The sequence below is a fragment of the Melanotaenia boesemani genome, chromosome 15 (genome assembly GCF_017639745.1).
Source record: "Melanotaenia boesemani isolate fMelBoe1 chromosome 15, fMelBoe1.pri, whole genome shotgun sequence".
Lineage (NCBI taxonomy): Eukaryota > Metazoa > Chordata > Actinopteri > Atheriniformes > Melanotaeniidae > Melanotaenia > Melanotaenia boesemani.
In genome coordinates this window covers 29236399-29379990 of record NC_055696.1, presented here as the reverse complement: position 1 = coordinate 29379990, position 143592 = coordinate 29236399, and the positions used below count along the sequence as shown (strand labels likewise).

General features: G+C 39.2%; 8 protein-coding genes across 14 annotated transcripts in view; 3 read left to right on the top strand and 5 right to left on the bottom strand.

Moving 5' to 3' along the window:
• Positions 1 to 5433, top strand: part of LOC121654986 (dapper homolog 1-like) — a 13359-nt gene extending 7926 nt beyond the window's left edge. Inside the window, exons 2-3 of one of the 2 annotated variants that reach the window (XM_042009393.1) lie at positions 2175 to 2301; positions 3524 to 5433. In XM_042009393.1, coding sequence (XP_041865327.1) covers positions 2175 to 2301; positions 3524 to 5130 — 1734 coding nt within the window. In that variant the 3' untranslated portion in view covers positions 5131 to 5433. Of the gene's footprint in view, positions 1 to 2174; positions 2302 to 3520 lie in introns of both variants that reach the window. The other variant, XM_042009392.1, reaches the window with a different exon arrangement.
• Positions 5434 to 11750: 6317 nt separating this feature from the next.
• On the bottom strand, positions 11751 to 13172 carry LOC121655005 (protein LBH-like). The gene is made up of 3 exons (XM_042009431.1): positions 13047 to 13172; positions 12228 to 12306; positions 11751 to 12013 (listed from the first exon to the last, which is right to left on the bottom strand). The coding sequence occupies exons 1-3, from the start codon at positions 13070 to 13072 to the stop codon at positions 11756 to 11758; spliced, it is 363 nt and encodes a 120-aa protein (XP_041865365.1). The 5' UTR covers positions 13073 to 13172; the 3' UTR covers positions 11751 to 11755.
• A 2405-nt stretch (positions 13173 to 15577) lies between these two features.
• On the bottom strand, positions 15578 to 25087 carry zgc:171929 (uncharacterized protein LOC100124596 homolog). 2 transcript variants are annotated; one of them, XM_042009427.1, is made up of 5 exons: positions 25014 to 25087; positions 22993 to 23130; positions 22611 to 22843; positions 17303 to 17492; positions 15578 to 16029 (listed from the first exon to the last, which is right to left on the bottom strand). In XM_042009427.1, the coding sequence occupies exons 2-5, from the start codon at positions 23090 to 23092 to the stop codon at positions 15707 to 15709; spliced, it is 846 nt and encodes a 281-aa protein (XP_041865361.1). In that variant the 5' UTR covers positions 23093 to 23130; positions 25014 to 25087; the 3' UTR covers positions 15578 to 15706. The 2 variants fall into 2 exon arrangements, with proteins under 2 accessions (XP_041865361.1, XP_041865362.1); XM_042009428.1 differs by lacking the exon at positions 25014 to 25087 and having other exon boundaries at positions 17303 to 17420; positions 22993 to 23195.
• Positions 25088 to 43534: 18447 nt separating this feature from the next.
• On the top strand, positions 43535 to 75751 carry hlcs (holocarboxylase synthetase (biotin-(proprionyl-CoA-carboxylase (ATP-hydrolysing)) ligase)). 2 transcript variants are annotated; one of them, XM_042009390.1, is made up of 11 exons: positions 43535 to 43933; positions 49854 to 49991; positions 51714 to 51876; positions 53541 to 54574; positions 55412 to 55591; positions 59283 to 59563; positions 67310 to 67377; positions 68873 to 69033; positions 70535 to 70649; positions 71542 to 71755; positions 74164 to 75751. In XM_042009390.1, exons 1-11 carry the CDS (start codon positions 43670 to 43672, stop codon positions 74336 to 74338), a joined length of 2793 nt encoding a protein of 930 aa, XP_041865324.1. In that variant the 5' UTR covers positions 43535 to 43669; the 3' UTR covers positions 74339 to 75751. The 2 variants fall into 2 exon arrangements, with proteins under 2 accessions (XP_041865324.1, XP_041865325.1); XM_042009391.1 differs by lacking the exon at positions 49854 to 49991.
• Positions 75752 to 76514: 763 nt separating this feature from the next.
• On the bottom strand, positions 76515 to 100631 carry sim2 (SIM bHLH transcription factor 2). Its single transcript, XM_042008870.1, has 12 exons — positions 100595 to 100631; positions 100156 to 100332; positions 95265 to 95347; positions 93836 to 93925; positions 93609 to 93717; positions 91641 to 91726; positions 87112 to 87311; positions 85732 to 85838; positions 81080 to 81227; positions 80847 to 80994; positions 79883 to 80189; positions 76515 to 77125 (listed from the first exon to the last, which is right to left on the bottom strand). Exons 2-12 carry the CDS (start codon positions 100328 to 100330, stop codon positions 76515 to 76517), a joined length of 2064 nt encoding a protein of 687 aa, XP_041864804.1. The 5' UTR covers positions 100331 to 100332; positions 100595 to 100631.
• An 8680-nt stretch (positions 100632 to 109311) lies between these two features.
• tiprl (TIP41, TOR signaling pathway regulator-like (S. cerevisiae)) lies at positions 109312 to 129894 on the top strand. Of its 3 annotated transcripts, none has more exons than XM_042009406.1 (11): positions 109312 to 109357; positions 112170 to 112294; positions 112483 to 112662; positions 114603 to 114702; positions 114808 to 114939; positions 120790 to 120882; positions 121767 to 121943; positions 122489 to 122542; positions 128686 to 128728; positions 128876 to 129008; positions 129412 to 129894. In XM_042009406.1, exons 2-11 carry the CDS (start codon positions 112170 to 112172, stop codon positions 129536 to 129538), a joined length of 1164 nt encoding a protein of 387 aa, XP_041865340.1. In that variant the 5' UTR covers positions 109312 to 109357; the 3' UTR covers positions 129539 to 129894. The 3 variants fall into 3 exon arrangements, with proteins under 3 accessions (XP_041865340.1, XP_041865341.1, XP_041865342.1); XM_042009408.1 differs by lacking the exon at positions 109312 to 109357 and adding an exon at positions 111078 to 111099; XM_042009407.1 differs by lacking the exons at positions 120790 to 120882; positions 121767 to 121943; positions 122489 to 122542; ... (1 more) ...; positions 128876 to 129008; positions 129412 to 129894 and adding exons at positions 116985 to 117080; positions 117156 to 117218; positions 118012 to 118474 and having other exon boundaries at positions 109337 to 109357.
• A 1941-nt stretch (positions 129895 to 131835) lies between these two features.
• LOC121655004 (cornifelin homolog B-like) lies at positions 131836 to 136175 on the bottom strand. The gene is made up of 4 exons (XM_042009430.1): positions 136020 to 136175; positions 133428 to 133541; positions 132906 to 133063; positions 131836 to 132302 (listed from the first exon to the last, which is right to left on the bottom strand). Exons 2-4 carry the CDS (start codon positions 133531 to 133533, stop codon positions 132180 to 132182), a joined length of 387 nt encoding a protein of 128 aa, XP_041865364.1. The 5' UTR covers positions 133534 to 133541; positions 136020 to 136175; the 3' UTR covers positions 131836 to 132179.
• Positions 136176 to 143058: 6883 nt separating this feature from the next.
• Positions 143059 to 143592, bottom strand: part of pof1b (POF1B actin binding protein) — a 45500-nt gene continuing 44966 nt past the window's right edge. For both annotated transcript variants that reach the window (XM_042009397.1, XM_042009398.1), the window contains exon 13: positions 143059 to 143592. This exon is cut by the window's right edge. The gene's annotated coding sequence lies outside the window, so the exon portion shown is untranslated.

The window sequence follows — 143592 nt, the reverse complement described above, 5'->3', positions numbered from 1 at the left end:
GACAGAGACCTTTAAAGGATTAGTTTCAGAGAGCACTTGACCAAGTATAAAAAGTTAGAGGGCTTCAAATACAAAAGTGAAATTAATGCGTGAAAATCTTTTCCAAAGTGAATATCACTACAAATAAGTAACATATAATCAATCTCGTAATCAATCTGATAAAGAAAAGTAAGAAACTCTTCCGTGTATTACCAATTTGAAATGATCAAGTATATCTTAATGTCCAATAAATTATACAGGAAGAAAGCCAAAGAAGCTGATTCAATTCAATTCAATTCAATTCAATCCAATTCAGTTTATTCAATTAAATCTACTCACATGTGAACATGTTATTATCTGAGTTATGAACAATATCAAATTGTTGACCTTCCAGTCACGTGATAGGCAGACATACAGAGTTACACTATAAGACATGAAAAGAAAAATAGTAACTTGGATTATACCATGGTCTGGGTGAATACTCAATTCTGATTGGCTGGAGGGTGTCCATTAAAAAGTGAAGGGGGGCACAGTCAGGAGGCTCAGACCTGAGGAGCGCAGGCACCGACCCGGGACATAGGGGGAGAGCATGTCACAAATATAGGTGGGGGCTACACCATGGAGGGCTTTAAAAGTAATTAATGAGATTTTAAAATCAATTCTAAAATTGACCGGTAACCAGTGTAGGGAAGCTAAGATAGGGGTGATGTGTTCATGTTTTTTAGTGCCTGTTAAAAGTCTTACTGCAGAGTTTTGGACCAGCTGGAGACGACTGAGCAACTTCAGACCTAAACCTGTGTATAGCGCATTACAATAGTCCAACCGGGAGGGAACTAGTGCGTGTAACACCTTTTCCAGTTCAGACTGGGAAATAAAATGTTTGATCTTGGCTATATTACGAATCTGATAAAAACAAGCTTGGACCACCTTTGTAACCTGAGGGCTAAAATCAAATTGCGAATCTAAAAAAACTCCCAGGTTACGGGCAGATGGTTTTACCAGATTGGATAAACTACCAAGAGAAGTGCGATTTTGAGTGACTTGAGATGGACTGAATAGAATTATTTCTGTTTTTGATTCATTGAGTTCCAAAAAATTTTGAGACATCCAGACCTTTATGTCGGAAAGACAGTTAAAAATGCGAGTGAATGATTCAGGGTCGTTCGTAGCCAGCGGGACGTATAGTTGTGTGTCGTCTGCATATAGGTGGAAATTTATATTGTGGTTTTGAATGATTTGACCTATGGGAAGCATGTAAATGGAAAGTAAAATAGGCCCAAGGATGGAACCTTGTGGAACACCGTATGATAGGGGGGCCGAGGAAGATGAAAACTCTCAGCTGAATGTAAACAGCTGCAGCATACACACTGTTTATTTCTCTGTTCATATAGTAGGTTTAACATTTAACTTTCCATCCACTGTAATGGTATTTAAGCAGCAAGCATCATTAATATAAAGACAGTTTGTCTGCATTCTTATGGTCATGTGTCCTGCCTGTGTACAACATGGTCTGTCAGAATAATCTGAATATTTTAATGGAAATCATACAGAAAACACAGTTCTCTACGATCTACCCTTCCGAGATGTACACTTTCTTCTAGTAATGCTGATGGTTTCCTTAGATGTAAAGTTTTTGACAAGTAATAGATGCTTTATAAAACAATGTTAAACCTTTTGCTGTGTTATTCTGTTCATCAAATGGGGAATTTTCAGAATTTTCTGGTTCTGCATTCTTTTCCCAAATGTCCAACACATGGGTTTGGTTAGTCATGTTAGGGGCCTCTGTAGTCGTCAGCTGACCAGCTGCTGCTGTTTAGGGATTAACTATCATCGCTCTCTTTTGTAAGTTGTTGATTTTGTTTAACCGAGGGTAGTCTTTTTTTATTTTCTAATGATGCGATAAATTCTGTTAAAAAAGGGAATTATCTTTTAAAACCAGAATTTCTTTTCATTTTGCTAACTTTGTCTCCTCTGTGTGTGTGTGTGTGTGTGTGTGTGTGTGTGTGTGTGTGTGTGTGTGTGTGTGTGTGTGTGTGTGTGTGTGTGTGTGTGTGGAGGTCAGCGGTAACGTATGATGTTGTAATGGGGGAATGACATTTTAATGTTCTTGATTTAGCATTTTTGGTAGAGGACATAAGATTTTTGCCTTAAGAACATATAACTATTTAACTTATTGTGCCTTTTTTATATTTCAGGGTGTTCTCCAGCATACTCATACTGGTGTGAGGTCTTCTTTAGAACAGCAGGTGGGAGAGCTGAAGGTGAACTCTGAGGTCAGAAGAGCAGAGCCTACTGAACTGGAGGACAAACAACTCAGTTCAGGTATAATCATCATCTCTATCTGATACTGCAAACATTCGTCCACAGGTAATCGCCAGGTACATGTGTACTGTATGTGGTTTCAGGTTTTTGTAAATGTAGTTTCATATTATAGAAGCAGAACTAAAGGGATGGATAAGGGTCACCCAGCTAGACTTAACTAGGACATTTGTCAGAAAGGAAAGTTTGAAGCCTGATCTAAAGGAAAAGGTGTGTGTCAGCTTCCTGAAGCCAAACTGAGAGCTGGTTCCACAGAAACTGGTCTGAAAACTGAAGGTTAGGTCTCCTATTCTACTTTAAGAACCTCTAGGAACCACAAACAAACCTGAAGTCTGAAACCGAAGTGCTCTGTTGGGAAAATAGGGAACTATGGTAAATCTCATTTTATTAAGCCATGTATTGATTATTGGTTTACATTTTCAAATAATAGTGTCATAGTTCTTATGATATATTGTAAAAAAAAAAAACCTTGTCAGATTGTTCTAGTGTTTAGTATTTTTATGTAATTGTGTCAACTTAGTTGGGAACTTTTTTGTAAATTAAGAACAGTATTTGTATTTTTCTGTTAATGCCTAAATTTATTTAGAAATACACTGAAACAAAATAAAGGCAAGAAAAAAAAAAGAAAAAGACTAGAATTAAATTACATACAATTAAATGTTCTTTGAATTAACAATAAATATAAAAGTAAATAAAAAATGAAAAAAATAAATAAAAGTAAATAAAAACAAATACATAAATTAATTAGATAAAAAATTATTTAAACAGAAACTAGAAGCACTCAGAGAGCACAGACCTTTGCCAAGCCATCATTATTTGCCAATGATTGTGGGCATACTTTTTCAGTTAGAAGCTATAATGGCAAAATGATCCCCATCTCCCCATAGTAAAGAATCCTTCCAAAAATTCCTGTATCCAGGCAGTAATCCCGATCACCCCCAAAATCGGATCACTTGTTCCTTATCCCATTTCTGAGATTTCTTGAAAATTTAATCAAAATCTGTCCATAACATTTTGAGTTGATAACAGACAGACAAACCAAAGTCGTTGCATAAAAGACCTTCGCCTTGGTGGTCAAGGGATTAAGCTCAGATGGTTCATTAAGTGTAATGTACTAATAAAATGGTCGGAATGATTCATAGTGTTAGTCTTTCTTATTTGTTGGATCAGATGATATGCTTGTTCAGAATTTCTATTTTTTTTTATTTTCTCTGTTTCTCAGAAGAGGTCCATGAAGTCAAAGAAAATGGATCCCCTGAGTTAAACTCCGAGCATGAGGTCACTTGTTCTTTCTTGCCCTCTGAGACGACTGGGGAGCCAAAGAGGAAGGAAATGTGGTTGCCAGAACTGGCAAGACAGGTCATTGTTTCTGATGCTTTAGGCAAGATTAGAGACACAGAAACCAGTCAGCAAGCTGATCAAGGCGCCCCAAAGTTAGAGATGTTCATATCTGGTCTGAGCCAACGTCAAGCGCTGCCCACAAGGCCCTCAAAGCCCCGAACCAGCCTGGCACATGATGCCAAATCTGTTAGTGGGGTGAGGCAAGGTAGCTTCTCCCGGAAGGATGAACACCTTCCATCAAATAAGGTTTCTCTTCCAGACATGTCCACTCCCTCCCAATGCTTAGACAGAGGTGCTTCACAGGATTGCCATAAGTTGGATCAGGAGCAGTACCAAAGGATTGGGTATGCTGAAGATGCATTGTCCCCATATCATCACCAACTCCATCAAACTGTCCAGCATCAACTGGGGCTTTATCACAAGCCCAGGCACACCTCAATGATGAACACTCCTCAATCAGTCTCATTTGACTACCCCTCTTCCAGAGTACCACAGGCCCACCGCTACTCCAGCACTGCTGAGTGTGATTCACCCCAACATTTTTCTAAATATCCCTCCCCAGCAGCTCTGACAAAGTCTTCTTCTCCTGAGGAGCAGTTGGTCAGTGCAGAGTATATTCCAGCCCAGCCCTGCCAGGCCTCCACTAGAACATACGCACATCACCTCTCCAGTCCAAACAGAGGCTCTGAGGGCTCCAAACCCAGTAAAAGCAGATACTCTCCAGAAAGAGACCACCATCAGGACCAGGTCCAACACTTCAGATCCAGTGGAGGCCAAAAGAAGTGTCGGCTAAATGAAGACAGAAGTGGTTTCAGCAGAAAGGCTGGTAAGAAGGCGTCCAGGTCTCATTCGCAGAGCAGCCTGCAGAGGCTTCCAGAGCGCCGGTACAACACCGTAGAGAGGGATGCTGGCGGAAGTGGAAGCTTTGGCAAGGGGGATCACAACATGCAGTCCAAGAGCAAGAAACAGCAACCAGGAAGCAGCAGCTCCAGACGATGGCAGTCCACCCTAGATCTCAGCCAGGACAGCCTTGATCAGCCAGCGAGGCAAGCATCTGTCCAAAACGCCATCACTTCAAACCAAAGGGAGCATTTTTCAAGGCGCACACGGAAACCTCACCAAACACATGCAGCCTCAGGCTACCATCCGCACCTCCGCCATTACAGGCACAAAGAGAGTACAGTAGAGAGACACCAGCTGGGTCAACCCAACATGGACTACACCTATCCAGGTCAGGGTCCAGAGTCTGACTCCACCATGAGTGAAGCTGACTCTCCAGATTCCACTTCTTTATCAAGTGACTCGGATGAAAGTGGGGCATTAGTTTGGCCTCAGCAGTTACCCCCCCAACTTTCTCTCCCATCACCTCCTGCTTCATCTGATGCGCCTCTTCAGCCCAAAGCATTCGTCAAGATCAAGGCCTCACATGCTCTTAAGAAGAAGATCTTGCGCTTCCGCACCGGTTCTCTGAAGCTAATGACCACTGTGTAAAATAACATGCTGCCTAAACTGGGAACATAAAGATTGACACTATTTAGAAAGCCTGATGCATATATGTAAGGGCATTGTAGCCGTAACACACAAGAAAAGAAGTGTCAGTCACCATGTCAGCTTAGGTATGTAGATTTATACAACCCCAGTTCCAACAAAGCTGGGTCTGTGTGCAAAACGTAAATAAAAAGGAATTCAGTGATATCAAAATCTCATCAACCCTTATTTTATTCCAAATAGAACATAAACAACATATCAGATGGTGAGCCTAAGAAATTTTACTATTTCATGGAAAATATGAGCTCATTTTTAATCTGATGGCAGCAACGCGTCTGTAAAAAGTAGTTCCAGGGTGATGTTTAGCATCATGTAGCATCTTGTCTTCTTTTAACAACTGTGTAAACATCTGGGAAGTGAGGAGACCGTTTCTGGAGTTTTAGGAGAGTAATGTTATCCCATTCTGGTCTGATGTGGGATTCTAGCTGCTCAACAGTCCTGGACTTGTGGTTGCTGGATTTCTGCTTCCATGTTGCTCCAGATGTTTTGAATTGGTGAAAGGTCTGGACTGCAGACAGGCCAGTTCAGCAGCCTGAATGCTGCTGTGATGGATGCAGGATGTGGTTCAGCATTGTCTTGCTGAAATCTGCAAGGCTTTCCCTGAAAGAGACGTTGTCTGGATTGGAGCAGATGTTGCTTTAAAACCTTTAAAACTTTTCAGCACTGATGGAGCTTCTCAGATGTGGAAACTGCCCACACCATAGGCACTAATGCAGCCCCATCCCATCAGAGATGCAGCTTTCCGCCTGTCCACTGATAACAAGCTGGATGCTCCCTCTCCTCTTTAGTCTGCAGGACACGGTGTCCATGCTTTCCAGAAACAATTCCACATTTTATCCATCGGACCACAGAATAGTTTTCCACTTTGCCTCAGAGCATTTTAAATGAGCTTCAGTCCGGAGAAGACAGTGAGGATTCTGGATCTTGTTCACATCTGGCTTCTTTTTTGCATGATGAGCTTTAACCTGCATTTGTGGATTTCAGGGTGAACTGTGTTTACAGACAGAGATTTCTGGAAGTGTTCCTGAGTCCATGCAGTGGTTTCCAGTAAAGAATTATGTCTGGTTTTAATGCAGAAGATCACCAGTATCCAGCCTTGTCCTATGCACACAGAGATTCCTCCTGATTCTTTGAATCTTTTGGTGATATACACTGTAGATGGTGGGATATTCAAAGTCTTCACAATTTTACGCAGAGGAACATTTTTTTAACCCAGCTCATATCAGATTGGCGAACCTCTGTCCAACTTTACATCTGAGAGACTCTGCCCCTCTAAAATGCTCCCACTCATGTTACTAACCTGTTGCCAGTTAACCTAGTGAGTTGTCAAACACTCCTCCAGCTGTTTTTGATTTTTACTTTTACAGCTTTTTGTTGCTGCCATTAGATTCCAGATGAGCTCACATTTCCATGACATAATAAATGTCTCAGTTTCAATATCTGATGTTATTTATGTTCTCTTGGAAATCATTGAATTCTGGTTTTATTTATATTTTATACAGACTTGGAATTGTGGTAACAGCCTTGCAGATAAATACTGAATGTCCTTCATGAATACAACATGTCAGTAGTTGATGCATTTGATTTTATTTATTTACGTTCTTTTTTCTTTTTTTTTTTAGATCCATATATGTTTAGTATGAATGTGACAAATCAGACTGACTAAACTGCACAATCATCTTCCAGCACTTCAGTGTTTTAGGCCAACTTAGCATCTCTAAGTTTGTCCCTCTAAATTTGAGTTAAAGTGAAAACAACATAAATCTGTACACAAAGTGAATGTACTGTCAGGAGATGAATTCACAATATTATAACAGTTAACACTGACATTTAGCAGATGCCTTCATCTAGAGACACGAGAGCAGTCTGAGGACACTGATGTGAACTGAGAGATTCGGAGACTGAACCAGCAAAATTTCCGTTGAAGAAAAAACACTTAACTCCCAGTACAGAGAATCTGGATAAAAATCCTTCTGGTTTCTGCTGATATTTACGCTTTACCTCATTAATACTAAATTTCAGACAGTTTCTATTTCATTCCTCATCGACACAGATGTGTGATATAACTGAGTATGAGCTCATCTATCAGGAAACATGATCTGATCCGGGTCAGGTGGTTCGGGTCAGCAGATAAAAAAGCATGAAAAACCCACATAGATCCAAGCAGCGTGTTTCTAACATTCTACATATTACTGAGATTCAAAGCAAGATGGATAATCGTCATTAAAGCATAAAAACATAAAAAATTTTTCAAAAATATGATTTTTTTTTCAGAAAGTTAATACAGATGTGTCCAATCCAATCCAATGAACTCATGACTTTAAACAAAGCAGAGAATTGGCATAAGTTTTCATTTTATTCTCCCTAAATAACTCAGTTCATACAAGTCGTGTTTTTCCTGTAATTATTGATTCTTTAAAAGCACTTTATAAAACATTACATGACTTCTATGCTCATAGTCTACATCTGTTCACGTTACAATATAATTTTCATTATTAATAGTGTTGCAATGGTTCAACTTATCAGTAGATTCGATTTACCAGCACTCCCAGTTTCTGTAGGTTAAATTAACTGGCCACATGATTGATGTTAAGCACTGATAAGAGAATCTCATACAGGAAACGACTGAGTAAAGTAAAACCTCTGCAACATAGTGATATATCTCAGTTTCAGCAACATTTTTACAGCTGTTACGATTTCATTATAACACACCTCGCTCACTCCTCTCTCCATCTGTTCCTGGTTAAGAGAAATATGGTTCTCTCAGGGCCAGGAACTTGGAGTATTTCCTGCTTTACCAAAGAGCAAAGGAAAAGAAGGAGAAAGAGGAGAGGAGGGGGAGAAGAGAGAGGTCTGCGCCGAGCATAAATGGGCCTTATAGCCACAACCAGAGTAACTAAGAGAAGAGGAAAGAGGAGGAGGCTGAACGAAGGCCCTCTGCATACATCTGTCTTTGATTTAAAACACAGAGAGGTCTGTATGTGGGAATCCAAAGAGCTCTACCTTTTTTCTGTAACTTCTCTTTTCTCGGGGTTTTCATGACTATGTCTCAGTTCAGTCACATTTATAGATGGTGTAGTGTCTGATCCTCAGCATTGCATAGGTTATGGCTAATTGTGGCTGTTGCAACCAACTTTAGCTGTGCTGTCTGTTTTCTGTTAAGATTCTATGTATTTTACATGGACGGGATTATAGGTCTCTTGTATGGGTCCAGATATGACTTAGGGATGTCTTTGTCTATAAGAAGAGCTGATACAGATGGTCAGTGGGATTTCCATGATTGGCTTTAGGAGACCTCATATAGTCTCCAAATCTGTTTTAAATGCCAGACTTTTTGCAATGAACCTTTTCATTATTCATCAAGCTGGTGTCCGGAGACCTTTTTACCTCCCATCTATCTTTTCCACATCATCTGCCTCAAGTAATATACATCAATTGAAGCAGCTCTATTGATCTGCTGTGTCTGGATGCATTGTTATAAGATGTGGAGGTTCTTTCTGAAATGTCTGCCATCCTGACCAGTTTCTCTGCATTATATGGAAGACCAGAACTCTTGGATTTGGGATGGAGGGGGTCTCCCACAGGGTATGGTGGTTAAGCTCCCAGGCTCTTGGTGCCCGGCAGGGTCAGGCGCTGTCGATATTGGCCTGCCGGGGTCTGTGCCCACGATGACCACAATGGGCTCTGGCTGGGGCCTCTGGGTTGGTCCAGGGTCACCTTCGTGGTGGGGTGGCCGGGGTTTGGGCTCCGGGATTGCAGCTGATTGCCCGGGTCTCTGGGCTGCCCTAGTCTGTCTCTAGCCTCCCTAGAGATGTGGTCGCATTTACACAATCACAGTTTATACACAGTTTATTTTCTTGTTGTTTTGTTTATTTGTTTATTTCATTAGGCCTTTTAGCAGGTCCTGGTGATTGTCAGCGTTGCTTTCTTGTAAAAGCTGTAGGAAATTCTCTGTTGTATTTCTGTACAGGTTTAGCAGATGGTTGTCTGGTGTTAGGTTGGATTGAAGGGTGATATATATATATTCATATATATATATATATATATATATATAGATATATATATATATCAGATTATTAAGTGTAGCCTTATACCCATAGAGTTCATCTTGGCAAAGCAAATCTGTTTGGCACAACACAGCAGTCAGACCTTCATGCTGCTGCTACCATGCTGGACAGTAAAAGTTTAAAAAAAAAGATAAATTAATAACTTTTAATTGAAAAGAAATTAAAGTTGTTTGATATAAAAATAAATACATGAATAAGCATGAATAAAGGCAAATAAATTAAATAAATGAATGAGATAGAAAGAAAAATAAAGGAGGCAGAAAAAATGGCTTCATGAAAAAGATGTTAACGTCACTCGATGGACAACAGGTGCAAAGTAGTAATTTGGTATTTCTGGAGCATTTACATTCTGATGTTTAATATTGTGAACTGTTCATTTTAATTAAACCTTTTAATAAATAAAACTATTTAACATACGTCCTCATCCTCGCTACATAAACATAAATATACAGGGTGCTGTAAATGTTTCTGAGAATCAGGGAAATTTTCCTGCTGCTGTGGATCTTTTGCAGTGATTCAGAGGTTTGAGTTAAAACAGCAAACTGGAAACATGGACCACAACTGGTTTCTGTCATTTATTCAGGTGTCACATGTTTCACTTTTATATCAAAACATTTCAGGTTTTATTTTTCCTTCCAAAAAGATTTCCAAGCCAAAGCTACAAACAATACACGAGTAAATAATCATTTCTCTGGAACAAACGTGTGGCAATGTGATCTGTGCACATATTTGGTCAGCTGTAAACAGGTTTCCAGGTTAACAATCATTTTCACTGAAATAAGACATACCAAAAATAAAACAGAGCTGCGCACCTGCAGCTGAACAGAACTGACCTCATAGATAACACACACATCATGCTTTTTGGAGGAACAGGAAAATAATATGATTTCTTCCTCCTCTTCCTCAGCTGAGCCAAAGCCTCTCATCACACTGACGCCCTCTGGTGGTTAACCTCTGTATTGAACCACAAATCAGGATTATGTAACTTTTAAACAATTATACATCTTAAATTTACAAGTGTTGACTTTTTAAATAAGTAAATAAATAATGTGACCACACATTAATTTGTGTTACAAGCGTTTAACCATGAAGCATCGTTCCATTAAAAAGGACTTATTTGGCAATGTAATTTAATTTGATTTCAGTCTTTCACAAAACTTTAAAACCTCCTGAATGTTCAGCTCAGTTCTTGAAAAATAACGGAGGTGCCACAAGTGAGTCACACCAGGACAGGGAAGGTGGTGAGTTTATCACAAAGGACTTATTACCTACGGTGGAAAAACTGGCATTATAATAGATATACTGAGCCAGGTGCAGGTGTTAGGATTTAATAAAATAATTCCTCACGTGGTTTTTCATTGTTGGATTAGATTTACATGACAAAGGGAAGAGAACCTGTTGCCCTGAGAAGTCCTGCAGGATGTTGCTCCAGTGTCTGACACAGCTGAACCTCAAACTGCAGCACTGCACAGAGCTCTGCACATTTTAGGACTAAACAGATCCTGTTTTATCCAGACATGTCTGCACGTGTCCTCATCCTAACCATCCAAAGGGTTTCACTTTTCTGGGGACTGGTAGAGATGCAGAAGCTACATGTTGCAAAGTTTGACTTCATCTCCGGAGAGCTGCAGGGGCTCAGCTCCTCAGACAGGGTGGGGCTGCTTCAGGAGCTGTCGGGGAGGCTGGTGGGGTCAGGCGGTATAAGGACGGTTGACTCTGGGATGGTCCAATTGAGGACTTCCTAATCACTGAGCTGTAACAACAGAGGACACAGGAGACAAATTCATCAAGCTATTCAAGCACCCTCCAAGTTTTTCTTTTTTTTTTTTGTCCACCTGCCTTTTTTTTAACGTAAAACTGTATGTAGAAGCTCAACCCTTTATTTTTTCAGGACAGCCGCGGTTGTCAGATTATGAGGCTAAATTGATTAAATGAATGTATCAATAGATATAGCAGCATAAAGGCCAACAAGAACAACAAAACAAAATTTATTACTAACAGCAGCTTGTAAAAATCAGGATGAATTTGGTAAAAGTGAAAATAACACAGAAGATATTAACTAATGTTTTGATAAAAAACTGTAATTTGTAATGTGTCCATGTGAGGTTTCATTTTTCATTTTTTTTAAGTGTAAAACATTTCCAAGGCATTCTGGATTTTGCATTTCGAGATGTACAACAGTTTGGTGATTTTATAGATCCATTGTTCTTTGGTGGAGCTTTCATCATGTACAGGTTCCCAGGCTGTTATTTTACTGGTCTGACCTACTGCAGACCAGATTGTGCTGAATGTGGAACCTAAACTAAAATGATATAGAGTCTCTGAATAAATGCTACGTCCCTGAGAAATTGTCGACGATATCTGGTGTTTTATGGGTTAAAGCATCCCAATCTTTTCCTGAATATTGGAATTTTGTCACTTTTTGAAACAGTGGAAAACCTGACATAAACATTCCCAAATGTGGGTCATCCCTTCATCCGCGGCAGACAGCTGTGGGGTCATCACCTTTCTCGCATGTCCTCTGGATTCTCTCCATCTACAGATCCCTCTGTGTGATCAGCACTGCTCTCCTCCTCTTCATCATCATCATCTTTCCCCACATTTTTGGACATCAGACAGTGAGGAGGCCAGCGCAGCTCCCCACTCTCCTGCTCGCTGTACTCTGTGGGTTCTACGACGATGGAGGGCAGGCGCTCCCTCCGATAGAGGAATTCTTCTGGATAATCTGACTCATCGTTCATGCTGACTTCAGGGAAGATCTAAACCAGGGAGAAGATTCAGCCACCCTTCAGAAATACAGTTGACATTCTGGGTCAAATCATTGAGTTTATCCATAAATTTAAGAGTTGATTCAGGATTGTTTGTTCCTTTTTTATTTGAAACTATCGTCAACAGATTATTCTCCTGCTTCTGTTTATTAAAGTAAACATCTGTCCTCAGAGCTTCGGCTTGAATCAGAGGTAAAACCCCTACCTGATAGGCTCTGCTCCCTCTTCTCTGTGCTGCACCCTCTTCCATCTGAGAGTCGGCCGGACTGAGGATGGTGTTCATACTACAAACACACAAAAACACTGAACTGTATCTGGAAACAAAAATCTGAGACTCTAGATGAGATTAAAAATTAGGATCTTAAAGTGTTTAAATTTTTTGTAACAATGATTCAAACAGTTTTTATCAGAAGGGACCATCTGTGGGTCAGAACCTGCTGTTCTGAGGGACGATGTGATGTGAAATTTGGTAAATCTCCTTATTTATGTCATTCATCATGTGGTCAGAACATGTTTCCTTCACAGGAACCAGTGAATGAATGAAAGTGCAGCTGGAGCCGTATGTAGGTAGAAGTGGATGAGGCAGAAGCGGCCGAGGTAATCTGAAGATAAGCTCTTAATGACATAACAGGCTTGATCATCAGGGAATTCCTCCTCCCCAAGGGTGAGGAGAGGGTGAGAAGAGGGTGGAATTAAACATTTAATTTCTCTTTCTGAATAACATAATGTCTGTCAGACACCATAACCAATGTGCTGTAACTAAAGTACACACTGATGTTAAATTCCTGCACATGCTCAGAAGTAACATCAGCGCTGACTCAGACACATCATTTTATCAGAGGAAGCTGATCATGTGAGGCAGATATGTTTAGATGTTTAGCATCAAGTTGTTGACTAACTTTAGTTTAAGTGTGAAGATTTGTTAATCTAGTTTAATCTACTCAGACTTAATTTTCCCACAGAGTTCAGATGGAACAAGCAGGTTAGTGTGACAGATTTATGGGAGAATGTCGTTGTATCTTACCTGTGTGAGGCAGGAATACAGCTCATCTTTCCTTAGAACAAGAAGAAACTCCAACCAAGCCGCTCTGTGACTGTTCAGATTCTGCTGCTCCGTGCTTCCCGTCACTTTCCTCCTTTCTGTCAGCAGCTAAGCTTCCTTTCCTCCATCACCTACCTCCCTCCTGTGTTCATCTCCTCCCCTCCCTTGTTTTTTCCACAATGTAATGTTGAGTGACGCAGACACAGGGACGTGCAAACAAGCTGACAGGCTTAGTGTCAGCCTCAGTTATCCACACAAGCTTGATATAACATGTGAGTGTGCAGCAGCATGCAGCCCTGTGCACACAGATTAGCAGCTAAGCTGTCCTGGCTCCGCACATACATCACATTTGGGAGATTATTTTACATCATGATTAATGTCACAAGCTTTTCTCTAAATAACGCTACAGATGGTCTGTCACTATGAAACTCCAGCAGAGCTGCTGTAAATAAAAATGAACCTTGTATGTTTAAAGTCAAAGTACTAATGGATTAGATTTATACAGCACTTTTTAAAGCCATTATTCATTTACTCCTCATTCACACCTGGTGATGGTAGCTGCATGTTTAGCCACAGCTGCTCTGGGCAGACTGACGGTAACGTGGCATCTAATCCGTGCCTACGGCCTCTCCAACTATCACCGAACATTCATACACCAGCGATGCCGACACTGGAGGTGAGGCTTGCCCAAGGACACAACGACAGATGACTGGGGGAGTGGGAATCAAACCGCCAACATTCCGATTGTTGGATGACCTGCTTGAAGTTCAACTTCAATCCCAAAATAGTTGTCTCAGTGTAAAATTTAAATAAAAGCAAAATTCTAAATTGAATGAGTTCCAAATCTCAACCCTTATTTTATTCCCATTAAGGCAATAATGGGAATTAATGTCCCATTGGCAAATATTTTGAAACACTTTGATTGTTAATTTTTTTTTTCTGGACCTATAACAATTAGCCGAAAGCTCATAATCCAAAAATCCCTGTTTTGTATCAGAAATGAACCCACTTCTAGATGTTCAGCTGTATCTGGGACTGAATGCTACCAGTCCTCCCAGTCAGATCAGGTACTTAATGTTTTCATTAAAGGATCAGGATTATTTCAGTGATGAGAGAGGGACATATTCATCATTAGATGGGTGGTCCTAATCTCATGATTAGTAGGTGTATATTGACACTGCAGGTAAACTATGAGTGTACCAGATTATTCCAGCCTCTGCAGTCATACCAGGCTCTGGTCCACCCAGCAGACTAAACTGCTGCTCACACAGGAAGTGAACCACAGAATACAGAAAAACCTTCTACACCAATAAACAACTTTTCTTTCTGACTTTATGGTGTGCAACAAGCAGAAAAAAAGGTTTTGTTTGTTTTGAATATTTTCCACCTGTAGCTGGTCGGAAGCAATGCTGAACTGACCTTCTGCTCCTGAATAATAACAAAATCATTCTCTCCAGGATGTCACTGCATTTTTGTCTGATTGTTCTTACCTTCCTGGTTTTGCAACAGCTTTTCTCAAAAGTTGCACATTACGGTGGTTTTTTCATTTGCCTTTTATTTTTCTTGCAAAAGCACCTTCAATTTCTTTAAGTTATTATTTATCATACTAATATTAACTCATTAAAGATTCAGTTCTGATATTTAAACATTTACCTGAAGAAAACCAAGTTTTTCCCCATTCTAGACAGTGATGCTGCAACTCATTCTTCATCAGCAAGCATCACAGCAAGAAATGCTCAGTTACAAACTGAACAGATTTAACAGAAGTCCCTAAAGGGTCCTATCGTCTCACTCCCCATTGTTCCAGCCCATCCATCTGGCCCATTCAGACCTCCATCTACCTGGACCATCCAGTGTAGCACAGCATTCGTCAGAGAATAAAACTGGTTAAAAATGAGTCTTTCTGTATTTCTGAGTCCACTGCAAACCTTTCTCTGTGTGATCATTGGTTAAGAGAGGTCCAGATACAACTTTATGTACAGCAGCAGCTTCAGGTGATCCTGATGGAGAGGTTCACCAGCAGCTTGGATACCTGCTGCTGCTCATCAGTGGATTTTTAACAGCTGATCATTGAATATGAAGACTTTCTTCAATCTGCCTTTATCTGAACCAGCCTGCTTACACACTTAAAAGCACAACAATCTTTTTGATGTTTTCCTGAAATGTACAACGTTTTCATTCCTTTCACAAGGCATTGAACTAATTTTTCCCAGACTGCATGGAAACTGGGACTTTCTTAATGATGTGGAACAACCTCCTTCAGTAATTTCCCTTTAGTGAACCTTACCTGGAAACTAAAGCTCAAACCTGTCTAAGATTATTATCAGTAATCTAAATAGATGGATAAACAAGTTAATCTAACACAGAAAAACTGAAATTCTACATGTAGGATCATCTAGAATACAGTCAACGTATTTGTTCTTCTTCTGTGTGCCTCCAGAAATGTGGGTTGAAGCAATAAAGTGGACACATTAACATGCTAAAACTTTATTTACTTCAGTTGTTTGTGACAGTGTTTGTTTCAAGGATAGAGTGAAAACACAAAGTTACAGAATAGAAAGTCATCATGTCCCACAGCTGAATATCTTATGAAAACTAAGACGATTTAAATGAATAAAAAGAGATGAAGAAGTAGCATATTCCTACATGTAGTAAGAAGAAGCGGAGTATAGAAGGTAGGGGTTGAGTTTAGGGTCTGCTGATGAAAAGCTGCTGTTCTCATGGGCCTGGCGACGGTAGTATCTGCGGAGAGCAGGACTGCTGGGATGATGCTGCCTCACATGGAGGAAGTACTCATCAGGACGGCTCGAGGTGAAACCACAGTCCTCACATACAAAGATCTTGGAGCGTCTCTGGCGGTAGGCGTACTGCTGATGAACCCCATGAATCTTCCTCATGTGGGACTCCAGAGAGCAGCGTTGGGTGAAAGCTTTCTCACACAGCTCACACTTGTAGGGGCGGATACCTGCAACACAGAGGGACAAAGTCCTGAGGCAACATTTCTACATGCTGTGACTTAGAAACAACCAATAAATACGAACAAGAACAGAAGGCTCATCTTCAATCTGTCTCCACACAAAAAGAAAATACTCCTCAACATGAAAGTTTTACATCCGAACATAAAAACAGATCTGCTCTAAAAGAGTTGGCAGTTTTTCATGGATGCAACCCTCATACTTAACTCTGCTGTTTATCCCACAAATGCATTTCCCACAAATGTCTCCGCCCAGGAGGCATCCAGGGGGCATCCAAGTCATCCGGCTCTTCTTAATGCAGAGGAGCAGTGATGCTACTCTGAGCCTCTCTCAGATAACCGAGCTTCTCACCCTATTTCTGGGGTGGCCAACGTCAGTCCTCAAGAGCCACAATCCTTCAAGTTTTCTAAATTTCCCTGCTCCAACACACCTGACTTAAACTAATGATAACTCATGGTAAAAACATTGCTCAAAAACCTCTTGTATATAATATAATACTTGTCTTCTGCTTCCTGTTTGCCCCAATTTGTACAATACTTCTGACATATCACACAGTAATACAAGGTACATATATATGAAAATGATTGTAAATACTTTTATAATTATCATACATTTTGTTAAATATTATTTCTTGTGTTAAAGGGTTAAAGTGCTTTGAGTGATCAAATGAATAAAGATCTACAGTCTATTTACCTTAGACATAAATGTTTACTGAGCTAAGTAAACTCACAGATGTTTGGTTGTTTTAGAGTCAGCACCAACTTTTATATCTTATTTTTCCCCTCTGTTACTGTCTCTCAGTAATTATTATGTTTATTAATTTTACTCTTCTGTAATGGAACATGAGCAGTTTCATGTGAGGTAGTATTAACATATCTGGTGACGTAAAGATGTTTCTAAATGGAAATGACCATAAACAAGAATGAAAACAACACTAACACGTGATTACATCCCGCTACGTGTACAATGTTTGATAGACAGATTATATTAAATTTATTAATTTAGAATATTTTCTCTGAAAAGTTGATAAATGAAGTTCCTGTAAGGAGATACTGACTGCTTATAACAGTGTTTTTCAGGTTTCTGTTATTCAGCCTGTTTCCAGGTACAGGAATCAGGAATTTTATATTTCTGGAAGTGTCTTAATTTCTTTCTTTTTCTCTCCTGTATTAAACTCAGATTGAGATGGTACCTCAGCAGAGCAGTTTTGGTTCTTTAGGGATTTCATGGAGGATCCTATAAGAGACAGAAAATATTCCTGACCTGTGTGTGTTCTCATGTGTCTCTTCAGATCGAAGGTGTCGTTGAATCCTTTTCCACAGAACCGACAGGGATGTCTCTTCACCAGGCTGTGGCACTTCAGGTGGCGGGTCAACATCCGCTGCAGAGGGAAGATTTTGTGGCACACTGAGCACCCAAAGTCTCCAGAGATGGGGGATGTACGGGGACGGGACTGGGAGGGGCACAGAGACAAACACACCATCATAATCATCATTATATGAATATGTTGTTATCGTCCTGAAAGTCTGTCTCAGTCATCACGTGAACTCCTCATTTATCTGCTGGTCCAGTCAGCTGATCGTCACCTTCACTTCACTTTGAACTGGAAAGGATTTTTCAAAGAAATCTGATCTGACCCGACAGCCCTGAATGAATGACGAGGAGGGAAAAACATTTCTGCTGACATGAAGTTTATCAGGTTTATCTCTCATGAGTGGCAACTAGTTTAATTGAATTGAGTGAAACTCATTTTAACCATAAGACTGTGATGAAGCTCTGATGACCTGTAGGAAACATAAAGCAGGCTGATGAGCTGCAGCAGGAATCACGTCATCAAAAAGTTTATGTCAAACAAATAACTTCAGCCAAAATTCAGCTAAACACATTAATCTTCACTCCATCCCAATGTCAATGTTGATATTAAATGTTGTGCTAATGAAATTAAATGATAACTCCAACAAAGTCGTGACACTGTGTATAATGTAAATAAAAACAGAATAAAATAATTTACAAATCTCATCAAGTTATATTTTATTCCCAATAGAGCATAAACAACAAATCAGATGTTGAAACAGAGACATTTTACCCTTTCATGGAAAAAATGGGCTCATTTTGAATCTGATGGCAGCAGCACATCTGTAAGCAGGTGCAACAAAAGTCTGGAAAAGTAACTGGTACAAATAAAAAAAAAAACTGAAGCAGCATTTGACTACTAATTAGGTGCTTTTGCATAAAGGTCAGTAACACGACTGCAAAGAGTACTTCAGAGAGGGAGAGTCTCTCGGATGTAAAAATGGACAGAGGTTCACCAGTCTCAGACAAACTGGGTCTTTCCTCAATGTAAAATTGTGAAAACTTTGAAGATCCCATCATTTCCAACGTATATATCATCAAAAGATTCAAAGAATCAAAGCCAGGCTACAATACCCAACACAGCAGAATTATTAGATACACAATGAAAGGCAAAGATCTAGTTAGAGCAGGGGTGTCCAGCTGTGGTCCTCGAGGGTTGCAATCCTGCAGGTTTTAGATGTCTCCCTGATCCAACACACCTGATTCAAATTCAGTGGCTCTCCTTGACAACAGCTTCTTGTCATGTTCTGCCCAAGCATGTTGAGGAGACAAATCTTGCAGGTCAGCGACCCTCAAGGTCCGAATTTGAACACCCGTATATTGAACAGGGTAGCTCTTATTTCCCATTAGTTTGCTGTTTTGTAACAACAGAATTCTGACATGATTCTGGCCAACATCTTGAAAGACTTATACTTGACTCGCGATCTAGACTAGGCTGGACTAGATTTATTCTGGGTAGGCACTTATTTTATAATCTGTGCAGAAACCTTAATGTGCTTTTTTCCCTTCTTCTCTTTTTTCACAGCCAGAAGTCATCCTTTCTTTCATCACAGTAAATGTCTGTGTTTGATTGGAGTGGACCTACCACAGAAGTCACGGAGAAATTTGGATTCAACCCTCTTTTATGCTATGGGTTAAAACTACATACCTCACCCAGGGCTTCAGTGCGTACCAGCTCCATAAACTTCAGCTACTCTGTCCTGCACCGAGGTTCTCACCAGGGCTGCGTTCTGTCCCCTTGTTGTTTGAACTTGAGATTGAGTCCTTAGCTATAGCCTTCAGGCTAGATCTCACTACAAAATGGGGTGTCACACATGTGGGGGATGAGGGCGTTATTAAACCCCTTGTGGTTACAGAGGTGGGCTTGGGTCTGGAGAACCTGGGTTCAAGTCCCCAGGCTGGCAACTAAGATAAACTGCCGTGGGCTCCTGAGCAAGGCTCTTAACCCTCAACTGCTCTCTGGGCGCTGGAATCTGTCCTGGCAGCCCCCTGCTCCTAGCAACTATGGTGAGTTAAATACAGAGAAAGAATGTCCCAGCTGGGATTAATAATTATTAAAATAAAAAGACTACCCAGAGATCTATAAAAATGTCTCTTTATGCAGATGACTTATTATTACTTATCTGACTCAACAGAAGATTGTCTACATCCAAGCAAACTCCAGAAATAAGATGAAGCACTCCACTATCTATAGACAAATCCATTTTGTGTGTTGGGTCATCTTACAGTGCCTTCTTTACTATATCTATTGACATGGACAGCATCATGGATCTTATCTAGAGATCTTAGAGTTATTCTGTTTTTTTATATTAGAAAACAGCGCATCAGTGAAAATGATTATACATCTTATAGAAATTGACTTTAATAACTGACACACTGGAAAATAAAACACTAATCTGATTATAATAACATATCAAAAGTTGGTAAAGAAGTAGATTCAAACTTTTGCAAAGGCTTTTATTTTCTGTTATTTCTAGTCTAGGCTGCATGACACAGTGTACAGACCTGTTTGTGTTACTAACCAAATGATTTTTATGTTCTAGTCATAAACGATATGTTTTACAAAATCACCCAGATTAGTCGTTCAGGGCAGAGTGAAAGCAAAGAGACAATCCAATGAACCAAAGAGTGGAAGTGACGTAGGACACGTTGTAGCAGTTATGTTGGATAACTCGCTGCCTCTTTTGCTGCTCATACTGGACAGATTCTGATGAAAATAAAAGGCTGAATAAACATGGTGTTGTTCCATCTTTACTTTTGAGACGTTTTCAGCCACGACCAATCAATAAGCCTTTTTTGTTGGTCATTACAGGGAATACATGTCGTGGGGCAATTGGCTGGGCTGGAAATCTTTGCTTGCTGTTAGCCACAGGTGGAGTGTTTGGTTCTGTAGTAGGCGGTGCCTCAGCCTGCTTTACTCATCCTCTTTACACCTGCTCCATCTGGCAATTTGGCAAATCTGGCAGATTTATCTAGCTGAAGGCTGCAGCACTTCCCTGCCAGATCGTCATCTCTCCTGCACTGCTTGGGGACTGCTACTATAAAGCATTATAACAATATCGCCTCCTAGTGAACAGCTGTAACTTTGTGACGTTATTCAGGTGGTTGAGTAAAGTCCACATCTGTGAAGCTCCATCAATGCTAAAATATAAATGGAGGATTTAGAACAGGAGTCCACAACTAAATTTATTATAACCCACTGAATGCCAGGCCAAAATGGCATCTTCATGAGGCGAAACCTGTTTTTTCCTACTAAACAAAACTTTATCATATCTGTACGATTATATCTTGTACAAAATGTAATGTCAGCAATGTTATTTATTCAAAATCAATTGAACTTGCTATAGACATTATTGTGTTACTGCTTTGGCTCCACACTGTCTGTGTTATCATATATATATATATATATATATATATATATATATATATATATATATTCATATATATTCTTTTTTTTCCAATATATTTATATTAGGGATGGGCACGTTAACGCATTATCGCATTAATGCATTAATGCATTAATTAATTAAGGATTAATTAATTTTTTCAACATGCGTTGTTCTTATATCTATATTAAAAAAGATAAGTTAGTTCTTTAGTATTTTTAGCCAAGTATTAAGAGCCATTGTGGAAGGTCCAGTGAGGCACTTGCAGCTCTGGAGCAGCAGGTTGCAGACCCCTGATTAATGATTATAAACCAAAATTCACTGCATTTTCCTTATATAGTAGTAGGCCATCTTTTAAAGGAAAATGACATTTTGTGCATAACGATGGAATTAATCATGTTTAATTACAATATTTCATGCAATTAATCGTGATTAAAAATTTTAGTCATTGCCCAGCACTAACACACACACACACATATATATATATATATATATATATATAAATGTATATATGCACACACACAAATGGAAAATGTATACATGGGGAATATTATTTGTATAATGTGTGTGTTCCAAACACAAGTTTTTTTCTTTCTGTAATATTTTTAACATTCTGTGGGCTTTGTATTGTCCTTTACTGTTAAGCAGGTAGATGAGAAAGTGGCTCAGGGAGACACTGGTATGGAACCTGGACTGGCTGCATTTCTATGGCGGCTGCTACACCAGGTGAATTAAACACCACACCTAAAGGAGTGTTCAGCAACAACATAACCAGTTATGTCCATCTTTTTTTGCTCCTGAAGCAACATTTCTTTGAAGGTTTAGTAACCGTGCTGCTCTGGTGTGTTGCCTCCTCTATCAGTGAAAATTCTGACAGAAACAGCAGCTAAACTTCTCTGCTTCAACCTCCAAAATAAGCTGAGATGATTGACGCAAGATGATTACGCTTTCACTTTCCCCAGCAGTGGTGAAGCAGACACAGGACTCTGCTGTGACATTCACCGCTAAACAGGCAGTTTCTCACCGCTAACTTTCTCTGTTCAGACGTCCCCTCCCCCCTCCCGCTCGGACTAAGGTTTGTGCTGGGTGTCAAACCAGCTGACATGCTCTGCCTCTCGCTCTCTCTCCTCTTCTAGAGCAACATCTGCTCCCATCCAGACAACGTCTCTTTCAGGGAAGGCCTTGCAGATTTCAGCAAGACAATGCTGAACCACATCCTGCATCCATCATAACAGCTTCACAGTTCACAGAGTCCGGCTGCTGAACTGGCCTGTCTGTCCAGTCCAGACCTTTCATCAATAGACAACATTTGAAGCATCATGAAACTGAAGGTCCAGCAACGAAAAAACTGTTGAGCAGCTAGAATCCTGCATCAGACCAGAATGGGAAAACATTCCTTTCGTAAAGCTCCAGAACTGGTCTCCTCACTTCTCAGACGTTAACAGACAGATGTTAAAAGAAGAGGAGATGCTACACCATGCTAAACATCAAACTGGAACTACTTTTTACAGATGTGCTGCTGCCATCAAATTCAAAAGGAGACAATATTTTCCATGAAATGGTAAAATGTCTCAGTTTGAACATCTGATATGTTGATTATGTTCTATTGGGAATAAAATATGGTTGATGACATTTTAAAATCATTGAATTCTGTTTTTATTTTCATTTTACACTCCTGACTTTGTAAAAAAATATCTTGTTTCCAGTCCTAATTTTCAGTCAGGTAGTTTCTTCTGTCTATTTTTTTCTCATTCGCAGAGATCTAGCTGATGTTAGCCAAAACATATGCCCAGAAACTGGTACATGGTTCATGTGAGGGGATGGTAACTTACTTTTGCTCTGCTGACAAGGGCAAGTGTACTGGGACAGTAGAAGGAGCTTCGGAGCATTAGTTTAGACCAGTCTGGTCTGGAGTGTTCTGCTGGTCCTGCTGGTCCTTTCAGAGGTACCGGGACTACAATTCCTGCCGCTGCCTCACATCCTGGGGCAGCTGCTGGCTGAGGCATACTGGGAGCATCCTGGACATCAGAAGTGAAGGAAATCTCCTCCACAGTGTTTTCACTGACTAAGAAAAAATTCAAATAAATATTTACAACTAAAACCAAAAATGCTGAAAATGTTGTTTCAGTTTAAAATGATGAAGCAGCTTGTAGCTTTTCTTACCTCTGACGAGTCAAACTAAAGTCAGGTTAAAGAAACAGCTGAAATTTGTACCTGCTGGGCTGTGTTCTTGCCATTCCTGCTGTTCTGGTTCCTTCCACTGCCACGCGCCACAAGCTCCACGTTTCTTCTTCACAAGAAAAGACCTCGGCATCCTTCAAACTCTCTGGATCTGATTCTTCCTGACCTGAACTGGGATCTAAACTTCTTTATGGATCTGATCTTACTGAGCAGGACTTCAGTCACCCTTAATAACCAGAAACTCATCCCTCGACAAACTGCAGAGGAAGTGTCTCAACAAATCACTGCACTCATTTCCATAACCCTCTCTGGTCTGGTGTGTGTATGTGTGTGTGTGTTTGGACAGTAGTACACCTGTGCATATCTGCCATTTTAACTGGTCCTCCATTGGTTTTGCATGTCAGGTAGTGAGAATCCGGGGAGTTTCTCATTCAAGTAGCCCTTGGCATGCAAATTCTTGTCCTGGACCAAGCCCTGCCCCAGACAAAGGCCACGGTCTGAGTAACAGGAGCAAGCACAGTGGAGCCACAGCTTTAACTGCTAGGTAAATCAGTCTTTTCTGGTTTTTTGTTGTAATTGTTTGATGGGATTACAGAACTTCTTACACTGCTGACAAAGTCTGACAACACACTGAACGGATCACAAGTGCTGACAGTCTGCTGAATGTTTGTTTTACATAATTACAATTACAAAGGTACTGTCTCGGGCCCCCAACCCCCTTCACCCCCCCCCCCCCCCCCCCCCCCCTTGCAACATTCAGCTTACATAAATGGATGGATTCATACAAGTGAACCACTTGTTTCATTCTAACTTTTATTTTTGAGAAACTGTTAAACATTGTTGTCTGCACAGTCCATCTTTTTGGTGCACAGGAAAACACAAATGAGGCCTGAGGCTGAGGCCAATCATGCAAATCATCATATATATTACTTCAAGAACATCAGGAAGGGCAAACAAAACCTGTTCATCCCTGTGTTACTGCTACTTTTACCAGTTTATTCAGTGAACACTAGCCCTTACAGCAGCATTGCTTGTTTGTTGTGTGCTCTGAGCGTCCATACTCCAAACACTTGATATGCTTCCTTTTGTGGTTGGTAAAAGAATTTTCCATCCCTGTTATTGATTAAACAAGCTGCATACAGTAGTAGCAGAGGGGACTTTTTAGTAGTAGCCATATTTGTGACTGTGCTATGTGCATTAATATAGATGCATGTGCGTGTGACGTGCAAAGTTGCGGTGCAAAATAAGGCTTCCCCAAATCCAATTTGAGCCATGGATATAGTGTCATCTAATTGAAGGATATCTTAACAACTACTAAGGTTTTATGTATGATCTTGGTTTCAAATGAAAGCTAAGACATGTGAGATTACTACTTAAGTCAGAATCAAGATATCTGTGTCACTGAAATTCTCCTGGAACACAGTTGAAAATGTAAACGGTTATCTTCTCCTAAAAGAAAACCACATTACTTTGAGTGGAAACCAGAGGAGAGCAGCCCAATTGATCTACGAATTAGTAAAGCAGTCCTAGAAATGAGCAAAATGGCCGTAAGTATTAGTAAAGTAGCCCAGGAATGAGTCAAGGAAACCTAGGATTGAGTCCTTAGAATAAGTGAAACAATTCTCAGGAAATAGTAAAGAAGTCCTATGGTAAAGTAGTTCTAGCCTAGGACTACTTTACTGTAGGACTCATCAGACTACTCATTCCTAGGATTCATAGGAATGAGTAAATTAATGTCTGATGAGTAACTGTGCTGCAGTAGAAAGTAAAAAGTGAACCTGAGCAGTTTTCCAGGTGTTTTAATAGAGTTGTTACACAGGTAAATATCTCAGGAAGCCATCGGCTGATGCTGATGATCGACACCTCCATCAATGGTCAGAGTCAGGAGGATCCAGGGATTTCCTTCACTATAAAACCTCCTTCATCTCCATGTAAACCAGCAGGACCTCATGATTCATTTCAAGCAAAGGCAGACTCATAGGAGAACACATTAGCAGAGCTGGGATAAAGCTAACACACAATTTATGATTTTGGTTGCTAGCTCTTTTACTTACATTCCCTTATGATTGTTTGGGTTTGAACTGTGTTTGCTTTGGATGTCAATACTTGGTAGAGTCTTTAAGCTGAGTTTCTCTACGTTAATATGTTGTGCTACATGCTAGGATAGCCGCTTCCTGGTGTCTGGTAACATCTCCTGAACTGTAGGATCCCAGGCAGACTGTACAAAGGGGTCTACTCAAGAAGATGTTAAAGGTTAGACAATCCTGAAATAAAAAGGCAGATAAAATATACAGTACAATATAAAATCCATAGATTAGCGTAAAACATACAATCACATGTTGCTGGACAGAAACTGTGGAACCAGTTAAGGAGGCCACTTTTTTTCTTTGGCTTTTAACACTAGTTGAGATGCTGGTTTCTTTCTTTCTTTCTTTCTTTCTTTCTTTCTTTCTTTCTTTCTTTCTTTCTTTCTTTCTTTCTTTCTTTCTTTCTTTTATTGGCTGACCATATGTATTTTATGCATTTTTATACTCATATTTATTTATACATTTTAATATTTTTTATTTATTATTCGTCATTATTTATTTATCAATTTAAATAAATTTATTTAATTGCATTTTGTTTTATTCCAATTTTCTTTTTGGTCAGATTTTTTTCTTTATTTATTTTGTTTTTATATCATTTAATATAAATTCAGATGTTAAGGGGTTATGCTACATGTTAGCATTACTGCTTCATGTGTGCAAACATCTTCTGTGCTGTAGGATCTCATGCCGCCTCCTGTTCCGGAGGCTCTACTTAAAAAGAGGTTAAACAGCTTCGAAGCTCAGTAAGGAGAGTCTGTTTGCAGCTAACTGAGTTTAAGTTTCACACATCATTGCTTTTTCACAAAACACCAACATGTTTTTAACACATTTATAAATTCATATCAGCTGATCTACTGAGGAGTGATTATTATAATGAATAAGAACTCATCCGGTGGTTTCACATGTGACTCATGATGACTCCTGAAGTACGTCCTGGACATTTTGACTCTACTGTGTTCTCAGAGCTGCTCTGTAACTGTATGCAAAGCAGCTGCCTGTGTGCTGCAGCATGGAAATTAAATGATGAAGAGCCACATTACTTTGTACAAACAAAATACTGGACTGATACTGATCCTCCCCGTCCACAGATGAGAGTTAGTACAGGAGACTGTGAGCTGTGTGGACTCTGGATAAATTACAGATGGCTGGATGTCCCTCCAGATGACAGTAAGAGTTTACTTCACTGATGGTGGAGCTGAGAAGAGAAAAGCTGATTATTTGTGAAACAGCCTGTCTGAACATGAATATGAACACAGGACTGCCACACCCTGACACAAAAAACTTGTGTTAGTCTAAGCCTATGAGTTTAAATTTCACAAATTCACCCACCATCCACTTTAGAAAAGGGCTTTGAGCAACTTTTAACACAGCGTGCTCCGTAAAATGTAACATTAGTCAAAACAAATAGTGGATATAACTTCATTTTAATCTAGTTGTTGGACTAATCTTAACCTTAAATAAGTCATATTAACTTTTTTGTGCAAAAGGTTGAATAAATGAATGTGCTTAGAATCAATGTAAATAAGACAAGGATGTGATAAAGGATGACCTAATTACCTGGTACATAATGAAGGTACTTTGTTAAAATTTATTTGGTTGATCAATAATTCAAATGACACATAAAAGTTTGTAATGATTTCAGTAAAAGGTAAAAATATGTCATGTCTGTTTTCCAGCCATCAAAACTTAAATGTTTCAAGGTTTCTCTTTCTTTTTCCTTATTGTTATTTTGTTATATTTTAATGAGCCAAACTGAGTTTTTTAATATTGAAAATGTCTAAACATCATCTCTTTGATAATCTCTTGCTTCAAATCTCCGTTAGAATGCAGCATCATTAAGCTAAACTGAACTTTTATGTTTTACTTTGTTTACATTTTATTATTCCTAAATGACACAGAACAGGAAGATAAACCAAAATTTAAACAGGAGGAAATTCAACACATTTCAACTTATATGGTTTGGAAAATGGACTTGACAATAGAGTTTATTTCTGATTTTTAACAACTTTCTGAAATTAATCAAACCCTTTTTATGTCATTTGAATTACTGATTAACCAAATAAGTAAAAAATCAAAACAAGAAGTACTTTTTAAAAAGTACTGGGTAATTGCTAAAGTAAAAGTAAATTTAAATTTTATTTTTTTTTCATTAATTAAAGTGAACAGCATTGTGAGAAACTGTGCTCCTTTTTTATGCACATATCTATATAGTGATTCAACTTAGGTACTTATATATATTTCAACATTTTGCTTTCTAAGTTCATATGATTTATTTGCTATATGATTAGTATTACTAACAACTAGATTAGAATTAAGTTATATCCACTACATTATATTAAAACCAGTTACATTATACAGTGTAATGCAAACTCAGATTTTTCAGATTTATTTAACTTCTACAAACTCACATCCATCCAGTTAATTCAACTCACTCAAGTTAATAATAAAAAATTATATATATATATATATATATATATATATATATATATATATATATATATATATATATATATATATATAATTTATTTATTTATTGGTGTCAAATGGGCTGGTCTGAGTATTTCAGAAACTGCTGATCTGCTGGGATTTTCACACACAACCTGGTCTGAAGAAGGGAAAACCTCTAGTTGTCTGACTGCACCAGAATGTCTGGTTGATGTCAGAGGTCAGAGGAGAATGGGCAGACTGGTTGGTGATGATAGAAAGGCAACAGGAAGTAAAATCAGTACTGGTTGCAACCAAAGTCTACTGATTAGCATCTCTGAACACACAACACATCCAACTTGCTGAATCTATGACACCAAGAATACAGGCAGTTCTGAAGAAAAGGGGGTCCAACCCGGTACTAGCAAGGTGGGTCTGCAAACATGAATGTCTTTTTTTTGTTTTGTTTTGTTTTTTTCTTTTTATTGTTGTGCGATGAGAAAGTGTGATTTCATTCCTCAAATGCGTACATCGTGCTTTCTTTACCGCCACTGTCAGTACTGTGCTCTTGTTCTTCTTTTAGAGGAGTTCTCACATTCTGTCTTCTAATTTGGGTCAAATCATGTTATTCTCTTCATCCATGTATATAAATGATGCTCTGTAAACTGGGATGTTTCCTTCATGCAGACAGCTTGGCTGTCTGCAGATGCAACCATCATTTGATGCTCCAGATCCAGTGATTGTCTGGGGCTTTTCATTAGAATCTGTAATGTCTCATTTCCTCTCCAGCAGTACTAAATCCTCTGAAATCTCATCACTGACTGCAGCAATTGAGGCTTTCCACACAAGAGGTGCTTGTACTCAGTTTAATCAGCAACTCTCCAGCAGATTTAGAGTCAGCACTGTGTGACCTATCAGCCACAGAATGGGATCTTCCCCAAGTCTGAGGGTCAAAACAGGCTTGTGGATCATTTGTTCATGTCTATAAATACGGCCCACAATGGCGACCTACATGAGTAACAGCAGAGAAATACGAGTCATGCGAAAATTTACACCATGGAAAAGAAATTATTCAGCTCTTTGGTTTAACTATATGTTACATGCATTATGCTGCCAACACTGAATGAATACTCAACCACATGACCACCACATTTGGCCAATAAGGAAATTGCCATAATCTATGTCCAGACAGGCTTCCCTTCCGGACCACAAAATACATAATCCACATCCAGGCCAACAGGGGGTAAAATTTTTTGTCAGTTGTTCCCACAAGGGTCCATTTTGGATCCACTTTATATGCTGCCTTGCAACCATTCAGCATTGCTTTTCTTTTCTTAGAAGTTGTTATGAATGTGTTTAGTTAACTTCATATTAGTAGAGCAAAAAGCATGAATACAATAAGCACGTGTTATGCTTGCAGCCGTTCAGCACTGCTATTTGTTTGTGTTCCAACATCATTTCTATGAATTCTAAAGCCCACATTTGAACGAAAACAGGTAGATTCAAGGAGGATTTCATTGTTTCTATGTAGTGCCACTTCATGTGAGTTCATGTATTAAAGTTATTTGGTTATTCTGATATTATTACATGAACTAGTGTGGGCAGAACATACATAAAACAAGCATATATCATGCCTGCAGATGTTAAGCTGTTGCTAGCTTTAATGCTCTGTTAAGGTAGCTTAATGTTGCTCTTTTTCTTGAACTTTTAAATGTAAACTGAAAAGACAATTCTTACATTTTAAAAGTATTTGGCTTTTCTTAGAAGTTCTTATGAAAGTGTTTAGTCAACTTGATATTAGTAGAGCAAAAACCATGAATATAATAAGCAAGTGTTATGCTTGCAGCCGTTCAGCATTGCTATTTGTTTGTGTTCCAACATCATTTCTCTGAATCCTAAAGCCCACATTTGAATGAAAACACTTAGATTCAAGGAGGATTTCATAGTTTCCATGTAGTGCCCCTTCATGTGAGTTCATGTATTAAAGTTATTTGGTTATTCTGATATTACTACATGAACTAGTGTGGGCAGAAAATACATAAAACAAGCATGTATCATGCTAGCAGATGTTAAGCTGTTGTTAGCTTTTATGCTGTGTTAAGCTAGCTTAATGTAGCTCTTTTTCTTGAACTTTTAAATGTAAACTGAAAAGACAATTTTTACATTTTAAAAGTATTTGGCTTTTCTTTGAAGTTCTTATGAATGTGTTTAGTTAACTTCATATTAATAGAGCAAAAAGCATGAATATAATAAGCACGTGTTATGCTTGCAGCCATTCAGCATTGCTATTTGTTTGTGTTCCAACATCATTTCTCTGAATTCTAAAGCCCACATTTGAACAAAAACACTTAGATTCAAGGAGGATTTCATTGTTTCCATGTAGTGCCCCTTCATGTGAGTTCATGTATTAAAGTTATTTGGTTATTCTGATATTATTACATGAACTAGTGTGGGTAGAAAATGCATAAAACAAGCATATATCATGCTAGCAGATGTTAAACTGTTGCTAGCTTTAATGCTATGTTAAGCTAGCTTAATGTAGCTCTTTTTCTTGAACTTTTAAATGTAAACTGAAAAGACAATTCTTACATTTTAAAAGTATTTGGCTTTTCTTAGAAGTTCTTATGAATGTGCTTAGTTAACTTCATATTAGTAGAGCGAAAAGCATGAATATAATAAGCACGTGTTATGCTTGCAGCCGTTCAGCATTGCTATTAGTTTGTGTTCCAACATCATTTCTCTGAATTCTAAAGCTCACATTTGAACAAAAACACTTAGATTCAAGGAGGATTTCATTGTTTCCATGTAGTGCCCCTTCATGTGAGTTCATGTATTAAAGTTATTTGGTTATTCTGATATTACTACATGAACTAGTGTGGGCAGAAAATACATAAAACAAGCATATATCATGCCTGCAGATGTTAAGCTGTTGCTAGCTTTTATGCTATGTTAAGCTAGCTTAATGTAGCTCTTTTTCTTGAACTTTTAAATGTAAACTGAAAAGACAATTCTTACATTTTAAAAGTATTTGGCTTTTCTTAGAAGTTCTTATGAATGTGTTTAGTTAACTTGATATTAGTAGAGCAAAAAGCATGAATATAATAAGCACGTGTTATGCTTGCAGCCATTCAGCATTGCTCTTTGTTTGTGTTCCAACATCATTTCTCTGAATTCTAAAGCCCACATTTGAACAAAAACACTTAGATTCAAGGAGGATTTCATTGTTTCCATGTAGTGCCCCTTCATGTGAGTTCATGTATTAAAGTTATTTGGTTATTCTGATATTATTACATAAACTAATGTGGGCAGAAAATACCTAAAACAAGCATATATAATGCTTGCAGATGTTAAGCTGTTGATAGCTTTTATGCTATGTTAAGCTAGCTTAATGTAGCTTTTTTTCTTGAACTTTTAAATGTAAACTGAAAAGACGATTCTTACATTTTAAAAGTATTTGGCTGTTCTTAGAAGTTCTTATGAATGTGTTTATTTAACTTGATAGTAGTAGAGAAAAAAGCATGAATATAATAAGCACGTGTTATGCTAGCAGCCGTTCAGCATTGCTATTTGTTCGTGTTCCAACATCATTTCTCTGAATTCTAAAGCCCACATTTGAACGAAAACACTTAGATTCAAACAGGATTTCATTGTTTCCATGTAGTGCCCCTTCATGTGAGTTCATGTATTAAAGTTATTTGGTTATTCTGATATTACTACATGAACTAGTGTGGGTAGAAAATGCATAAAACAAGCATATATCATGCTAGCAGATGTTAAACTGTTGCTTTTAATGCTATGTTAAGCTAGCTTAATGTAGCTTTTTTTCTTGAACTTTTAAATGTAAACTGAAAAGACGATTCTTACATTTTAAAAGTATTTGGCTTTTCTTAGAAGTTCTTATGAATGTGTTTAGTTAACTTCATATTAGTAGAGCAAAAAGCATGAATATAATAAGCACGTGTTATGCTTGCAGCCGTTCAGCATTGCTATTTGTTTGTGTTCCAACATCATTTCTCTGAATTCTAAAGCCCACATTTGAACAAAAACACTTAGATTCAAGGAGGATTTCATTGTTTCCATGTAGTGCCCCTTCATGTGAGTTCATGTATTAAAGTTATTTGGTTATTCTGATATTACTACATGAACTAGTGTGGGCAGAACATACATAAAACAAGCATATGTCATGCTAGCAGATGTTAAGCTGTTGCTAGCTTTAATGCTATGTTAAGCTAGCTCAATGTAGCTCTTTTTCTTGAACTTTTAAATGTAAACTGAAAGGAAAATTCTTACATTTTAAAAGTATTTGGCTTTTCTTAGAAGTTCTTATGAAAGTGTTTAGTTAACTTGATATTAGTAGAGCAAAAAGCATGAATATAATAAGCACGCGTTATGCTTGCAGCCGTTCAGCATTGCTATTTGTTTGTGTTCCAACATCATTTCTCTGAATTCTAAAGCTCACATTTGAACGAAAACACTTAGATTCAAGGAGGATTTAATTGTTTCCATGTAGTGACTTCATGTGAGTTCATGTATTAAAGTTATTTGGTTATTCTGATATTACTACATGAACTAGTGTGGGCAGAAAATACATAAAACAAGCATATATCATGCCTGCAGATGTTAAGGTGCTGCTAGCTTTTATTCTCTGTTAAGCTAGCTCAATGTAGCTCTTTTTCTTGAACTTTTAAATGTAAACTGAAAAGACAATTCTTACATTTTAAAAGTATTTGGCTTTTCTTAGAAGTTCTTATGAATGAAGTTTAGTTAACTTGATATTAGTAGAGCAAAAAGCATGAATATAATAAGCAGGTGTTATGCTTGCAGCCGTTCAGCATTGCTATTTGTTTGTGTTCCAACATCCTTTCTCTGAATTCTAAAGCCCACATTTGAACAAAAACACTTAGATTCAAGGAGGATTTCATTGTTTCCATGTAGTGCCCCTTCATGTGAGTTCATGTATTAAAGTTATTTGGTTATTCTGATATTATTACATAAACTAATGTGGGCAGAAAATACCTAAAACAAGCATATATAATGCTTGCAGATGTTAAGCTGTTGATAGCTTTTATGCTATGTTAAGCTAGCTTAATGTAGCTTTTTTTCTTGAACTTTTAAATGTAAACTGAAAAGACGATTCTTACATTTTAAAAGTATTTGGCTGTTCTTAGAAGTTCTTATGAATGTGTTTATTTAACTTGATAGTAGTAGAGAAAAAAGCATGAATATAATAAGCACGTGTTATGCTAGCAGCCGTTCAGCATTGCTATTTGTTCGTGTTCCAACATCATTTCTCTGAATTCTAAAGCCCACATTTGAACGAAAACACTTAGATTCAAACAGGATTTCATTGTTTCCATGTAGTGCCCCTTCATGTCAGTTCATGTATTAAAGTTATTTGGTTATTCTGATATTATTACATGAACTAGTGTGGGCAGAAAATACATAAAACAAGCATATATCATGCTAGCAGATGTTAAGCTGTTGTTAGCTTTTATGCTGTGTTAAGCTAGCTTAATGTAGCTCTTTTTCTTGAACTTTTAAATGTAAACTGAAAAGACAATTCTTACATTTTAAAAGTATTTGGCTTTTCTTTGAAGTTCTTATGAATGTGTTTAGTTAACTTCATATTAGTAGAGCAAAAAGCATGAATATAATAAGCACGTGTTATGCTTGCAGCCATTCAGCATTGCTATTTGTTTGTGTTCCAACATCATTTCTCTGAATTCTAAAGCCCACATTTGAACGAAAACACTTAGATTCAAACAGGATTTCATTGTTTCCATGTAGTGCCCCTTCATGTGAGTTCATGTATTAAAGTTATTTGGTTATTCTGATATTATTACATGAACTAGTGTGGGCAGAAAATACATAAAACAAGCATATATCATGCTAGCAGATGTTAAGCTGTTGTTAGCTTTTATGCTGTGTTAAGCTAGCTTAATGTAGCTCTTTTTCTTGAACTTTTAAATGTAAACTGAAAAGACAATTTTTACATTTTAAAAGTATTTGGCTTTTCTTTGAAGTTCTTATGAATGTGTTTAGTTAACTTCATATTAGTAGAGCAAAAAGCATGAATATAATAAGCACGTGTTATGCTTGCAGCCATTCAGCATTGCTATTTGTTTGTGTTCCAACATCATTTCTCTGAATTCTAAAGCCCACATTTGAACAAAAACACTTAGATTCAAGGAGGATTTCATTGTTTCCATGTAGTGCCCCTTCATGTGAGTTCATGTATTAAAGTTATTTGGTTATTCTGATATTATTACATGAACTAGTGTGGGCAGAAAATACATAAAACAAGCATATATCATGCTAGCAGATGTTAAGCTGTTGTTAGCTTTTATGCTGTGTTAAGCTAGCTTAATGTAGCTCTTTTTCTTGAACTTTTAAATGTAAACTGAAAAGACAATTTTTACATTTTAAAAGTATTTGGCTTTTCTTTGAAGTTCTTATGAATGTGTTTAGTTAACTTCATATTAGTAGAGCAAAAAGCATGAATATAATAAGCACGTGTTATGCTTGCAGCCATTCAGCATTGCTATTTGTTTGTGTTCCAACATCATTTCTCTGAATTCTAAAGCCCACATTTGAACGAAAACACTTAGATTCAAACAGGATTTCATTGTTTCCATGTAGTGCCCCTTCATGTCAGTTCATGTATTAAAGTTATTTGGTTATTCTGATATTATTACATGAACTAGTGTGGGCAGAAAATACATAAAACAAGCATATATCATGCTAGCAGATGTTAAGCTGTTGTTAGCTTTTATGCTGTGTTAAGCTAGCTTAATGTAGCTCTTTTTCTTGAACTTTTAAATGTAAACTGAAAAGACAATTTTTACATTTTAAAAGTATTTGGCTTTTCTTTGAAGTTCTTATGAATGTGTTTAGTTAACTTCATATTAGTAGAGCAAAAAGCATGAATATAATAAGCACGTGTTATGCTTGCAGCCATTCAGCATTGCTATTTGTTTGTGTTCCAACATCATTTCTCTGAATTCTAAAGCCCACATTTGAACAAAAACACTTAGATTCAAGGAGGATTTCATTGTTTCCATGTAGTGCCCCTTCATGTGAGTTCATGTATTAAAGTTATTTGGTTATTCTGATATTACTACATGAACTAGTGTGGGCAGAACATACATAAAACAAGCATATGTCATGCTAGCAGATGTTAAGCTGTTGCTAGCTTTAATGCTATGTTAAGCTAGCTCAATGTAGCTCTTTTTCTTGAACTTTTAAATGTAAACTGAAAAGAAAATTCTTACATTTTAAAAGTATTTGGCTTTTCTTAGAAGTTCTTATGAAAGTTTTTAGTTAACTTGATATTAGTAGAGCAAAAAGCATGAATATAATAAGCACGCGTTATGCTTGCAGCCGTTCAGCATTGCTATTAGTTTGTGTTCCAACATCATTTCTCTGAATTCTAAAGCTCACATTTGAACGAAAACACTTAGATTCAAGGAGGATTTAATTGTTTCCATGTAGTGACTTCATGTGAGTTCATGTATTAAAGTTATTTGGTTATTCTGATATTACTACATGAACTAGTGTGGGCAGAAAATACATAAAACAAGCATATATCATGCCTGCAGATGTTAAGGTGCTGCTAGCTTTTATTCTCTGTTAAGCTAGCTCAATGTAGCTCTTTTTCTTGAACTTTTAAATGTAAACTGAAAAGACAATTCTTACATTTTAAAAGTATTTGGCTTTTCTTAGAAGTTCTTATGAATGAAGTTTAGTTAACTTGATATTAGTAGAGCAAAAAGCATGAATATAATAAGCAGGTGTTATGCTTGCAGCCGTTCAGCATTGCTATTTGTTTGTGTTCCAACATCCTTTCTCTGAATTCTAAAGCCCACATTTGAACGAAAACACTTAGATTCAAACAGGATTTCATTGTTTCCATGTAGTGCCCCTTCATGTGAGTTCATGTATTAAAGTTATTTGGTTATTCTGATATTATTACATGAACTAGTGTGGGCAGAACATACATAAAACAAGCATATATCATGCCTGCAGATGTTAAGCTGTTGCTAGCTTTAATGCTCTGTTAAGGTAGCTTAATGTTGCTCTTTTTCTTGAACTTTTAAATGTAAACTGAAAAGACAATTCTTACATTTTAAAAGTATTTGGCTTTTCTTAGAAGTTCTTATGAATGTGTTTATTTAACTTGATAGTAGTAGAGAAAAAAGCATGAATATAATAAGCACGTGTTATGCTAGCAGCCGTTCAGCATTGCTATTTGTTCGTGTTCCAACATCATTTCTCTGAATTCTAAAGCCCACATTTGAACGAAAACACTTAGATTCAAACAGGATTTCATTGTTTCCATGTAGTGCCCCTTCATGTCAGTTCATGTATTAAAGTTATTTGGTTATTCTGATATTATTACATGAACTAGTGTGGGCAGAAAATACATAAAACAAGCATATATCATGCTAGCAGATGTTAAGCTGTTGTTAGCTTTTATGCTGTGTTAAGCTAGCTTAATGTAGCTCTTTTTCTTGAACTTTTAAATGTAAACTGAAAAGACAATTTTTACATTTTAAAAGTATTTGGCTTTTCTTTGAAGTTCTTATGAATGTGTTTAGTTAACTTCATATTAGTAGAGCAAAAAGCATGAATATAATAAGCACGTGTTATGCTTGCAGCCATTCAGCATTGCTATTTGTTTGTGTTCCAACATCATTTCTCTGAATTCTAAAGCCCACATTTGAACGAAAACACTTAGATTCAAACAGGATTTCATTGTTTCCATGTAGTGCCCCTTCATGTGAGTTCATGTATTAAAGTTATTTGGTTATTCTGATATTATTACATGAACTAGTGTGGGCAGAAAATACATAAAACAAGCATATATCATGCTAGCAGATGTTAAGCTGTTGTTAGCTTTTATGCTGTGTTAAGCTAGCTTAATGTAGCTCTTTTTCTTGAACTTTTAAATGTAAACTGAAAAGACAATTTTTACATTTTAAAAGTATTTGGCTTTTCTTTGAAGTTCTTATGAATGTGTTTAGTTAACTTCATATTAGTAGAGCAAAAAGCATGAATATAATAAGCACGTGTTATGCTTGCAGCCATTCAGCATTGCTATTTGTTTGTGTTCCAACATCATTTCTCTGAATTCTAAAGCCCACATTTGAACAAAAACACTTAGATTCAAGGAGGATTTCATTGTTTCCATGTAGTGCCCCTTCATGTGAGTTCATGTATTAAAGTTATTTGGTTATTCTGATATTATTACATGAACTAGTGTGGGCAGAAAATACATAAAACAAGCATATATCATGCTAGCAGATGTTAAGCTGTTGTTAGCTTTTATGCTGTGTTAAGCTAGCTTAATGTAGCTCTTTTTCTTGAACTTTTAAATGTAAACTGAAAAGACAATTTTTACATTTTAAAAGTATTTGGCTTTTCTTTGAAGTTCTTATGAATGTGTTTAGTTAACTTCATATTAGTAGAGCAAAAAGCATGAATATAATAAGCTCGTGTTATGCTTGCAGCCATTCAGCATTGCTATTTGTTTGTGTTCCAACATCATTTCTCTGAATTCTAAAGCCCACATTTGAACGAAAACACTTAGATTCAAACAGGATTTCATTGTTTCCATGTAGTGCCCCTTCATGTCAGTTCATGTATTAAAGTTATTTGGTTATTCTGATATTATTACATGAACTAGTGTGGGCAGAAAATACATAAAACAAGCATATATCATGCTAGCAGATGTTAAGCTGTTGTTAGCTTTTATGCTGTGTTAAGCTAGCTTAATGTAGCTCTTTTTCTTGAACTTTTAAATGTAAACTGAAAAGACAATTTTTACATTTTAAAAGTATTTGGCTTTTCTTTGAAGTTCTTATGAATGTGTTTAGTTAACTTCATATTAGTAGAGCAAAAAGCATGAATATAATAAGCACGTGTTATGCTTGCAGCCATTCAGCATTGCTATTTGTTTGTGTTCCAACATCATTTCTCTGAATTCTAAAGCCCACATTTGAACAAAAACACTTAGATTCAAGGAGGATTTCATTGTTTCCATGTAGTGCCCCTTCATGTGAGTTCATGTATTAAAGTTATTTGGTTATTCTGATATTACTACATGAACTAGTGTGGGCAGAACATACATAAAACAAGCATATGTCATGCTAGCAGATGTTAAGCTGTTGCTAGCTTTAATGCTATGTTAAGCTAGCTCAATGTAGCTCTTTTTCTTGAACTTTTAAATGTAAACTGAAAAGAAAATTCTTACATTTTAAAAGTATTTGGCTTTTCTTAGAAGTTCTTATGAAAGTTTTTAGTTAACTTGATATTAGTAGAGCAAAAAGCATGAATATAATAAGCACGCGTTATGCTTGCAGCCGTTCAGCATTGCTATTTGTTTGTGTTCCAACATCATTTCTCTGAATTCTAAAGCTCACATTTGAACGAAAACACTTAGATTCAAGGAGGATTTAATTGTTTCCATGTAGTGACTTCATGTGAGTTCATGTATTAAAGTTATTTGGTTATTCTGATATTACTACATGAACTAGTGTGGGCAGAAAATACATAAAACAAGCATATATCATGCCTGCAGATGTTAAGGTGCTGCTAGCTTTTATTCTCTGTTAAGCTAGCTCAATGTAGCTCTTTTTCTTGAACTTTTAAATGTAAACTGAAAAGACAATTCTTACATTTTAAAAGTATTTGGCTTTTCTTAGAAGTTCTTATGAATGAAGTTTAGTTAACTTGATATTAGTAGAGCAAAAAGCATGAATATAATAAGCAGGTGTTATGCTTGCAGCCGTTCAGCATTGCTATTTGTTTGTGTTCCAACATCCTTTCTCTGAATTCTAAAGCCCACATTTGAACGAAAACACTTAGATTCAAACAGGATTTCATTGTTTCCATGTAGTGCCCCTTCATGTGAGTTCATGTATTAAAGTTATTTGGTTATTCTGATATTATTACATGAACTAGTGTGGGCAGAACATACATAAAACAAGCATATATCATGCCTGCAGATGTTAAGCTGTTGCTAGCTTTAATGCTCTGTTAAGGTAGCTTAATGTTGCTCTTTTTCTTGAACTTTTAAATGTAAACTGAAAAGACAATTCTTACATTTTAAAAGTATTTGGCTTTTCTTAGAAGTTCTTATGAAAGTGTTTAGTCAACTTGATATTAGTAGAGCAACAACCATGAATATAATAAGCAGGTGTTATGCTTGCAGCCGTTCAGCATTGCTATTTGTTTGTGTTCCAACATCATTTCTCTGAATCCTAAAGCCCACATTTGAACGAAAACACTTAGATTCAAGGAGGATTTCATAGTTTCCATGTAGTGCCCCTTCATGTGAGTTCATGTATTAAAGTTATTTGGTTATTCTGATATTACTACATGAACTAGTGTGGGCAGAAAATACATAAAACAAGCATATATCATGCTAGCAGATGTTAAACTGTTGCTAGCTTTAATGCTATGTTAAGCTAGCTTAATGTAGCTCTTTTTCTTGAACTTTTAAATGTAAACTGAAAAGACAATTCTTACATTTTAAAAGTATTTGGCTTTTCTTAGAAGTTCTTATGAATGAAGTTTAGTTAACTTGATATTAGTAGAGCAAAAAGCATGAATATAATAAGCAGGTGTTATGCTTGCAGCCGTTCAGCATTGCTATTTGTTTGTGTTCCAACATCCTTTCTCTGAATTCTAAAGCCCACATTTGAACGAAAACACTTAGATTCAAACAGGATTTCATTGTTTCCATGTAGTGCCCCTTCATGTGAGTTCATGTATTAAAGTTATTTGGTTATTCTGATATTATTACATGAACTAGTGTGGGTAGAAAATGCATAAAACAAGCATATATCATGCTAGCAGATGTTAAACTGTTGCTAGCTTTAATGCTATGTTAAGCTAGCTTAATGTAGCTCTTTTTCTTGAACTTTTAAATGTAAACTGAAAAGACAATTCTTACATTTTAAAAGTATTTGGCTTTTCTTAGAAGTTCTTATGAATGTGCTTAGTTAACTTCATATTAGTAGAGCGAAAAGCATGAATATAATAAGCACGTGTTATGCTTGCAGCCGTTCAGCATTGCTATTAGTTTGTGTTCCAACATCATTTCTCTGAATTCTAAAGCTCACATTTGAACGAAAACACTTAGCTTCAAGGAGGATTTCATTGTTTCCATGTAGTGCCCCTTCATGTGAGTTCATGTATTAAAGTTATTTGGTTATTCTGATATTACTACATGAACTAGTGTGGGCAGAAAATACATAAAACAAGCATATATCATGCCTGCAGATGTTAAACTGTTGCTAGCTTTTATGCTATGTTAAGCTAGCTTAATGTAGCTCTTTTTCTTGAACTTTTAAATGTAAACTGAAAAGACAATTCTTACATTTTAAAAGTATTTGGCTTTTCTTAGAAGTTCTTATGAATGTGTTTAGTTAACTTGATATTAGTAGAGCAAAAAGCATGAATATAATAAGCACGTGTTATGCTTGCAGCCATTCAGCATTGCTCTTTGTTTGTGTTCCAACATCATTTCTCTGAATTCTAAAGCCCACATTTGAACAAAAACACTTAGATTCAAGGAGGATTTCATTGTTTCCATGTAGTGCCCCTTCATGTGAGTTCATGTATTAAAGTTATTTGGTTATTCTGATATTATTACATAAACTAATGTGGGCAGAAAATACCTAAAACAAGCATATATCATGCTAGCAGATGTTAAGCTGTTGCTAGCTTTAATGCTATGTTAAGCTAGCTTAATGTAGCTTTTTTTCTTGAACTTTTAAATGTAAACTGAAAAGACGATTCTTACATTTTAAAAGTATTTGGCTGTTCTTAGAAGTTCTTATGAATGTGTTTATTTAACTTGATAGTAGTAGAGAAAAAAGCATGAATATAATAAGCACGTGTTATGCTTGCAGCCGTTCAGCATTGCTATTCGTGTTCCCACATCATTTCTCTGAATTCTAAAGCCCACATTTGAACGGAAACACTTAGATTCAAACAGGATTTCATTGTTTCCATGTAGTGCCCCTTCATGTGAGTTCATGTATTAAAGTTATTTGGTTATTCTGATATTACTACATGAACTAGTGTGGGTAGAAAATGCATAAAACAAGCATATATCATGCTAGCAGATGTTAAGCTGTTGCTATTAATGCTATGTTAAGCTAGCTTAATGTAGCTCTTTTTCTTGAACTTTTAAATGTAAACTGAAAAGACAATTCTTACATTTTAAAAGTATTTGGCTTTTCTTAGAAGTTCTTATGAATGTGTTTAGTTAACTTGATATTAGTAGAGCAAAAAGCATGAATATAATAAGCACGTGTTATTCAGATTCATGTCCTCTTAAAACCACAAGGTGATTCTCTCACTGATCTTCACAGTTGCTTGAAAGATTTGAAAGCATGGATGGAATTAAACTTTTTCCATTTACAGTAAATGATGAGAAAAAAAGATATTGTTGTCTTTGGAAGTTCAAAGGTTCTGAATGGTGCTGTAAGTGTTTTTGGTCTGCTTACTTCACACTGTTGAACCCATGTGAAAAATCTTGGTGTGATCATTGATAACTCGTTCAATTTCCATCAGCAGGTCAGTTCAGTAGTTAAAAACATGTTCTTTCAATGAGGCTGCTTGACTTACCTAAACAACACCTAGAAAAAGTCATCCACCTGCTCATCATGTCCTGGTTAGATTACTGTTATGGCCTTGATCATACATCTTTGCACCGATGCAGCTCGCTGAAAACGCAACTGCTCGGTTGCTTACAGGGAGGAGGCGACGTGATCACATCACCCCTGTGCTTGCTACTTTGCGCCTGTTAGTCTTAGGACTTTTTAAAGCCTCAAACAGCTCTTTCGATTTGTCAGATGCTGCACCAGCATGCTCAGCCAGGGCTCTGGGGTCTGCTACCCAGCTCCTTCTGAAGGTCCCTTCTTCTAGGCTCAAATCCAGGGATGACAGAGCTTTTTCAGTTTGCCATTTCACATTAAAGCTGCCTGGTCTGTTACTGGTTTTAAGGTCTTGGTCAAGACCTACTTCTTTGCACTGGCTTTCGAACATAGTTTGTTTGCTTTTACTTTTTATTCCAGTCTTGTGCAATATGGTTTTTATTGATTTTATTGTTTTACCATGTAGGTGTTTTATTGTTCAGCACTCTGGGCAACTGGGGTTGCAGTAAATGTGCTACATAAATAAAATTAAATAAAATTGAACTTGAACTTTCTTATCCATGGCCAGCTCTAATCAGGGGCTCCGTGTTTTGAGTTCATCTGGACTGAGTTCTATCTTAATATTTTTATTTTATTTTTATTTAACAGGGACAGCACATATTAAGAAACAAAGATAAAAATCAGTGTAAATATGCCAGGGTTAGCCAAAAGGCTAATTTTCACCTGTAGTCCCTGGCCAGATCTTACAAGGCTACCTGGTAACTAATAAAACATTATAAAAACATGTTGTGAACACACACACACACACACACACACAGAATTACTAAAATGGTAATATATATATATATATAAACACCACGTTCATTACACAATTACTAAAATTGTACATAATCAGTAACAAACCCTCAAGAAACACAGACCATCATTTCATGCAACATCAGGGAGAAAACAATATACTTTAAGAATATAAAAACAACATTAATGTTAACAAATGTAGGTATCAATAAGCCACTTTTTTGTGGTGGAACAGAACGGTAAGTGTCAAGTTGTCTGATATGACTTGGAATAGAGTTCCACTGCTGGGAGGCTCTAATTGAGAAGGCGGACTGACTAAAAGCACTTGTCCGAGATGGAATTATGCAGTTCCCTCTTGTCACCCCTCTCTAGTCTATTTCTTGTATTCCTTTTTGTCCTTGTATTGGTTCCACCCTCTCAGTATAACTAAATCTGTTAAAGGTTTTGATTCACTGAACCTCTTCTACTCTTTTCCTGTGCTACTCCATGCTGCTCTCCACAGAAACAAAATCTGGCCTGCACTGAGCTCCACATATATAAATTAAATGTATATATATATAAACATTTTGTCTTCAAAGTTCATATTGTCATTGCCACCTGCTACCTCATCTAGATCCAGTCACAGGAAAAGGTGTCAGCTCAAATGGAAATTCTTTTCTTCTTTCTTCTTGTTGAGCAGGCTAGATGTGATGCACTGCTGCCATCTGCTGTTCAACATTATTATCCAGGTCATTCTTCTTTTCTTTGAGCAGACTTGACGTAAACTAGACCACAAAGTTGTTTTCAGATCCCTATATTTGTTTATCTACAATACTTTGTAAATAGTTAATTGATTTCTTTGTTTTGGTCATGATATCCAGGTTCAGAACTGTGTGCTGTGGTGGAAATATGACATGTTTGTAAGCTGGAAATTTTACCATACCATATCATATCATATCATATCATATCATATCATATCATATCATATCATATCATATCATACCATTTATTTCTAAAGCCCTTTTAAAATAACATAATTAAAGTGTTGTACAAATAATGTAAATAAAAGGGGGAAAAGCATTAAAGCAGCACAAATGATGAACAATGATTAAAATGCAAATCAAACAGAAAAATAAAACAGCTATAAATTACCACACAGGTGTCATGATTCGTGCTTTTTGGTCTGGCAGTCTTGCAATATTCTCTTTTTCTTGTCTTATTTTGTAGTATTTTCCCTTGTGTATTCTGTTTTGCTCATGTTCATTTGTGAGAATGAGTGGGCTGGTAAATTGCTGGAAAAGTATATTTTAATTTAAATTCTTTTCAAGTCCCTAGGTATTTATAAACTTTTCTTTTAAAATGTTTTTATATTTGCATTTGCATCGTACAAATTCCAAAATAGCATTTAATTAATCCGTTCAATCTGAGCTTTAGTTTATTTTGAAACAGTCTATAATTTTGTTTTGCTTTTCAATGAAGTTCGTTATTAAAAAATAACGTGAGATACTTCTAATTCTGTCCTGACAGCGCGGCCGGTTGTTAGTCCGTAAACTAGGTGGAAGTAATGCATCTCTATGGATACAAGCTGACGTAAAATGGCGAAGAAGAAGAAAAAAGCGGAAGTGAAAAAAAAGCCTCAGAAGAAGAACATGGAGAAGACCTTGGTTGACAGTTAAATGGACGGTGACTGGTACTCTGAAGTAAACTAATATGTCGCGAAAACACCCAGAACATCAGTGTGCGCGTGTGTAGGATAAAATGTTAATAACGCTGTGTTACGTCTACATGTGGGTCAGATTTAACAAATGTTATTCACTGTTGATCCGCAACAGTTTGTCCAGACTAAACAGCAGTAGAAGCAGGTTCTGCTTCAGCTTTTGCTCCAGCTCGGCTTCAGGACCAGGACCAATACCATCCACTGGAGTCCGCTCAGTCGCTCCCTGCCACACCAGCCCGCAGCTTTCCAGCGACAACGTCTTCCTCCAGATCGGGGACCGGGCCGTCTTCGTGACGGAGCCTCAGGTTGGTGACCAGGGCTCGGTTCGAGTCCATTTACATAACGTGTCATTTATACGATGTGGTGAGTCGGTTCTGGTTAGTTTGTATGTAAGAACCGGTTCCGAGTCTGCTGTCAGGAAGATGTTTTAACACATTAAATCACATGAAACCAAACTGCGACATTTACATAAATAACAATCAAACGTTCGGGTCGTTCGGATGTGCCAGAAAACGAACCCAGAACGTTGGTCGGCACCAGGCAACCCAAATCTGAACTAATCTACATGGTACTTGGTACTATGGCGTTAACTCGAAGGTACACACCCCCAAACTGCGCGAGGACGCTGTTCAGGCATTCTGCAAGAACACGCGTAATACGTCACAGCTCTGTTTGTTTACACTTTGATATAAACAAAGAGATAAATGAAGAAAACACATGAAGAGTGGAATTAAAAGTAAAGGAAGGCAGTTATGTCAACACCTAAAGACAGCATTATATATACAGTGTATGTATGTGTGTGTGTGTGTAAAAATAAGAACCATTTAAACTTGTAAACAGTGAACTGATGGGATCATCTTTATAAAAAATGGTTTCAACAGACGATACAACCTGAATTGCTTGCTATATTTCTGCAGCATGTGAAGCATAACTACCTTTGTTTATTTACTTCTACATAACTTTCTGGGTTAGTCAAAGAATAGTAGGTATCGATCATTATCGTCAGCACCTGGATTTGTCTGCTTTGACACTTTTCTGATAGTCAGGATTCATAAGGACGCCTGTCTGGATACCTGGGATGTGGCTTAAGAGTCTTTGTGTGGGAGCTGTCTTTTTTTTCACTCACATCTTTTCACAGTTCAGCATGTGCCCCAGACATGAGATTGGCTGGCTGTGTGAAGGTGGGTAATCATCTGGTTATTTGCTCCCATTTGCTAGTCAGTTAATTAATCTGATGGACGGAGGAGGGCTGCATCTCCTTCTCCGATTCTCTTAGAGCGTTTGCTGAGAACTGTTCTGTCTCTGGCCAGTGATGATGATCAGGAGCAGCTTTTTCCTTCCTTGACAGAATTGACAGGATGATAATGACAATAAGAATTCATTCATTCCCCAGCAGGTATTCCTGGCTTAGAGTCATTGTGCTTGCTTGTTGTACTTTTATTGTGATTAAAAAAAAACAAACAAAAAAAAAAAACATGAATTTTAATACACATCTTTCTCATTTTCTAAGCTGAGCTTGTACATGACGTTGCAGTTCTGGAAACATCTTGTATTCACCTGTCCTTACCTGTACATTGAATCCTGAATATCTGCAGCACAGCTCAGCTGATCATGTCCACGGCTAGCATCTCTATGCACAACTTAACCTGCTTGTCCAGATCCTAAAGATGCCTTTATCCTCAAGTTCATGTTGATAAGACCCCTCTGAATGTATATTCAACAACAGTAGGCGGAGTGCAAGGCCTTGTGCAGACAGCATGCTTGTTAAAGAAAATCTCTACTAAAAACCAGCATCTTATTGAATATTCTTGTGCGACATCAGTAGAAGCAGCACCTACTTTCCTCTGGTAATTGACAGTTTTAAGCACAGTTTGTTCAGTATTAAACTAACTTTATAATGTTTTCATTGTCTTAAAAGGTCCAGACTGAAAAATTGAATCACATCATGTGACCCGTTTATGGTGTGTTGGACTTCTCTTCCATGATTCAGTTTTTACGGACAGGATCTTTAGGCATATTCAGGTAGAGGAAACCTCTTAAAGGACAGAAACGGTCCAAAAATAAGTCTGGTTCTACAGATGCCTCTCAAGCTAAAATCGTGTCCTATGGACACCTCTAACGCTATAATTGGGTTAATGGACACCTGTAACGCTATAATCGGGTTAATGGACACCTCTAACGCTGAAATTGGATTCTGTTGACACCTCTTAAGCTAAAATTGGGTTCTACAGATGGCTCTGAGGCTGAAATTAAGTTCTACACCTCTAAAGATAAAATCTGGTTCTTCAGACCACTCTAAAGATTAAGTCTAGTTCTATGGAAGATTATAAAGCTTGGGCTCTATGGATGGCTTTAAAGGTGAAATGTCTAAAGGCCCATTTATGCTCCCTTGCGCACTTAAATAACGACGTCTGTTTCAAATGTTGTCATACGTGGCTGTCCATATCTTTCATCTGTGTTTTGCATTGCTGTGGTTGTTAAGTCAGTGCTTCCACTAGTGGGCAGTGCTAAGTTCAGAGTTCACTCCTGCGAGCCGACATCAGTTTCAGACAGCGTTTAGCAGCAGTGCTGCATCACTAAAGTTGTATCCAAGTGCACAACACACCCTAAACATTTGCATACAGTCTTTCTTCAAAAGCTTGAGCAATTTCTACAGTTGTGCTCGTCTTCGTTCTTCTTCTCTGGTTTGTTTCGTTCTCTGGTAGCATGTCAGCTATAATGCTCAGCACTGCCCTTGTGATTTCTGGCGGTATTGCTCTGTCTTCTGCATAAAACGAAGGATAGCTAAGTTCCTTGAAAACAGACCAAATTACGCGCGTAACCGACGCAGAAGACAGACTAAACTGTCCGACCATCTGCATATCTGTCTTCTGCGTCAAGCATAAATAGGCCTTAATGAAGCTGTTTATGGTGAGACATCAACAGTCGTGGTAAGGATGTTGTGGTTTTAATATCTGATAGAAACTATTTTATTAGGGAAGAAACTCGTGAAGTTATCATAGCTGAGTGTTAAAGGAAAACTTGAAGTTACACAACAATGTGACGTTGGTGACATAATGAGGTATCATTACCACTAATTGCCGTGCTTATGGTGATCCTCAGCCAGCAGTTTTACATAGGATTCCTCATCGCTGGTTCTGGGCTCTGTAATACAGTTCACTATGATTCCTGCTGTCTGAAGACATATTCCTGACAATGAAGCTGCCAGTTACCAGGTTTTTATTTCCCTCAACAGGTGTAGTACTAAGTGGGGAACATAGATTAGAAATGTGGGTGGGCTGATTCACTATTTAATCAATTCATCGCGTTAAAAATCAATCTTTTTTTTCCCATAATAATTAAATGACAGGAACGCAGCCGCAAAGTGTGGTAGAAACATTAAAGTCGCTCATCCTGCCCCTAAAGTGTCTGGGCAGCAACCAGTAAACACCAAGACGGCGGCAGCTAGTCTTTCAGCTGCTGTTACAGACCGTGAGATTTTCTCATCGGGTTTTAAGGCTAGCATTTGGAAACATTTTGGTTTTTATGGACAATTAGAACAGACAAGACCTGGACAAGATTTATTCCATATGTAGGTTTTTCAAAGACAAATAAAATAAAGGAATACTACAAATATGCTACAGCATCTCATTTGTTTTCAGCTCAGGTTGGAGGAGAAGAAGCTGCCGGTGTTGACAGTGACAGACGTTGCTTGAATAGCATATCATAGACTTGTCTGTTAGTTTCAACTACTTTATTAAAACAACATAGCTATGTATGCTGTTTTGATAGGCTGCAGTGATACTTAATATTTTACACTGTTTACCCAGGGTCCACTGTGGGAAGGGCCTGGACTAAATATACTTAATCTTTAATCCCATAATTGCTGAATGAATGGGCTGAGTTTTCCATTACTGAAATGATAGATGTTCTCTGAGGCCCATATCATGGCTTTGAAAAAGGTGCAAATTGGTTTAGTCCAGTGGTTCCCAACCTGGGGTCCGAGACGCCCCAAGGAGGTCTCCTAAATAACACAGGGGGTCCGAGAGGCTTTAAACATTCAGAGCCATTGTGATTAATGTCCAAACATGGTCCCTATTTTGAAAACAAAAAGTGATGTTGTTAATGTAATTTTGGCCTTATCAAAAGACAGGACTCAGCCAGAATACATTATTTATGGTGAGATTCTCACTTTTGAAAGCATAAAACCAAGCATGGTTTCAGTACAGGATGGGGCAGGGGGTCCACGGCTTTTTAGTATTTGCATTAAGGGGGTCCCCAAGGATAATAGGTTGGGAACCACTTTAGTCCACACCTGCACTGGTCGATTCTACTGGGGTAGGTGATTGGCTAGCCAGAGGAGCAGGGGGAAGAAAAAGTCGTGTCTTTCCCCAAGAAAAGAGAAATCAGGCTACAAAAAGAAAGGTGAGGGAGAGAAAATAGAGTGAGTGGAAGAAGCGTCTTCCTAATTTATTTAGAAGTGTGGCCAGTTAAATCATGCTGGAAATAACATCTTTTCTTAATATAGAGGTTAAACTAAGATATTTTTTATATCTTAGGCTTATATCATAGAAAAATGTGAGTTAGAGGCATGGATCAGGTGAGCATGGGGGCTCATCAAGATGGTTAATACACTGTATTGCCCAAAGCATTCACTCACCCATCCAAATAATTGAAATCAGGTGTTCCAATCACGTCCATGGCCACAGGTGTATAAAAATCAAGCACCAAGCCATGCAGAATGTTTCTACAATCATTTGACATGAAGGACTAGGTTAGTTCTCAGGAGCTCAGTGCATTCCAGCATGGTACTGTGAAAGGATGCCACCTGTGCAACAAGTCCAGTCGGGAAATTTCCTCACACCTAAATATTCCACAGTCAACTGTCAGTGATTTCATAACAAAGTGGAAGAGACTGGGAGCGACAGCAACTCAGCCATGAAGTGGAAGCCCCCATAAAATGACTGAGTGGGATATCCAGATGCACAAAGGTTGGCAACTTTTTGCAGAGTCGATTGCTACAGTCCTCCAAACCTTCAGATCAGCACAACAACAGTGCGAAGGAGCTTCATGGATTGGGTTTCCAGAGCTGTAGTGTAGAGAACGCCGCCACTGGACTCTGGATCAGAGGAGACACGTTCTCTGGAGTGACGAATTGCGCTTCACCATCTGGTGATCTGATGGAAGAGTCTGGGTACGGCGGTTGCCAGGAGAACGGTACTTGTTTGGCTGGATTGTGCCGAGTGTAAAGTTTGGTGGAGGGAGAATTATGGTTTGGGGTTGTTTTTCAGGAGCTGGGCTTTGCCCCTTAGTTCCAGTGAAAGGAACTCTGAATGCGTCGACATATCAAGAGATTTTGGACAGTTCCATGCTCCTAACTTTGTGGGAACAGTTTAGGAATGACCCTTTCCTGTTCCAGCATGACTGTGCATCAGTGCACAAAGCAAGGTCCATAAAGGCATGAATGAGTGAGTTTGGTGTGGATGAACCTGATTGGCCAGCACAGAGTCCTGACCTCAACCTGATAGAACACCTCCGGGATGAATTAGAGCGGAGGCTGAGAGGCAGACCTTCTCATCCAACATCAGTGTCTGACCTCACAAAGGAGCTTCTGAAGGAATGGTCAAAGATTCCTATAATCACGCTCCTACTCTTTGTGGAAAACCTTCCCAGAAGAGTTGAAGCTGTTACAGCTGCAAAAGCTGGCCCAACATCATATTGAACTCATTTGATTAAGACCAGGATGTCTATTACGTTCATACGAGAGTCAGCAGGTGGGCCCATACTTTTGGCAGTGTAGTGTACATAGGGTCAAGAATTTAGTGCTACACCTCTGCTGGTAGACCTGTAAAATGTAATGTGACCAAGTAAAATAAAGTTTTCTTTTATAACGATTCAACTCCTAGGTTTTGTTGACATTGTGTAAAAGAAAAAAAAAAAAGTCATGATTCTATTGGTAATGAGAAACATTGCATTGTAATAAATATTAAATAGTAGGAAGTCTCTTTTCATGTAAAGTAGTACAACAGACCTTCACCACCCTCTCTGACCTCAACTGTAAACATAACCACACTGCCTACTCTAACCACCTTTATAAAACTTAGAACAAACTAATAAATAACCCTTCAAGCTGGGATTTAATGACTCTTTGTTCTACGTTTACTGGCCTGATAGTTGTCTGTCTTTAACCAGTCATGTCTAACCTGTGCATCAATCTTAATTTGTCCTTTTCTGTCATGTTCCCAGGTGTGTGATGACATTAGCAAATGGACTCTTCTTCTGGGATCCTCTCTGGTTTGTGGTCCACGAATAGAGAATATTTCATTCATCATAGAATCTGCAGGACACAGAGTGAGAAGTCCTTCTCCAACACCAAATAAGAAAGTAGGCACCAAACACTGCATGTTTCTTAATAATGATTCATATTCTGAGACAAGTCACTCTAACTCACTCTAACTAACTCTAACGAGTCTTTTTCACACAGCTTTCACACAGCTTTCTGAGTAGACGTACAGCTTTGGTTTGAGCTTATTTACAGTCAAACTGGAGGATAAATTTAGGAGGTGCAGCTCATTGACCATCAAAACTCAGCCATTTCTGCTGTTTTTGGTCTACCTTTTTTTAATATTATTTTTTAAATGATGTAAAACTGCATGTAGAAGCTTACCCCTTTTACTCCCTGTCAACATCCAGACAATATTTTTTCAGAACAGCCTCTGTTTTCAGCTTATGAGACTAGAATGTTGTAATATTAATGTATCAATAGATGTAGCATCAAAAGCCAAACCAAAACAAGAAAACAAAATGTATTACTAACAGTGTTTTGTAGAAATAACACACAGATCAAGTGACCAAACCTTTACTTATCTCTCTCAGGTCTTGGCTTTCAGGATAAAAGAAATTGGCATTGAAAAAAAACACAAACATATTTGCACTTTTTCCTCATTTGCAGTTATTTATGCTGCTATTTACCTACTATCCTCACAAAACCAACTTTAGCTCAGCTGGTTTATGGCGCCACCGTGCATCTTGACTTTCATCCAGCCATAGAGGAACATTATTTTTGTTCTTTTCTGACAAACTTTCTGCTTACTTGTTGATCTTTGGCTGCTCCTGCTTGGACATAACCGTCTATTTCGCTCTCTGATTGGTTGAAAGTTTGCTTGGCTTCATCATCATTTCCAGGTCCAAACAGAGGTCTCTTAGCAACATAGTAGTAACAATGATCTGGTTTTTTTTATTATGAAAATGTGTTAAAGGCGTTTCATTAATCACTCATTGTGGATTTACCATATAGTCTTGAATAAACACTACAATTTGTGGATGGATTGTTTACCTTCTGGATGGGATATAAATGTCTAACTGCCGCAGCTGATCTAGGCAGGGGTCTGCAGCCTGCAGCTCCAGAGCCACAAGTAGCTCCCTGTACTTTCCATAATGGCTCTTAATGCATGACGTTCTTTGTCCCTGAGAACCTTGAGACGTTCTTTGTCCCTGAGAACCCTGAGATGCTCTTTGTCCCTGAGAACCCTGAGATGCTCTTTGTCCCTGAGAACCTTGAGACGTTCTTTGTCCCTAAGAACCCTGAGACGTTCTTTGTCCCTGAGAACCCTGAGACGTTCTTTGTCCCTGAGAACCCTGAGATGCTCTTTGTCCCTGAGAACCTTGAGACGTTCTTTGTCCCTAAGAACCCTGAGACGTTCTTTGTCCCTGAGAACCCTGAGACGTTCTTTGTCCCTGAGAACCTTGAGATGTTCTGTGTCCCTGAGAACCTTGAGACGTTCTTTGTCCCTGAGAACCCTGAGACGTTCTTTGTCCCTGAGAACCCTGAGATGGTCTTTGTCCCTGAGAACCCTGAGATGGTCTTTGTCCCTGAGAACCCTGAGATGGTCTTTGTCCATATTTTTGTTGTTTATGTAATCGTCTGATGGCATTTTGTTTCTTAAATTTGACAGACCCGAAGTCTGTGTCCTGCTTGTGGTCTAGGGAACAGTTTGTGGTTTTACTGACTGTTCTGGTCCAGTCAGGTCAGAGGTCCAGCTTGTTTCTGGGTTTGTGGAATAACTGACTCAGTAGAAGCTAACCTGTGGTATTTGTTGTGTGCAGGTCCTGAAGTGGTCTGACTACTGTCTCCCTCTGGCCTGCAGTCCTGGTCAGCCCTTCAGAGCGGTGGCGCTGGCCAGCGTAGATAACTTCAGTCGTCTTGGGGTGGCTTTTATTGAAGACCGCCTTCAGCTGGACAATGGACTCGTGCCTTCAAAGATAGTCCGTATGTTGCCTTCCACTGAAATTCATACATCTCCGTTTACCCTCCATCTGACTTCTACCACCTCATAACACCCAGTTTCTGTGCTTGTCAGAGCTTAAGTTGTCTTTAAAGTCCATTTGCTACATTACAGTTTTCATGATAAATAAAGCATCAAGAGAACTTTAACACCGAGGAAATTAACACCACTTTGCACTGCAAACTAACTTGTTCCTTGTCCTTTAGCCAGCTAAAGTCTAACCTGTACTGTTTGCAGTTGTAGGATGAGCATTTTTCTCCTCAGGAAGTTCTTGTTATAATTAAATAAACTCTGAATCCATGAGGCCTTTGGCATTCTTTCACTCTGTTGGAGATGTTTGAATAAAGCCATCAGGACAATTGGAGTAATACATTAGGTGTACTAGTTTAGCTTTTATTAGTATATGTTGAAGTTTTCTTTTAATAAAACGTGCAAAATGAAAACAATGGAATTGAGAGAACGGTTAAAGTTGGTGTAACTTGGTTTATATTTTGTTTAAATGCAAGTCAGTTCCAAGTACAGTCTTTCCATCCTCTTTATTGATAAGGTGAGCAGGTTAGTATCTACACAGAAACTCAGCCAATCTGTGTTTGAAAAACTGTGTCCATCCTCACTGCTCCCACAGGAATTTAGAGGTCAGTTACAGTCAGAAGCTGCTGATCAATAATCAAGAGCTCCTCTGCATCATTTAGATGCGTGTTAACACAATGCCAGGAGGAAAGACACCAGCAATGATCCTAGAGAAGCAACCATTGTTGTCAGGTCATTTCCAAACTGTCTGGAGTCCATCACTCTACAGAAAGACAGATTATTCACAAAACAGCTGATAATCCTTCAGGTGTGGACGACCCAGCAATTTCAGCCCAAGATCAGACCGTGGGGAAAAACCCAAAACTCCATCTCAGACTCTCCAGCCCTCAGTTAGCATGTTAAATATTAAAGTCCATGACAGTTAAGAGAATAAGTTAATCTGGCTAATCTGAAAGGGTTGCTGTAGAAAGCCTTTTCTCTCTTAAAAGTACATGGCAGCATGACTTAGGTTGGCAAAGCTGCATCTGAAGAAACCACAAGACTTCTGGAACAATGTCCTTTGTCAACACAGAGGTGGAGGGATGATGATGATCTGGACACTCTGAAGTCATTGAGTGGACTGTGAATTCCTCTGGATACCAAAGTATCCTAGAATCAAATATCTGTAGGGCAGCCATAGCTACCATACAGCTGCAGCAGATCTTCAACAGTTTAGCTGAAAAAGATAATAATCAAGGACATGATCCAGTTCAAATCCAGATCTCAAACTGACAAATGCTGTGGTGGGACCTTCAGAGACCTGTGGAAACCAATGCTGCAACCTCAATGAACTGAAGCAACGATGGAAAGAAGAACGGAGCAAAATTCCTCCACAACCATGTATGATAGCATCATCCAGAAAACCAGAGAAGCATTACTGCAACATCCTGCAACTGAAGGAGCTTCCACAAGCTGCTGAATCATGGAGAGAAACCGGTTTTTAACTGATTCTGACTTTTTGTATGTGTTCAGTGACCACATCACATGACTGTGATGTTTTATTAGCCAGTTTTAGTTAGCAGAGGTTTGAACTATTTTTATCTACATTGTATGATTGACTCTCTGTATTTTTGTCCAGCTGTTCTTCTTCAGGATCATACACTGAGTCAGTTACTGGAGAAGCAGAGTCTGCAGAGCTCAGAGACTGTAAGGACAACATCTCTCTGCAGCAAACAGGCTGGAGAAGTCATCTCCAGGCTCTTACCTGACCTGTCAGCTGACCAGCAGCATCTCCAATGCCGTAAAGGCAGTCTTCTTATCATTCCTGGAGTAAAGAGAGTGGAGGAGCGACGAGGGTCAGAGCCTCTTCCCTGTACCCAGGATCTGGGATCTGTTGGTAACGTAGAGGAGCATTTACTGGGGAATCATCACCACATGGAGGGCCATGGACACCACCTCCATCTCTCCAGTTGTAATGAATGTTTGGAACTGGAGAACAGCACCATCCTCTCTGTGAAGTACGCCTCAGCTGAGAACATTCCTGACCTCCCTGATGATAGCTCTGTAGGTGTGGACAGTGTTGAGGAGGATCTGAATGAAGCAGAGTCTGATGCCAAAGGGTGTTTTGGTCAGAGTGGTGGAGCTGACTCTAAGAGTAAACCACCAAACGTCCTGGTTTACACCGGTGGTTCCCAGGAACGTTTTCAGACCATTCGCCAGCTTTTATTAGAGTGTATCAATGTGGAAAACATTATCATATATCCCCTCCAGCCACAGCAGGCACTAAGTGATCCGTGGCTGGACAACACCAGGCTCCTGGTCCTGGCAGAAGAAGAATCCCTGAGCCCCGAGCTCCAGACCCGCTTTTTGACCTACTTAAACCAGGGTGGTAGGGTGCTGGGGCTTTGCTCCAGTCTGTGTCCAGCAGGTCTCCATCTGGAAGCCAGAGAGAGGCAGCACATGCAGGTCCGAAGGCTGAGTTTCACCAGGGAAGACAGCACAGAGCTGGAGCTGAGCATGCTGGCAAGCGGACACGTCTACATCAGGGATCCTCAGGGAGGAGGAGAGGTGGAACTGTGGGGGGAGCTGAAAGGGGAGGTCGCTCATCAGAGGGACATGGTTATCATCAGGGTGACACACGGAAGGGATGGTGGGGAGGCTGTTCTCTGTCAGGTAAGATGATTATACCACTTCATGGAAAACACGTTAGACAGGGTTCAGATATATTTGTCATTATTAGCTGGTCCTTTTCCAGGAAGTAGCTTCACAAAGTTTTTAGATCCTGAGATGAAGAAACTTCAGAACAGTAAATCGGTTTGTTCAGTCAGCTTGAAGGACGTTCACTCTGAGCTGTTCAGGAAAAAAAAGCCATCATCAGAGGACGTCAAACTGTGAAATCCATGCACTACAGAAGGTGTTTGCATACCGAAATGATGGGGAGAATCTCAGCTAAAAGACTCTACCAAGCATTGACATCCAAACTTTACACAGTTCAAACCCCAAAAAATTTAAGGGAATGTAAGAAAAACAGGAGAACAGCACTGTCCACAGCTTCTGCTAATTTCGCTACTGCAGTCAGATCACACAATTCCTAGGACTTCTTTACTAACTCCTAGGAACACTTCACTAATTCCTAAGACAACTACTTCCTAGGACTACTTTACTTATTTGTAGGATTACTTACTCATTCCTAGGACTTTAATTTACTAACTCCTAGAAATACTTGACTGACTCCTAACACAACTTTACTACTTGCTAGGGCTACTCTACTAGTCTATGGGGGGGTTAAAGTAACAGAGGTTCGGAGGGGAGGTCATAAATTTGTTAAGCACATGTTGTGCTCTCAAACATGCGTATGTGTAAGTTGTATCAGTGTTTTTATCATGAAACTAGTTTCTGGTGATCGTCACTCAATTTTTCAACCTGTTTTTGTTTCTTTGTTTTAAATAAGTCTGTAGGTCCGTAAATCTGTGACGTCTAATATTTGTTTGTGTATTTCTGTATCTTCAGGTCCATTTTGACGTTGCACCAGGCTCCCAGGGTCTGGACTTGGAGGTTTTTGATAAACTGAAGGTCAGCAACGGGCTGCGGTATGAAATCCTGACGGAGATCTTCACCTCTCTGGGATTCAGCTGCGAACCAAACCAGACTCCATCTCCCAGCCCAGTACACCTGCTCGCCACCTCTCAGGTAAAACCCGCAAAGAAAATAAAACATCTGTTCTTGAGATATAAAGCTTATTAGAAGTGTCTCGTGTAATTGATCAGGATGCTTTGATTGGTTTAGTGAGACCTTTCTCAGCTTGACCATCTATGTTTGTAAAACAGGATCATTGTGAGAATTAAATAATCACAGGTTTAAAATTAATTTACATTTTTTTCCTGCTGACCGTCCTCTCACCCTTCAAATACAAACACCACATCATCCGTTATGCAGATTTAATGCACAGCACACATATGGAAGCAGTTTCAGTTAATAAATGCAAAACTATGAGTGCATATGCAGCAGGCTGACAGCGGGTCTGAGGCCTCGTGTAAACATGAGGTCAGCTTTGATCAGCCCTTAACGTCTGGAGCAGAGACTTTTCTTAGTTTAGCAAAGCTAATAGAACAGAGGATCTTTGAATAACTCCTAACGTCAGTGTTACAAATAAATGGGATGAAAACAGGACAAAAATCAGCAAATTGGGATGTCGGCTGGAAGAATGCACTCTGCTTCCAAATCTGATGTTTGGTGCTGTTTTTGTACATATTTTCTGTGTACACAACTGAGTTTTTCAGAGTTTGGTGTGTTAGCTCACATCAAGTTTGACTTTTATCCCTTTGTTTTACACCTCTGGGCTCCAAAGTGTGACCAGAAATTTGTTGAGTATAATTAACTTTGTTTTCTTGGTCGTACGTGCGTTTACCATTTCTCAGATGTCAGACTTTTATCTCCCCAAATATCTGCCTGCATACTGTTCGTTCCCTCCTCAGTTGTAAAACGTGGAATATGGTGGAATTTGCTCCTCTGTGGGGGTGATCTGTTATCTCCACCAGTGTTTTTCATACTTCCTGAACCAAATAGAAGAAAGTCTGGATGAGAGTTGAAAGAATTTTGACCTCTGCAGCTCCCCGCCTGTGTGACGTCTCCTGAACTGGTGGAGATCAAATCTCTTCCAAAAGTTCAGCAGTGGATAAGAAGCTAACAGAAACACTGCAGGTGTCCTAAAATGAAGAAATGCTACGCTACACGGCTCTAGAAAACATGAAGAAGCTGCATGTGTTTGTGGTGAAGCGTCAGGCTGACAGTATACTGCTTATAAACCAGGAGGAGAAAACCAGAGCAGTCTCCATCAGACTCACTTCAGTGTCTGAGCTGCACTTAGTGGCTGTTCTGGAGAAGATCCTGGAAAAGATCATTGTTAATGAAACTACTGATGGGAGAGACTAATTTGTATTTATAAAAACGTTGGCTGAGCAGCAATAAATGTGGTATATAAAATCTCCAACGAGCCAGCTCAGCCTCATAATCCATTTCAGTTTGAGATGTAATTTCCTTCATTTCAGTGATAAAGATAGGAAAAATAGAACTTAAGTTGGCTTTTAAAATTAATCTTTGTTTTTCTAATTAACATGTGTTTTAGATAAAGTTAAACATTTTCCTAAACCTCTTTATGGTTGACAATAATCTAACCATCAGTGTATATGGGTTATGATCAAAAGGAAATCCTTGCTGGGAAAAGTGGGGTTTCACCATCATTTTTTACAGGTGCGCCTACATTAAAAAGTCGAGCACACCAGTACAACCAGTGCAGAAAGTTAGTCTGGAGCTCTGTTCCTTCAAGTATGAAAAATGATGATCATCTGTTTCAGTCCTGCATGAATGGCTGCAGCCCATCTTCTGTATTTAATGTAAACTTGAGAAGGTGGAGGAGACATGTAGTCGTCATGACGACGACGAGTCTGAGTTTCTCTCTGTTTGTGCTCTGGTCAGTAAATCTGAAGTGGGACATGATAACGGCATCAGACTCAATGCTGCAGCTCAGCTACAGAACTAAAATCACCTCTGCACACACATCAGTGTTAAAGAAAAAAGCCTCAGATATTTTCTGAATAATTTAGGAATTTTTATCATTCAGAAACTTTGCATGCAGCAGCACATGGGTAAATGGATGATATTTCACACACACAGATTATTGTTTTATCAGTTCCCGTTGAACACCACTAGAGGGCGTCAGACCTCCGGTTCCCTCCAGCAGCTGTTCTTTCAGCAGCTTTGGAGCTGATTTATTATTTGTTGTTTGTTTCAGTTACTAAATGACTTTTGACCCTGCCCAGGACTTAAAATTCAGTTACTCACACTGTGTTGTTATTTACTGAACAGATGCTAAAATTGCTAAAGAAGAGCAGGTTGCAGTCCTGTTGGACCAACTTAAGAGTGTGTTGTTGTTTTTTTTGTAACAGTGTGTGCAGTCATGAAGATGGTGACTAGCATTAACCTCTTCTTGAAGATTGCTGTTTTCTCTGCTTCTTGTTTGAATTGGCATACTCCAAATAAATGAAGTATATCTTCACAGCTACAAGGGCTGTATGTATCATCCTGGTCTCAAAAGTAAGCTGAGACATGTGAGGTTACTACAGAAGTCAGAATCAAGATATGTGTTACTGGGTCAGAGTAAATTCACCTGAAACACTGTAGAAAATGTAAATGGTTATCACATTACTTTCAGTGAAAACCAGAAAAGAGCAGCTCACTTAATCTAGGAATGATCAAAGTAGTCCTAAGAATTAGTAAAGTAGTTGTATGAGTTAGTAAAATAGTCATAGAAGATAGTAAAGTAAACTAGGAATGAGTAAATTAATTAATGTCTGATGAGGAACTGTGCTACAATAGAAAGTAAAAAGTGAACCTGAGCAGTTTTCCAGGTGTTTATTAGAGGAGTTACGCAGGTAAATATCTCAGGAAACCATCAGCAAATGATGATGATGGACACCTCCATCAGTGGTCAGAGTCAGGAGCTTCCTGGTGTCGCCCCCACATTCACCTTAGAAACACCGTGAGGATCCAGAAAGAAAAAAACCTCCTTCATCTCCATGGAAACCAGCAGGACCTTAATGATTCATTTCAAACAAAAGCAGAGTCATAAGAGAACACATTAGCAGAGATTTTAGAGCTGGAATTAAACCTTTGACCACAAAAGAGCAAAAGTAAGACATGATTCTGGCTGCTAGCTCCCAGCTTTTCTGTCCCACAATGATGAGACAGGCATCTTTGTAACCAGCAGAGTCTCTGCGTTCATACGACACCTTGTTTGTGGAGAAATTAGCAGAAGTTCTGAAGCTGCTGTTCTCATGTTCTTCTTAGACCCTCATATAATTGCTTTGGGTTTGAACTGTGTTTGGTTTGGATGTCAATGCTTAGTAGGGTCTTTTAGCTGAGTTTCTCCCTGTTATTTTGGTATGTTACATGTTAGGATTGCTGCTTCCTAGTGTGTTCAAACATCTTCTGTACTGTTACCACATTTCTCTAGGAACTATGCTTAATCTCTTTATCGTTAACTCAGATCAATAAACAGGATTTCATGTGTTCAGATACAGACTGGTACTAACAGACCTAATAGATCTCTGTGATGATATACTTGTTCACTGGACAGCTGAAAGTCTCCATCTGTTTCTTCTACAGCTGCTCAGAAACTTGGTGTTACACTTCAACCATAGTTTTCATTTACCAAATGTCCAAGGTTAAGAAATAAATGACTGGAAATGATCCTCTTTAAGCGCTGTAAGGTGGATTCTGTCAGTCCGGCTGATCGCCTGACTGTCAGTTCAACTTTCAGTACTTTCAGCAGTATAATATATTTGTAGAAACGAATGATAACTCTTGTCTCTGTTCCACACAGGAGGCCAAGAAGAGCTTCCTGAAGTGGGCTCAGTCTAAGGCAGACCAGAATGCCAACCTCACATTCCCCAAGGCTTCCTTCAGGATCTTGTCTGGTTCTGATCTCCAGGGTGGTCCTCCGCTACCTGAGGGCTCCCTGGCCCTGGTTACAGACTCCACAGAGTCCCAGGACTGGGCCCAGTTCAGTATGGAGACGTACCGTAAACACCTGAAGACCAGCCAACTGGGCCACACCCTGCTGTATGCCGAGGTGGTCTCTTCTACCATGGACCTGCTGGAAGGGTAACTGAAGTTCTGCTTCATGTTTAGGATGCAGTCTGCATTTTAGCAAAAACACACCTAGCTTCAGATAGTGGCTGACTTCAGTCAGTCCATGTGATATTTATTTCCTTTCACCATGGTTACCAAGAACTTATAACCATTAGAGGAGAAGATTGAAGTTTTAGTCTGATCTAGGATACAGGATGTATGGTTGCCATGCAGGCCACACAAAGCAGACCACTTCCAGGTCATGTGACAATTTTTTTTAGATTTTAAATGCTTGTTTCTTCCACCGTTGTTCAGAACACAAATCAAAGAAACAGTGTGTGTGTGTGTGTAGTGAAAGAAAACAAGAAACAGATCAGATGATGCTTCAGAGTGAAACTAAACTGACCTAAACTTTGTCTGGAAGAAGAAACAGTGAAATAAATGTATAAAAAGAAGACAAAACGAGCCTACTTCAGCTATTGATAACCTCTGTTGGTGAATGTGGCTCCTGCTGGTAGGAATAGCAACAACACGATCATCTCATACGGGGTGCCCCTGTACTCCCCCCAGCTGTGTGTGGATGAAGTGCCAGGGGAGTGTCGACAGGCTGGAACTAATTTATTGCCTAAGTGAGCTCAGTGCAGCAGCGGGAAGTTCCTGCTAATAGACGTCTTTGTCTGCATCCACACATGTGAGTAAAGAGGCTGCTGAGTGGGTCAATCAGGCAGCAGGTGGCAGCAATTAAAACTGTCATAAAGTTTGAAAAATGGACTGTGGAGCAACTCTGAGCTGATTGGAACAGACAGAGTTGTCATTAAGGTTATAGAGAAACTGAAGCTGCTGCAGTTTGATTTCACTGCTGATGTTTGACTTTCCAGATGTCCCTCTGCCGCTGCCTTGATTAATGTTATTATTAAGGAATGTCTGCTTTATGTCTTCAAGCATTTGTATTCAAGTATTCATGATACTGGATATTTTCAGGGCAAAGCAGCTTTGTGGTACATTTAGAAAGTCTGAAAGAAGGAGCTAAAATTTTCCACAGCAAAATTTCTGAGTTATTCCAGCTTATAAAACATCAAACTGGTAGATCTTCTGTTCGTTTTAATACACTCATCCATATTTTCTGGCCTCTGCTTGGTTTTTGTTTTGTTTTTTGTCTCAACCATGAGCCAATGAGCTCATGAGTCCTGCAGGTTTTAGATGTTTTCCTGAAATCGATGGGTCTTTGTTCAGAACTTGACTACAAGTTGTTGAAGCCATTTGATTTGAATTTGGTTTTGGAGCAGAGAAACAATTAAAACCTGCAGGACAGTGGCCTTCAAAGACCAGAGTTTCACACCACTAGGGCACAATTTACCCCACAGAGTTACACACTACCACTCCTGAGAAACGGTTTACTATATAAGCAATGGTGCTCGAGGCTGCTGGTGATCTATTGGAGTTTTAGGGGTTAAAGAACAGATCGTTACTCCTGAAGAAGCAAATTTTTATATTTAGATTGAATCAGCTCAAAGTCAGACACTTTGTGACGGAGGTGGTGAAGCAGTTGGAGGGGATTGGCTGCCACATTTCCCCATGCCCCAGGGCAGCTGTGGCCACACATGTAGCTTACCATCTCCAGGTTTGAATGCGGAGTGAATGAGTAATGAATACAATGTAAAGCATTTTGTATTTGTTTGCTCATCAACGAGAAATGAAAACCTGTTGAGTCCTTGTTTTGTGGTGGTCAGCGGGTTTCTCCTCACTCATCCGGACAGAAGCGTCAGCTGCCTCTCTGTGCTACAGACAACCAAAACTAATGTTTATGATGTCTTTTAGACCTGAAATCAGGCAGAAGAAGTTCTGTCCAGGTGATTTCTGTTAGCGTGTCAAAGTTCTGTCCAGGTGATTTCTGTTAGCGTGTTAAAGTTCTGTCCAGGTGATTTCTGTTAGCATGTTAAAGTTCTGTCTAGGTGATTTCTGTTAGCATGTTAAAGTTCTGTCCAGGTGATTTCTGTTAGCGTGTCAAAGTTCTGTCCAGGTGATTTCTGTTAGCGTGTTAACGTTCTGTCCAGGTGATTTCTGTTAGCATGTCAAAGTTCTGTCCAGGTGATTTCTGTTAGGGTGTTAACGTTCTGTCCAGGTGATTTCTGTTAGCGTGTTAAAGTTCTGTCCAGGTGATTTCTGTTAGCGTGTCAAAGTTCTGTCCAGGTGATTTCTGTTAGCGTGTTAACGTTCTGTCCAGGTGATTTCTGTTAGCGTGTTAAAGTTCTGTCCAGGTGATTTCTGTTAGCGTGTCAAAGTTCTTTCCAGGTGATTTCTGTTAGTGTGTTAACATTCTGTCCAGGTGATTTCTGTTAGCGTGTTAAAGTTCTGTCCAGATGATTTCTGTTAGCGTGTTAAAGTTCTGTCCAGGTGATTTCTGTTAGCGTGTTAACGTTCTGTCCAGGTGATTTCTGTTAGCGTGTCAAAGTTCTGTCCAGGTGATTTCTGTTAGGGTGTTAACGTTCTGTCCAGGTGATTTCTGTTAGCGTGTTAAAGTTCTGTCCAGGTGATTTCTGTTAGCGTGTTAAAGTTCTGTCCAGGTGATTTCTGTTAGCGTGTTAAAGTTCTGTCCAGGTGATTTCTGTTAGCGTGTTAAAGTTCTGTCCAGGTGATTTCTGTTAGCGTGTTAAAGTTCTGTCCAGATGATTTCTGTTAGCGTGTCAAAGTTCTGTCCAGGTGATTTCTGTTAGCATGTTAAAGTTCTGTCCAGAAGATTTCTGTTAGCGTGTTAAAGTTCTTTCCAGGCGATTTCTGTTAGCGTGTTAAAGTTCTGTCCAGGTGATTTCTGTTAGCGTGTTAAAGTTCTTTCCAGGCGATTTCTGTTAGCGTGTTAAAGTTCTGTCCAAGTGATTTCTGTTAGCGTGCTAAAGTTCTGTCCAGGAGATTTCTGTTAGCGTGTTAAAGTTCTGTCCAGGAGATTTCTGTTAGCGTGTTAAAGTTCTGTCCAAGCATTTTATTAATAATGGATTGAGTTATGTAGCCCTTTTTTTAAGGCACCCAAAGCGCTTTTACATTGTATGCATTATTCATTCACTCATACCTGACAATGGTAGCTACATGTAGGCACAGCTGCCCTGGGCAGACTGTCAGAAACGTGGCAGCCAATCCGCACCAACGGCCTATCCGACCACCATTCACCATCCATATTCATACACCAGCGATGCCAACACTGGAGGCAAGGAGGGGGAAGTATCTTGCCCTAGGACACAACGACAGATGACTGGGGAAGTAGGAATCGAACCGAACAATTCCAATAAAAGGACAACCCGCTTTACCACCTGAGCCACTGCCGCCCTGGCATCATGGCAGATTGTTTCCATTTCAAACTTTAACCTAATGAACAAATTACAGATTGAAAATTTTTTTTGGTCAACTTTCCAGCTTTTCCTGAAATATTGTTGATAATCTAAATTAAATATGTAGTTGGTTGTTTGTGGGTTTAATCATTCAGTGAAAATTACCAGATTATTTATAGTTGATTAAATAGCGGAGGCGTATACTTTAGCTTGTTTTCAGTGTTTACTGTGCATCAGTACGCTGCTGGTGTTGAACTGAGAACATGAAAGTTTGTGGAAGTAGTTATTGGAAGAAAAGTTTTAAGTAAGACACTACAGAAAGCATAATGATTCTTTTCCTGCTCTGTTGAACTTGATCCTTGTGCCTGAAGCAACACTTCCAACATGTTGACTTCTCTTACGAGCCTCAGGCTGACATCAAAACCCAAGAGCCCACTTTTAGAGAGACCATTTTAAATGCAGTCCACCTCTCTTTTGTTCAGAGTTGCATAAATGATGAGGAACAGCAGTCAAAATGTACTTCTCATTATTGTCCTTCTACTTTCTGTTAAATAATTCCTGGTTTTCGTGCCAGCTGCACATGTGGCTTTATGTAGTAGTTTTTTGTATGAATCTGTGAGTCGTTACTGTGAACTGGACGGAGTCATGGTTTTGTGCTGGAGCTCGGGTTTTGGAGCCGTTGCTTTGTGTGTTCTAGCTGGTTTTTAGAGCTCTGTTTGTTTTGACAAGTGATCCCATATTGGATGTGACAGTGTTTTGATTCAGAACAAGTTTCCTGTGAAAAATACAAACCAAACAACAGGTTGGGTGCTAAGAAAATTTATTCCTCATAAATGTGGCAACAGGTTCAACCATAAAAATCAAATTGCCCCAATTGACCTTGTATGCTCCACCTGCAATTATGGAAGATTGTAAGCAGATGCCTAAACGTCCCCGCGTCTTGTCCAGAGGAACATATGGAGCAGTGTTTTGACTGTTCTGTGGAAAGGATTTTCTGGTAGACTCGAGTGGACGGTCGGACCATGAGTACAGTCACGGGGAAACAGAAAGTACATCCCTGTTAGCAGACAGGTTTATGGCTTAAATTCTGATAAATCTGGTCTCAGATTCAAGGCCCAACTCATCATTTTAAACATCATTTTAACAACATTTTAAAAATCATGTGATAGTTTTTATAGTGCACACCTCTAAAGAGGTTTCAGTTTACAAGATTTAAAGGGTTAAGCTAAAGAATCACTTGATTTTACTGTAAATAGACGAGAAGAGTCGACTGAACTTTGGTGATGGAGGAGATCACATGTTCATGTAGAGGTAGAACAGTGTGCTTGCACCGCTCAGTTCTGACATCAAATTTCCGTCATTTACTCATTTTAATCATTGAAGTTTTAATGAATCTGAATCTAGATTTAGCAGACTGTATAATTATAACGTGTAAGTTTAATTAGTTAACAGTTAACAGTGAATTTCTGGAGTCATTATTTACACCTGGATGAGGTGACACATCAGTTAATCAGATTCAGACGTGTTAGTGATCTCAGACGGGGTTACGGCTGCATCGTAGAATAGATTAGAAAGATATGTGATGACAGATCAATTTAAATAAACAGAGTGAATAATAAATATCATAATAGTGAAAGGCAGAATTAAATCTATATTATTTTAAATCTTCTTTAATGACTCTTGTTGTTTCATGTGCAGCAGAGGAAACTCTGATAGAATCTTGCACAGATACTTTATATTAATAAATTGATTTATTGAAAACAATAAATAAATATTTTAAATGAATAGTAACTGTGTCAGAAAAGTGTGTAAACCTTAAATGCCGGTCAGTGAACATGTTTAACCTCCCTGATGTTTTCTGTATATAGACATTAAAGATTCACTCATCTGTCAGGATGCATGGATTTGAACACAAAAAGAGTCAATTAAACTAAACTTCTCTCTGTAATCTGTTGGAAACCCAAATTAAATGTGTTTAGGGGGAGGTGGCTTGAAGCTATGGGTGCCCTGTTGAAAAAAAGGCACATACTAAATCAAAAAACTCTTTATATTTTATATTTTACATTAGTTTGACCATATTTGAGTTTCTGATGTTGTGAGGAAACACAGAAGTAATATACAAGCAGAAAATGTGTGTCAGATTGATCAGTGATTTATAATATAGAAACCACACAATTACAAACTAAAATTTATAGATTTGATGCCGTTATTAACAGTTATTAATCAGAGCAAGAAATATCTCACTTCCTAATAAAATTGTGTTTTCAGAGAGAAGAACCTGAGTAAACTGGCCCTGCTTATTTTTTAAATCTAAAAAAATGGTGTTAAACTGTTATGTCGCGCTGCAATAAGTTTATTTGCCCTGCAATCATTTTAAAGATTTTAATAAAAGTTTACAACGGTCATCAAAGGTCATCCAGAAAGACAAGACAGGAGTGAAACGTATTCTGATGCTGCAGCTTCCTGTCTGTCTGCCGAGACCAACAGAAACACCAAAGATGTCCATGAAATGCTGCCCCAAGTGTCTTTGGAAAACCTGAAGCCGCCTCCGCTTTTGGTGAAACGCTACAAACAAGGAGTGCTGTCAGGAATCCAGAGCAGCCTCACCCCAAGTGTTTGAGCTCCGGCTGGAGGCTGTCCTGATGAAGACGCGTGGAAAAATATCAGTCCATGTCCACAAAAACTACTGTAGGACAGACTGATGCATCATAAACATGAAAATTATAGTAATAGAATTAATATACATTTATGAAGCTAAACTCAACTGGTTGAGCTGCTGGATCATAAATAGACTACAGCTTCTTCATGCAGCCACCGCAGGTTCGATTCCCGACCTTGAGCCCTTTGCTCCAGGTCATCCCTTCTGTCTCTGACCCCCTTTCTTGTCCAGCAACGGTAGGAGGAGGAAATGATCTCGGAGTGAAACTGAATTTAAATTACCTATCCCAGTACCTACCAGGGAGGAGGCAGGGTACGCCCTGGCCAGGTTGCCAGCCTATCGCTGGGCTGTCAGATGATTACATTTTAATCACGGGAGAGATGTGAATTGATCACATTCTAAAATGTAAACACATAGCTTTGTTTTACCTCCAGTTTATCTATATAGCACTTTTAAAACTACACGGTTGACCTAAGTGCTTCACACCAAAATAAAACAAAGTAATAAAGGACCAGCAGGTTTTTCAGGTTCTTCCATCCTGCTCTGGTCACGTTCAGACATTACATAGATGTGACGGCTTCTTCTTGTTGTTGTCTTGGTGGTTGACGCGTAACGATTTGGTGCATTACCACTACTAACTGGTAAGGACTGTGGACCAGAGCGTCAGACACCTGAGAGGCTAGTTGTGTGTTCTATCAGATGGGTCGTCCTGCACATGCTTTTATGTATAAATAGTAATTATCATATTAATTCTACAAAGTTAATTTTGACAGCTTTGACAGACATAAAAATAAGAAATTAAATCCCAATTCTAGATATAAAAGGATGAAGAACAGTAGTCAGAAATATTGCTGCTGTTTTCCTTTTGAGGACAAACTGTATTGTGTTACTGGGAGAAAGAAACTGTTTAACTGAGTGGTGTGTAAGAGGAATTTTCAGACATGAGTGTAAAGAAGTGGAAATGTCAGAAATAAATCATGAAATCATAACTCCTCTTCCTGGTGGTCTTCCTCAGGTCTTCCTGCCTCAGGTCTGCTAAGATCTGGATCATTTTTCTGCTTTAGCTTCGGTTTGTATCTCAGCAGGACGTCTGGACGGCAGGCGACAGGTTTTAATCATCATCATCATATTAAAGCAGTCAGGTTTCAGTCCAGTTCAGCAGAACAAGGTCACTGATCTGAGGCTCAGCTGAGGCTCAGCTCATTGATCACCTCCAGTAGAGCTGTTTGGAAATGATAATTCCTGCTGCTTCCCTGTAAACAGGATTATCACAATTAATCAGGTTTACAGATTAGCTTCTTTTCTCATTGATCTGGTCTTTGATGCTGATGGATGATCAATACAAACCTGTTTATGTCCAGCAGATCCTCTCTGAAAGATGAGCATCGATTGCTGAAATAATCTTTTTATCCTTAAAGTGAGTTTTTTTCTTTTTGAAGGAGGTAAATGGCTTTCAGAAAAATGATATCTGAACTTGGTGTTGGTAGATGCGTTCTGATCGATACATTCTGGATTAGGAGCTTCACACCTGCATCTGTTTTCAGCTTCATGTTGAGGTCCAGCTGATGCCTGTTGAGGTGAACGAGGAAGGTTCTGGTTCTGTTGGCCTCCTGTAGGTTACTAATGATCCTGCTGTCTGTACTAAGTAGGTTATCATCTGGTTAAGCCCTTATAGTCCTTCATAACACAATAAAATCAAAGGAAACTATCAAAATGTAAACAAACAAATCAGCATAAAAACTGAAGAATAGAACATAATCTTGTTGTGTTTTAACGTTTCTGTGTCCGTTGTCCCGTCAGGATGACCGTGCACCTGCCAAAAGATGTGGGTTTAATAGCAGTGGCATCTCGACAAAGCCAGGGAAGAGGTGAGTTCACCGACATGTTCGCCCATGTTTGGCCTTCATTCATCTCTCTGTCTGGTATTGTTAATCTTCTTTGTCAGGACTAGAAGTCAGAATAAGATAAAAATGTCACCACTGATGTTTAATGTTAATAAGAATGGCCAATCAGAAACATTTTAAATTCAAGCCAATAAAACCTGGTTCAGCAGGTTTTTCTCCACCTCCTGTCCTCAGGGTGCCATCCTCTCAGATCTCTGTTAAATACCGTTTAATCTCCATAAAGATTTCCAAACACATAAAACCTCCTCACTCTGTCTCCAGATGTGTAAAACCGTGGTTTTCACTGTTTGTGGTGTCATATGAAAGCAGAGACTCTGCTGGTTACAAAGATGTCTGTCTCTGGGAAACTCTGGAAGCTAGCAGCCAGAACCAGAATCATGTCTTACTTTTGCTGTTTTGTGGTTGAACGTTTAATTCTAGCTCTAAAAACCTCTGCTAACGTGTTCTCCTATGACTCTGTCTTTATTTGAAATTCTGCCTTTGTTTAAAACTCCAGCAGCACCGTACAGCTTAGTCGCTCTGGCGTTGAGTAAAAACTGAAAACACCAAGTAAAAAGAAAACTTCCAGAGATTACAGAGGCTCCAGCTGTTGCAGCACCATGTCGGTATCAACCTGTGGGCAGTGACAGGAGCAATTAGATGATGAATATAAGCAGCTGAACTTCTGAAGGGTGACGTTTCTTACCCTCAGGGATGAGGTGAGGAGTTCAGTTATCCAGGATGAGCTCAGAGTTTAGTCTCCAGTTGACAGCAGCCAGCTGACCTGATCAGGTCTTTTTCCAGACTAAAACCAGAAAATGGCTGGATGGATGCTCACATTTATACTTTCTTTTGATTTTTTTCCTCTTTATTTCTTCATTTGTCTTCCTTGTGAAAATGTAAAAGACACAGGAGGTCTTTGCTGCCAGCAGCCTCTGGAACCCGGCTTTACCTGTTCAGTAATTATTATAAAACTACCACATCATTGTAAATTCTCTCTGGGATTAATAAGGTGTTTTTCATTTCATTTAATTCATTTCAAGTTTATTCTGTTTTTGTGGCACTCCTGTCATTTTAAAGTGCGCCTCTTGTGTATTATGGGATGTTACAAAGTTCTCCATCATCTTCGTCATTGTGATGTCAAATCAGATCCACAAATGAAAAAAAAATTAATCTTTTTCTTTTATCTGTTTTGTTTATAACCATTAACTATTTATTAATTTTGACCATGAAATCAAATAAAATCCATGAACTTAAACTTTAAAAAAAAGAGAACAAATATCCATCCATTTGTCATTCGTGCTTATTCCAATTCATGGACCATGGGGGGACTGGATCCTGTTCCAGCACATACCAGGCTTGAGGCAGGTACACCCTGAACAGGTCACAGGTCATCCGCAGGACCAAATGTCCCTGAGTTTTATGTGAAAGCTGATGAGCTACAGTTGAACTGATCAGACTGTTTTCCTGCTTTTTGCAGGTCGGGGCAGAAATGCCTGGCTCAGTCCTCTGGGATGTGCCATGTTCACTCTGAGGCTCCAGGTCGAGCTCAGCTCCAGGCTTGGACAGAGAATCTCCTTCCTGCAGCATCTTGTTGCTTTAGCTGTTGTGGAGGCTGTTTGCACTCTTCCTGGATACGAGGTATCAGTCCCATCATTTCCCTGGACCAACTCTGTAAATACGAAAAGACTGCTAATAAGAAATTCCTATTAGAACAAAGATGAGCTGAAGCATGCTCATTCACACAGGAGGGAAATCACACTTAAAGCAGGGATATGAATCAGTGTATCTCCATATCTCAGAGTTCATTCAGAGTTTCTTCAGCTCTCTGAAACCACCTCCCCAAAGTGTTCTATTTTCCCACCAGAGAATGCTGAACATCTCTTCTACTTCCACAAAGTAAATCCACCAGTACAGGCTAACGGAGTGATATCTCAGTGAAACACAGTTTACTGCATTCCCGAACAGAACCAAAACTTCTGAATGATGAAGGACCAGTTTATGTACCCGGCTTGTGTGCCAGGGCTCAGCCTGGTACAGCTGTGACCCAATTTAACCCCTGATCATCATCATCAATGCCAGTTTACCTAAAAATAAATGATCTTGGCGTTCTCACAAGGATCCTGGTGCATCCTTGTGAAAATGCCAAGGTAAGAAAGCAGCTGAGCGTGCTTCGATGGAGTCCAGTGCACGCTCATGCCCTGTAATTCACTGGGCCACATTTGTGCACACAGTGGATTGATTGTCTCTCATGAGGATGATTCTCTGCACACAGATGCTGTGTTGTTAATGCCTCCTCAGGATGTGTGTTTTTACTTGCGATACTACTCACTCTTGTCACATTTGCATGTTCACAACCGTGTATCAAAACAGGCTTTATTCCAGTCATAGAGGAGCATTATTTTTCTTCTTTTCAGACACATCAAACTTACTGCTCACTTGTTGATCCTTAGCTGCTCCTGATTGGACATTATCATCAATTTAAGGTATCTGAATAGTGGAAAGGTTTTACAAAAAGTGGCTCCATCATGATTTCTGGATCAAAATAGAGGTCTTTTAGCAACATAGTGATTTTTTTATGATAAAAATGTGATAAATAATGATGTTTTCACAGATCACTCATTTGGATTTGGATTTGAATAAACACTACATTTTGTGGCTGGATTATAAAGCTCCAGGACAGGATATAAATGCCTGGAAAATGTCTGTAGATAACCTAAAGGGTAAACTATCCATCACAATTTTCCCTACAGAGTTACATACTGCCGTTCCCAAGAAACTGTTGACACTACAAGACAAAGCGCTCGGGGACATCACTGATCTAGTAAAATTTTCAGGATGAAACAAGACAAAAAACCTCAAGCGTTCCCCTAAAATACACCAACTGCTTAGAGAAACTGTTTGTACTGTTTTAAGTAGTTTCAGCCAAGATAATTTAAACCATTCAGCCAACAAATTCCCAGCTATTCCATGAACCTCGGACTGAGCTCTGTAATCACAAACATCGATGTGTATATTGTTGAATCTTACTGAGTTCAGATCTCCTTACAGCCTGGATGTCAGTAAGTTAGATTTTTCTTGAGTGTATTTAGTTGAACGTCAGTTCTGTGTTGTAATGTTTCAACATGTTTTCATTTCCCAGGACATAGACCTGAAGGTGAAGTGGCCCAATGACATCTACTACAGTAACCTGATGAAGCTCGGAGGAGTGCTGGTGACCTCCACCTTTACAGGATCAACCTTTCATCTGCTCATAGGTAACAGATCAGATTTCACACCACTGTTCCACAGCTGCATTAACACACCTGATTCAGGCTCATTGTGATGCTTGTTTCTGTTGCTCAGAATGAGCATCCATCCATCACAGAAAAAGTTTCTCTCTCTTTACAATGAGAGGGAAAAGCCAACCGTCCCTCTGAGCAGAACCAGACTCTGGTCAGAACTGGACCAGCTGGGATGAGGGGACAGGAAGAGATGAACATGAAGCTCCAGCACAAAGGAAACACATTCGTCCACTTTGTGCCTCTTTGACTCCTCACTTCCTAAAACGTTCCTGCAGGAAGGAGGATGGAGGAGAGAGAACCTGTAGTCGAGGATGCTTCCTTGTATCCTTTGTGGAAATGTGGTCAGCATCTTCATAGTCTGACTGGGATGCGACACAGAAAAGATGCTGCTGGTAGAAAAGTGTTTCAATCATCAACAGTTCAACAAAACTGCCAGCCAAGGAGGAAAATTACTGCAACTGAGATTTACCCCTCAGACAACCACATGGGTGGACCTGACTGTCCTGTAGTGCCACTTTGTACCACTAGAAGGGATATGAGTTGTTGTCCAATCTGCCATCAGAAGAGGAAAAAGCACCTCCTGAGGCTCCTGGTTGGAGCACATTTCCCCCACTTTCCTCCTCCAACACAGAAACCATATCCAGCATCAGCAAGATGAAATTATGAACAAAGATCTGACAGGAGAAAATACTTGGGTCAGTAAAGGACTAAAATATCTGTTTCTTCTGGTCGGTAAGAGAAGAGCTGATCCGTTAACGTGACCGCAGCCTCTTTCAGTTGATACCACGATGCCGGCTCTGTGTGTATGTGGTGCTGAGCTACCTCTATTAAACTGGACCTGTATCTCTGTGTGACTGGATTTTAGGTTGCGGCTTCAACGTGACGAACAGCAACCCGACAGTGTGCATCAATGACCTGATCCAGCAGTACAACAGACACAACAGCTGTAACCTTCAGGAGCTCAGCTGCTCCCAGCTCATCGCTCGGACCGTCACCTGCCTGGACGGCCTCATCAGCAGCTTCCAACATGGAGGCCCAGCCGCCATCCTGCCCACATACTATAAGAGATGGCTGCACAGGTGTGTGCAGGTCATCTCTATAAAATGATTTCTGTAGTTTTTTGTTTGTTTTTTTTAATCTGGGAGATGAATGATTCAACATGTTTTCATTTGTCATTGTGATTTATTTCAAGATCTGGAGTAGATTAACAGTTTTCTTCTGAAATAAGCTGTATCACAGCATGAGATCCTACATTACTAGGAAGCATCAATCCTAACATGTAGCATACCAAAACGACAGGGAGAAACTCAGCTGAAAGACTTTACCAAGCGTTGACATCCAAAGTAAACACAGTTAAATAAATCAAGAAGGTCCTGCTAGTTTCCATGGAGATTAAGGGGGTCTGTAGTGAAGTATTAACTCTTGCTATCAAAGACTATCTTGGGCTTCACTTCTTTCTGGATCCTCATGGTGTTTCTAAGATGAATGTGGGGGCTATCCCAGGAATCTCCTGACTCTGACCATTGATGGCGGTGTCCATCATCATCATCATCATCAGGCGATGGCTTCCTGAGATATTTACCTGTGTAACACCTCTGTTAAAACACCTGGAAAACGGCTCAGGTTCACTTTTTACTTCTACTGTAGTACAGTGTCTCATCAGACATTACTTAAATCATTTCTAGGACTACCTCACTCATTCCAAGGAATACTTTATTCATTCCAATAGCTATTTTACCAATTCATTGGACTACTTTACTAATTCTAAGGGTTACTTTACTTATTCCTAAAACAACTATACTAATTCCTAGGACCACTATACTAATTTCAAAGACTACTTTACTCATTCCTGTAATTACTTTACTAATTTATAGATTAATTGGGCTGCTATACTTCGGTTTTCACTGAAAGTAATGTGGTTTTCTTTTAGGACAAAATATCTATTTACATTTTCTACTGTGTTCCAGGTGACACAAGGTTTACTCTGACAGTTACACATTTCTTCATCCTGATACTTCAGTAATAATCTTACGAGTCTCAGCTTTCTTTTGAGAATGAGATTATGTACAACCCTTGTAGTTGTGAAGATATTTGTTTTGGGTTTGTCATTTTAGACAGAAAAAATAAACCTCGTCATGAAGAGGTTAACCATCTAATAACTGAGATGATAACCTGTAATATTAGGGTCATACCTCCACAACACTGATGCTGAAATTTAGCTTTTTCACTTTACAGCACAGACCTGTTATAACAAGCTAGCAGTCTAATTCAGTGGTCGGCAACTGGTGGCTCGTGGGCCAAAACTGGCCCACTGCCAATTATATCTGGCCGAAAAGAAAGAGAAAAAAACAGATTACAAGAGTTATGTTTCAATGTAAAGAGACATGATGCTGTTTACAGGGCTGTTAAAGAACAGCGTGGCCTCTTTGAGAATGGTCAGGCTGGAGAGACGCACAGCGCAGCGGGGAATGTCGGAGCAGAGGAAGTCGCTGTGACAAACTTCCTGTTTAGCGCTAAATGTTTGGCTACAAGCTTTAGCAAGAAACACCACACAGCTCTTCTAGTTCCGGCAGAGTCCCGTGTCTGCTTCACCACTGCTGGGTGAACCAGGCTGATGCTTCACCCAGGAGTAATCGCCTCTCCTCCGCCTCCAGACCTTGGTTTGGAGGTGGAAGCAGGAAAGTTTAGCAGCTGTTTCTGTGAGAGTTTTCCCCGATAGTGGGGCCAACAGACCAGAGCAGCACGGTTACTAAACCATCAAAGAAATGTTGCTTCAAGAGCAAAAAGACCAGATGGAAAAACAAGGAAGCCTCCCTGACCCACTTTCTCATCTACTTGCTGAACCATAAAGGACACTCGAGCCCACAGAATGTTAAAAATATAAGAAAGTAAAAACATTATACAAATAACATCTCACACAGAGAACAGTTTCCGGTATTATTACAGCGTCAGAACTTGGACGCTAGTTTTAGCGAGTTTTCAGACCCCTCTAGTGATTCTGTTTTTAGAAAGCGAGTAGCAACAAATCTAGAGACTTTTTCTGGTGATATCGGCGAGGTGAAAACATGTAGCGTTTACTCAGCTTTTACCTGGTCTAATTGAACAATGATTCTCAGGATGAAGATACAGCTGCCAAAAGGGATTGTGTTGGAACTGGAAGCAACAAAACTGGGAATCATTTGGAAGTTTGGGACTGCTATAAATGCAGCCCTAAAAGCTTCACAAGGCTTCAAAGGGGGGCTGTGAACAAACATGTTGCATCCAGAAGAAAACTAAATCCAGCTTCCTGTATTTATTTATTTTAACTTAAACTTACCTAACTTGAATTTCTCAGTATTGATCGTGTGTGAAGGACTGGGGTTGAGGAGTGGGAATAAGCCACCATGTCAGTGTTGGTTAGGGGCATTAGGGTCCTTCAGTGCTGAAGAGTTTTATTAAGTTTGGAAGGTGATGATTAGTTTCTTATGCTGATTTCTGCTCTTCTCAGTGGGACTCACGTACGTCTCTGGAGCGAGGAGGGACCGGAGGCTCAGGTGGTGGGTCTAGATGAGAACGGCTTCCTTCAAGTACACAGCAAAGAGCAAGGCCTGGTCTCAGTGGAGCCAGATGGAAACTCATTTGATATGCTGAAGAACCTGGTGGTCATCAAGCAGCCAAAGTAGGACCAAATTTTGAACAAGGAGGGACATCAGGGGGTAACCATGGCGACATTTTGAGACAGATGGTGGTCATAACTGGACTGACAGGCAGCTACAGGTGGCCCGGCTCTGATGGGTCACATGTCTAACATCTGATTGGTTCCTGGTGATTTTCCACCAAATGAAGCTACTATCCCACAATTTGTTCTAAATAAATGTTCCGTAGACGTGAATCTGATCTGGTTGCATGGTTCCAGTGACCACCACTGCTGGACTGAAGGAACTTGAAGCTAAAAAGCTAAATAAAGGTTTCCAGAGAATCGTGTTACTCTTGTGTTTAATCTCAACAGCTCCTGGACCAGTCATTTGTTTTCTGTTTGTTTAAAAAAAAAAAAAAAACTGATTTTTTTTTTCTTTTTGTTTCCTAAACTAGAAAAAAAGTCAGATAATAAAGTCTTATTTTTTCCTGATTTGTGGTCAGAAATATAAAAAGTAACATAAAGTCACATGACCAAGAACTCTGCTCCGTGTATGTGTTCTCTACACATCTACATCTGATCATCATAATAAATCTATCCAGAATAAATATTTCCTGATTTTGTTTCACATGTGCATTAAGAAAATAAAAAACAATGTGGTGTGGAGAGAAAGTTTTAGTTTCCACCTGTATCCATGGATACCGATCAGCTGGATTGATGGTTTCTGGTTGGACAACAGTTTCCTCCATCAGTGGATTCTCACCGCTCTTTTACAAGAGTTGACTGTTTAACTCTGATATACAGTATAGCTGATAGCAGTTCAATATTTGATTTTTTTTATTTAGAAAACAGGGAAAACAAAGTGGTTTTTCTATTTGTTCTTGTGTTTTTTTATTTCAAAAGAAAAAAAACTGCCTGAAAAAACAGACCTCATACTTCATTTCCTTGGTACATCTCTTTCAGTGATGCTTTCTCCAATTATGTATGTTTTACACCGAGTCAGACAGTTCCTGGTAGATTAGACGGATCCAATTGGACAGTTCCCATTGGATGATATGCTAGTTGATTGGACAGGCCCCACATAGATCAGATGGTTCTCAAAGGAACTGTTCCAGGTAGATCTGATCTGCCCACCTGAGGACTGGATGATTGTGGCTGAAAGGAAGGACTTTTTTTTTAAATCCCTGTCAGGTACATTTACCTCCTCAGTAGAAGCTGAAGTAGACTGGTGACCTCTGATCTTCAGAGAGAATTCGACACATTGATGCTTCAGATGGTTTCTGACGTTTCTTTAAATTTTCCAGTCTGTATCTAGTGTTGAGCTGAAAAGATTTAAAGCAGCTTTGCTTCTTTGAACAGTTATAAACTCAAAAAAAAAAAACAAATCAGAGGATGAATAAGTTCATTAATATTGGAAGCCTGTTATTTTTATGTCTCTAAATTAAATAAGGATTATGGATGTGACATTTGTTTTGTTTTTGTTTTTGTTGCATAGTATTTCAATGTATTTTCAGACATTTGTTTACCTTGTTGATCAGTGAAAGTCTGGTTGAGACATTTTTATTTTATATCCTGACATTTTAACAGCAGAATCAGTCATTTTAAGCCGTCTGTTACTGGTTTAATAAACCAGATTAATCCACTCTGCCGCAACTTAACTGCTTGGTGATTTGAACCCTTTAGTAGAAAACCTGACCATGCTGTGGGTCAAACCCGTACCCACTGCGACAGTTTCACAATAACCCATAACTGGGTCGGTCCATATTCAACACAGCACTGGGACAGCAAAATAAGTCAAACTGGTTTCATTCTAACCCAACAGGTTTTAGAGTCCAAGACAAAACCCAAACAGTCCCAGTCTCAAATCTCCAGAAGACTCATCATTGTTTCCTCCAGATTTTCTCTGGTTTTCTCTTCATCCATCGTTCCCCCAGCTCTGACCAGTTTCACATTCCTTGCTGATAGAAAACATTCCTACAGCATGATGCTGCCACCACCGTGCTTCACAGTGGAGATGATGGCTGTCTTTCCAAGAAGTTCTCATGTGAACTGCACACAGTTCACATCAGAGATCAGATTGTCTCTTCATGTCAGATAATTAAATAATTTAACAAAAGTCTGTTTTTGCACACAGTTTGGTTCAGAGTAGTTGTAGAGTTTCAGATCATGTTGTAGATGTTCTGTAGTAAGGTTGAATCTATCAAAAAGAAGGGACCCTCTGGTCACCTCTCATTTGTGATGATGATGGATGTGCTGCTGTAATGTTGGCTCTCTGTGTGGCTCTGAGGGGATGATCTGGATCCGGGATGGTTACCTTGGTAACTGCAGCTGTCTGTTAAATGACTCAGCGGAGAAAAAGGGTTGATTTCCATTGAGTCGTGTTTTCTTAACACCTGATGAAAGTTTAAAGTCGTGTATGGAGCTTGTTGTGGGGTGCCCATGCCTGCTGCCACACCAGTTAACATTTTCCCATCCTCTTCAGCAGACCCGTGTTCCTGCTGACCATCATCATATCTGCAGGGAGTCTCCATCAGACCGAGCCTCCTCCTCCTCCTCAGCAGCGAGCCGTTCTGCTCACCTTCGTCAGCACCACCAAACAGGGAGCAGACAAGGGTCTGATCACCTTGAAGTCCGTCAGCAGCTTCTGTTTTAGGCCTCATGTCCTGGATTAACAGCGCTGTTTTCTTGATGGGAGAAGGTTGGGTGTCCTGACAAACATCCGCTGGTTTACCGTGGACCAGCCTGTAGCGATCATCTTCCTTTCTGGTAAAAGGTCGATTTCTGCCACCGGGACAATCATCAGGGTTCCTGTGTTCAGCTGTCAGTCCAGGTCCTGATGAGAAGAAAAAACTATTTAGATTTACATCAGAACTGAGATTTTATCTGATTTCTACCAGCATGTTAAAGTCACCACCTCCGGAGAGCTATTTGGACGTTCCTGACGGGTGAATCCAGGAATGTTTAATGGGTGGCCAGGATAAGACATGAGTGGCCAATCAATAAATATCACTAACCGTAATGTCCATCAGGATCTCGGTTAACTTTGGTTAAAATCAGTGCGTAAAATCCAAGGATTCTTGGGCCTCTTAAAACCCTTAAATAACAGCTTTGAGTCCATTTTAATGTAAAAACCAAAACTTTTAATGGCTTGTTTTTACATAATTTCTAATTCAAGCAAAGCTTTTTTGTGATTTAAGATTTTAATTGTTTTACAACAAACAAAATAACAAAAGTTAAAACATAAAAAACAGCCAGGTCAGTGCTTATTATACCATAATAATAATATAAACGTTTCAAAGTGGGCTGCAGGTTTTACAAACCTCCTCATGGGGGACAGAAAACAGTCACAATCAACAAAGAAAAGAAGTACGTTACCAGTGTTTCACACAATAGCAGTTTGTTTATGGCATTCGACTGTCCCAGTGTTGCAGGAGAGAAAGCAGTCCCAGCATTTCTATGATGTTATTTAGCTTGGCCAGCATGTGTTCATATGATGCTATTTTCAGCATTAAATTCCAGCCAGTTTTTAATGTCTGGAGCTAAAGGGGTCTTCCACAGTCTGAGGATGACTCTGGCAGCCGTGACCACTACGTCCTGTCTCACTGTGCTTCGGTGTTTTAATACATTAGTACTGTCTGATCACCCAATAAGCATAGTCTTGGTGACACGGGTATCACCATACCCAGCCACTTTCCAATGTGATGTAATACTGTTTTCCAGAATGGGAAATGTATTTACATTCCCAGATTGCATGTGTAAAGGTTCCTGGTTCAGTTAGACATTTCCAGCATAAATTATTGGGAAGTAGATCCACTCTATGAACCTTGGTTGGAGTAAAATAAAACCTGAGCATCTTATAAACATTAAGTCTGCCTGTTATATTACCGCTGTCTTATTTATGTGTGCTTAAGCCAAGACGCCTCAAATGTTCGCTATGCTTGCATAATGACAATAAAGATCTTGAATCTTGAATCTATTGTTTCAACTAGGAAAATGTGAATCTTGTGTACTCATAGAGTAAATACCAAGCTAAAGAAAATTTTTTATAGAACTTTAGCCCAAAACTAGCAAGATATCAGCCATTTTTGTTCAAAGACCCCATTTTTTTATGTATTAACTTTGAACTTTTTTTCCAGATTAATCTCACAGTATTTAAAACATGTGTTACAAGTTAATGAAATATTGATCTTTTATCGGTGGGCATGGCTGGACGACCCTGAAACAGGAAGTTCTTATAACTCCCACATTCAACCAGTTTCTTCCCAATGTAATAAGTTGGATGTCAGTCTCATCCTAAACACATCTTCATGTCGATATTAGCCCCGCCCACTGGTGACAGGAAGTCGTGTTTTACTCATGAACTTATTTACTAGTTACAATGTGGTCAGTGAGCAGAAAACAGGTTGATGATGATTTATATAAACTGGGATATTGTTTTTTTTAAATGTATGTTTATGGAGAGAAAATTCAAACAGTATCATTGTGTTTGTGTGTGTGCGTGTTTGTGTATGTGTGTGTGCATGTGCATGCAATACATGATTTGTTAACTGTAAACGAATTTGTGTGCAACTTTAGGTAGTTGAATGTGTAACACGTGGTTTGTAAAATGTATAAACCATTTTGTTGTGAACTTTGGGTATTTGCAAATGTTCCAATGCACGTACAATATCAAGAAATTATGCACACAAAAGAGTTTACACATGCACAATTTACAAAAGTGCACAAATATTTTACACATTTTTTTACTTTTAACCTCATTATTCTAATAGTTTCTTGTTTAAAAAGGCTTCTGAGCATACAAATCGTTACATACATGTACACAGATTTCTAAAGGTTCCCATCAGACTTGTCTGTACACTCATATTAATATCCACATACACTACGAAGGCTTTTAAAAACTAATTAAATCCCATTTTTATTAATAATTTGAGAGTCTGACTGACAAAAAAAAAAACATTAAAAACCATCTTGAATCTTTTTTTCTGTTGTTTCTGGAAATCATTTCAGAATCTAACCGCAGAAAATTTATTTAATGACTTTGATTATCAGAAATCTGTAGCAGGTTGATCTGCTCACACTTAAAACACATCAGCTTATTGATTTATAAGTTCACGTAGTGGTCTCATCGTTTTTATTTTTTTCTCTCAGTCTCCTGCTTTGGCTGCAACAGCTGTGTTATAAAATAAATTAAACTATGTTTGGAATTAAAGAAGGGATACAACAACATGAATTATATATTATATATAATTCCTGTTCTTGAAACCTTGAGGTGAACCAACAGCATTTAAAATGAATTAAAACATCCATTTTATTTACGTTATACTTTCTTTTTATATTTCCACTTCTTCTTTTTTCTACATTTATTCTTTTTCTGCTGATTTATTCTACTTCTTTTTTATTATTATCATTATTCCACTGTTTCCGCTCTTAGCTGGAAACAGCTCACCTTTCCTTTTCAGAAACACCTGGAAAATCTCTAGATCTCAGCAGATTGATGGATTTTAGTGTGTGGCTGGTCAGTGATAAACTGACCTGATTATCTCAGAAAGTCCTGATTTTCAGCTTCTTTTCCTGACTCTGCAGAGCGTACCTGTACGTCTGTTGGATGCTGAAGTCCACCCAGCAGGTCCTTTTCCGTACAGGAAGCCAAAGATCCGTTGGGACAGCTGAGACGGCGTTACTGAATGAGGATGATGAGGATCCGTATGAGGGTGACTGTAGGGGTATTGAAGGGTCAGACTGTAAGCAGGACTGCAGGACACCCGACTTGCTTCAGGAATCAAGGTGGAGTTTTTTTCCCTGCAGGATGCCATCAGGTGCATGGATCTGTCCTTTCCCAGCCCCTTCCAAGGGGAAACTTTGGAATGATCTGGATGGAAAAGGCTGGACTCCTCCTGCTGCCAGCAACAAACACAAAACAGCTGCTGAATTAGACATTCGTAAAGATATCAAGTATGACCTTGTCATTCACACACAAAATGAACTGAAACGGGATTATTAAGCAAAAAAAGATGTTTCTTGATGTCAGTCATTAAAAAAACATATGGATCATTTCTATAATTCAGTGCCGTTTGAGTCCTCATGACATTATAGGTCGAGCTTATTTAAAAATATCTTCATATTTAATTTATAAAATCATAAATATTTTAAATTATAAGACCAATTCTGCCATAAAACAGAACAACATGTAAAAATTTATCTGATTTTATTGCAAACTGATGTTTTATTTTATTATTTTATCATTACTTAGAATTTACAACTTAGATTCTAAGTAATAAAAATTAAAAAGTTATACACTTTTATTGTTGTTGTTCAGTTTTATATGTCAGTTTTTTAATTAATTTTATTTTATCCTAATATTAGATTTTGGACATTCCTTTAAATCCACAATAACTAGCCTTCAGTTCAGGTTCCACATTCAGCACAACCTGATCTCCAGTCTACATATATATATATATATATATATATATATATATATATATATATATAAAAGACTTTCCATCAGAAGAAGTGAAAATGATCGATTCTTAGCTTGATAAACGATTAAAAGCCACCTGAGGATATGGAGCTGGTCGGGTTCTGGTCTTCACCTTCACTGCTTTGGTTCTGAGCGGTTTCTGCTCATCCTGAGAAGACGTAAGACTGGAAGCAGCTGCTCGTGTCTGGTCCTCAGATAGCTGCAGCTCTTTGCACTCGATGTCCCTGCATGCGGGCAGACACAGTCTTTACCAGATCAGACTAACTCCTGGTTTGACATGGAAATTTACAGATGGAGGTTCTGACTCACGTGAGGACGTAGTTCACGCTGACGATGCAGTGAGGTCTGGAAGAGCGGCTGTTGTGTACGATGGTGGCGTAGCTTTGCACCCACACCCAGCCTCCGTGCTTCGACAACATGCGGTAATACTTAGTGGTGACCTGGCCCTTCACCAGTACTATAGGAACAAGAAGAGAAAACATCCAGTCTAATAGTCATTTAAAACTTCTCAAAGCCAGTTATTGTAATAAACATCATATTCTGACACAGAATTCACTGTTTTTGCCATTGCTGTAACTACTTTGAATTATGTCTGATCTCTCTTTAGGACCACCTTCTTCAGCCTACATAATATTCCCCAAATGAGAGACATCCTGTCTCAGAGTGATGCAGAAAAACTAGTCCATGGATTTGTTGCTTCCACATTGGACCTGATTGTTGTTGTTTTCCAGAAACGTTCTAAAAACTCTCCATCTGGCCAAAATGTTGCAGCGAGGATTCTAATGACAATTATCATCAGATGTCATATTTCTCCAGTTTTATCTTTTCCTCATCAGCTCCTGTTAAACCCAGAATAGAATATAAATAAAGCTGAATACACTAGCGGGACCTGGAAAATGCTGAGGAGGGTTTTTTTAAAAGGAGGCAAATAGACTCTTCTCTCAAATGACTGTTTCGGTGATATGAAAAACTCCAAATAAAAGTAATTTACTTTTTATGACAAGAAGAAACATTTCCTCAGATCAACATCCAGGCAGGTCACATTGTGTCATATTTTACTGAACAGAAACTAAAAGTTAACATCTGTGTTTTAAACAGTCCATCAAGAGGAGCAGAGTACTGTAACAATCGGTCATTTCCAGAAACAAGCACCAAAATTGGCACACATACTCCTTGGGGATTGCTGTTCTGATATAAAAATTCAAGATGGCGGTCATTTTTCAAGCAGACATGAAATCTTAACTGAGGTTTGGCGCATCAAAGACAGATCTAGTAATTGCTCAGCTGCTTTAGTACAATTTCCATGCAAGGAACAAAGAAGGAGCAGCAACTCACAGACACTTCAAAGACAGTGAGACCCCATTCCCTGTTTCCATGGAGATGCCTGGAAATGCTTCACGAGCATGACATCAGCATTTCATATGACAGGGTGCTAGAGATATCTGCACATCCGGGAAATGCAACAATCAGCAAGTATACGTGGGGGGTGGAATAGTCTGTTCGTCAGGTCTGAGAAAAGGGCCGTTCACCACATCAGCCATGGACAACACAGACCACAATCCCACTGCAACGACAGCAACCACTTCTTTCCATGGAAGCAGCGTCTGTTTTCCAGCAGCTAACCAAAGTAGACAAAGTTCAAGAACTTCCAGACTCCTTTACCAGGAGTGGCTGGAGAAGATCAGCGTGACAGATGAGCCTGTGGATGTGACTTGGTCAGCCCCCCATGCTCCACAGAAGAGAGGAAAGCCATCTGAGGTCAGCATTACATCACTTTAGCCTCTGATGCTAGATCTGGCCTACTCGGTTGCTACGGTCAAACATGTGATGGACAAGATCATGGAGATAGTGGCATTTCTGAACCCCAGTCAGGTTCCAGTCATTGCTGCTGACCAGCCAACAGCCAAGCAGGTCCAGCGGCACTGGCCTGAAATCTACGGTGAGGACAAGTTCGTCTTAATGTTCGGAGGCTTGCATTTTGAGATGGCAGCACTGAAGTCCATTGGAACTCTACTCAAGGACAGTGGTTGGATTGGAGCTCTCATGGAGGCAGGAATAGCATCTCCTGGGACAGCAGATTAATTTCTGACAGTTTTAAGCATCATTAGGACACAACAGATCCACCAGATAACAGCATGCAGTCTGCATAAGCATCTGAGGACAGCCAACGCGGACTACTCGAAAGAGACAGATAAACAACCCGAAAAGGAGTCTTGCTTCGAAGTCCCCAGTTTTGTTTCTGGTATACGGTGCTGTCAGTGGAACTAGTGATCCTCTTATTGGTCCAATCTTTCAGAGAAGCCAACGTCTTCCTGTACTGTCGTCACTGGCTGAGCTTATGCTGTACTTTATTGCCAACAACAATGTAAACTCTGCACAGTGGCTTCCGATCCTCTACAGAGACATGGTGACCCTGGATGAGAAGCATCCTCAGCTGGTTGAGGAGTTCCAGAGTGGAAACTTTGTTGTACACATCGAGTTGACAGTTTTCATTAACAGCCATTAACCAAGCTCACGAGCAGGCTGATACTGTCATCAAGTCAGATGGGGGTGCGATCGGTATGACTGAAAACCCATCAGCACTAAGAAGATCATTCAGACAGAGCTCCCACCCATTGCAGAGAGTTGCCAACAGCTCATCAAGTGTGGTTGCAAGTCAGAATGCTACTGCTTTGGCCTGACCTGCATGGCACTGTGCAGCTGCAGACAAAAGGTTTAGAGGTGCTGTAGGGTGGGTTAACTCATCCAGGCAGCAAGACAACTGACAATGGACTGATAGTGCCTATAATGTCCACACTTTTTATGATTCTGTGACTGATATATGGTACAAGGTACCCTGGGAGTAAGTCTATGGCCCCAATCGTTTGGATTCTACATAGTCAAAAATGTATGATTTGACACCAAGATCATTCAAATAGGACAAGTCTTTGTGATTCTATTGCAAAACATGATATTTCTGTATCTCAATGGTCGGCACCTTGAAAAATCATTGCCATCTTGAATTTTTAGGTGGCTAACGGGTTTTTAACAAAGCAAACCCCAAAGAACATATGTGCTAATTTTGGTCCTTGTTTCCAAAAATGAACGATTCTCCTGAAATTTGCAGTTATCTGCTCTACTAATCTTCACTGCTTCCAAAGGAATTCAGAGGTCAGTAGCAGCCAGGAGCTGCTGATCAATACTCTGATTAACTGAACATCACTGAGCTCCTACTGCAGCATTCGCGTGGGTTCACACGTTGACAAGGATGAAAGACATCAGCAATGATCTTAGAGAAGCAACTGTTGTGGTCCATCAGAGGTGTATCAGGTCATTTCCAAACTATCTGGAGTCCATCATTCTACAGAGAGAAAAAGTATGCACACGTGGAAAACATTCCAGACAGATGATAATCTTCCCAGGAGTGGACAACCCAGCAAGTTCAGACCAAGGTCAGACCGTGGAAAAAACACAATCTACATCTCAGACTCTCCAGGCCTCAGTTAGCATGATAAATGTTAAAGTTTAAGACAGTCCAGTTAGACTGGATGTCTCAAACTCAAGGCCTGTGGGCCACATCTGGCCTTTGAATTAATTATTTTTGGCCCGGATGATCATATCTAATCCCAATGAGAGCTGGCCCTCTGAGAGGGTGCACGCACCACCATAATACTACAAGGCCCACAGTGCACTGCCAGACTGTTGCCGCATCAATCACAGGCCTCAGGCGCGTACCTTACTCAAACCTTACCTTACTCGTTCTCTAGCAGCCTGACTGAGATGCATACCTTTGTAAATAACCCCTCTCCCCAAAAAACAGCCAAATAATAAGAGAGCTTAGAAACACAGAGAATATGTTTGCGGATGTAAAGGACAAAGCTGTGTCTTCTGTGTGGAGACAGTGAGGCTGTAATAAAAGAATACAATGTTAGAAAATACTTTGATTTAAAGAACCACGAGAGATAAAAGCATCTGGGCAGGAAACAAAGGCTCCAAAAGGTAGAAGAGTTATTAACCCTTTAGGCGCCAGAGTTTTTAAGGCAAACTGTAGATGAGAAAAATGTTGAATGTGAACCGGAGTTTATGATGTGGCATGATATTGTGTATCACCAGTTGGACGCCGTATTAAATTAGATAGATAGATAGATAGATAGATAGATAGATAGATAGATAGATAGATAGATAGATAGATAGATAGATAGATAGATAGATAGATAGATAGATAGATAGATAGATAGATAGATAGATAGATAATTTAATGATTAATGGTATTTTATAGGCATTAGCTAATAGGCTCTGTTAGTTCGAGGTTCAATAAGGTCATTTTAAAAACGTTTTTATTGAACATTGAACCAGTCCAGCCCTCAACTTGTTCCATTTTTTTCATTTTGGCCCACTGTGTGTTTGAGTTTGACACCCCTGAGTTAGATAAAGACTGAACCAGTATGGCTTGTTTGGAAGGGTTACAGGAGAAAATCTCTTCTCTCCTAAAAGTAAATGGCAGGTTGGAAAAGCTGCATCTGAACAAACCACAAGACAGACCAGAATGGTCAGAATGGACAGCTTATCAGCGCGAACACCTCATAGCAGCTGTCAGCACAGTAGATAATGGGGATAATGATCTGGTGGTCATTGAGTGGACCATGAACTCTTCTGGATCCCAAAGTATCATAGAGTCAGATGTGAGTCCATCTGCCTGACAGCTAAAGCTTGGCTGAAACTGTTTCATGCACAGGACAATGATCCCAGCAGATCTGCAATGAAATTGCTGAAAAAGAAAAGAATCACCGTGTTGATTTGAATAAAGTCCAGACCTCAACCCGACTGAAATGCTGTGGTGAGACCTTCAGAGAGCTGCAGAAACCAATGCTGCAAACCCTTTAATGAACTGAAGCAATGAGGGAAAGAGGAGTGGAGCAAAATTCTTCCACAACCACAAGAGAAGCTGATAGTCATTACAGAAGTTTTAACTTATTACTTACATAAATGGTGAGAATATCGAAGATGGAAAATGTCACATGTGTGAACATGGTGGTAGAGAGTCTTCTCGATCAGGTCCTGAGGCTCATATCCTGTCAGCTCGGCCACCCTGGCTCCATCACACAGAAAAGACAACACCAGTTATTTTCTGCAGCAGCACTGAGTGAAACCTACCAGTGTCTGTATCTAAGCAGCATGATGACATGTTTATCAGTGTCTGAACACAGGTTATCCGTCATTATATTCACAGGACTTTTGAAGTTTCACAACGGCTTAAGAATAATTTTCTGGCTCAAAGCTGATGTAAAACTGCTTCAACTGGCATGTAAATAGTGTGTTCTAAATATCTAAGTGTTGTTTTGAATTCCCAATTAAATTGACAATGTTTGCCTGTAAATGTGAATACTATAATTCTATCACACTCTTTTCCTTTCTTGTAAAAATTTGGGCCAACAACTCAATCGGCCCTGAAACCTATGATGTCAACACCAAAACAAGTTTAGAACATTTTCTATCATAAATACAGCCCACATTCCAAAACAGTCAGGACTCTCTGTAAAATGTAAATAAAACCAGAATGCAATCTCATCAACCCATACTTTATTCCAATTAGACAGAGGTTCCCAGTCTGAGACAAACTGGGTCCTCTGTCGTGTGGCAGTTGGCTGGGCTGGGAATCTTTATGAACTTTGTTTGCTGTCAGCAGCAGGTGGACTGTTGAGCTGGCTGTCCTGTTTGGTTCTACAGTAGGCGGTGCCTCAGTCTGCTTTAGTCACCACCTTTGAGCTCGCCAGGTTTATCTAGCTGCAGGCTGCAGCAGTTTCCTGCCAGATCATCATCTCTTCTCCAGTGCCTGGGGACTGCTCCCGTCAAACCAAGCCTGCTGGAGTTTCCACTGTGTTGCCTTGGAATTTCTGGCCAGACCTACCTCCACCCACCTCCACCTGCCTTGACTGCCCATTTGTCTGCCTTTTTATCACTTGCTGATTGGCTGCTTCTTTGGATTTCTTAGGAAACAGAACTGAACCAGTGAGCTCCTCCACCCTCTGCTCCCCCGTACCTGCTGGCCACCAGGTGTGTGTCTAATCCTTAGGTCTGTTATTTTGCCACATTATGACATCAGGCAGCACTGCAATAAAACCAGACATGATTCTCTACTGAAAATCACTGCATGGGCTCAGGAAAACTTCCAGAAATCACTGTCTGTTAACACAGTTCACCCTGAAATCCACAAATGCAGGTTAAAGCTCCATCATGAAAAGAAGAGGTCATATGTAAATCACTGCCACCTTCAATAGACCGAAGCACATTTGAAATGGTCTGAGGCAAAGTGAAAAACTGTTCTGTGGTCATATTCATCCACTCAGTTAAACATCTCCTACCTTATGTCTAAAAAGATGAGTTTTAAATCCAGACTGGCCCGAAACATGAACATGTTGCTGTGGAGTTTGATCTCCGTGATCCCACTGGGGGGCAAAGAGTGTCCGACAGCTACCAGACCCACTGTCTGATAACAGGATTCATTAACTGTCATGTCCATAAGGTAATGACGCAGTTTCAGATAGCCGCTGCAGTGGATCACCTGGGGAATAACAATAAGAAACAACTCCCATCAAACACAAGAAAAATACAGTCACTCCAACCAAAACATGAATGACCACACACAGTTTCCATACGACTGTTTCAATTCATCCCAAAGCTGAACGTACCTCTCTTTCAAAGTACAACCTGATTCTTGAAAATCATTTTCATGGATTTTATATTGAAAATTTAGCTGCTGCAACAAGGTGATGTTTTCTAACTGAATCCTGACAGACCAACAACATCTCACCTCGTCAGACTGAAGACCTGGAGTACGAAGGTTCTGCTCCCACAGCCACGTACAGCGGTGTGAAAAAAGTGTTTTCCCTGATTTCTTATTTTTTGCATGTTTGTCACACTTAAATGTTTCAGATCATCAACACAAGTAAACACACAATGCAGCTTTTAAATGAAGGATTTTTATTTTTTTAAGTCTCGTCATCCTGTGATGAAATGACTTTCTCTGTAATCCATTTAGTCTTTGTGTGGTCAGCTCAGGAATACTAATGAGTGTGTGTGTGTGTGTGTGTGTGTGTGTGTGTGTGTGTGTGTGTGTGTGTGTGTGTGTGTGTGTGTGTGTGTGTGTGTGTATGTGTGTGTGTGTGTGTGTGCGTATGTGTATGCGTGCGTGCCATCTCTAAGTTCGTAATAAGTAAAAGTAATTTATATAGCACCTTTCAAGATAAAAATCACAAAGCGCTTCTCAAAGAAAAACATGAAAATATAAAAGCACAAAAAAGCAAGTTTAAAAAGATGTTTTCAGCTTTTTTTTTAAAAGCAATCATCAAGTCCATGGACCTCAGGCTCAGAGGGAGGTCCAGAGAGAAGGAGCAACTATTGTAAAGGCTCTGTTACCTTTGGGCTCTAACCGTGAGTCCTGCACAACCAGCAGATTCAAAAGAGTCCCTGATCACATGACCTCAGAGACCGGCAAGGCTGCAGACTTTCTATAATAAAAGTTGGTGCTTCACCATGTAAAGCTCTATTAAAACCAAAAATCTTGAAATGTACTCAGTAGAGGATGAGGAACCAGTTCAGTTTTCTCATCATTACATTGAAGAAAAGTGTCAGCAATCCAACTTCTATCATAATCTAAGCACCTGACCAAGATCTGAACCTTAACACCATGATAGGGTTTAAAGGAAATATAAAACTGAATATCATCAGCATAGTAGTGATAAGAAATGTTATTAAAAGAGCTCAAAATATGCAGAAGAGGAAGCTGATATGAAAGAAATAGTAAAGGTCCCAAACCAGAGTCTCGTGACACAGCATAGGTCAGCGAGAAAGAGGCACTGAGTTTAGCAGCAGAAAACAATAATCCAGATAAATATGAGGAAAAGTAGATCCTGATACACCAACCCAGTACTACAGCTTATCAATGTGACAATCAATACAGTAGCATCAAAGGTTGGTACTAATGTGGGTATTTTTTCCTCTGCACTCTGCCTATCCACAAGTATTGTCATGATACTAGAACTTCAGACTCAGAACCGATACAAAGGTACACAATTTTGTGTACACAAGGTACACAAGAAAAAACACAATTGAAAATGTTTCAGGGCACCGTCCAGTGTACACCAGAATAAGGACAAGATGATGGAGAAACTGGGTGAACCGACGGAATCTGTGGAGAACATTAGAGGCCAACTGGCTGCGGGAGCAGTAACAGCAGCAGCTGTGAAACCACAAACTCCACAGCATCTTCCTAAAGCCCGATCTGTAAGCTGTTCGCCAAGCTTTTTTGTTGTACTCATAGATTTGAACAAAACAGATCTAACTATGCATCTTCATACACGGTTACTACTGTTACAACCTGGGATACAAACAGGGGGCCTCCCAAGGCTTTGAACATTCAGAGCCATTGTGATTAAAATCCACACATTGTCCCTATTTTATTTAAGTAAGATTAGATTTATGGAAACACTGCCTTAGAAAAAATATGTCCACAACCACAGAGATGCAAATAAAATCAACATATTTAGAAAAACATTATAAAACACTTTAATGACGTGTTTCAAAAGTTTCAAAAATATTATTCTCTTTCGTGATCTAACTTTTCTCTGTGATATTGGCTGTTTCAGCGTGAGATAAAAAGGATCCACAGGAGTCTGGAGGATGGACACAAATACAGGGGAAATGAGAGGTAAGACATTACAAATAACTGATTACAAGACTGATATATTTTCTACGCAGAGGGTACAGCAGCATCACCTTCATTGGTTATTTCATCAGATCACAGATCATTTTCTAATGAAGCTTTAGTCCTTAAATTGACTCAGACCCAAAAAAATAGAATGCAACTTTTTTTAAATAGTCCCCAACAATTTTTCAGAGCAGCTTTTGTATAAGTCATGTTTCATGTTGCTCTGATTTCTGAAATGTAATCTGTAGGTTCACGTCTGAGGAAAACTCTGCTGTTACAAATTCAGTCTTGCAGACAACTGCAGATGAAGAGGAATCTGACGCCACTTTGATAAGAAGCTACGACTTTAAAATTGGCTCACAGTTACTTATAAAAAGAATATTTATCTCTCCAAAGCAAGTATGACAATTGGTTTGAAAAGTCTCTTACATACTGATGTGTCACTTTTAGGAGCAACAGATAATTTGAGAAAATAAAAACGGATTCAAAGTTGCCAGAAGACAACAAAATGGAAGAGGATCGGAGGGCGAAAGCTCTGAACAACCGAAGGCATGGGGTAAATTCAATCACTCATGGTTTGTTTTTTGTTTTTTTTTTATTTGTTTTTTTTAGGATCCTTAAAATGCAACAGATTTCTGATTTGCTTTTGTGTCATATTAGTGTTGTAGTCAGCAGTTTTATCTCTGGATACAATAACTGAAATGTGTTATATAAACTGTGCATAAAGGTGAAGTTTCTGGCGGAGGCAGTAAAAAATGTTTTAATGTGTTATTTTTTTTAATGTATACATTTTAAAATGTTCTCATTGACCTATAAATGTCCTTCACCATCGAGAGTAATATCTAATGTTTTGTGTTTAAGCTTTTAAATTTGTGCAGATCTGCTCGCTCTATGTTAACCGATGAGGAGTACAGATACCTGGAACGGGTGCCTGCATGCATGATGAGCGACGAGGAGACAGACAGAGAAGACAAAGACGTATGGAAAGTGTATCCACCTGAATGGAGCGCAATAAAAGTCACTGACATTTCAGAAAGGTGTCAGTGCCAACTTGTCGAGGTACAAAAGATGTCCAGCAGGATGGTGTATCGCAGAGGGCCCAGTGGCGTGTACAGAGGCAGCCTCCAAGAGGCATCCAAGAGCATCCTTTAATTTGTTTGAAATTAAACTTTACACTTTAGAAAAAAAACAAAAAGATTGGTCTGTTTTTAATGTCTGATATATTTTTATTACACCTGATTTATTAGACTATAAACTGATATTTTACACAGTTTAATCTGACAATAATTCATTTCATAAATGCTTATTGAAATTTTAATGTGTAATTTGGTCCAGCTGTGTACAACATGATGATGGTGCAGAAACCAAAATGAAAGGCTCACATTTTAACTATGATTGTAATGTTGGAAACTGACCGGGTGATTTTAAAATGAAAATATCTTAGAAGATAAGAACTAGGTTAGACCTTTTACAGAAAGGGCTACATACTAAACTATATTATTAATTAAGATAACTCAGCCATCGGGTTCCCACGTTTGCATCAATGAAAAAGCCGCAAATATCCGACCGGCATCCGTCATGTATGTTCGATGTATTTCCCGTGATCTGTGAGCATGATTCGCCAAAGAGAGATCTAAAGTAGGATCTGTGGGGCATCAAGTACACCCACATCTTCTGGATACCTCGCGGATGGTATCCGGATTTTGTGATTTTTAAGGATTCTATACGGTCCGGTTCCGGGGAGATCTAAAAGGGATCCATCAGGGATGCAGTGCGGATTTTCCCGTATATTGTCCTTATATGTGATGTAGTGCATCGGATGGCTCCATATTTTTGTACTGGAGGCTGGAGCTGATTATAACAGTTTCATTTTAATTTATGAAATTAAATAGATGAATAAACAGAACGTTGATGCTGTTCTTTTCAAGAAACATCAGGAACCCTATTGAAAAATTAAATGTAATCTCAAAGTGGACTACATTTAGGGCTCCCACTTAAAGTATTAGCTTAATGTCTTTAGGGGAGCTCCTCTACCTTTCAGGGGAGCTAAGCTCCCCTTAGCTGCCCTGTAATTTGAACCCTGCTTAAAAGTATTGATTAGGTTTACTTTGATGTATAACCTCATGGTTGTGTGAAAATAATTCAGACTCACAGATTGCAAGCAGTGAAAGTGGCTGTACATACCTTATATCCTCCACATGTCAATCCTGCATTTCTTTTGGCAAGAACACACTTCATCCTCAAGAAGAAGGAGCGCTCAATTTCATACTCTGTCCAAGATCACACACACACAAAAATAAGTAATTACTTACTTGCTGTACAAACGTGATTCACAATATAATGCTGTGAGATTCCCCCGTGAAGTTTATCTAAATTCTATCTTGCTTTGAAAGGTCAGTGTAGCCGGATGTGCACCCTGCCAGGCTGTAGTAGCATGTCTGGAATATCCCTTTAATTATTTCCAAATGTATGACTGATGGGGGCATGGATGAAAAATATAATGTACTCATTAATGTGTAATCATTTATTTAGCCTTTTTTCAGGTGCAACTTGCTGTATTATCCAAAATTAGAGTTTTACATGTAATGCTGCAAAAAATCTGATTTACAGTTTATTTATAATGTTGAAGTCTATTCTGCCCACCATGAAACTGGACAATCACCCGAATAAGTGCTTTATGTCCCAATGAAAGAAAATGGCCAGGATAATATGAAATAATATAAAATATACACTCACTGTCCACTTTATCAGGTACACCAGTTTACCTGCTTGTTAAAGCAAATATCTAATCAGCCAATCACAGGGCAGCAACTACATTCATCTAGTCATGTAAACGTGGTGAAGACAACTTGATGAAGTTCAAACTGAGCATCAGAATGAGGAAGAAAGAGGATTTAAGTGACTTTGAACGTAGCATGGTTGTTGGTTTGAGTATTTATTGGGATTTTCACACACACCCATCTCTAGGGTTTACAGCGAATGGTCTAAAGAACAGAAAATATCCAGTGAGCAGCAGTTGTCTGGTCCAGAATGTCCTTTTGATGTCAGAGGTCAGAGGAGAATGGGCAGACTGGTTGGAGGTGATAGAAAGACAACAGGAAGTAAAATCAGCTCTGGTTCCAACCAAAGCATGCAGAACAGCATCTCTGAACACACAACACATCCAGCCTTGAAGCAGATGGACTACAGCAGCAGAAGACCACAGCGGGTGCCTCCTGTCAGCTGAGAACAGCTACAATTCACACAGACTCACCAGAACTGGACAATAGATGATGGAGAAACGTTGCTGGTCTGATGAGTCTCCATTTCAGCTCCACATTCAGATGCTAGGATCAGAATGTGGTGGAAATCCTGCCTTGGATCAACACTTCAGGCTGCTGGTGGTGTAATGGTGTGGGGGATATTTTCTTGGTCCACTTTGGTCCCCTTAGTACCAACATGGCCTGGTTTAACCACCACAGCCTACCTGAGTATTGTTACTGACCATGTCCATCCCTTTAGGACCACAGTGTAACATCTTCTGATGCTACTTCCAGCAGGATAATGCACCATGTCACAAAGCTCAGATCATCGTAAACATGACAGTGAGTTCACTGGACTCCAACGGCCTCCACAGTCACCAGATCTCGATCCATTAGAGCAGCTTTGGGATGTGGTGGAATGGGAGATTCTCATCATGGATGTACAGCCGAAAAATCTGCAGCAACTGTGTGATGCTGTCATGTCAATATGGAGCAAAATGTCTGAGGAATGTTTCCAACACCTTGTTAGACCTAATAAGGTGGTCAGTGAGTGTACATACAAAGGGTTTTTAGATCTAAAGGCACCTACCTAGTCCATAATCCATAATCCAAGAATATTATCTTGATCAGGAAAAATGCTAAATCAAAGCAGTTTATCACCAGGATACTGCGTTCTGGTACAAAGCAGTGTGAAAATGCAGATGAAGCATATAGAAAAGTAAGTTTTAATTGCACATTTGTGTCATTCGACGGAGATCGTGTAACATATTTTATGGATATTTAATGTTAGTAAAATGGAACAATGTTCTCGACTGTGAACTTTTATGTCCACATGTCATCTTTTTCTGGTCATATCAAACCAATAAATGTCCGTTATCTAACAGTCACAGCCAAAGCAGAGAGGGTTCACCTGGGGAGAAATGATGGCGTGGGGGCTGGCGGAGACACAGTACTGCTGTCATCTCATCATGGTCTGACGGGTGGATGTACTCAAATATACTGTTCCCTGTTAACTCCACCTGCAACACACATAATTGCAGTTTATATATGTGTTGATACGTCTTGTAATCAGGAACATAACAAACCTTTTATTTTATTTAGGCCAAATTTAAAGAAAAGAAAGGGCAGGGGTCTTACCTGGGACAAGCCAAGGTGGACTGAAGCTGTTTCTGAGATGTAAATGATTTTTCCATCAGAAGCAACAACAAAAACAAATCCATCTAAAGTCTGAGGGAAAAGAGTAAACACCAGTTAGTACAGCTCTGGTCCGGTCTCTGTTCCAGTCCTCCCATCTACATGTACACCAGTAAGCTGAAACCTCTGCTACCTCAGTATCACCTCAGACAGCAGGAACATCTCCGGCTGACCCAGAAGTCATAGATTATAATCAGATCGAGCAATGAGAAGATGATCGCAGATCAACCTTCCTAACCTGCTCGAGGATGAGGAATAACTGATGTTAACTCACCTCAGACTGGCTCAGATGTTTTCAATAATAAGTGTTGAACACAGTAATGCATCTGCAATGTTACCCTGGTAGCAGTGGAGTAATCCGATTACTTTTTAGCATGAACTTGCAGAGCTCTGAACAAACTTTTCAGATCGCCAGCTAGATACCAACCGATCAGAGTTTCTATTAGACATATTTTTCAGGGGTAAATAACTCAACTGGATCCATTGAATTATACATCCTTCTTAAATTGTTTTTATGGATGGGTTTTCCTAAAAAATCTGAACAATAATAATATTTTGTCAGCATTTTCTTTTCCACCAAGGAACATAGACATTTTATTTTAGTGGATTTGTTTTTTTTTACAACAATAGTTATGTAAATAAAAAGAGGAAATTTTCTGCACAACATTTTGGAAAATTTCAGCTGGAATAAAAAAAATTAATTAATATGATCACAACTAAATATCTATCATCCTTCTCATTTAATCACCACATAATCAAATATCTGTCGAGTCTGGTGCTGCACGGTGGTGTGGTGGTTAGCACTGCAGCCTCTCAACCAGAAGATCGGTGGCTGGAGGGGAGATTCGAACAGTGAAGCTGCGGGGAGCTGTAGTCTATCCCAGCTATTAGCAGGCGAGAGGCAGGGTACACCCTGGGCAGGTCACCAGTCCATCGCAGGGCCACCACAGACAGACAAACAACCACACTCACTCCTAGAAAGAATTTAGACTGGCAAGTTAACCTAACATGTCTTTGGCCTGTGGGGAGAAAACACACACTCTTCTTGCTATGAGGCCGCGGTACTAACCACCACACCACTGTGTAGCACCGTAGCAATCTCCAACAAATCACAGAGAGAGGAGGGATAAGTTTCAGTGTGTCCACAACCAAACTTCACATCCTGTGGAAAACTGTCTAACCGAGGCCAGGACGACTGTCTCAGCTCCCTGAAGATGAGCTGGTTTGGTTAGTTGGTGCATATATAAAATAATAAGTAGGCTACTGTATGAACACGTGAATGAGAAACAAAATTCCTAAAAGTCCTGTATAAGGTTCAACACATCATACTAAAGCGAGAAGAGAGAATGTGAACACACTGCAGTGTACAGACCTGTAGGAGGTGGGAACCCAGATCTTTAGCCAGGCTGTCCAGAGGACTGAACCTTGTCAACTGACCCCATCTTTCTCCCAGACCTGCAGACACAACAAGACGGCTCATCAGTTCAATCACCACCATCAGCTGGAAGCTCACAACAAGAATGCAGACATTTAACCCTTCAATCCCCACACTTACTTACAATCATATAAAAATAAAATAAATACAATAAAAAGGACAAAATAACAAAAGGATTAAATAAAAAAAATATGTTGAATAAATGAATAACAATAAATGAATACAAAATAAATATAACATAAATAATATAAAACAAATAGATAAATAATAGCATATAACAGATATATTAATAAAATAAATTAAGTAAAAAGGTTTTTTAAAGGCTAGAAGCAGTTTGTAGCAAATCTGCGACAATAAGCATCAATTATATCCATAATATAATCAATATCTGCACAAATAATAACTATGTGGAAATAAAAAGGAATAGAATACCTTATCAATCCTCAGAATTGTAAATGTAATTAAAAAGGGTGTAAAAATATATAGATTTAAACCAATTAATCAGTCTAAACGGATAATGTGGATCAGTCATGTTCTCAGTAATCTGTCAGACATTCTTCAGAGAAAACATTTAAAATCCCTTTTCCATTTTCTTTTTTCTAACAAAGTAACTAAAGTCAGACTGTAGTAACCAGGTTATTATAACTAAGTAGTAAAATTATTTGTTCTGGGACAAATAATCTGACCCCCACCAGCTCACCTATAGAGCCAACCGCTCCACCGCTGAGCTACCTGGAACTCCAAGGAAATTATGTGAGGATGCTATTTACTGACTATAGCTCAGCATTTAACACAATAATCCCGGACATTCAGGCTGTCAGGCTCTCCCACCTTGGACTCTACCCTCCATCTGCAGATATATCCGACTTCCTGACAAATCGCCCACAAGCTGTCCGACTCGGCCACAGTCTCCCCCCCACCATCACACTCAGCATGGCTCTGTGTACCAAGCCCGCTCTTATACACCAACCCACCCTCCAGCACCATCATCAGGTTTGCAGATGATACCACCACGCCTGGGTTCATCTCAGGGGGAGATGAGTCTGTCTACAGGAACAACCTCTCACTGAACACCACAAAAACAAAAGAACTCATCCTGGACATCTGCAAAGGCAGCATGGACCCAGCCCACTAACCATCAACAGGGACTGTGTTGTAAAGAAACCAATATGCTTCTACTACATGTCCTGCGTTTTAGATTTAATACTCTATGTATTTATGCTGACATTTTCTTGCCCTAGTTTTTATTCTTTAATTTGTTTTGTGTCATGCTCCAGTTGGAGCAGCGCTCCCAATTCAGTGATCTGCACCATCATGCAATGACAATAAAGGCTTTAATGTCTACAAATTTATTTTCCATAATGTCAACATTTTAATGCTCAGCATCCAGAATGTGGTTCAGTTTGTTTTTGCTGAGATCAGACTGTTTTTCATTTAATTTAAAATGATATCATTTTTATTTTCTTTTTGTTTTTTTCTTGTTTTTTGTGATTATCTGAATGGAAGTAATTGTGTTTAATCAGCTGTGATATAGTCTTTTATTACTCTCCATATCATCCAACCTGTGGTTTACACTTCTAGACATTCATATGAAATCATTATAATATAAAATGGAACCAGGTTATAATGCTGAAGATATAAATATACTATTGCTTTTCTTTATATATATATATATATATATATATATATATATATATATATATGTGTGTGTGTGTGTGTGTGTGTGTGTGTGTGTGTGTGTGTGTGTGTGTGTGTGTGTGTGTGTGTGTTTCTATATCACAGTGTAGATTCTGAAAGTGTGAGATGTCCAGGTCGACATGGTCCTCTCCATCACCGCCACCCACTGAATGAACAGAACATTGGTGGAGAGCTGGACCGCTCGGTTCCAGAGGAAAGACCAGCATGTATCCAGGATTACTGCTGATCAGGTAAAAATCCATCCATATACAACAGCCAACACTGTTTATTGATCACCATCAGCTCTGTTACCTGGAAATTATATAGTTTTTATAAAGATGGAATATTAGAAACTGAATTCTCTTTCCCAGAAGAAGTGCAGCTATAATCTTTGGACTATCGTCAGGACGGAGGAATAAAGCTTTTCTGACTTGGTCAGGCTGAAAAATAGATTGAACTCACATAATTTAGTAAAAGTTAACTCTGTGGTAACCACTTTATTAAACTAGTTTTCCTTGCTGTTGTGTAATATTTTAGCTTAATGTTTCTTTTCTAAGTTCATAGGCTTGAATATTTGGGCTGTAGTTGATCTTAAAAACACTTCTACCACTTTATTTCTTTTGTTGGTGACAAAAACGTTTGTTCATTCATTATCTGTACCGCTTTGTCCATTAAGGGTCACAGGGAAGCTGGAGCTTAACCCAGCATTTAACAGGTTCCAAGGAGAATTTAGAGCAACCAATTAACATGCAAGTCTTTGGAGGAAGCCGGAGTACTGGTAGAGAGCACGCATACACAGGGAGAACATGCAACCTCCACACAGAAAGACTACCCCCCCAGCCGAAGCTCGAACCAGCGACCTTCTTGCTGTGAGGCTGCAGTGCTAACCACCACACCACCGCACACTTCACTCAATTAACTCCAAATCAGTTTATTTATTATTCAAGTCAACAGTCAGACGACTCAAATAATTTTCTTTCTTTCAAATAAATAATCTAAATCACTCGATTTAGTGGAAAGTCAGATTTAAAGATTCAAGTTGTGCAAAGACCATAAGATTTGTGGGAAATTCATATTGAACAGGAAATGACCTTTTTCAAGTGCTACCGTATAAATAATTAGTTATGTGCTTTACTTCTTGTGTCATGTTTACATGCATGTTGTTGAAATTTTCTGTTACAGTGTGAACCATGAGTGTTGAGGATGACACAGGAAGAGAAACCCACCATCACTCACATTAACCTCAGTGTTGTAAACTGCTTACAGAAAAGCTGCAGCGAGACGTCCTTTCATCAGCTGCAGTAATATGAGCGGTTAAAAAAATGTCCAGTCATTTAAATAAAATGTGAATATGTTACTTTTGGATAAATAAAATATTTAAAATGTTGACTTTCACTCAGAGCATTTCAGATTCTTTATTTAAAACCTTTTTATTTACTTGTTTATTTGTCAGGAACAGAGCTTATTGGAAAATGAACACATCTGTAACTGTACCAGAATTAGCTGGAGGGCTAACGGTTTTTATCTGCTATCCACGAGGTCTCATAAAGGCTCCCTGGAAGTAAGGACAAACATAATCTGGAAAATAATAAATGAGTCAACAGTGTATTATTTCAATCTTGTTTCTTAATTTGGAAAAAGGCTTTTACCTCAGTTTGTATCCAAATAAAGTTAAATAAACAATAAAAATCTAATAAAACCAAAAGAAAAAGCTGAGTAGCCCTTTTTTCTTTCACAAAACATATTTTTCTTTTTCATAAAATTTTTATTAAAATATAAATTCTACCATTTCCTGTGATTTTGCGTAGAAACTGCAGCTCAGCAAGAAGATTCCTGATATTCCTGATCCCGTTGGGAAAATGATTGTTTATCTCTAATTAATCTAAAGTTAAAACTGAGATGAATCTCTGATGAGCTGCAGATAAATGAAAACTGTCAGAAACGTTTCAGTTTCCTGTCAAATGGAATGAAAACAGACGTTTTAATGACTCAGCTTCTTCAGTAAAACAGCAGTTTGTGTTGAAGGAAATCATTAGGAATGTTCACCTGAGCGGCTCAGATCTACCACATCTAATAATAATAATAATAATGATAATAATAATAATAATAATAATAATAATAATAATAATAATAACAATAATAATAATAATAACAATAATAATAATAATAATAATAATAACAATAATAATAATAATAACAATAATAATAATAATAATAATTGCGCTTTGTTTATATTAATAACAACGGTGAAATTGCTCTTGATTTTCTCCGCAGCATGGTATACACACACACACACACACACACACACACACACACACACACACACACACACACACACACACTGATTGAGGCTTTACTCTGAAAACTGGACATGGACTAGATATATATAAAAAAAAACAAAAAAAAAAAAAAAAAAACACTTGATCTATTTGTAGAGAAATAATGAAGAGAAACAAACTAAAACAGGATCGATAATAACCTTAAATTCACTACGTCACTGCTACAATAATATTAACGATAAAAGTACTACTACTGCTACTACTACTACTACTAATAATAATAATAATAATTTAGCAGGTTGTGTCATATCTAAACAGTTCATACATGTTTTCTTTGCATTAAAAATTATTTTAAGACATGACAAGAAAAGTGTTCTGCAAGATTTACCTAATAAAATTTTTGTAACATGCGTCTCTTTCTTTTACTCGTAAATAATTCTGTCGTAAATCGTAAATGTCAATTTTAATTCATTTATTAAAAATGACAAATACTCCCCAGATTTTTCTTCTTTTTTGTTGTCATTTAGATAGGCCTTCTTAGAAAATATTTGATCATTTTAATAACAATTGTTTTAACTCCACATAATTGGGTTTATTTCTTGTCCTCTGCCGCAGAAGCACAGATTTTGTTTTTCCTAAATATTAAAAACCTTTAATCTGTCAGTTTTTTCGTGTGTTTCAGACAGGCTTTTTTCTGATCAAAAAACATTTTTCTGTAGATGATTTTCCAGGGTCGGCTGATTCCGGTCTGTTCCGTTTGTTTGCGCTCCTGTTCCGTAAGATGAACCTTTTCTGTCCACAGCAGGTTTTTGTGCGGACCTTTGTCCGTCAAAAGCGTTTTATTATTTTATTTATTTATTTTGGGGTCCTACCTTGAGGAAAGATGGCCCTCATCTTCAGGTAGCTGCTGGTCAGCCGGATGATGGAGGCTTTGTCCAACTGGGAGGTGATGGCCGCCGGCAGAGGCAGCAGCTTGGCCAGCTCGTAAAACTCTCCGTTCTCCTTCTCCCTCCTCGTTTTAGCCGCGTTCTTACACTTTTCCTTCATCTCTGGAAATCTGTTTTACACTAAAGTTAAAGATCTAGAATATATCCGAGTCTTTAATTTTCCCCAAAATAAAAACAAATAGCTAAAGTTGATCCGGGAGGTAAAAAAACAAAAACAAAAACAAAAACAAAAAACAAACAAACAAAAAAAAAGAAAAAAAATCTAAGTAATCCGTAAAAACTGGCAGCAGACTACACGTGTGAATACCAGACTTTTAATATGATCCACATCATATCTTTCTGGCAGCAGTAACCTCCAACTAACCTTTAAAAATCTGTCCAACTGCGGCACTTTTGCGCAAAGCTGCTGAATAAAGTTCGGTGGGGGAGTGGGGGGGGATCGCCACGTCCACTTCGTGATGCTTTAACTGGGTCCGTCCATCTGTCTGGATCCCTGCAAATTTCTGTCCAACTCCTGGTTCAGAATAAAACGATAAACTGGGCTGATTCAAAGAACCAGAGGCGCGTTGATGAGAAGAAGGAAAAGATACCGCCGCCCTGTGCGCGTGTGTGTGTGCGTGAAAGACACAGTCAGGGCCGTTTCTAGCAAAGTGGGGGCCATGTAAGATCCTTTTTGTGAGGCCCTAGTTTGCCCAACTATGTTATAATGGAGGTGCCTGATCCCTAAGATGATGCAACAGTCACAAGCTAAGCAGATACCAGAGATCTGCAACCTTTACAATCCAAACTGCCATTTTCCCCCAAATAAAACTCATTTAGAGCCGCAAATGTTACAAAGATTTAGAAAAAAGACAACTTCTAATTTTTGATAAATGATTTGTTGTCATTTTTGAAAAAACACATTTTTATTTCTCTTTTTAGGTTTAAAAATGAAGAAAAACATCAAACTTTTGCAAAAGAGACAGGCTTTCTTCTAAATATTTGTGAAAATTATGTTAAAAAATCTATAGTTCCAACCTAATGACAAGAATACTAGAGAAAATATTACTTTTAGTTTCATTATGTTGTGGAAATTCACTGCAATTATTGATGAAAAACAATAAAATTAGCTAAAAAGCTGCATTTGTTATTACTTTTAAAAACATTAGTTAGTTCTTTAGCAGTTTTACCATTGTTGAAGGTCCAGAGAGCCCCAGGTTGCAGACCTCTGGTCTATTTATTAGTCACTTAATAAAAAAATTGCTTTATGTATGGAGCAGGAGCCGCTGATGATTAGAGGGCTATAAAATACACAGTAGACCTAATAAATTGATCATCCTAAAGTAATCTTGAGAGTTAGATGATCAGTCTATTCGATAGTTTCCAGGACAAATTACAAACTGGCTAGAAAACTGTCATGGTTCCTCCTCTGCCCTGTTTGATTCAGCCCACCTGGGTCTTCCTAATTGCTACATTGTTTTACCTGTTCACTGCACTACTTACAGTGTAACTCCACCCCCTACTTTCTGCATAACTCCACCCACTGCCGAAATTGAAAAATGCCAGATCATAGACCGTATATAAAAGATGGCCGGAGCCTCCATTACGTCACCAGTAGGTTTCTGAAGAGCAAAAGTGAAGCTCATTGGGTGTTTCCACCCTCGCCAGTAGCTTCACGCGTGTAGTTAGTCCTGGAAAATCCAAAAATGGGCAAAGAGGTGGAGCTGAGAGGGGGACTGTGAAGGTGGGGGTGGATGATTGACATCCATCAAACTCTGAGCTGCCTGTAGCTAAGAGCTAACCGAGCTAACTCCGAGCAACAGGAGCTCACCGGCTAAAGGAGGTAGGTGGGCTAAAGCTAAGGTACGCTGTTAGCCAGCTAAAAACCAGGTTGTGCTGGACTCTTCCTTCTTGCTGAGGATTTTGGATGCCTGTCAATCAAAAGAAGACGCCCCTAATTATGACGAATTTCAAGATTTAATAACATCAAAATGGATGAGTTAGAAAAAAATTCACCCCCCTCACATTTGTCATGAAGGTAAACTTGACCTATTAATCCTAAAATGATTTTTGTACCAGGCTTTAAACATGTTTATTTCTGCTGTGAAGTTGGTCTTTCTAACATGGGAGTCTATGGGGACTTGCTCTGTTTTGGAGCCAGCCCCTAGTGGATGAGGGGTGAACTGCTATTCTTTTGCACTTCTGCACAGACTTCACATTTTACTGGCGGAGGTTGCCGCTTCGATGGGAGGTGTGGGGTGATCAGGGGGTGGAGAGTGGGTGGGTCAGGATACACATGCAGAAATGATTGACAGACAGCAGCTCAGCTCACTGGCAAGGTGCAATGCGAAATTCACAAAGCACCTACGCCAGAGAGCGGTATCGAAGGTGGAAGACTTTTCCCCTCCTCACTCTCCTCAGATACACATGAACAACGTGGTCCTGAAGCGTATCAGTCTGAGCCGTTAGTGCTGTTACACTGGCCTGTCAGCAGCTCTGGAAAGCTGTGGAGACTCGGCAGGTTGTGGCAGCTGCTGAAAGTGCTGCTGTAAGTTGGCGCTGCTACAATTTGAACTGCTGTCTGTCGCCAGATGAGGATCAACAGGTAAAGAATAAAGTCCGGTGTTGCTTTAACACCCCTCAAAAGCACAAATTCGACCCATTGCAGGAATATTTAATCACAAGCTCTGTGAAAGAATAGAAGTTTGAAACTAGCAAATCTGCACCAAATAAGTTTACATCCCTTCATACGCGTTGGTGGGCGTGGCTTTCTTTGCCTGAAAGGTGAGGACCCATCTGTTTGCATCTGGAGGGAGCGGGCTGTGGGGTTTTTAACATTTTATGACATATAAAGGTAACCTCATTTAAAGGTTCAGACATGAAAACAGCTCGATCTCAGCAGAGCTCACTCGAACCGCATATGGAATGGTTGAGATTAGGGACCAAGGCTGAATTTAGAGTAATACACCTTGAAAACAACGTTGTTGGACCTCTGACACCCATTTGAAATTGTTGAAAAATGTATAATATTGGACTTTTAAGAAATATTTTAATTGTTGCTGTTTAAAGAGAAAACTTTTGCTAAATCTTTTTATTTGTTTAGTGCAGGGGTCGGCAGGTTGGCTTGCCTCTGTTTCTTATCAGTCACTGCTCTTCTATCTGGACCTGTGTGTGTGAGACTGGAGACTCACAGAGAGTTTGCACACCAACTTCTGCAGTTGTTAAAATAGTTTCATGTGTGTTTCATTCCACCGTGTATCACACAATATACTGAGCTGATGAATATAATCCTACAAGCTAATAAATGTTTATCACACAAAAAAGTGAAACATAATCCTACAAAACTTATGTAAAAAAATAAATAAAATTAAAAAATAGATATATATCTTTATTTTAGCAGATTAAAGTTACATCTTATCTTACTGGAATATATCATGTCAAAATATTCCCAGACTGTTGATGTCTTTCGTCTATTTGGCTGTCTTATCTTTGTGTCAGTGCCAAGCGGCAACCACCGCCTGTAAAATGTGAAGTCTGTGCAGAACTGCAAAAAACTGCAGTTCACCCCTCATCCACTAGGGGCTCCAAAACAGAGCAAATCCCTATAGACTCCCATGTTAAAAAGACCAACTTCACAGCAGAAATAAACATGTTTAAAGCCTGGTACAAAAAACATTTTAGGATTAATAGGTCAAGTTTACCTTCATGACAAATGTGAGGGGGGTGAATTTTTTTCTAACTCATCCATTTGGATGTTATTTATTCTTGAAATTCAGCATATTTAGGGGCGTCTTCTTTTGATTGACAGGTGTCCAAAATCCACGGCAAGAAGGGAGAGTCCAGCACAACCGCAGTTTGTAGCCGGTATACAGTGCCCCTTAGCTTTAGCCCTCCGTTAGCCGGTTAGCTCATGTGAGATCCGAGTTGGTTAGTTAGCTCTTAGCTACAGGCAGCTCAGTGTGATGCTGCCAAGATGCGACGGTGAGAACCGCCCAATGAGCTTCAGTTACTCGAGCATGTGTTGAGCACGTGACATGGAAATGTCACGAGCATTGTTCCGATGGCTGATTCACTATGACAAAAGTCACATGACCACACCAACCAAGCCCTCGGTATGACGTATGCAGGTCAAGCAAGTCCTGGGGATTTTGAAGCAACTGACGTTGTTAATCAGTCAAAGATTTAAAATGAATTAAATCTCATTGTGAACCAAAAGTTTTTACGAGGAGATTTTGCTAGCAACCATTCAACACTTGGGATCGAAGAAAAGCCTCACATTAGAATTATTTTAGATCTTGGGAAACAAACATCTGCATGAGACACTGTTGCCAGGGTAACTGCTGAACGAGTATGAGGGTGTGAGAACCGAGCAGGCGGTGCCTTCAACATCACAGGTAGGCTATATTTGCTTTTCTTAATGCTTTTTTTTTTTTAATTGCCTTGCAAAAAGGCAGACTTTAAAGTTAAACATTTAAACTTCACCCGGAAGCATCAGAGGAAACGTCTCAGTCTGTAGAGGTCACCACAACCACAGGACGACCTTAAATTCTTGTTTCTTTCAGGCACAACCTCTCTAAAGCTGGAGAGGTTGTGTGCTGGAAGAGGAGCAGACTGAAACCCAACACTGAGAAAATACTTTTAAAATAAAAATCTTTGACACTTCAACGTTGCACAAGTATTTTTCCTCATAATTCATTTTAATACAATTGTATAAAATCAGTAACACAATCACTATCCCCGTTGCACAAGCACCCCTTCCATCATACGTTCCTATTTACAAATACAGATGTAGCCGCAAGTCGCCTCCTACTGTCATTACAGATTGGTAGGCTACACTTTAAATGACAACATAATAACAACCAATGTTACCCAACAGCCCCCTTTTATCATTTACATGAACAACAGAAGAAGATATTCACTCGTGGTAGAAAACATATCCTTTATTAAATACTTTGTCAAAAATGAGACAAGGATGACAGACGAGCAGTGAGGAAGCCCTGTCAACGCTGTCCTGCTCATGCATCAGACACCCACAGCCTGCAGATGGAGCTCTTTGACCTTGTCAAATGTTTCAACACAGTGAGATGATTTCAGGCAGTTGTGCCAAAGTTGACATGAAGTTTCATGAGGCCTCGTTTTCACCATTCCTATGCATCACCTCACAGCTTTTTCAGCAGCTCGATCACAAGACGCACTTATGGTTTTTTTTGGAAAAAGGGGTCTCGTTTTCCTTTGGTCACGTGATATTCAGGATATTACAGGCCACGATGCAGGCTTCATTTGGACATACCTCCTTTACTTAGCGTAGGCTTTGGGGCTTTTGTGTCAGATGTAACATCACAACCTGCCAAACGAAGACTAGGAACACGTGGAAGCCATGATATGTATACGGCCTGTTGCTAATGTGCCAAGGTGTGGCAAGCAAAAGGGTGAGATGACAACACCAACTGGGGAATTTCACCCCAGTAAATATAAAGGAACCCATAGGTTCTTACAGGCACCAGGACAACAGATGGAGTTGCTAAAAAGAAAAAAAAAAAAAATGCTGCTAGTAATCCCCTCCAGTTGCCACAGGCCCTGACTGACCACATAAAAAAACAACCTGGTAAATAAAATAAAAATAAAAACACATGCTAACAAAAATCACAAGTCCAAAACAATTCAGAATGCAAACAAAATCAAACTGTGCATGTCCATTAAAAACAGCTTGTAGTCTAGACGATTAGGCAGGAGCTCAGCTGTGTGCCTGGTCCACACGGGAGGATGTCTCCAATAAGCAGACGCTTAACAAAATAAACCCGGGCAAGACAGCAGCGCATCCAGGGATACGAATCCGGCTCACAGTGCCCAGCCAACCTACATGTCTACAAACATGAAATTAGATGAGTTTCATGTTAAAAAAACATGTAGCATTACAGGCCTACCAGTGAATATAGCCCGGAGGAAGGGAACCGCAACCAGACACCAAGCCACTAATCCACCTAACAAAGACAGAACCAATCTGTCAGACATGTGACGTGACCTAAATAGCTGACACGCCCCCCCGCGCCATATTGATTGCATCTCGGATATAAACAAGGAACATGAAGAACAGCATTTTAGTTAGTAGTATGTTTTAAAACTGTTTACTCAGTCGCCAGTATGGAGTAAAAGAAGAATGATGAGGATACCGTACAGGGACAACCTTATCAAGGAGGCCCGGATCGGTATTTGGCCAAATTGTCATCAGTAACGTAGATCCTTACGACCTCAAAGCTAAGGATTGGAGGTTTGATCTTCATTACTACCTCCAACCTCATTGCTGGGCATAACAAACTACCACGTTTATGGTATCAGTGTTTACATGTATGTTCAGTTCAGAAACTACAAATCTCTAGAAGCTCACGGACATTTCAGGAATGGCTGGGTGCAGGATCTTTTCACATTTCCATGCAGGGACTGCACAACACAGTCTCACTGCAAGGGTATGCTCACCTGCTGTTAGTGAAGTTATGACCTGTGGTTCGGGTTACTTTACTTGTTTTGTTTTGTCTGATTTTCTTTACTTATTTAAACTCTGAGCATAAATGAGTCATGTGCATTGCAATGTTACAAAAGAAACAACTTCATATTTATATTACATAACTCAGAAAAAGTTTTAAAAGATCTAATAATCCTACCACATTTTCATATGTCAGTCTGGCATCAGCCTGTAAACCAGAAACTGTAATAATATAGACGTCCTTATAAATGAAGCAAAATATAGCAAACAGTTGTCTGTCTGCCAGTGTTGTCTACAGGTCCTGCACTCCCAGCACCTGACTGACTCTCCACTGAAGCTCTGGGTCATCATTGAGGTCTACAGCCTGCAGCAGCTAAAGAAGACTTTTGGATCTGCTCTCATTGTTCCTCTTGTTGACAAATTTGCACATAGTTTGCGTTGTTTTTAAACACAATTGCACATCATATTGTTTCAGTGTTGAAATTGCCATGCAAAGATGTGAAATTCTCATTACTTGAAGATGCCAAAACTTCAGTGTTTTTATTATATCATGTGGTATGTGTATATTCTATACTTTCTTTTATTGAAATTTTATGTTTACTGTTGTACTGCTATGGTTTATTTTGATTGAGAATTTCAATAAAAACTACTTATATAAAAAAGTAAAACTGTCAAGCTTCTCATCTGGTTGACAATCATGTTTTCTTTTCAGTGTTTATCTCCACAAGATTTTTTAATGTAATTAAAATTTAATGTAATTTTCATTATCAAAACTGACACTGGTTATTTATGTGCTTAAGAGAGGCAACGAAGAGTCCAAAAATGCCATTGACACACATTATTCATGTTTGAACCATGTACAAAAACAAAAAAATATTGCACATTTTTGCTGCACACACTATGAAAGAAGAAAAAAAAAAAAAAAAAAAAAAAAAAAGCTTCCAACTGTCCAACTGTACACACACACACACACACACACACACACACACACACACACACACACACACACACACACACACACACACACACACATCATTGTCATCATCATCTCTGATCAGCTGATCACCATCTTCTCCAGCATCAGGTGTCCTCTTCATGGTTTGTAGCTCTGCAGTGTTTGCATCCTGGTGGACCCCTCATCTCTGATGCTTGCAGTGTCTCTTTCCTCAGCCGATCCCATCTTCTTCGTCCTCTTCTTCGTGCAGCATTTGTGGGTGTAACTGATGTGTGTCCTAGAAACAGGAATGTGCACAATCAGAGCCAGCCTCCATCGTTTCATAAGCTGGTTGACCTGCAATCACATATTTGGTGTTTAAAAAAAAAAAAAAAAAAACCAACAACAATTAGTTAACATTGGATGCTTCCATTACATTTCACAATCTTAACCACCTAATCCAACCAGTTAACATCCCATCAGATCTCACAGAGCACTCGGTATTTACCAATATCATTAAAATCATTCATTCTGACGTTTTGCTATAAAGATGATTAAATAAAATAAACACTGATCAAACACATGAACCCATTTCTATTTCCCTCCCTCTGCCTGTAGCTTACGAGTAAAGTTTGCCAAAGCGACTTTAGAAAGCCAAAAAAGTATATTCATTAACATTACTTACACAATAAAATACAGCAACAAAAAAAACTCTCCTACTTGCTTTTATGAAAATGCCGAGAGAAAACACACATGAAGGGAGATGGTGTTAAAAGTGATGTCCTTCCCTCACCGCTGCGACCCAGGCCATTCGACGCCTCAGTGACATCCTCAACCTGCTGTTCAAAGCCTCTTTTAAAAAGTGGGAAACCGTATGTTGTGGCCTGCTTTCCAACCTTTCACACAACACGAGACTCCCATTTTATCAAAGATTATAACGCAGGCAAAGACGATGCACAGTTGTTTATAACAAGGATGCAACCAACATGGCGATCAACCCACAATACACTGTGCCTATCCGGAGTGTTACGTCACCTGACAAAGACGGATACAGGCTGCCCCAACCACGGCCAGCAAACTGCCACACTGCAGACAAAATTAAGCGGCTGTCACATCCAAAAGACAGGAAACATTTGCTGAACACAGGCAACACTGATGAAACCTACGGTGGGAGGCTCCTGGCAAGACCAGTCGTGCCTACTGCCAACCAGCCCCAGAAGAGAAGAAGAAGCAGACACTAAGCCAGCTATAAAGCTGCCTGCTCCGCTCTACAATTACCACTTGATGGGTCGCACCTGCTGGGTGCAAATAGGAGGGAAAGTAGAGGTTGGAAGTCTTTCCCACCACACTAACAGTAAGTATATCCCAGCCCTAATGCAGCCTCATTTCCCTCCACTGCTCACCTGTCTGCCTCCTGCAGTCAGGTGAAGAAACAACTGGAGAAACTGAACTAGAACAAGGCTGCAGGTCCAGATGGTGCAGAAACAATCACCTCATCTTAAACACAAAGCAAAAGAGATGATTGCTTACTTCAGGATGAACAGGAGTAAACAAAACAACGGAGAAGAGGTGGTGGTTGTGGAGGAATGCAAGTACTTTTGAGTTCAGTTGAACGGATTGAACTGAAAATGCAACACTAGAGCAGTCAATCCTGTACCTCGAGGTCCATTGTCCTACAGGTTTTAGAACTTTCCCTTGAGCTTGACATCAACTTCTGCACAAGACTGAATCAGGTGAGTTGCACAGGGAAACTTGCAGGTCTCAAAGACCAAGACTGAAGATACTCAATCAAGGACAGAGCAGACAGACAGAGCTGGGATCCTTCGAGATGTCTAATATCTTCTTTCAGTCTGTGGTGGAGAATTTAATCGGCTTTGCAACATCTGTTGGGGCAGCTGAACCAAAATAATATTAGAACTTCTCTCAGGAGATAAATAAAGCATTTTTTAAATTTAATTTAATTAAATGTTATTGTTTTAATGTTTACTGTTTTACTGTGGTTGTATTTGTCTGTATTCTACTGTATTTAGATGGTATTTATACTAAAGAATTACCTTCAGAAGCTCATCCATCATTCCATCCATCCATCCATCCATCCAGCCAGTCAGCCAGCCAGTCAGCCAGCCAGCCAGCCAGCCAGCCAGCAGCCTAAGAGAACCCCAGACTCCCCTTATCTTTTCCCTTTGCAGAGCAAACTCTGACACTGAACATTCCAAGTATGACTGCAGTGAAGAATCAGTTGGAAACAGCCATACAAACTATGTATTGAAATTTTAGTATTAAATACAAGATAAAATAAACAGTGAAAACATATCAAGTTTATGTGAAGTTTCCTGCTGTTAAAGGGTCAAGATGCAGAAAAGAAGAAGATGAAATAACAGCGCTGACTAGAGGACATAGTTAAATAATACAAAGTATATGAATGGATTTTTTAAAGTGCAGATACAAACAATAAATGTGAAAAAGTCACAATTTAGTACTTAGTATACAATATAGTATAGTGTAGGAGTATAATATAATATGTAATGTATATGGTATGGCAATAGAGTAATATATTTTTATAGCATATCATATTCAAATACAGTACACTGTGGTGTAATATTATAAAGTACAAAAAGCAGAAAACAAAGTGTAGTAGTGGTATATACTACTACAATATGTACTACTTCAATTTGTAAAACACTATTATAAGATACAGTAGGACCATATATTACTGTGTGATATATATTAAAATAAACAGTTGGCTAATGATAGTACAAAAATATAATATAATATAATATAATATAATATAATATAATATTTTCATGAAGTGTGCTATGGTATATAATAAGCAGTATACTATGTTATTTATGGGGAAATATGAATACAAACAATTGCAATAACTTATACATGCAATAAGTGAACTGGGAATCTGTACCACCTCTACTGTGTGCAGTGCTTGTTTATATTATTTTATTTAACTTATCTTTTTTTATTGCATTCTATTTTATACTTTACTTGCACCTTTTTGCCTCTATTTTACTTTATACCTGTATATATTATATCTTAGTGCTTATCCTGCTTTACTGTTGGTGTTGTATTGCTGCTGGTACCCAAATTTCCCTGAGGACTCTCCAAAGGGATTAATAAAGTATTTTCTATTCTATTCTTCTATTCTAAAATAGACAATTATTTCTGCTGGGATCAGGAGAGCTGGGAGAACTCGGTCTTTATGAAAAATACTGAACTTCTGAAAATGTATATGAATTAAGTTATGAAGAACTGGTTCCACAAGAGGGAAACATAGGATCATAGACAGCTGTCGATAAAGCCGGAACAGAAGAAGAAGAGGAAGACGACAAAAAGTTGTTGAAAATTGGAAATAGGTCCGCAGAATGAGGAACTATGGAATGAGAGCTTGTAATCAAACCGGACGGATTTTATAGACGGACTCAGGAAGCCTCTTTCACGGACAGCAGGGAGCAACAAAACTGAGGTGATTTTGTTCTGGTTTTAATATAAATTACTTATATAACAACAGTGTGGACTCAAATTTCTTATGTCGGTGTCAGTTTTAATTTGTAGCACAGAAACTATCAGAAATCTTCTGGATTCTGGTCAGAAACGACCCGGTGTTCTGTTTTTATGGTGCATTTAGGATGTTTGTTTACAGTTCAGCCGATAGAAACAAGCCCCACATCGGAGTGAACTACTACAGAACCAGAATAACATTTCAATGAGGTCTGATTATACTGAAGTCGGTTTTCTTGTTCCGAATATGGTTTTAAATCGACTGGGTCACCATGGTAACGTATGTTAAACAAAGTAGTTTTAGAGGCTGATGGGCTCCTGTTTAAATCTATTCCTGATATGATCACACTTTGGAAGTTAACTGCTCAGGAAGTTAATCTGCAGATGACTTTTACCTGAACTATCCTGAGGAAAACACAAGAAAATTAGTCATTACAGATCAATAAGTCAGCCATGTTTCATTTATTTTGGCATCACGTTACATGAGACTGTGCCTTATGTGGAAAATATACCAGTTTAATCTGTTTAAAGATACTCTATATATTTGTACTCTGGGGTGAATATTGTTTATTCCAGTTAATTTATATTAATTTAATTTAAGATCAGTGAAGGTTTAGAGGCAAAGAAATTATTTAGAGGTTAAAAAAAGAATAGCGAAAAAGATAATTGAACTTTTGAAATAGTTTTATGTTTAATTTCTTTAGATCTGTAAAATAAGCAGATTCTTGTTTAAACAGAAAACTACCCTTTAAAAAGTTCTTTAAAATGAGGCCTTTGGTCTAAATTGGTCATTTTAAGAGTCCCAGGCTAAGAGACCTAAAACCTGTTTGAGATACCCCACAGAATCTAGTTCTTAAGTCCCTCAGACCAGCCATTGTGGTGACAGGGATCTGAGTCCTGATCTCAACCCCAGCCCGTTCACCCAGAGGAGTCAGCTGGTGAACTTGATTTCATTATGTGCAGTAGATGCTGTTGTCTCAGACAGCTGAGTTCAAGTCTGTGTGAATAACTGAATTGTGATCTATCTTGTCATAGATGACGACTCTCCTGTCCACGATGATGTCGCATGGCTTCAAGAGCAGTAAGCAAGATTTCACTTTTGGTCCATGGAAAGTGACTGCTGCCAAAAACCACATCATGAAATCTAAAGACATCGAAAGGTGAGATGTTTGTAGGTTATGTAGTTACTAAATCAAATTACATAGATTAAAACCAGCCATAAGGAAGTTTGGTTCTATGTGGTGAGGTCTGTTGGAGTCTGTACGTCTCTTGTCTGTGAGACAGTTCAGATCACTGCAGATAGGATAACACCAGATGGAAACCAACTGTTTCATGTTTGCCTCTCCAGGTTAGGGGAGGAGATGAACATGCCTTCTCTCCCAGAGATGTTGTTTGGAGACAACATCCTGCGCATCCAACACACAGATGGTTACGGCATCGAATTCAACGCCATCGATGCTCTGAAGAGAGTCAACAACATGGAGGACACTGTCAAGGTGGCCTGTGCTCAGGAATGGCAGGAGAGCAGGTAAGACTAGCAAACAATGGCTATGTGTGTTTATTTTAGTTATGCTGTATTAATCCTTAAAGAGGTATTTTATTGTAACTGTCTGTATAAAATAAAATAAAAAATACAGTAATTTGTTATTAGAAACAGGAGTGACCTGCTGAAGAAGCCTCTGACTGAACGCGCTGTTGTTTCCTCATTATGTTGTGTAGAGCAGGGTTTCTTAATCCTGGTTCTTGGGGACCCCCACTCTGCATGTTTTAGAACTGATCATTAACAGGCCTGTTAAGAACTTGGTGGGCAGAAATATTAATCTGAATCAGGTGTGCTGGAGTTTGAGGCATCTAAGCATGCAGGGCATCGGTCCTGAGAAGTAGGATTGAGAAACACTGGTGTAGAGGGTGAGAAGAGTTGTCCATCATGTTCAGCAGCTTCTCTGGACAATCAGCTCCAGGATCAGTCCACCGAACAGAACCATAACTTCTGGATCAGTTTGTTCAGTTTCTTTAACCTGGTCTTGACTAGACCCCCTGTACATGGGGCAGTATGAGATACTACAGTACAAGATGTTTGCACACACTAAGAAGCAACAATCCTAACATGCAGTATGCCAAAATGATGGGAAGAAACTCAGCAAAAAGACCAAACACAGTTGAAACCCCAAGCAGCTACATGGGAATGTAAGTAGAGTGCTGGCCACTTGAGAACTTCTGGTAATTTCTCCACTTCAAGCACACCACACAGAGGTGTCATATGAAAGCAGAGACTCTGCTGATTACGAAGATGTCTGTCTCATCAGTGTGGGACAAAAACTCAGGGAGCTAGCAGCCAGAATCAGAACTCATGTCTTACTTTTACTGTTTTGTGGTCAAATGCTTTATTCCAGCTCTAAAATACTGCCAATGTGTTCTCCTGTGACTCTGCCTTTGTTTGAAATTAAGCATGAAGGTCCTGGTAGTGTCCATGGAGATGAAGGAGGTTTATTAGTGAAGTATTCACTCTTCCTATCAGCTGCTATTTTCAGATTCATTTCTATTTCGCTCCTTGTGGTATTTCTAAGGTGAATGTGGGGGCTATCCCTGGATTCTCCTGACTCTGACCAGTGATAGAGGTGTCCATCATCAACATCAGCCAGTGGCTTCCTGTTCCAAATTTACTTTTTATCTTCTCCTGTAGCACAATTCCTCATCAGACTTTACTTTACTCATTCCTAGGACTAATTTACTCATTTGTAGGACATCTTTACTAATTCCTAAGACACTTTTTTTTAATTCCTGGGAGTACTTTATTTATTCCTTCATGTGGACTCACCACCTGTGGGAGGGGCCATAGGGGCTGGATGTACTCTGAGATTCTTCCCTCATTCAGGTGTTCTTGGCTGGTCTGGGAACGGGTCAGGATCCCCTGCATGAGCTGGAAAATGTGGCCGAGGAGAGGGAAGTCTGGGCTTCCCTGCTGAGGCAGCTGCCCCTGTGACCCTACCCCAAATGATGGATGTATGGACTTTACTTATTCCTAGGAGTACCAAACTAATTCCAAGGACTATTTACTCATTCCTAGGACTACTTTTACGCATTCTTAGGACTGCTTTACTTATTCCTAGATAAACTGGGCTGCTATCCTCTGGTTTTCACTGAAAGTAATGTGGTTTTCTTTTAGGAGAACCATTTACTGCGTTCTAGGTGAATTTACTCTGACAGTAACACGAATCTTGGTTCTTTCTGTAGAGACAATGATTATACATACAACCCTTGTATTTGTGAAGATATACTTAATTTATTTTGGGTGTCATTTTAGACAGGAGGCAGAAAAAATAGGCCTCGTCAAGAAGAAGTTAAACTAATCTTTTCAAGACTTTAAAGAACTATTTTTGGAACTAAAACAAAACCTAACCACATATGTTAAGGTAATGTTATGTTTTGTTTGTTACTACAGTGTTTGGTCTCAATTTCTTATTATAGAGCTGATTCAGAACACTCCAAAGAAGTGGTGAGACCTTTTGACTGGACATACACCACTGACTACAGAGGGACTCTGATAGGAGAAGGTCTGCAGATAAAGGTGGGTCCTGTTGCTGAGGTGATGGCGCACCACCATCATCATCATCATCATCATCAGCATGTGATCTGACTCTATTTGACCTCCATGTTTTTACCTGGTGTGAAGGTGACAGAGACGGCGGAGCGTATTGACATAGAGAAGCTGAAAGCTCGTGAACACATCATGTTTTTTGATGAGGTGCTGCTGTTTGAAGATGAGCTACATGACCACGGCGTCTCCCAGATAAGCGTCAAAATTGTGAGTGTTATCTTTCTATAATGAAGGCGACCACCTCCAGCGAGGAAACATTGGGATGTCAATGTCAACAGAATGAGCTCAAGATATTTTATGTCTTGTTTCATGTGTAAGACATCAGCCTTACATTCATCTGTTTTTACATTTCAGGCTGTCACACTAAAAATGTTGGGCATATGGGTTCAGTTTAAGGTAAAATATGAGGTAGAGGAAATACTCATTTTTAATATGCAGGGGATTTTAATCATGAATTGGTACAAAAACTGTTTCCATGTGAGGTGTAATCTAGACCCTGTGATTTCTGATCCCTCAGACGATGCTTTATATGAACATTTCAGCACAAAAAGAACATTTAGTTTTACACAAGTTTCATTCTGCAACCTCTCACATCCATATCAGGAATCCTTACAAAGATTTACAGAAGAGTTTCTTGGAAGAAAACGTAAATGACAGATGTCTGATGAAAAAATCTATTATTTCACATCTGAGGACCCCAAGATCACTAGCATCCAGTTTGACCTTCAGCCTTGTCCCACACACACAGAGCAGAGGCTCCTCCTGATTCTCTGAATCTGATGATATTATACGCTGTAGATCAGAGGTCACTAACAAGCGGACCACGTTCTGAATCTGGACCTAGAACCCGTCTGACCGGGTGCTTTTATTTTACCTGGTACAACTTTTGCAGTCTTCACAGTAGTGGTCAGGAAACACGCGGACCAATTACACACGAGGTAAGCCATCCCACGTGATGCACTGAGCCAATCAGTGTGTGAGGCTCCCGGCGCGGCGGTAAACTGTAGCTAGATCAAACAAAGCAGGGATACAGACGACTGCGCTGGAGAAAGGCAGCAGAGTTGCTAAATCTGCCTTTTATCAGCGACTTTGGGTTTTTCTGTTAAGTCTCTTGCAAATATCGGCAGTTGCGGGTATTTGGGCGTATTTGTTTTTTCTGAGTGTAGTTGCTTATTTGGGCTTGTCCTGCTCCTGTTATGAAGCCCCATGATTCTCTCACAGCTGTCCACAATATCCACAATATACTATGTTAGAAGAGTCCACACTATAAGAGGGAGGATCTAGGTCACAATTTCTAATCACCATCAGAATGTCTGCCTGCATTATAATGAATTCAGACTTAAATACAAGTTTTCAATCCTTAACTCGTCTTCTTAGACGTACACGCGGAGAAATGTATGCTATCGCCCCCCGTGGTCACAGATTCTGATGGGTCACAGATCTTGGTGTAACACCACCATGCCCCTACCCACATGCACGTTCAACTTCACTTCACAGAGCAACAGTGACAATGACCGTGAATAAATAGGAGATGAATAAAATATAGATAACAAAGACTAGAAAAGAGAGTGTTTTGGAAGGCGCTTCATACAACCCCTCAAAAAATCTTCTTATCCGTGAGGCACAAATCTCTTTCTCTGTCATAACAACATGAGGAGGGAAAAGTTTTTATTTGTTGTAGGTCTTATCCCAGGTCTTTTAAAGGCAAGTGATATTTTGAATAAAGTTTTATAGTTCAATTTATTCAATGTTTTCATTGTACATACAGACTGTTAGTTATACATATAACAAATATATATATATATATATATATATATATATATAGTCATTATGATTTCCCGAACCTTGGCCCAAGAAGTTTTTCTCTTAACTGGACCTCTTTAAATTTTAGTTGAATCAATATCGCTGCTGTAGATGGTGGGGTTTTGAAAATCTTCACAATTTTATGTAGAGGAAAATTTTCTACCTTTTTAGTACAAGTTTTACTCAGATTAGTGAGCCTCTGTCCATCTTGATTCTGGCTCTCTTAAATGCTCCTTTTATACCATATAGTCATATTACTGACTTGTTGCTAGTTAACCTAATTAGTTGTCAAATTTTCTTCCAGTCGTTTTTGATTTGTACCAATTACTTTTCCAATCTTTTCATGCCTCTATTCCAAATTTTTACAGACATGTTGCTGCTATCAGATTTAAAATTGTATCACTCTGTATGACAACACCACGTTAATAACATCTGTTCTCTGTTCATAGAGGGTGATGCCTACCAGCTTCTTCTTGTTGATGCGCTTCTTCTTACGTGTGGATGGAGTGTTGATAAGAATAAACGACACTCGACTGTATCACGAGGCAAGTGGACTTTTTGCAGAAGAAGAACATCCTCCCTGATGGCAGTGATAATAATAACTCTGCTTTTGTTTCCAGGCTGGAAAGGATTACTTGCTCCGAGAGTTCAGCACAAGGGAAAGCAAAATAACAGAACTGAAGGTGAGCTGGAAAACATGTAGTGGAACAGAGCAGTCTGAAGAACATCCAACAGTCTCTTGACTAGAAAACATGATTTAAATTAAAAACAAACATTTAACCCTTAAAACTCTTCTAGATCTCTGGCGCCCCTGAGCGCCATTGTTTATATTGTCAGCAGTTTCCGGTAATGTGTAACACTGTGGGGTAAATTGTGATGGACTCTGTAGGTGATAGACGGAAGTTTTCCAGGCTTTTATATCTTGTCCAGGAGGTTTACGATCCAACTGCAAAAAATTGTGTTTATTCATAGGCTCTATGGTAAAATACATAATTCATCTTAAAAAAGTGTTGTTGCTAGGAGACCTCTAATTTGATTGGAAATTATGATAAACCACTTCCTGTCAAACTTTCCACCAATCAGAGAGCTTATATTGACAGTAATGTCCAATCAGGAGCAGCCAAAGATCAACAAGCGAGCAGAAAGTTGTTTGTTAGAAAGAAGAAAAATGATGATACTCTATGGCTGGAATCAAGCCAAGATGATGTTTTTGATGCACAATGGCCCTGAAAAGCAGCTCAGTTGAAGTTGGTTTTGTGAGGATAGCAGGTAAATAGTAGCATAAATAATTGTAAATGAGGAAAAAGTGTAAATATGTAAATAATTTCTGTTGTGTGTTTGTTTCATTGGCAATAATTTTTCCTCCTGAAATTGAACATTATCATGGAAATCTTGCAGAGTTAAGAGTAAATGACGAGAGATGATGTGAGTGGTGCTGGTGAATGATTGAAGGTTCCATGTGGTTCTCCCGTCCAGAGCGTTCCTGCAGCCGTGTACACTGATCCCAATGAGATCGCACAGCATCTAACCCTGAAGCTGACACAGTGTGAGAAGCTGGAACTTCCTGCGATGCCGCCTCAGACAGTTCCTGGTGAAGTCATTCAATGACCACAACACCATCAGCTCCACCATCACGCTACACGGTGACATCAGGAGAAGTAGTCTTACATCACTAACCAGTAATTCATACATCTTTTCAAAGAAATTTCTACCAAACAGTTTTCCATGTTTCTGTTTGAGGGCGGCAGCATGACTTCAGCGACAGGACACCCACCCGTCCTCCCCCATGTTTCTGTTGTATGTTGAATGAGTCTCTTATAAGGTACACACATTACCTTTTTATGAAGTCCACCTCGTCTAAAACAAGTTGTAAATGTGACACTCGGTGAAACGTGTGTGAACATCAACCATGTTGCTAAATAAAATGTGTTTGTGTAAAGATGCGTGAGCTAAATTATTCCTTTCTTCAGTTTGTATATCATCCCGGGATTCATTTTCTTTACAGTCTCATTTATCTTGATAGATATTTATAAAGCATCCTGTACCTTTTGTAAATGGACATTCATATTTTTAACAAACATATCTGAAACAGGCAGATCATCCAAAACATTAAGACCACCAACAGAAAACTGCCATTTTCTGCTGGATAGCTGTTGTATCTCAGAGCACCTTGACAAAAAAATGTATGATCACACTCATACCCATGACAAATAAAATCCAGGGCATTAGAATTAGATTTAATTGAACTGTGTCCATGTGTTGAGATGACTTTGTTGTGAATTAATGTTGTATAAATGAAGCTGAATTGAATCTGACCTGATCAGTAAAGTTATTAATAATAACAGATTTTTTCTTGTGTCCGACCAAAATTAGCTGTTATAGAGATGGGTATGTCAGTACGACACTTTCTGTCAGTTAAAATATGAGATTAAATACTTGATACTGATGCAAAATTTGTTTTGAGTTTTAGATGTTACATATAAAAAACCAGCCATAGTGTATTCCTTTCTTCTATGTCACATGAATATTGTAGCCTATCAAATACCAAATTATGATATTGTTAGTGAAAATGATAGCTGGAACTGGATAGCATTATGTTCTTTCTGTGAAAGAAATTTTTATTAAATTTATATAAATCTGAAGTCTAATTATTTTTTTATTAGTATTTAAAAATGTATTTTTATCTTATTCACTCTGATATATTTTATTATATTTGTAGCACTTTTGTGTATTAATGTGCATTAGTTTTATTCATAGTTCATGTTCACCTTGCAATAAAGAATTTAATACCTAGGCTACTGTACAATCATGTGATTTTCCCGTGTAGATGAAGAGATTCTATAAAACTAATTTAAAACATGTTAATCTTGCCCATCTTACACTATTATAATATAATACAATACAATACAATACAATATAATATAATGTATTTTTAATAGTTTTTCATTCAATCACATCAGGATCTTTGTTGAACATGATTTCTTTCAGTAGTAGCCTTAATTTTTCATTAAACTGAACTTAATTTGGAACTTCGATGAAAATGGGACATGGGATTTCGAATCTTCTTTTTGTCATTGAACGCAGCAGCACGATGGCCAATCAGCTTTCTCTGTTTAAGAAACCTGACCAATCAGAGGCCTCGTGTCAAACTGAGCAGGATTATTCAACATGGAGATAACAGTTGAAAAGCTGGAAGCGATGGTAAGAAGAGCGGGTTGTTTTCTATCTAATGGATTTTTACTAATTTCGGACTTAAAACATCACAGAGAGACTCAGGAGCTTATTAATTATCACTGCTTCTACTCTCGGGGGTTTCAGTTGTGCTTATAAGGAGCGGAAACTTGGTGTGTGTTTCCTGATCAATGAGCATAGACAGTTAAGGGTCACGATGTGGTTTTGTCGTGTTGTGTTTTAAGGATTCATTGCAGCAGTTAACGAGGAAAACATTTCGCACTTTATTCAGCTTAACAAAATGAAAGGAACACACGTCGTTCCAACCCCATTCATTTCCTCTCCAACCCCTTTCACCTTAAAAGCAGGTTGAACTAAACAGATTAACACCACATCTCCCTCTGGAGGTCTATGAGCCATTGGACTAGGTGCTGCTGCGGCTCCAACTGGCTGTAAAGGCATGTTTACTGTCTCTGTGTGGGAAGTAGATTCAGGCAGGGGAACAAGATGCCGTTCAGAACTTTGTGGTCTGAACACGTCCTGAATGTCAAACTCATCAGAGGGTTGGGCCGAGGATCTGAACACCTGCTCTGTGTTAACAGGTGAACCTGTTTACCTGTCTGCTCTCTCCTCTGGAGATGGAGATAAAACGTGGAGGAAGAAGAAGCAGGTCAGAAGCAGAGCCATTGATCCACAGAGGCTGCTCCACACATTTACTTCATACCGCCCATCACACCAAAGGCTGAGCTAGAATTTTATAGATGGGGGTGTGAGGAGGCTGTTTTCATTGGCCCTCTTGGTTCTTGCTGTTTGTAATCATCATCCAGTGTGCTGTCAGATCTCCAGACAGCATGATCAACCCTTAGCTGGTTCTCAGCTGTGGGTTTTTAACTGTCTTCTGCATTTTTAAGGCTCTGACATTGATTTGACCAATTTTGTCCGACTGCTTAACTTAAAAAAGAAGTGTCATATTTTAGTGCTGTAGCTCAGGTAATGTATAAAGTCCTCGCTTCAGAAGCAGTAGTTTCACTTGTTGGCAGAAGGAAGTGTGTTGTTTTTTACTGGTTTTACCTGTCTTAACAGTTCCTGAAGTCCGAGGCTGACCTGGACTACATCGAGAGGAGGCTGAAGCTGGAATTCATCAACAGCGCTGCAGAGAACGGATCTTCTTCTGAGGTGATCAGTTATCTGACACCACGGCTCAGATTATAACTTTCGATTTCTGCTTCCTGGACTGTGGGCTGCAGCTTTCCTTCAGACTGCTCATGCTGCCAAAATACTCGCCCATAATGTACTTCTGTCAAAGATGGACTGGACCCCTGACTGACTGGATCCCAGACTATTTGGGTATCTTTTAGTGTTTTGACACAATCACGATTTATGTAATTTCAGGAGTTCCCCTTCTGGATGATATCAAATTTGCTCATCAAAGTTATTCAGAAAATTTCTTAGACAAACTTATTACCCACATTTTCTCCTCTACGTACATGAATTATACATAAAATGTAGACATTTTTCTCCTATTTGGACCCATCGGTGCTATAGGTCTTACAGATCACCTGCAGAGAACATCCACATCTGGCTCCATGAACTTCCATTCAGTTTTGGGTTTTTCCTCCTCAAGTCAGGAATAGAAGGGTTTTAGACCTGCCATAAAAACTACACAGATTACAGTAAAATCATAAAGAGTACATCTGTGTTTAACAGACCCTCCTGTCACTCATAATTCAGGAATTCGTACAAAATAACTTCTTGTTGTGAAACAGTGACTCTCTGTTTGAGGGGTCCACGAGTCTCAAATCAACTGAAATCCGAGCCTTTGTCACCTTCTGAGCGTCTCTGAGGGGAGAGAGAAGACATCGTCATCAATGCAACGTTAAAAATCATGCTCAGAAGACTCCATCATCATAGCAACATTAACAATCAGACTCAGTTCTGTGTGTCTTATTGGAATCACACACACTTCCCATATACAATCGCATGTAGTGTTACAGAGCACCCAACTCCTGAAGCTGGACATGGGAACGTACAACAGGCTGATCATGGATGTTTCCCTGCAGGAGAACGTGGCAGTGATGCTGGAAAACCTGAAGGCAATCAAGTCCAAACACTCGATGCTGTGTTCTGAGGCGAGGGCGATTCAAGCTGCACAGAAGGAGTCCATGGAGTCCATCAGGCACAACGTCAGGAGCGTCATGGAGCTGATCAGAGTCTGCCATCAGACTTCTGATATAGAGGTAGCAATTTTTTTTATTTCCCACCTCATGAACACACTCAGCTGAGTGACAATCAAAAATGATGTTTGTTTTTTTCCTGCAGGATATATAAAATTTTCACATTTTTACTGTTATAATATTGATGATGGGATGAGCAGGAAGGTCTGATCCCAGTTCTTCTATTCAAAACTGAAATGCGTTTGTTTGCGACCGTGGTGAAAGTCACTCATAGAAAAAACATAGCAGCTCAGGAAAAAAATGGATTGATTTGTCTGTAAAGGGTCCTGAGATGAAATCAGTTCTATTCTACGGTCATTTAGTAAACTTTTAGCAGAACCTTTTCTCCAAAGCGACTTAAAGGTGGTTAGGCTGTAGCGTTGAGGGTCTTGCCTAAGGACCCAACTGGAAGGTGTTAATATTTTTCCCCGCATGGGAGCGGATACCCAGCCCACTGAGCTATCCAGGCAGAAAAAATTTAGCTCATTTAAAATAAATAAATAAATAAAAAGCCCCAATCTCTGTTTTCCAGCTCTGTAAACTGTCGGCTTTGTCCTGATCTTTTCCAGGTTGTTTCCCTGACGGAGTTGGAGCAGGAGTCTGCAGCGCTGCTGGGTTCAGAGGTAAAACGCTGTCATTCCTCCAGAGCATCTGTCAGCTTTTTTCCAGCTATAACCAGTTCAGCTTCAGGTTACTGGAGGTAGATTTAACATACAGCCAGACAGGTGATTAACATTAGGACACACAACACAGATAAAACCTAAAACAGCAATCTACTAAAACATGTTAAAATTTTTATTCATGTGCTCCAGATACTCAAATCAGGACATGTAGGAGAGAAAAGATCAACCAGTGCACATTTAAAATGAATAACCTCTTGAATTAAACCAAAATGAGAGCATATTCAGGAGGACTGTAATTAATAAATGAATCTCAGTGAGCAGAATGTAGCCACGTGTTGAGTTCAGTGATAGCAGCAGTAAAATAAAACAAACTAAAAACACATCTACTTAGCTGGACGTGAGACTCCTGAGGGCCACGTCTGTTCTCATTTTCAGTTCAGGATAAAGAACGAAGGTGAGATGATGCACCCTGGTGGTGAACTTGTGGTAGTGCATCTTATGTCAGGATATGTTCAGCCTCACTTGGATACTGTTAGACACAAACCTGTTGATGGTAGCGTCCTCTATTCCTGTGTGAGGCCTGTATGCAGACTGTAGGACATCTAATGTATTTATCCAGCCTCAGTATCTTAGACCTGACCAGTTTCTTCAACATTTTTATTCAACTGAAAGTCAGGACATTTAGTCTAAAGCTGGATTTAGGGATTTTAGGGACAAAAAAGGTCAGACATGTTGATTTTACAGTGAAACACACACTAGATTGTTTTATACTTGATTTAAAAGATCACATTATTATCAGGGCTTTGGGGTTTTTGTTTACTTTAGAATAAAATGTCTAACCACCTTCCTTCAGATGAATGCTGATCTACTGATCCTTTATTTTTTTATTCCTGAATTTAATTCGGTGACTGTGATGAAACCTAAAATGTTGGTGCTGCAGATGTTGAAGTTTTCAAATTCACCCAGACAGAGTGAAGATTGAAGTCTGTTGTTTCCTCACTGTGTTGCATAGAGGATGTGAAGAATTGCCCACCATGTCCAGCTTATGCAGCGTTCTTCTACGAACAATCAGATCCAGATCAGTCCCCCAGAACAGAACCAGAACTGCTGGATCAGTTTATTCAGTCTCTTTTAGTGTCTGGTTCAGACAGATGCTGCAAAGCAGATTGAACCCTTCACAACAAACTGATATGAAACAGACAATGAAAGATCTCAGCTTCCCCCACAAGTAGAGTCTGCTCTGTGCTTCCTTCTATCTAAACGCTTATGTGTTGCATTTCCAGTCCAGTCTGTTATCCCGCTGGATTCCAAAGTACTTCTCTCAGGATGTAAGCAGTGCTTTGTTTACTTCTGTTCCTCCTGAAGCCAGCGGCAGGTAGATGATGGCGTCTTCAACCCTAAGAACATGATGAGAACTAAACTGTAATGCATGCTGGAAGTTGTACTCTTGTTTATTTAGAGTCTCTGCAGGACTTTGATGTGAGGTGTTAGGGCGGCTGGTCTGTAGTCATTTGGTTGGCATTTTTTTAGGTAGTGGAACAAGACTGGATGTTTTCTACAGCACAGGAACTCTTATGACTTGGACTGGGGTTAAAATTGGTATTCACCGATCCACTTTTTTCACTGCTGATACAGATATCTGAGATTTAGTATCAGCTGATTCCAATACAGAAAAACAGCTGAATTACCAAACAAATGGTGTCTCGTTGTGTGGAAAGGACGGAGATCTTTCTTTTGTGCATGGCAACATCAGACTTGACTTTAAAATTTCCTTCTAGTTTTTAAAAACAAATATAAATGTACTGAATTACTTATTTATCTAACAACTATACTTGGTTGTATAGAGGAAGTTAAGGCTTGGATGTCTTTTAATTTTCTTCATTTTAATGACAGAAAGACTGAGGTGTTGCTGTTTGGGCCCAGTGATGCATATAAGGGACCAGCTGACCTGGGGTTGTTGACAGATTATTTGAAGCCGACAGCCTTCCTCGGGGTGCGCTTGGCTGGTAATCTTAGACTTGAGTCACAAGTAAGCTCGATGGTCAAGTCTAGTTTCTTTTAGCTAAGACAACTGTCAAAGGTGAAACGATTTCTTTCTCAGTATCATCTTCAGATTTTAATCCATGCTTTTATTTCTAATCGCTTGGACTGCTGTAACACTCTATGCTGGGCTCAGGCAGACCTCCCTTGATCGGCTGCAGCTGGTCCAGAATGCAGCGGCTCGATTTTTAACTGGTACTAAAAACGAGAGCATATTTCTCCGGTCTTGCCCTCCCTGCATTGGCTGCCCGTTCGTTTTAGAGTTCATTTTAAAATTCTTTTATTTGTTTTTAAGTGCCTTCACAGTCTTGCCCCACAACATCTGTCAGGCCTCTTACAGCCCTACACACCGTCACGCTCTCTCAGATCGGCAGACAGGTCACTTTTAAATGTCGCCCCAACCAGGAGGAAACTTAGGGGTGACCGAGCCTTTTCTGTAGTTGGGCTGAAGCTGTGGAACCAGTTGCCTCCTCACATTAAAGATGCCTCTTCACTGTTTTTAAACCACTGCTTAAAACTCATTTTTTCTCTTTGGCTTTTAACACTGGTTGAGATGTTGGTTTTGACTAAATATTTTGACTGTTTATGGGTATACATATTTACTGTTTACTGTTTTACACCGTTTACTGTTTTTATATTCTCTTTTTATGTTTTTATTGTTTTTATTTGGTGTGAAGCACTTTGGTCAACCGTGTTGTTTTGAAAGTGCTATATAAATACAGTGGAGTTGGAGAACTGTGCACCAGTACGGCAATCTTAAATAAACTTTAGCAGCCTTGTCAGAGACTGAGGCCAAGGATGAAGAGAGCACAGGAGTTTTTTTTTTTTAAAGAAAAATTCTTTTGAAATTTAATTTGACCAAAAACAACAAAAATACAAATTCCACATAAGGAACTAAAAACTAACTGACCTGATAAACCGACACACAAGGGAAGCTATACACTGGCTGATCAGACCATTTTGATTTGATCTGGCATGGTGCTCGGATACTTTAAGCCCTAAAATTAGAAATTTACTAGCTTGGTAAAAAACAAAACATCAGATAGTCCCAACTTGTCGAGCTTTTCACACACACACACCACTCAGTGTCGGTGACCGGCTCAAGCAGATTTCTGCAGCTTCTCAGAACGTTCGCTGCACAGGTTTTGCTCGTTGAATGTGTTGGCTGAGGTAGCGTGGAAAAGTTCCAGATGGCTGATTCTGTAGCTCGATCCACTTTGAAAACAAACGTGAGCCTTCGTGTGGCGCGTTGTTAGCACATGACGCCACGCAAAGCACACAGCATAGAATAAATAGATCTGTGCCTATGGATCAGGCCCAATAATTGTCACCAATACCCAATCTAGAAGTTTCTTCAGTATTGGTATTGTTGTAGGAAAGTTACCAAGAGTCTGGAATGAATAATAGTATAAAAAAGTTTATTACAGGAAAAGTATTAAATACAGAATTACTTGCAAGTAATGAGAGTGGTCGTCCTGACTCACGTGAAGTCAGGAGAGACTCTGCGGAGGCAAGAGGACAAACAATAGTTCTACATTTCTGTAGAAAGAATCCTCCTTCCTGAAGACCTTGGGTGGACACACAACTCCAAGAGCTGGCGTCAAAACAACCTCACGTAGTTGTGTCTCCACCAGAACCAGTCTGACTAAGGGTCTGAGGAAGGACCAGATAAAGGCCATCTTACCTTCTTAGTGAACTTTTAATAGAGCGTGTACATGAAGAGAATAAACCTTATAGGTGAATTAAAGCATGATAAGTAAAAATGTAAAATTGTAATATAGTAACAATCAGTATAAATACAATTTATAAATGAATATAGCAAAGGAAGTAATTATAGTTGTGTCTATAATATTAGATATAGAGCATAATAAGTAAAATTTCTTCCACAGTACCAATACCAATATGGGATTGTTACATCCCTCATTAAAAAGGTGCTGAAGAATCCAACATGGTTGTTCTGAGTCGGTTTTCAGAACCCTGGAGCTGACATCATCTGGACCTGCGGCCTTGTTCTAGTTCAGTTTTTCCAGTTGCTTCTTCACCTGACTGCAGGAGACAGAGAGGCTAGAGGTGGAGGCAGAGGACATCTCAGTATGTTCTGATGTGGAGGGAGATGAGGCTGTTAAGGTCCATGACTGAGCTGCAGGGTCAGAGTGGAGGTGTGACATGAAAGCCATGGGCTCATGGGGGGGGGTGAACTGAACCTATTGAAGAACATGTTCAGCTCATTAGCTCAGTCCAGACCTCTGTTAGTCTAACTTTGATCTTTTTCTGTAGTCCTCCTTGCATTTCTTAATCTTTGGTTTGAGTTTTTGTGTTGTCTTCAATAACTCCGTGTCTCCCTCCCTGAAGGTTTTCTTTTTGATGTTTAGCAGCTTTTTCAGGTCTCTGGTGATCTGGGGTTTGTTAATGGGGAAGCGACTCACTGTTCGCGATAGTTTGGGACGATACTGTTCACACTGAAGTTGATCACACACTCAGTTGTGACATTTATTTCACTTTCCATGTGCTTCACATGGAGATGCTGAATGATGGGCTTGTAGGTGAAGATGAGAAGAAGCAGGTTTTGGTCTAATCTTCCTACAGGAGGCAGAGCAGAGGAGCTGGATACATTTTTAACATGTGCATAAAATAAGTGCAGCATCTTATTTTCTCTTGTGGAGCAGCTGACAAACTTGTATTTCTGGTTCTGAAAAACTTGTTTCATTAAACTGTCAACACATCGTGTTACGGAAGCGTAGAGCTGTCACCCAAATAAAAAATCTGGGACCTTATCGCGTTATTACGTGATAGTTTTATTGTGGTTGTTTGGGGAAACTGTGCGTGCTACATCCAGAGATTTGCCCAATTTACCAAATGAGATTAAGTTTTTCTTCATTGGAGAGGTTTGGTGAAGTTTGGAGGACACTGTGATATTGTTGGCGTTGCACCCTTAAAGCAGACAGGACCACATCAACTTAATTCTCCCAGTCCCAGCGGTGCATATAGCCTTTATAATTTCATTTTTATTTTCAGAAGACAGCCATAGGCGTAATCTCTGGTACATGTTTTTAAAGCGTAACTCCACCTACTGCCGAACTTGAAAAAGGCAGGTGACGTACCGTGTTGCTCGTAACTGTCCCACATTTCTGTGTGTACAACAATAAACCAGAGCAGAACAATTGTTTTCATGTTTCTGCTTGACGAGATTATTTTACATAAAAATGTATTTGGTGCCAATATAGGTTGCAACAAAATCTGTATACAGTACAGGCTACCTTCATTCATGTTCTTACAATAAACTTATGGCCTTCTAACGTGATAAGGTCCTAATTTTCTTTTTATTTGGGTGACAGCTCCACTCTTCTGTAGCTTGTGTTGTGGAATAGTTCAGTCTGTATTTATTCCTCCAAATCCTGATATTTAAATAAAGTCAGCTCATCTCATGAAAAGCCATATTGGAGCTGACGGAGATGTGTTAATGGGTCTGATGTCCAGTCTTTTTCACTTCCTGGTAGGGTGTACCAGGGAGGAATGGTGAAAAGTGGTCTGATTGAAGAGACTCCGCTCTGTATGCAGGCTTCATCTTTAAATGCACATGGTGAAGTTTTTCCTCTGGTGCCACATGTCACACACTGCACAAACTCATCAAATACAGTCTGTTTATTTTATTTATAATATAAAAGGACACTGTCTGGATGTGCCAGGAGTAGAAGAAAGCGTAGCCAAGTTTTTTCTTTTTTCTTAAGGAGGGTAAGCCTGCAGTCAGAAAACAGCTGATACTTGGATCCCACCAGCTGTGTAGGTTGGTGACATAATGCCACTGGTTAAACATTTTATTTTTAGTGTACTAATAAAAACTGAATGGTAGAATACTGTGTGATTTTAGTTTGAAGGTCCTACATGTCCTCTTGGATCATGCAGGGTGAAGCTCCATAAACAAACATTGATGATCTTTGAGACTTTCAGTCTGTCTCACATCACTGCACAGCGGTGAGTTTCTGAGCCTCTTCATCTTCATCGCCTGCTCCCAGATTAACTTCATCCTCACACCCCGACCTGGAAAAGCAAAAACACTTTGCTTACAGTCAACTTATCTCTGCTGTGGTCTTTTAATCTTTCAGAGGTCTCCTGAGACAGCAGCTCCTGATGAACAGCAACCAGAAAGTGAGTTTTTTCACCTTCCAGTTTTTACCTTTGAATGTGTGTCTGGTCCATCAGTACATTTCAGCATATGAAGTCTGATCAGATTCTTCAGTTTCTGTCCTTTAAGTCACAGAGTTAATCTGAGCCTGATGAGTTTCCCTCACACAGAAAGAGCTGAGGATGAAGAGCTGAGTGCTGCCATGTTGGAAACGGTTCCTCTCAGCATGCGGTCCAACGTGAAACTGGCTGACTTGAAAGCCTTCTACCAGCAGCTGCAGCAGCATCTGAGCAGCAGCAGCAGGTTGGTGCGAAGCTTCATGGGGAAGTGGTTACAGAGGTGGGACTTGGGTCTGGAGGACCTGGCCTAAAGTCTCTGGGCTAGCAACTGTGGGGAACCACTGTGGGCCCCTGAACAAGGCCCTTAACCCCCAGCTGCTCCCTGGGAACCGAAATCTGGCCTGGCAGCTTACTGTTCCTTGTGTAACTAGGATGGGTTAAATGCAGAGAAGGGATTTCCCATCTGGGATTATTAAAGTATAATAACAGTTAAAAAAAAAAGCTGCAGTGAAGCAGACGGACGAGGATGAACTGAGAAAGAAAATAATCTGTCTTGTGATAAACCTGGAAACGAAGTCTCTGACAGCTAATGGATCATCATTTTGCTCATGCTGATTTCATCTCGTTTTTCTCTCTGTCGCCTGCAGCAAGTCGCTCAGCCTGCAGAAGATGAAGCAGTTGAAGATGAACGTTAGCGATGCCAAGTTGAAGGTCCTGCAGCACCTCAGACTGGTGGAGCTGGACGGGAGAGGCCACGTCTGCCTGGTGGTTTGAAGACGATTTAACTGAAGAAGATTGTCAGATGATGAAGATGGAAGAACTTTTTTCATCCTTCTGTCCTGCTTTAATTTAGCCTCCAGAGTTCTTCTGGTCATTGATGAAACTGCAGCCTCACCGAGTACAAAGTCCCACCGCTCCACCTTGAGATGTCAGCAGGCGACTCCAGTTTCAGATCAGCTGTAACTCCAGAGTATTGAAACGTCTTTTCTTTCTGTAAACTATTGTAATAATAAATATTTTTTTCTAAAATATCTGGAACTAAATCAGAGTAAGTTAACCCTTTTGTTTTTTCTGCCTTCTGAAATGACATACCCAAAATAAAATAAGTATATCTTCACAACAACTTCAGAAAGCTGGGGCATTTGTTTAATATAGATTTATACAGAAGTGTCAAAATCAAGATATGTGTTACTGGGTCAGAGTAAATTCACCTGGAACACAGTAAAAAATGTAAATGGAGATCTCCTCCTAAAAGAAAACCACATTACTTTCAGTGAGAACCAGATGATAGCCTAATTCAGCTAGGAATGAGGAAAGTGACGTCTGATGAGGAACTGTTATAGTAGAAGGTAAAAAGTGAACCTGAGCAGTTTTCCACGTGTTACGCAGGTAAATATCTCAGGAATCCATCGGCAGATGTTGATGATAGACAACTCTATCACTGGTCAGAGTCAAGAGAATCCAGGGATAGCCGCCATATTCACCTTGAGGCTCCAGAAAGAAGTGGAGACCAAGATGGCCTATGATAGGAAGAGTGAATCCTTCACTATAAACCTCCATCTCCATGAAAACTAGCAGGACCTTCATGTTCAATTTCAGTCATAGGAGAACACAGTGTTTATTTGGAGCTGGAATAAAACTTTACTACAAATCAGGAAAAGCCATGAAATACTCAGTATGTTACATAAAACTAAGATTTTGTTCCATCCACCAACATTTTAACCAACAAGCTGCAGTTTTAATTAAGTTAAATATTCAGTCAACTTCCACACTGACTCAGGCAGCAGTTTTCTTCCACAAAGCTTCTCTCTGCAATACGAACCGCTCACTCGGTTGCCATGGTGAATCCAGGTGCTCTACTGATGGTGGCTTTTTGTTGTGGTTCCCAACTACTCCAAGTTGATTAAACCAACTCACAGCAGCTGTCCAGGAACCGAAAACTCAAAGTTGCTCATATTTTTTTATCTGGTCGAGATCTTACACGTGAAGATAAAAAAAGAAAAGAAAAAAGTTTTCATCGTACTTTGGTGTGCTCCGAAAATGTAATCACAGTACAACACTCACACAACTATGCTGTCCCGCAACTCATCTACAATCTAGTCCTCCGAACCCGACAAACGTCGAAACGTAGAAGAAGAACTATAGCAACAACCGGCAAAATAAAAAAAAAAAAAACGAAGAAGAAACATAGCAACAACCGGAAAACACAACACACAGTGGAAGAGGATATATAGGACGAGGGAATGATGGTGGTCTTGGGACTATTGTTAACAGAAAAAGCCAGAACTGAAAAAATAACAGACGAGACGGCGTGACTTTACTTCCTTGTTCCCCAGCCAGCTCGCTCTCTGATTGGCTACATTCACTACCACGTCACCATCCACGCAGCCAGATTACACGAGTTGCCGGCGTTCCTCAGAAATCGGCTCTGAAATATTGAACATGTTCAATATTCCCAATTGTCGGCTACGACCCGTTTCGGAGCGGATTATCAGGACAAATCGGGGCGTAACACACCACAGACCAAATGATGATTGGACCAGGAAATCTCACGATGTTCAGGCGTTTGCTGTCCGAGGTCGGGAAAAATCGGGACAAAAACAGCCCAAAAATCGTTATGTGTTCTGTTTATGTCACATTAACGGAGCCATGGCAGGAGGTACAAATCCCTTCCACAAGTATGGAATATATCTGCAAGTCCGAAGTACAAGTGAGATGTTCAAGTAGGGGGAGGCAGGAATGTAACTTGCTGAATTTTAGAGCCACAGTTGTCAAACTTTTATATAAAATACCCACATTTGTTTACTACAAATGGCAGCAGGTCAAAACTCTGCAAGAATATCACCAATTGTGAGTCAATGTAATGTCAAATACATGGTGGTCCATTGTAAAGAGAGTCATATGAACCATATAAACTGGTTTAAATGAACACAGTTATTATAAACTGGGCTAATGTGGATCATAAAATGCATTTGTTTCAACTGGATTATAACTGGACAATAATGTGCTGGACTGTGTGTAAAAGTGTTTTTCAAAGTGAATTAGTGCTGTGTAGACAAAACTAAGTTAAATTGAACTGAATTATTTTATTGGCAATAAATCACTTCATGAAAGACAATTGATTTAATACAATGTTAGAATGGTTTTCTACATACATATATTTATATACTGTAATAAAAATAGAAATAAAACTGGGTTCCTGCGTCATCTGTGTTATTGTGAAAAACATAATCACTTAACATAAATCAGATTTTAAGGCATAAATATTTTTTATCAGAGAGTCAGATACATTTAAAGATTTAGTATTTAGATAATAGATACCATTTCATTCAGTATAATTAATTTTCTATCTCAGGGCCCCGATCAGCAGGTTGGATCATGGTTAACTGTGACGGCCCTGCAGGATACGATGGGGTTATGCGTTCTTGGCGCTGACCATAACGATGGGGATCCTCCTTTTCTTTATCTCTCTCGACATCTGACACCAGGTGCAGGATGTACAGAAGGTGGCACACACACAGTCCATACACATGGTTCCCTGCAGAGGAAATGCAGACCTGTTAGCTTAACACATGGGAAAACTGTTTTTAACAAACATTTTTTTTCTTAATTCCAATGTCTGTTACAGAAGGATAGATCTGGAAAGGTTACTCGGATAATAATATGAAATACTGGATTTTTAAGTTCCAGATACCTGGGATTAAATGTTTGGTGATTTTGTAGATCTATTGTGATCTAGAAGTTGTAATGCAACTTATATTGTACTTGTACTTATTTGAACTAAAACAAAAGTGAAAATGTGGCGGTTATCATTATTATTATTATTATTATTTATAGGTTGTTATGCTGTTATGCTGTTATTTACTGGTCTGGCACACTGGTGATCAGATTGTGCTGAATGTGGAACCTTTACTAAAATGAGTTCAACACCCCTGGCTTCTGGGTACACAAAGGAGCTGCTATCCCAAAAATGATCTACTAGGGGGCAGAAGACAAATACCAGATTGTTTAGAACAGGGTCATGAGCAAAGTTTTTACCATAAAGTGATTAAACAGGTCTCAGAAATGGTATGTATCAGATATGGTAGCCTACACACAAAGTTAAAAGGTTAACACAAACTAATCTGTAAATGTCTTTTACTCTGATTCCGTAGCGTTCTCGCATGGAGACCCTCATGGCCAAGGTAATAGGTGGGATAAAACCGGCAAAGATTTCCAGCAGGGGGAGACAGAGAGGTTGTCCATACTCGCTGGAGGTCTTACAGGCAAAGCAGGGGCAGCACCAAAAAGCAAAACAGCCTTCAGCAAAACCAGAAAAGGAAAGGTAAATGGTAATCATCAAGATTAAAAAAAAGAAAGAAAAAAAAAACATATTTTAAAAATATCTTGTTCCAAGAAACAAATATACGAGAATAAGTTTTTTCTTTACTAAAAATCCTCTTCAGATGATTATCAGGTTAAAGGTCAAATTTAGGTCAAAGAATCTGAATCCTTTACAAAGTCAAACATATCTTTCTCTGAAAAAAAAGTATATCCTGTCTTCATCAATTTGGGTTTACAAGTTTACTCTTCTTTCTAAATATATATGATGAATAAAATCATGAATCTGTGCAGCTTCCAGCAGCTGGAAACGGAGTGGATATTACATGGCTGAAACACTTACAGCTGGGCAGATCATCAAGGCAGTCAAACGGCCCAGTTCCCCAATCATCAGAGTCCTGGGACACCATTACAGGCTGAGGCTGCGTGATCACCATGGTATTCGACATGTTGGAGTCTAAAGGAGGAGGGACATGATCAGGAACAACACCAACACATATCCAAAGCACATAATCATTTAAAAGAACAGAATGATTAAAGGTTTTTTTTCTCCAGGAAGTGCTCAGAAAGTTATATGCATTTTTAAAAATCCCATTATTCAATTCAGCTTTATTTGTATGGCCCCAAGTCATTTCAGGTCACTTTACATGCAATCAGTGTGAGCCAATTCATTGTCATCCAGTCTGTTTTTATACAAGCCAGTTCATATTAAATAATAGCCTAGTTAAGGAAAACCAACAGATTGCATCTAATCTTGACTTCGATCCAATCCCCCATCCTAGGAAAGTGAAAACTCCCTTTTAACAGGAAGGAAAAACCTCTGGCAGAACCGGCAGTGAGGGCGGTCATCTGCCTGCACTGGTTGGTGTGGAGGTGACAGGAAAGAGAGACCAACAAGCATTTAAAACTTTTAGCCAGGCAGACCTGCTAAAAGAAAAGAGGAAACAGTTTTAAAACAGCTCAATAATAAGGAACTGTAGCAGTCAAATCTGGAAGTAACAAAAGCACAGACTCGTTTTTCTGCATCACGCTGAGATAAGACGTCACTAATTTCAGCTTTATTACGTAAATGGAAGAAGGCGTGAGCCAAAAGGTCAAATACTGGTCAGAAATAACTCCAAGGTTCCTCACTGCAGGACTGGAAGACAAATTAATGCCATGCAGATTAATTAAATAGCTAGACAATTTTGTCTTGAGTTTTTCAGGTCCAAAGAGTCTTGTCTTAATGTAGAAGAAGAAAATACAGAGTCATTGTTGGTGTTTAAATGTTGTAGAACCCTCAAAACAGGAAAACAGTCAGCAGCTCGAAAGGTAAAGCATCTCACATGAATGACAAAATCTCCACGGTCATTTCTTAGAGCTCTGGATTTTCTTTTACTTAGAAATCAGTGTTTTTTTTTGTCCATTTACAAACAGCTCACCAATAGCAGGGTGGTTCACAGCAGGCATCACCACAGTTAGTTCCAACAGTATCAAACAGTCATTCAACCTGCCTCCCCTCTCTGTCTGCCCGCCTGCCTGCCCTTGTCACGCCATCACACAGCACTTCAATAATTTTATGTGGAACTACATACAAAGAGAAGGTGTCCCTGATGCTTCTAAATACAAATAAACAACTATTTACAACATAACTCCCCTAAAAGTATTTACAAACTACATCTCACAGTCCTCCAGGTCTTTATGCCTTCAAGGCATCTTTGTAATCTAACACACTAATTGGTTTCATCAGGCCTTGAAAAAAAGTAAATCATGTATCATGTGCAAAGCAATGAAAGTTTATACAATGCTGCCTAATGATATTACCTAAGGGAAGCATGTAAAATGTGAAAAGTACTCCATAACTTACTCTGGTGTGTGAGGAAGACTCATCATTTACATTAACAAACTGAATAAATATGACTTAAACCAGTCTAATACAATTCATTTAATCCCAGTAACATGTTCAAGCGTCTGTACCAGAATGTTGTGATCAGCGGTGTTGAAAGCAGAACTGAGATCTAACAGGATAAGTACAGAGCGTAGTCCTTTATCTGAGGCCATGAGCAGGTCGCTGGTAACTTTCACCAGGTCTGTTTCTGTGCTATGATGAGACCTAAATCCTGACTGATTCAATTCAGTTCAGTTCAATTCAATTCAATTCAATTCAATTCAATTCAATTCAATTCAATTCAATTCAGTTCAATTCAATTCAGTTCAATTCAATTCAGTTCAATTCAATTCAATTCAGTTCAATTCAATTCAGTTCAATTCAATTCAGTTCAATTCAATTCAATTCAGTTCAATTCAATTCAATTCAGTTCAATTCAATTCGACAAATCACAACAAAATCATCTCAGGGTACTTTACAAATTTAATCCAAATTCAAACCATTTTATTGTGATCCAATAAAACAAATCCACATTAGTCCAGTTTATAGTAACTGTGTTCATACAAGCCAGCTGATAAGAAATAATCTTTCCTTAATTTAAAAAAAATGTAACTAAAGCTTTGACACAGAATAAAATCCTTAAAGTCTCAATTTATTTGCAGATACATGAAAACAAAATAAATAGTCAAATAAATGAATAAATAAAATGAAGGGTTAAGTAGACTTTCGTTTCTGATAAAAATGAAAGAAAACTTATCAACAATCAATCCTATTCATTATAATAATTTAAAAAATGTGACGAAACATTTTTTGTTTTTGTGTAGATTTTATTAGAGTAGATGTGTGTTTTTTTGCGTTTTTAGCACATAAATGAAAATATCTTCAGATAATATAAAAAAGGTTTTAATAAGTCCTTCATCTGAACCATCCGAAACTTTTTATAGTTTTCACCAATGAAAGAAATAAGCTACTTAAGTTAAAAATGAACAGAAAATCCATCCTTTGTCTGATGTATGCACATCTTTAACTGTTGTACTTAAAAATAATAATCTGAAAATGATGCCTCACCTTTGTGTCTGATCAGAGGTCTCAGTGATGCTCGTCCAGTCACAGCTAATCCAGCACTAAGAAGTCATTTCAGGAGTCTTTCAAGAAATAACTACTGGTATGTCAGCTGAGAGAAGGATCCAGACCCACCGGTTCATCCTGTAGCTTTTGTTTCATCAGTATAAAGCTATTATTCAGTCTGGCTGGCAGCACGTCAACATGAAGGAGTGGCTATATGAGGAGTCAGAGAGAAACATTCACCCAACTCTGCTTTCATGAAACACATCTTTACCCCATGTCAGGTAGAGTCATGTCTGAACTAGTTTACATACAGTAAACTGTTCCTGAAGCCTTTCAACACACTCAGAAGCTTTTCTGCACAGCGTCATTTTTATAAATCTAATTTCAGGAATTTTGCCCGTACATCACATCATTTCTGTCCCTCACAGCTGAGAAGCACTTTCTAAGCTTTTTGTTTGCATACACATACATGCAGTGTGGATGAGCTGGAATATGAAAAACACACAAGAGGCAAACTGTAATAATGAAATAAATCAGAGATGCATCAGGAGGAAGTCATAGCCGATTTATGTAAGCGCTTTGACTGCTGTTAGCAGAAAAGCACAATACGCTCTTGGTAGGGATTGTACATCCTGGAATTCCTGGAGAACACCCAAATCTTCCTTTACTGGTGGTCCGTTTGATACGGATCCTCTTCCCTTTACTGGCAACCATTAGATTATTTATCTTTTATGCTACTGGTTTCAGAGACAGGGCTTAGAGTAAGACAGACTTTATTCTGTACTAATTAAACCGGTTTATTTAAGTTACTTTTCTAGTCTCGGTTTCAGGTTTTCTTAGTTAGTCTGAGACTACAGAGTCCTGGAATAAATTCAGTAAACGTTTCGATGTTAAAAAACCCGGAATGGAGTAAAACCACCGCCTACTAGTGTGAATCTGAAAATAAAATAAAAGGTGGAGGAAAACAAGTCATTAATTAAAATTATGAAAAGATGCTATTTAAATTAATTGTGCCAAACTATATACAGTAATTATTGAAAAACCAGAATATTTTAAATCGGCAAAAAAGAAAAAAAAACTGTTGGACAGAAAGAAATGTGAGCACAAGAACCGAGACAACTTCAGGTAAATCATTGATTTGTTCCACACTTGTCATATTTATGCGTGAATCCCCTCCATTATACCTGCTTTTATAGACTTGGTGGAAGAACCTCCCAGAAGGCCAAAAGTGGGCCAAATTTGGCGTTGACTAATGTGTGGCTGCCACATGACTATCACAATGAAATGACCATGATCTATTTCCAGTATGGTTCCCATATTAGGACGACTTCTGGCCCACAAAACACTTGCAGTGATCCACATCCAGGCCAACAACTGACATCTGGATCACATGTGGCCCACGGAACAGTGCCGTAACTGAGCCATAAGTGCCAAAAGTAGCCCGGATTTGGCCCAAACATTTTTGAAATTGCCATTTAAAAAAAAGAAATCTTTTTTTTTTATTATTATTGAAATTATCATTATCTTAAAATGTTCATTCTATGGGAACTGAACAATGTCCATTTTTTCCCAGAGGGAAGGAATCTGAACTGGGAAGACGATGCATTCCTGCAAGAGAAGATCCATCCTCCACCTCCAGAGACCCAAAAACATGACCATCCATGAAAAGTTAGCCCAAAGATTTAATTAACAAAAATGAAAATACCTGAAAGAACAACATGTAACAAAAATGTTGAAAGTTGAATTGAAGCTGGAACAGAAAGCCGTGATGCAGTGAATAAAGACTAATGAGACAGACCTCTGCTAAGACATTGTAATTTTGTTTTTTTTTTTTTTTTGTTTTTTTTGTTGCCAATAATTGTGGCCATTATGAGGTAAAAGCTCTGCTGGCAAAACTATCCCTATCTCCTAGTAGTAAAAGTAGTTCCTATTCTGCACCATGGACATGGAATAATTTACAGAGATATTTTAAATTGGAATCATTTATTTCAGTGGATAAATTTAAGGCAATCATAAAGAGTGTGGTAAAGGAGACATGTGTTTGTTTTTCTTTAGAGGCTCACTGTGTTTTTAAATAGTTGTTCTAAATCTTAATGTGTTTATTTTGTTTAATCTTTATGTATTTGTAAACTGTATTTGGCTGCAACTTTGGCCAGGTCTCTCTTGTAAAAGAGATTCTGAATATCAATGGGACTTCCTGGTTAAATAGAATAGAATAGAATAGAATAGAATAGAATAGAAATACTTTATTAATCCCTTTGGAGAGTCCTCAGGGAAATTTGGGAATAAAATAAAATAAAGGTATAAATAAAAAAAATCCAGGTGGTGATCCGTATCACCTCCAAAATCTAATAACTTCTTTCTTATTCCATTACCGAAACTTCCTGAACTTTTCATCAAAATAATGAAATAAAATAAGACAGACAGACAGACAGTCAGTCAACCAGACAGACAGACAAACAAACCAACACTGGCACCTTCTGCTTTGGTGGAGGAAACAAACCTTCCATATGCGTGTTTATCTAAGCCAAACATCTCAGAAAAACCTTGTTGCCCATGGCTGAAGCAGAGAAATCTAAAACATTTCCTTCACACACATAAAAGTGGTGTTGAAAGGCAGTTTAGTCCAAACCAGTCTTGTGGCAGGTCTTTGTGGTTCATACTGGGCTTCATTTAAATAAAATTTGAAGTTCACACTTCTAAGCAGAAGTTAAACCTTCTTCTTTGAAGGATCAGTTTAAGAATATTGTCAGAAGTCTGCAGCTCTGTATAAAGTTTTGCAGCCATCTCAATTCTTCCCTGATTCTATCTGAATGTTTACTTTCTTGTCTTGATTTTTTTCTTGCTACCAACCTGACAACATACTAGTAAGATTATTTTCCCTGATACCCTCTGGCTCACATTATTATGCTCGTCTTTGAAGAACAGGAATGTAGATTACTTAATCCTTCAGCTTTCAAGCTGCTGAATCCTCACAGCATATTTATTTTCTTTTAATTGAAAATGGGATTGATACAGTCTTTTATTTCTTTGTGTCTAGATCTAATCCCTCATGTTGTCTCATAAATAGGTTGTTGGACACATTCCATTGATTGTCAGATGGAAAAAACTGTAGTTATTAAGTTGTAGTCAGAGTTGTACTATGAATGTGAATTTTAGTTACTGGTATTAAACCTGTTGGAATTTCATCTTACATAAAAGGACGTGACACACATGGTTAGGTTTGGGACCAAAAGACGACCTCTTTGTTTGAGTTAAAGAAATGAATAAACAGACCCTCCCATCATGTCACAATGGCCTCTAAGAGACGTTAACGTGACAGCAGCTGCAGACCTCAGACCACAACAAAGGCATACTGTCGACGTTAGGAGTCTATGTTCAGGTAAAAAGAAGGTGGAGGAACATTTTAAAGAATAAAAGTAGCAGCCTGCTGCTGATAGAAATAAAGTGAATCACTAATTTACTGCTTCTTTGACACATCATTTATAGCCACAAAAAAACTTAAAACAAGAGATAAAGAAATATAAATATTCTAAATAAGCTGAGAAAGATTCCACATCAGTGTTGAGAAACAGAAACTGCCCTACCCAGAATTCCTGTTCTGCATATGAATGCCACAGTCAGGGGTGTAGCATGAAATTCTGGGCCCTGCAAACAATCTCAGTGGACCACTAAATGGACTTGATCAATAGTTCTCACGCATACTCTTCTCATGGTATAAGACTAAAGTAATACAAATGATCTTAGTTTAACCTTCAAATGGAAAAATGGCTTCTCTGACCATAGTCCTGGTTCATCTGGCAGACACTGTTATATTGTTCAGCCTCTCACTGTCTTCCTGTCCTCAACCTCCTCAGAGCAACCTTCACTTATTTCTTCACTTGCATCGTCCATATCTCACTCTCTGCTACAAGGAGGATAGACCCTGTGTATCTATAGATACAAGATTATCTTAACTTATAGTATAGCCAACAATAGAATAAAACCAACTTCATGTAAATGTTACTAACATTCTTTTTGTTAGGATATATATATATAGACTGTTGAATCGATTTGATTGAATGATCAACGAATTGAACCTGTAGATGTAGTGAAGTTAGTTACTCCGTTTTAATGGATGGATGGATGTTACTCCATCCACACATCAGCTTACCGTTCTTTCTTTTACTGCTGTACAGCGCAGAGTGCTGTTCTCTTCTAGCAGCTTATACCTCATTAGTTACATATTATGTGAAATCATATGAACTCCAACACAAATATTAACTTCCACAGGCTACAAAATGCATGTAAGCAGGCAAATAAAAAATAGGTAACAACTCACTATAAAAAAAAAAAAAAAATCCTAAATAAGTTTATTTGGTCAAAATTACAGTAATTCATTATTTAATCCTGCTCAGCTGGTCAGTTTATTACACCAAAATATAAGTGGAAGCTCCTAAAACATGGAACAACCCACCTTTGGACAACAGGGCATTTCCATGTCCACTTTTAAAACTCATGTTAAAACCAACATTTACTCTGAGGCTTGACACATAGTATGAGGGACTGATTTTTATTACGTTTGTTTCTTTGTAGGACTTGTCTTTTCTTTCTCTTTTAGTAGTTTTTTATTTTGTCTTTTGTTATTTCTTGTGTTTTTAGATTTCATTCATCCCTAATGTACAGCACTTAGTTTCTGCTGGTTTTATCGAAGTGCCTTATAAATAAAGTTTGTAATGTGGTATCGTAGGTATCTTCAGAAAAAAAAGGTAAAGTTTAGGACGTTTACATCACATAACAGTGTCTTCTCCCAGCTGCAGGGTTAATTCTGTGCCAGAACATTAAAAACAAAAACATTTTCTTTTCTGTTTGTTGTTCTGTCGCCGTAGTGATCAGCATTCACTTTTAAACGTGAGACTGGCAGGCCGTTTGCTGTCTTTGGATCTCGGCATCGCTCCATATGTACGTAACTGTGGTATGTATCCTATTGTGAACCTGGTGTTTTTATGTGGGTTGTTCATTGTGCTGATTCCAGTAAATTCCCTCACGAGGAAACATCATCTCTCTTGTGATTTCTTTCTTTCTTCATCAGTCACCCCCGATTCAATGGCCTTTTTATTAGAAAATTTACAGACATTTATATGATCCTTTGACAGTGTGAGAAAGTTGCTTTTTTCATAAACATCCTCACTGTCTTCTGTTGAGACGTGTACACACTTAGCTGTGCACAGTAGCAACATCAAAAATGGCTGACTAAATGCTGCATTTCTATTTTCAGAATTTAACTGTTATACACTGCTCAAAAAAATAAATAAATAAATACATAAAATAAAGGGAACACTTAAAGAAAACAATGTAACTCCAAGTCAATCACACTTCTGCAAAATCAAACTGTCCACTTAGGAAGCAACACTGATTGACAATCAATTTCACTGCTGTTGTGCAAATGAAATAGACAACAGGTGGAAATTATAGACAAAGACACCCCCAATAAAGGAGTGGTTCTGCAGGTGGTGACCACAGACCACTTCTCAGTTCCTGCTTTCTGGCTGATGTTTTGGTCACTTTTGAATGCTGGTGGTGCTTTCACTCTAGTGGGAGCATGAGACGGAGTCTACAACCCACACAAGTGGCTCAGCCAGGATGGCACACCAATGCGAACTGTGGCAAGAAGGTTTGCTGAGTCTGTCAGCTTAGTGTCCAGAGCATGGAGACGCTACCAGGAGACAGGCCAGAACATCAGGAGACGTGGAGGAGGCCGTAGGAGGGCAACAACCCAGCAGCAGGACCGCTACCTTCGCCTTTCTGCAAGGAGGAACAGGAGGAGCACTGCCAGAGCCCAGCAACATGACCTCCAGCAGGCCACAAATGTGCATGTGTCTGCTCTGTCAGAAACAGACTCCATGAGGGTGGTATGTGGGCCCGACGGCCACAGGTGGGGGTTGTGCTTACAGCCCAACACCGTGCAGGACGTTTGGCATTTGCCAGAGAACACCAAGATTGGCAAATTTGCCACTGGCGCCTTGTGTTCTTCACACATGAAAGCAGGTTGACACTGAGCTCATGTGACAGACGTGACAGAGTCTGGAGACGCCGTGGAGAACGTTCTGCTGCCTGCAACATCCTCCAGCATGACCGGTTTGGCAGTGGGTCAGTAATGGTGTTGGGTGGCATTTCTTTGGGGGGCCGCATAGCCCTCCATGTGCTCGCTAGAGGTAGCCTGACTGCCATTAGGTACCGAGATGAGATCCTCAGACCCCTTGTGAGACCATATGCTGGTGCGGTGGGCCCTGGGTTCCTCCTAATGCAAGACAACGCTAGACCTCATGTGGCTGGAGTGTGTCAGCAGTTCCTGCAAAACGAAGGCATTGATGCTATGGACTGGCCCGCCTGTTCCCCAGACCTGAATCCAACTGACCACATCTGGGATATTATGTCTCGCTCCATCCACCAACGCCATGTTGCACCACAGACTAACCCAAGTCCTGTGGTTTTAATGTTAATCCATAAACCCTGACATTAAATGTATGAGAAGCCCCAGGTCTGGGAGGAGATCCCTCAGGAGATCATCCACCACCACATTAGGAGCATTCCCAGGCGTTGTAGGGAGGTCATACAGGCACATGGAGGCCACACACATTACTGAGCCTCATTTTGACTTGTTTTAAGGACATTACATCAAAGTTGGATCAGCCTGGAGTGTGTTTTTCCACTTAAATTTTGAGTGTGAGTCCAAATCCAGACCTCCATGGGTTAATAAATTTGATTTCCATTGATAATTTTTGTGTGATTTTGATGTCAGCACATTCAAATATGTAAAGAACAAAGTGTTTAATAAGAATATTTCATTCATTCAGATCTAGGATGTGTTATTTTAGTGTTCCCTTTATTTTTTTGAGCAGTGTATGTTGATTCATACCATTTTAACCAGACACTCACCATTCTGACCTAAATTCTGAGCAGTAATAACTTTGACCATTCACTATAGTAATTTTGACATTTGCTCAGACTTCAGTTCTGTGAACCGTTCAGCAAGAAAGACAACAAGTGCACTATTGTAAAGAAATATTATGGTTTTAATCACCATCGAATCTCAGCTGCAACATCTCTCACTTGAGAGGACTGAGACGGCATAGCCAGGCTTGCTGCCTCAGTCCTCCATAAAAATAAATCAGTTTTCATACGAAAATATATTTAGACATTGTATAACTGTTTGCATGTTAGCTACAACCAGTTCATTTGGCTGAACATTTAATTTTTCTCTGGTGGAAATGAAAAGCAGGGTTTGGTCTTCTCAAAGTTAGCATGACAACAAGCTAACACTGGACCAGCAGTGACGCTAGACTTGCATTAGCTTGCTAACATGGCAAATACAATGAAGGCAATAATATCCAATAATGTCAAAATCATTTTACGTAATTGCAGCAGGAATGTGGCTGTGTGTCCACTGGGCGTTTAAAAGAATGTAGGAAAATATTTCTAATTCTAAAAACCTGGCAGCAAAGCAAACACTGCATGAGGCTTTGGGCTTTTAAAGATGTTCAAAACTGCAGCAACAGCTTTAGAAAAATCCTATTTTCATAAAAATCACTTT

Excerpts from the sequence above, each read along its gene's own strand:
- LOC121655005 (XM_042009431.1), bottom strand. The coding sequence starts at position 13,072 with ATGAGCTGTATTCCTGCCTCACACAG. Across the intron at positions 12,307-13,046 it reads TGTATTCCTGCCTCACACAG|TATGAACACCATCCTCAGTC; the intron begins GTAAGATACAAC and ends GTGTGTTTGTAG. Across the intron at positions 12,014-12,227 it reads GAGGGAGCAGAGCCTATCAG|ATCTTCCCTGAAGTCAGCAT; the intron begins GTAGGGGTTTTA and ends TCCCTGGTTTAG.
- zgc:171929 (XM_042009427.1), bottom strand. The coding sequence starts at position 23,092 with ATGCCGAGGTCTTTTCTTGTGAAGAAGAAACGTGGAGCTTGTGGCGCG. Across the intron at positions 22,844-22,992 it reads GCAAGAACACAGCCCAGCAG|TCAGTGAAAACACTGTGGAG; the intron begins GTACAAATTTCA and ends ATTTTTTCTTAG. Across the intron at positions 17,493-22,610 it reads CCCTTGTCAGCAGAGCAAAA|TCCCGTCCCCGTACATCCCC; the intron begins GTAAGTTACCAT and ends TGCCCCTCCCAG.
- hlcs (XM_042009390.1), top strand. The coding sequence starts at position 43,670 with ATGTTAATAACGCTGTGTTACGTCTACATGTGGGTCAGATTTAACAAA. Across the intron at positions 54,575-55,411 it reads GGGAGGCTGTTCTCTGTCAG|GTCCATTTTGACGTTGCACC; the intron begins GTAAGATGATTA and ends CTGTATCTTCAG. Across the intron at positions 71,756-74,163 it reads TATAAGAGATGGCTGCACAG|TGGGACTCACGTACGTCTCT; the intron begins GTGTGTGCAGGT and ends TGCTCTTCTCAG.
- sim2 (XM_042008870.1), bottom strand. The coding sequence starts at position 100,330 with ATGAAGGAAAAGTGTAAGAACGCGGCTAAAACGAGGAGGGAGAAGGAG. Across the intron at positions 93,718-93,835 it reads TCCACCTTGGCTTGTCCCAG|GTGGAGTTAACAGGGAACAG; the intron begins GTAAGACCCCTG and ends TGTGTGTTGCAG. Across the intron at positions 87,312-91,640 it reads TGACATGTGGAGGATATAAG|GTGATCCACTGCAGCGGCTA; the intron begins GTATGTACAGCC and ends GTTATTCCCCAG.
- tiprl (XM_042009406.1), top strand. The coding sequence starts at position 112,170 with ATGACGACTCTCCTGTCCACGATGATGTCGCATGGCTTCAAGAGCAGT. Across the intron at positions 112,295-112,482 it reads AAATCTAAAGACATCGAAAG|GTTAGGGGAGGAGATGAACA; the intron begins GTGAGATGTTTG and ends TTGCCTCTCCAG. Across the intron at positions 114,703-114,807 it reads GAGAAGGTCTGCAGATAAAG|GTGACAGAGACGGCGGAGCG; the intron begins GTGGGTCCTGTT and ends CCTGGTGTGAAG.
- LOC121655004 (XM_042009430.1), bottom strand. The coding sequence starts at position 133,533 with ATGTCGAATACCATGGTGATCACGCAGCCTCAGCCTGTAATGGTGTCC. Across the intron at positions 133,064-133,427 it reads CCTTGATGATCTGCCCAGCT|GCTGTTTTGCTTTTTGGTGC; the intron begins GTAAGTGTTTCA and ends GTTTTGCTGAAG. Across the intron at positions 132,303-132,905 it reads GAGAACGCTACGGAATCAGA|GGAACCATGTGTATGGACTG; the intron begins GTAAAAGACATT and ends TTTCCTCTGCAG.